General features: G+C 51.1%; 4 protein-coding genes across 4 annotated transcripts in view; 3 read left to right on the top strand and 1 right to left on the bottom strand.

Annotated features, from left to right (window-relative positions):
- The window catches only part of RLIG1 (RNA 5'-phosphate and 3'-OH ligase 1), a 21,177-nt gene extending 18,341 nt beyond the window's left edge, over positions 1 to 2,836 (bottom strand). The window contains exon 1 of the mRNA XM_078882233.1: positions 2,825 to 2,836. The gene's annotated coding sequence lies outside the window, so the exon portion shown is untranslated. The remainder of the gene's footprint in view (positions 1 to 2,824) is intronic.
- A 4,575-nt stretch (positions 2,837 to 7,411) lies between these two features.
- LOC144951975 (calumenin-B-like) lies at positions 7,412 to 31,981 on the top strand. Its single transcript, XM_078882348.1, has 7 exons — positions 7,412 to 7,527; positions 13,900 to 14,143; positions 15,436 to 15,623; positions 16,064 to 16,242; positions 16,685 to 16,745; positions 24,462 to 24,667; positions 26,852 to 31,981. The coding sequence occupies exons 2-7, from the start codon at positions 13,911 to 13,913 to the stop codon at positions 26,957 to 26,959; spliced, it is 975 nt and encodes a 324-aa protein (XP_078738474.1). The 5' UTR covers positions 7,412 to 7,527; positions 13,900 to 13,910; the 3' UTR covers positions 26,960 to 31,981.
- A 15,976-nt stretch (positions 31,982 to 47,957) lies between these two features.
- Positions 47,958 to 99,206, top strand: LOC144951968 (uncharacterized). The gene is made up of 29 exons (XM_078882340.1): positions 47,958 to 48,212; positions 49,779 to 49,808; positions 54,634 to 54,705; positions 55,119 to 55,210; positions 56,978 to 57,073; positions 58,149 to 58,271; positions 60,139 to 60,261; positions 60,873 to 60,992; positions 61,941 to 62,063; positions 63,355 to 63,477; positions 64,373 to 64,492; positions 65,878 to 66,000; positions 67,381 to 67,500; positions 68,978 to 69,100; positions 70,434 to 70,547; positions 72,073 to 72,195; positions 73,080 to 73,202; positions 79,433 to 79,549; positions 82,045 to 82,167; positions 84,270 to 84,392; positions 85,378 to 85,500; positions 88,003 to 88,125; positions 89,082 to 89,204; positions 90,442 to 90,564; positions 91,223 to 91,367; positions 91,971 to 92,152; positions 95,004 to 95,151; positions 97,354 to 97,557; positions 98,391 to 99,206. The coding sequence occupies exons 1-29, from the start codon at positions 48,157 to 48,159 to the stop codon at positions 98,413 to 98,415; spliced, it is 3,363 nt and encodes a 1,120-aa protein (XP_078738466.1). The 5' UTR covers positions 47,958 to 48,156; the 3' UTR covers positions 98,416 to 99,206.
- A 24,966-nt stretch (positions 99,207 to 124,172) lies between these two features.
- LOC144951884 (ATP-binding cassette sub-family C member 2-like) overlaps positions 124,173 to 144,179 on the top strand; it is a 94,554-nt gene continuing 74,547 nt past the window's right edge. Inside the window, exons 1-4 of the mRNA XM_078882232.1 lie at positions 124,173 to 124,246; positions 126,338 to 126,501; positions 132,560 to 132,751; positions 141,440 to 141,586. Coding sequence (XP_078738358.1) covers positions 126,460 to 126,501; positions 132,560 to 132,751; positions 141,440 to 141,586 — 381 coding nt within the window. The 5' untranslated portion in view covers positions 124,173 to 124,246; positions 126,338 to 126,459. The remainder of the gene's footprint in view (positions 124,247 to 126,337; positions 126,502 to 132,559; positions 132,752 to 141,439; positions 141,587 to 144,179) is intronic.

Genomic DNA, 144,179 nt, shown 5'->3' with positions numbered 1-144,179 from the left:
ACAACAACAGCTCCAGACCACACCAAGACAACAACAGCCCCAGACCACACCAAGACAACAACAACAACAGCCCCAGATCACAGCAAGACAACAACAACAACAGTCCCAGATCACAGCAAGACAACAACAGCCCCAGACCACACCAAGACAACAACAACAACAGCCCCAGACCACAACAAGACAACAACAACAACAACAGTTCCAGACCACAACAAGACAACAACAACAACAACAACAGTCCCAGATCACAGCAAGACAACAACAACAGCTCCAGACCACACCAAGACAACAACAACAACAGCCCCAGACCACAACAAGACAACAACAACAACAGCTCCAGACCACACCAAGACAACAACAACAACAGCCCCAGACCACAACAAGACAACAACAGCTCCAGACCACAACAAGACAACAACAACAACAGCCCCAGACCACAACAAGACAACAACAACAACAGCTCCAGACCACACCAAGACAACAACAACAACAGCCCCAGACCACACCAAGACAACAACAACAACAGCTCCAGACCACACCAAGACAACAACAACAACAGCTCCAGACCACAACAAGACAACAACAACAACAGCTCCAGACCACACCAAGACAACAACAACAACAGCTCCAGACCACAGCAAGACAACAACAACAACAGCTCCAGACCACAGCAAGACAACAACAACAGTCCCAGATCACAGCAAGACAACAACAACAGCCCCAGACCACAACAAGACAACAACAACAACAGCTCCAGACCACAACAAGACAACAACAACAACAGTCCCAGATCACAGCAAGACAACAACAACAGCTCCAGACCACACCAAGACAACAACAACAACCACAGACCACAACAAGACAACAACAACAACAGTCCCAGATCACAGCAAGACAACAACAACAGTCCCAGACCACACCAAGACAACAACAACAGTCCCAGACCACACCAAGACAACAACAACAACAACCCCAGACCACAAGACAACAACAACCACAGACCACAACAAGACAACAACAACAACAGCCCCACTCAACAACAACAACATCGCATACAAAGTGAGAATTGAACTCTCCACGATAAAGGCGCAGAGCTGCAACTGCCCTGGCTCGAGCCACTGCTGTGGCGGAAGGGGGCGGGGCTCCCCTCGAGCCGGGAGGGGACTTGGTCTACTCTTCCACACGCTGTGGAGCAGAACCTGCTGCCTCCACTGGTTCAGCATCATCATCATCATCACCGGTTTATATGAAGATTAAACTAAAAAAATGTTTAAATAAAAATGTGGGTCGGATGCAAAAAAAAACTTTGAGCAACTTACGAAATGTGTCTACAATTGAAGGTTAAGCAGCGAGTTGCGTTTGTATCACGACTTGTATATTACATAGATGTTAACCCCTTATCTGTAGCACACTCACCACCACCACACTCACCACTACTACACTCACCACTACACTCACCACTAGTACACTCACCACTACTACACTCACCACTACACACACCACTACACTCACCACTAGTACACTCACCACCTTTACACTCACCACTAGTACACTTACCACTACTACACTCACCACTAGTACACTCATCACTACACACACCACTACACTCACCACTAGTACACTCACCACTAGTACACTCACCACTAGTACACTCACCACCATTACACTCACCACTAGTACACTTACCACTACTACACTCACCACTAGTACACTCACCACTACACTCACCACTAGTACACTCACCACTAGTACACTCACCACTAGTACACTCACCACCATTACACTCACCACTAGTACACTTACCACTACTACACTCACCACTAGTACACTCACCACTACACTCACCACTAGTACACTCACCACTAGTATACTCACCACTACACTCACCACTAGTACACTCACCACTAGTACACTCACCACTAGTACACTCACCACTACTACACTCACCACTAGTACACTTACCACTAGTAAACTCACCACTACACTCACCACTACTACACTCACCACTAGTATACTCACCACTACACTCACCACTAGTACACTCACCACCACTACACTCACCACTACACTCACCACTACACTTACAACTAGTACATTCACCACTACACTCACCACCACACTCACCACTAGTACACTCACCACTATACTCACCAGTACACTCACCACTAGTACACTCACCACTACACTCACCACTAGTACACTCACCACCATTACACTCACCACTAGTACACTCACCACTACTACACTCACCACTACACTCACCACCACACTCGCCACTAGTACACTCACCACTAGTACACTCACCACCACACTCACCACTACACTCACCACCACACTCGCCACTAGTACACTCGCCACTAGTACACTCACCACTACACTCACCACTACACTCACCACTAGTACACTCACCACCACACTCACCACTACACTCACCATTAGTACACTCACCACCACTACACTCACCACTAGTACACTTACCACCACCACACTCACCACTACACTCACCACTAGTACACTCACCACTACTACACTCACCAGTACACTCACCACTACACTCACCACTAGTACACTCACCACCACTACACTCACCACTAGTACACTTACCACCACCACACTCACCACCACACTCACCACTACACTCACCACTAGTACACTCACCACCACTACACTCACCACTAGTACACTTACCACCACCACACTCACCACCACACTCACCACCACACTCACCACTAGTACACTCACCACCACACTCACAACCACACTCACCACCACACTCACCACCACACTCACCACCACACTCACCACTACACTCACCACCACATACCTGTCAACCCCTGATCAGTGCCAGACCAAGTCAGACTTTAACTACACTAGTACACTCACCACCACACTCACCACTACTACACTCACCACCACACTCACCACCACACTCACCTGTCAACCGCTGATCAGTGCCAGACCAAGTCAGACTTTAACTACACTAGTACACTCACCACCACACTCACCACTACACTCACCACCACACTCACCACCACACTCACCACTAGTACACTCACCACTAGTACACTCACCACTACACTCACCACCACACTCACCACCACACTCACCTGTCAACCCCTGATCAGTGCCAGACCAAGTCAGACTTTAACTACACTAGTACACTCACCACCACACTCACCACCACACTCACCACCACACTCACCACCACACTCACCACCACACTCACCACCACACTCACCTGTCAACCCCTGATCAGTGCCAGACCAAGTCAGACTTTAACTACACTAGTACACTCACCACTACTACACTCACCACTAGTACACTCACCACCACACTCACCACTACACTTACCACCACACTCGCCACTAGTACACTCACCACTAGTACACTCACCACTACTACACTCACCACTACACTCACCACTACACTCACCACTAGTACACTCACCACTAGTACACTCACCACCAGTACACTCACCACCACACTCACCACTAGTACACTCACCACCACTACACTCACCACTAGTACACTTACCACCACCACACTCACCACCACACTCACCACCACACTCACCACTAGTACACTCACCACCACACTCACCACTACACTCACCACCACACTCACCTGTCAACCCCTGATCAGTGCCAGACCAAGTCAGACTTTAACTACACTAGTACACTCACCACCACACTCACCACCACACTCACCACCACACTCACCACCACACTCACCACTACACTCACCACCACACTCACCACCACATACCTGTCAACCGCTGATCAGTGCCAGACCAAGTCAGACTTTAACTACACTAGTACACTCACCACCACACTCACCACCACACTCACCACCACACTCACCACTACACTCACCACCACACTCACCACCACATACCTGTCAACCGCTGATCAGTGCCAGACCAAGTCAGACTTTAACTACACTAGTACACTCACCACCACACTCACCACTAGTACACTCACCACTACACTCACCACCACACTCACCACCACACTCACCTGACAACCCCTGATCAGTGCCAGACCAAGTCAGACTTTAACTACACTAGTACACTCACCACCACACTCACCACCACACTCACCACCACACTCACCACCACACTCACCTGTCAACCCCTGATCAGTGCCAGACCAAGTCAGACTTTAACTACACTAGTACACTCACCACCACACTCACCACCACACTCACCACCACACTCACCACCACACTCACCACCACATACCTGTCAACCCCTGATCAGTGCCAGACCAAGTCAGACTTTAACTACACTAGTACACTCACCACTACTACACTCACCACTAGTACACTCACCACAACACTCACCACCACACTCACCACCACACTCACCACCACACACCTGTCAATCGCTGATCAGTGCCAGACCAAGTCAGACTTTAACTACACTAGTACACTCACCACCACACTCACCACCACACTCACCACCACACTCACCTGTCAACCCCTGATCAGTGCCAGACCAAGTCAGACTTTAACTACACTAGTACACTCACCAGAACACTCACCACCACACTCACCACCACACTCACCACCACACTCACCACCACACTCACCTGTCAACCCCTGATCAGTGCCAGACCAAGTCAGACTTTAACTACACTAGTACACTCACCACCACACTCACCACCACACTCACCACCACACTCACCACCACACTCACCACCACACTCACCACCACATACCTGTCAACCCCTGATCAGTGCCAGACCAAGTCAGACTTTAACTACACTAGTACACTCACCACCACACTCACCACCACACTCACCACCACACTCACCACCACACTCACCACCACACTCACCACCACACTCACCACCACATACCTGTCAACCGCTGATCAGTGCCAGACCAAGTCAGACTTTAACTACACTAGTACACTCACCACCACACTCACCACCACACTCACCTGTCAACCCCTGATCAGTGCCAGACCAAGTCAGACTTTAACTACACTAGTACACTCACCAGAACACTCACCACCACACTCACCACCACACTCACCACCACACTCACCACCACACTCACCACCACACTCACCTGTCAACCCCTGATCAGTGCCAGACCAAGTCAGACTTTAACTACACTAGTACACTCACCACCACACTCACCACCACACTCACCACCACACTCACCACCACACTCACCACCACATACCTGTCAACCCCTGATCAGTGCCAGACCAAGTCAGACTTTAACTACACTAGTACACTCACCACTACTACACTCACCACCACTACACTCACCACCACACTCACCACCACACTCACCACCACACTCACCACCACACTCACCACCACACTCACCACCACACTCACCACCACATACCTGTCAACCGCTGATCAGTGCCAGACCAAGTCAGACTTTAACTACACTAGTACACTCACCACCACACTCACCACCACACTCACCACCACACTCACCACCACACTCACCACCACACACCTGTCAACCGCTGATCAGTGCCAGACCAAGTCAGACTTTAACTACACTAGTACTCACCACCACTCACCACCACACTCACCACCACACTCACCACCACATACCTGTCAACCCCTGATCAGTGCCAGACCAAGTCAGACTTTAACTACACTAGTACACTCACCACTACTACACTCACCACTAGTACACTCACCACTACACTCACCACCACACTCACCACCACACTCACCACCACACACCTGTCAACCGCTGATCAGTGCCAGACCAAGTCAGACTTTAACTACACTAGTACACTCACCACCACACTCACCACTACTACACTCACCACCACACTCACCACCACACTCACCTGTCAACCGCTGATCAGTGCCAGACCAAGTCAGACTTTAACTACACTAGTACACTCACCACCACACTCACCACCACACTCACCACCACACTCACCACCACACTCACCACTACACTCACCACCACACTCACCACCACATACCTGTCAACCCCTGATCAGTGCCAGACCAAGTCAGACTTTAACTACACTAGTACACTCACCACCACACTCACCACCACACTCACCACCACACTCACCACCACACTCACCACCACACTCACCTGTCAACCGCTGATCAGTGCCAGACCAAGTCAGACTTTAACTACACTAGTACACTCACCACCACACTCACCACTAGTACACTCACCACTACACTCACCACCACACTCACCTGTCAACCGCTGATCAGTGCCAGACCAAGTCAGACTTTAACTACACTAGTACACTCACCACCACACTCACCACTAGTACACTCACCACCACACTCACCACTAGTACACTCACCACTAGTACACTCACCACCACACTCACCACTAGTACACTCACCACCACACTCACCACCACACTCACCACCACACTCACCACCACACTCACCTGTCAACCCCTGATCAGTGCCAGACCAGCTCAGACTTTAATCGCCGCCACCGATCTGACCAACATCTGCTCACACGTGGAGGCTGTAAGACACGTTGCTGCTGCTGCTGCTGGGAAGCAAGCTTCGGGTTTTTTTGGGGTGCATCTTCCGTCTTCCGGAAGACGGTCAACTGCACTGGGCGTGCCCCACACCCCTCCCACCGAGATACGGGTCGACATCTTCCAGAAGAGGAAGATGAAAGCCCTGCCCCCCGTTTTTTTGGGGGGGGGAGGGCAGGAATCCCGTGTGGGTTGGCTCATCTTCCGGAAGAGGAAGAGTGGTAGATATCTTCCGGAAGATGAAGATAAAATATGTTTCCCAAAATATAAAACATATCTTTCGGAAGAAAGTAAAAAAACAGAAGATAAAATACATATTCCAGATTAAAGTTATATCTTCCAGAAAATAAAATACGTATTCCAGATTAAAATTATTTCTTCCAGAAGATAAAGTTTTATCTTCCAGAAGATCAAATAAGTATTCCGAATTAAAATTATATCTTCCAGAAGATAAAGTTACATCTTCCAGAAGATCAAATAAGTATTCCAGATTAAAATTATATCTTCCAGAAGATAAAGTTATATCTTCCAGAAGATCCAATAAGTATTCCAGATTAAAATTATATCTTCCCGAAGATAAAGTTATATCTTCCGGAAGATCAAATAAGTATTCCAGATTAAAATTATATCTTCCAGAAGATCCAATAAGTATTTTAGATTAAAATTAAATCTTCCAGAAGCTAAATTCCTCTTCCAGAAGAATTTCCAGAAGAAGAAGATGTCTGCCAGAAGGAGCAGAAAGCGTCTCGCATAACCCACGTCGACACCGCTCAGCCAATCAGCGACGCGGATAGGCCCGCCCCCTCCCCACCCGCTTATAATTCTGACCAATCGCAGAGCCGATTTCATTCGGCACCTCCCCCCTCCCACCGTGTAACCTTAGCAAGGAGCGCTCCTATTGGTGGGTTCGTGCCCCGTGTGTTGAATAGGGGACCGGTGTGTCCATCACGCTGCTCAAGGTAACGGGGTTACCGGAGCGAGCGCTAAACAAACTAAACTTCACGTAATCCGACGACTTGGGAGGAATTACCGTGAGTTTTATTTACTACTTTGTTTGTTGTTGTTGTTGTTGTACGAACTGGGAACGCAGACGCGAGCGTTGTTACGACTTTAAAGCAACACGGTTACGACGATCTAATTGTATTTATTTGCTATATTAATATTTTTTGTTTTTTAAATCACAGAACGCCTTAACGCAAGGGGAGGGTCGTCGCCCGAAACGTCGCCTATCGCGTGCACGGCCGAATGGTTGAGACAATTGGGAGTTGCTTGGAAAGATACGTTAGAGTGTACGGGTCCCGGCACTGGAACGTGGAATTACCGGCACCGTGGGGGTGATGAATGAAACTTCCAAATGCGATTGATTGTTTGAAACGTGCGGACAAGGTTAGCGCGCGACTCCACGCACCTCCAATTTGCCACGGTTGGCTACGTACGGCGCGAAAGAAGTTCAACGCACTTTATACATAGACTCACACAGAGACCCATAGACTCACACAGAGACCCATAGACTCACACAGAGACCCACAGACTCACACAGAGACACATAGACTCACACAGAGACACATAGACTCACACAGAGACCCATAGACTCACACAGAGACTCATAGACTCACACAGAGACACAGACTCACACAGAGACCCATAGACTCACACAGAGAGCCTTAGACTCACACAGAGACCCATAGACTCACACAGAGAGCCTTAGACTCACACAGAGACCCATAGACTCACACAGAGACCCATAGACTCACACAGAGACCCATAGACTCACACAGAGACACAGACTCACACAGAGACCCATAGATTCACACAGAGACTCATAGACTCACACAGAGACACATAGACTCACACAGAGACCCATAGACTCACACAGAGACTCATAGACTCACACAGAGACACAGACTCACACAGAGACCCATAGACTCACACAGAGACTCATAGACTCACACAGAGACACAGACTCACACAGAGACCCATAGACTCACACAGAGAGCCTTAGACTCACACAGAGACCCATAGACTCACACAGAGACCCATAGACTCACACAGAGACCCATAGACTCACACAGAGAGCCTTAGACTCACACAGAGACCCATAGACTCACACAGAGACCATAGCCTCACACAGAGACCCATAGACTCACACAGAGACCCATAGACTCACACAGAGACCATAGACTCACACAGAGACCCATAGACTCACACAGAGACCCATAGACTCACACAGAGACACATAGACTCACACAGAGACCCATAGACTCACACATAGACCCACAGACTCACACATAGACCCACAGACTCACACAGAGACCCATAGACTCACACAGAGCCCCACAGACTCACACAGAGACCCACAGACTCACACAGAGACCCATAGACTCACACATAGACCCACAGACTCACACAGAGACCCATAGACTCACACAGAGACCCATAGACTCACACAGAGACCCATAGACTCACACAGAGACCCATAGACTCACACATAGACCCACAGACTCACACAGAGACCCATAGACTCACACAGAGACCCACAGACTCACACATAGACCCACAGACTCACACAGAGACACATAGACTCACACAGAGACCCACAGACTCACACAGAGACCCATAGACTCACACAGAGACACATAGACTCACACAGAGACACATAGACTCACACAGAGACCCATAGACTCACACAGAGACACATAGACTCACACAGAGACCCATAGACTCACACAGAGACCCACAGACTCACACAGAGACCCATAGACTCACACAGAGACCCACAGACTCACACAGAGACACATAGACTCACACAGAGACACATAGACTCACACAGAGACCCATAGACTCACACAGAGACTCATAGACTCACACAGAGACACAGACTCACACAGAGACCCATAGACTCACACAGAGAGCCTTAGACTCACACAGAGACCCATAGACTCACACAGAGAGCCTAAGACTCACACAGAGACCCATAGACTCACACAGAGACCCATAGACTCACACAGAGACCCATAGACTCACACAGAGACACAGACTCACACAGAGACCCATAGATTCACACAGAGACTCATAGACTCACACAGAGACACATAGACTCACACAGAGACCCATAGACTCACACAGAGAGCCTTAGACTCACACAGAGACCCATAGACTCACACAGAGACCCATAGACTCACACAGAGACCCATAGACTCACACAGAGACACAGACTCACACAGAGACCCATAGATTCACACAGAGACTCATAGACTCACACAGAGACACATAGACTCACACAGAGACCCATAGACTCACACAGAGACTCATAGACTCACACAGAGACACAGACTCACACAGAGACCCATAGACTCACACAGAGACTCATAGACTCACACAGAGACACAGACTCACACAGAGACCCATAGACTCACACAGAGAGCCTTAGACTCACACAGAGACCCATAGACTCACACAGAGACCCATAGACTCACACAGAGACCCATAGACTCACACAGAGAGCCTTAGACTCACACAGAGACCCATAGACTCACACAGAGACCATAGCCTCACACAGAGACCCATAGACTCACACAGAGACCCATAGACTCACACAGAGACCATAGACTCACACAGAGACCCATAGACTCACACAGAGACCCATAGACTCACACAGAGACACATAGACTCACACAGAGACCCATAGACTCACACATAGACCCACAGACTCACACATAGACCCACAGACTCACACAGAGACCCATAGACTCACACAGAGCCCCACAGACTCACACAGAGACCCACAGACTCACACAGAGACCCATAGACTCACACATAGACCCACAGACTCACACAGAGACCCATAGACTCACACAGAGACCCATAGACTCACACAGAGACCCATAGACTCACACAGAGACCCATAGACTCACACATAGACCCACAGACTCACACAGAGACCCATAGACTCACACAGAGACCCACAGACTCACACATAGACCCACAGACTCACACAGAGACACATAGACTCACACAGAGACCCACAGACTCACACAGAGACCCATAGACTCACACAGAGACACATAGACTCACACAGAGACACATAGACTCACACAGAGACCCATAGACTCACACAGAGACACATAGACTCACACAGAGACCCATAGACTCACACAGAGACCCACAGACTCACACAGAGACCCATAGACTCACACAGAGACCCACAGACTCACACAGAGACACATAGACTCACACAGAGACACATAGACTCACACAGAGACCCATAGACTCACACAGAGACTCATAGACTCACACAGAGACACAGACTCACACAGAGACCCATAGACTCACACAGAGAGCCTTAGACTCACACAGAGACCCATAGACTCACACAGAGAGCCTAAGACTCACACAGAGACCCATAGACTCACACAGAGACCCATAGACTCACACAGAGACCCATAGACTCACACAGAGACACAGACTCACACAGAGACCCATAGATTCACACAGAGACTCATAGACTCACACAGAGACACATAGACTCACACAGAGACCCATGGACTCACACAGAGACCCATGGACTCACACAGAGACTCAGAGACTCACACAGAGACACAGACTCACACAGAGACCCATAGACTCACACAGAGACTCATAGACTCACACAGAGACACAGACTCACACAGAGACCCATAGACTCACACAGAGAGCCTTAGACTCACACAGAGACCCATAAACTCACACAGAGAGCCTTAGACTCACACAGAGACCCATAGACTCACACAGAGACCCATAGACTCACACAGAGACCCATAGACTCACACAGAGAGCCTTAGACTCACACAGAGACCCATAGACTCACACAGAGACCATAGCCTCACACAGAGACCCATAGACTCACACAGAGACCCATAGACTCACACAGAGACCATAGACTCACACAGAGACCCATAGACTCACACAGAGACCCATAGACTCACACAGAGACCCATAGACTTACACAGAGACCCATAGACTCACACAGAGACACATACTCACACAGAGACCCATAGACTCACACAGAGACACATAGACTCACACAGACACATAGACTCACACAGAGACACATAGACTCACACAGAGACCCATAGACTCACACAGAGACCCATAGACTCACACAGAGACCCATAGACTCACACAGAGACCCATAGACTCACACAGAGACACATATACTCATACAGAGGCCCATAGACTCATACAGAGACCCATAGACTCACACAGAGACACATAGACTCACACAGAGACCCATAGACTCTTACAGAGACACATAGGCCCACACAGAGACCCGTAGACTCACACAGAGACACATAGACTCACACAGAGACCCATAGACTCACACAGAGACCCATAGACTCACACAGAGACACAGACTCACACAGAGACACATAGACTCACACAGAGACCCATAGACTCACACAGAGACCCATATACTCACACAGAGACACGTAGACTCACACAGAGACCCATAGACTCACACAGAGACCCACAGACTCACACAGAGACACATAGACTCACACAGAGACACATAGACTCACACAGAGACCCATAGACTCACACAGAGACTCATAGACTCACACAGAGACACAGACTCACACAGAGACCCATAGACTCACACAGAGAGCCTTAGACTCACACAGAGACCCATAGACTCACACAGAGAGCCTAAGACTCACACAGAGACCCATAGACTCACACAGAGACCCATAGACTCACACAGAGACCCATAGACTCACACAGAGACACAGACTCACACAGAGACCCATAGATTCACACAGAGACTCATAGACTCACACAGAGACACATAGACTCACACAGAGACCCATGGACTCACACAGAGACCCATGGACTCACACAGAGACTCAGAGACTCACACAGAGACACAGACTCACACAGAGACCCATAGACTCACACAGAGACTCATAGACTCACACAGAGACACAGACTCACACAGAGACCCATAGACTCACACAGAGAGCCTTAGACTCACACAGAGACCCATAAACTCACACAGAGAGCCTTAGACTCACACAGAGACCCATAGACTCACACAGAGACCCATAGACTCACACAGAGACCCATAGACTCACACAGAGAGCCTTAGACTCACACAGAGACCCATAGACTCACACAGAGACCATAGCCTCACACAGAGACCCATAGACTCACACAGAGACCCATAGACTCACACAGAGACCATAGACTCACACAGAGACCCATAGACTCACACAGAGACCCATAGACTCACACAGAGACCCATAGACTTACACAGAGACCCATAGACTCACACAGAGACACATACTCACACAGAGACCCATAGACTCACACAGAGACACATAGACTCACACAGACACATAGACTCACACAGAGACACATAGACTCACACAGAGACCCATAGACTCACACAGAGACCCATAGACTCACACAGAGACCCATAGACTCACACAGAGACCCATAGACTCACACAGAGACACATATACTCATACAGAGGCCCATAGACTCATACAGAGACCCATAGACTCACACAGAGACACATAGACTCACACAGAGACCCATAGACTCTTACAGAGACACATAGGCCCACACAGAGACCCGTAGACTCACACAGAGACACATAGACTCACACAGAGACCCATAGACTCACACAGAGACCCATAGACTCACACAGAGACACAGACTCACACAGAGACACATAGACTCACACAGAGACCCATAGACTCACACAGAGACCCATATACTCACACAGAGACACGTAGACTCACACAGAGACCCATAACCTCATACAGAGCCATAGACTCGCACAGAGGCCCATAGATTCAACATACGACACGGTCTCGCCATGTATAAAACATCCCACAGTGTGCTGCTGTGTTCACAGGACGCAAACACAAAAAGAAGCTTCCTCAAAAACCCCATTGCTGGATCCCCTCCTTCAGTCACGTGGCACAGCACCCTCTGTCGCCCCACGTGTCAAAAAGGACGCGACACCCTCCCCCCACCCGTCAAATGAGCGTGAAGAAATTCCAGCCAAATTTTGGCAGAAACCAGCCCCTTGAAGTCTCCCTCCTTCCCCTCCCTCCCTCCCTCTCCTCCTCTCCCCTCTGTCCCTCCCCTCCCTCCCCTCTTTTTTTTGTATTTTTTTTATTTTTTACGATCAGTGGAAACAAGAAGATGCTCGGTGTATTCGGCACTTTGCTTCGTTCATCATTTCGTATTTTTTTTTTAAATTAAATTTACATTTTTAAACTCTGCTTTATGTATAGCCCCACCTCTCGCTCGCTCTCTCGCTCGCTCCCTCCCCTCTCTCCCTCCCCTCCTCTCCCCTCCCTCTCTCCTGCTTCCACTCCCTACCACTCACTCGTTGTCCTCATCTCTTCCATCAGGCACAGCGGCGATGACAGCGATGACGACGGCGCTGCTGCTGCTCGCACTGCTCCTGGCCACGGCGAACCTCGCGGCGGCCAAACCCACGGCGGACGAGAAGCAGCGGCACGCCGGGACGCGCGGCGGCGGCGGCGACGACGACACGCCGCGGGCCTTGGGCTCCGACCCCGAGGCCGTGCTGGGGTCGTACGCGGCGCGCGAGCTCCACAGCCTGAGCCCGCAAGAGAGCAAGGAGCGGCTCGGGTGAGAGCGGATGGACGGGCCGCGGCGGTGGCTAGGAGATGTTGACTACCTCGCCTGGTGCGCGCGAGGTCGTGGGTTCGATCCCGACCCTGACGCCTGCTGCTGCTGTATATTTGGAGTTTGTGTGTCTCTCTCATCATCATCACGGTGGCTAGGGAGATGTTGACTACCTCGCCTGGTGCGCGGGAGGTCGTGGGTTCGATTCCTGACTTTGATGTCGCCTGCTGCTGTATATTTGGAGTTTGCGTGTCTCTCTCTCATCATCACGGTGGCTACGAGATGTTAACTACCTCGCCTGGTATGCAGGAGGTTGTGGGTTCGATCCAGACCACTGACGCCTGCTGCTGCTGTATATTTGGAGTTTGCGTGTGTGTGTGTCTCATCATCATCACGGTGGGTAGGAGATGTCGACTACCTCGCCTGGTATGCAGGAGGTTGTGGGTTCGATCCCTGACCTTGATGAACGCCTCCTGTATATTTGGAGTTTGCGTGTCTCACTCCTCATCACGGTGGCTAGGAGATGTTGACTACCTCGCCTGGTGTGCAGGAGGTCGTGGATTTTTCTCCGTTTGCTGCACCCCCCTCGGCTGTGGCAATCGCAGCACCTCGAGGAGACTATTTACATAGTTTGTGTTCATTTGGCCTGGAGGTACAACTTGAGCATAAAAACGAGACGCAGTAAATCAAACCACGCTGGCCAGGCGGGGAGGTAGTTAACATATCCTAAACGTCGTGATTTTTATTTTATTTTACTTTTATTAATTTAAATTTTTTACCTACGTGACTTTACCGGAAAAAACCTAAGAACATCTCCTAGCCACCGTGGCGCCCAATACTCACATTCGTGGCGGAACGATCGCTCAACGCAAGTGCTGAGCCCGTGCGTAATGTCTGCCTCTGTCTCTCCGTCTCTGTCCGTGTCCTTCTCTCTCTGCGTTCCCCGTCTCTCTCTCCGTCTCTGTCCGTCTTTATCTGTCTCCGTCTCTGTCTGTCTCTGCTCCGTGCGTGCGTGCCGTCCCCGTCTCTCTCCCTCTGTCTCTGTCTCTTTGTCTCTGTCTGTCTCTGTCTCCGTCTCTGTCCGCCTCTCTCTGTCTCCGTCTCTGTCTCTTTCTGTCTCTCTCTGTCTCTCTCCGTCTCTCTGTCTCTGTCTGTCTCTGTCTGTCTCTGTTTGTCTCTGTCCGTCTCTCTGTCTCTGTCTGTCTGTCTCTGTCTCCCTCTGTCTCCCTCCGTCTCTCTCCCTCCGTCTCTGTCTGTCGCTGCTCTGCGTGCGTGCCGCCCCCGTCCGCGCGCAGCAAGCTCGTGGACCGCATGGACGCCGACGGCGACGGGCTGGTGAGCGAGGAGGAGCTGGCGGCGTGGATCCGCGTGACGCAGCGGCGCTGGCTGCACGAGGACGCGGAGCAGCGCTGGAGGGACCCCAACGGGGACGGGCGCCTCTCCTGGGACGAGTACCGCAACGCCACCTACGGCGGCCTCTCCTGTACGCCTCCCGGACGACGGCTCCTCACCTCTTGCGTGTCTCTCTCTCTGTCTCTCTCTGTCTCTCTCGCGGTGGTGGCTAGGGGATGTTGACTGCCTTGCCTGGTGTGCGGGAGGTCGTGGGTTCAATCCCGACCCTGACGGCGCCTGCTGCTGCTGTATATTTGGAGTTTGCGTGTTTCACTCTCTCATCTTCATCATCACGGTGGCTAGGAATATGTTGACTACCTCGCCTGGTATGCGGGAGGTCGTGGGTTCGATCACGACCCTGACGGCGCCTGCTGCTGCTGCTGTATATTTGTAGTTTGCGTGTTTCACTCTCTCATCATCACGGTGGTTAGGAGATGTTAACGTGTGCATGCTGCACTTGTGCCGTGTGTGTGCGTCCTGCGTGCTGTGCGTGCGTGCCGTGTGCCGTGCGTGCCGCGTGCCTCGACCCAGTCGAGACGGCCGACTCCTACTCCCGGCTGCTGGCAAGGGACAAGCGGCGCTTTGACGCGGCTGCTGCCGGCGGGGTGAGCGGCGGCGCCGCCGCGGGGGGCGGCGAGCTGAGCCGCGGGGAGTTTGCCGCCTTCCTGCACCCCTCCTCCTTCGGGCACATGAGCGACATCGTCGTCACCGTGAGTCGCCCTCCATCGCCCTCGCTCCCTCCGTCGATCCGTCGCTCGTCCGTTCGCGTTAGTTCCATCGTTCGTCCGATCGCTCTCTCGGTCCATCGCGTGTCCGATTGCGCGTCCCATTGCTCGTGCATCCCGACCGCGTGTCCGACTGCACGTCCGTTGGCGGTCGTCCGGGGAGGGTAACGCACAAAGCGCGTCTTCATATTATCTGGAGGCGACGGCATCGCAGCAAACCGAGTGGAACGCTCAGCGACCATCGTGAGTTGCTTTTAGATCCAGTTTTAGATTCCTGCCCGTTGCGGTTTTGTCGTTCATCCTGCAGCGGATTGATCCTCGACGATGACGATGACGATGATGACGATGACGATGACGACGATGACGACGATGATGACGATGACGATGATGACGACGATGATGACGATGGCGGTGAATGTGATTGCAGGAGACAATCGAGGACGTGGATAAGGACGGAGACGGATTCATCGATCTGGAGGAATACATCGGTGAGCTCCCTCACGGCCTTCGGCCAGACTTGCACTTGAAGATGGTGGTGTAGGTGGTGGAGGTGTAGGTGGTGCTGGTGGTGTAGGTGGTGGTGGTGTAGGTGGTGGTGGTGTAGGTGGTGGTGGTGTAGGTGCTGGTGGTGTAGGTGGTGCTGGTGGTGTAGGTGCTGGTGGTGTAGGTGGTGGTGGTGTAGGTGGTGGTGGTGTAGGTGCTGGTGGTGTAGGTGCTGGTGGTGTAGGTGGTGCTGGTGGTGTAGGTGCTGGTGGTGTAGGTGGTGGTGGTGTAGGTGGTGGTGGTGTAGGTGCTGGTGGTGTAGGTGGTGGTGGTGTAGGTGGTGGTGGTGTAGGTGGTGGTGGTGTAGGTGGTGGTGGTGTAGGTGCTGGTGGTGTAGGTGGTGCTGGTGGTGTAGGTGCTGGTGGTGTAGGTGGTGGTGGTGTAGGTGGTGGTGGTGTAGGTGCTGGTGGTGTAGGTGGTGCTGGTGTAGGTGGTGCTGGTGGTGTAGGTGGTGGTGGTGTAGGTGGTGCTGGTGGTGTAGGTGGTGCTGGTGGTGTAGGTGGTGCTGGTGGTGTAGGTGGTGGTGGTGTAGGTGGTGGTGGTGTAGGTGGTGGTGGTGTAGGTGCTGGTGGTGTAGGTGGTGCTGGTGTAGGTGGTGCTGGTGGTGTAGGTGGTGCTGGTGGTGTAGGTGGTGGTGGTGTAGGTGGTGCTGGTGGTGTAGGTGGTGCTGGTGGTGTAGGTGGTGGTGGTGTAGGTGGTGCTGGTGGTGTAGGTGGTGGTGGCGTAGGTGGTGCTGGTGGTGTAGGTGCTGGTGGCGTAGGTGGTGGTGGTGTAGGTGGTGGTGGTGTAGGTGCTGTTGGTGTAGGTGGTGCTGGTGGTGTAGGTGGTGTTGGTGTAGGTGGTGGTGGTGTAGGTGGTGGTGGTGTAGGTGGTGGTGGTGTAGGTGCTGGTGGTGTAGGTGGTGCTGGTGGTGTAGGTGCTGGTGGTGTAGGTGCTGGTGGTGTAGGTGGTGCTGGTGGTGTAGGTGGTGCTGGTGGTGTAGGTGGTGGTGGTGTAGGTGGTGGTGGTGTAGGTGCTGGTGGTGTAGGTGGTGCTGGTGTAGGTGGTGCTGGTGGTGTAGGTGGTGGTGGTGTAGGTGGTGCTGGTGGTGTAGGTGGTGCTGGTGGTGTAGGTGGTGCTGGTGGTGTAGGTGCTGGTGGCGTAGGTGGTGGTGGTGTAGGTGGTGGTGGTGTAGGTGGTGGTGGTGTAGGTGCTGTTGGTGTAGGTGGTGTTGGTGGTGTAGGTGCTGGTGGTGTAGGTGGTGGTGGTGAGGACTGTAGGAGCGGCACTTGAAGATGGTGGTGTAGGTGCTGGTGGTGTAGGTGCTGGTGGTGTAGGTGGTGGTGGTGTAGGTGGTGGTGGTGTAGGTGGTGGTGGTGTAGGTGCTGTTGGTGTAGGTGGTGGTGGTGTAGGTGCTGTTGGTGTAGGTGGTGGTGGTGTAGGTGCTGGTGGTGTAGGTGGTGGTGGTGAGGACTGTAGGAGCGGCACTTGAAGATGGTGGTGTAGGTGGTGGTGGTGGTGAGGACTGTAGGAGTGGCACTTGAAGATGGTGGTGTAGGTGGTGGTGGTGAGGACTGTAGGAGCGGCACTTGAAGATGGTGGTGTAGGTGGTGGTGGTGAGGACTGTAGGAGTGGCCCTTGAAGATGGTGGTGTAGGTGGTGGTGGTGAGGACTGTAGGAGCGGCCCTTGAAGATGGTGGTGTAGGTGGTGGTGGTGTAGGTGCTGGTGGTGTAGGTGGTGCTGGTGGTGTAGGTGCTGGTGGTGTAGGTGCTGGTGGTGTAGGTGGTGCTGGTGGTGTAGGTGCTGGTGGTGTAGGTGCTGGTGGTGTAGGTGGTGCTGGTGGTGTAGGTGGTGCTGGTGGTGTAGGTGCTGGTGGTGTAGGTGCTGGTGGTGTAGGTGGTGGTGTAGGTGGTGGTGGTGTAGGTGGTGCTGGTGGTGTAGGTGCTGGTGGTGTAGGTGCTGGTGGTGTAGGTGCTGGTGGTGTAGGTGGTGCTGGTGGTGTAGGTGCTGGTGGTGTAGGTGGTGCTGGTGGTGTAGGTGGTGCTGGTGGTGTAGGTGCTGGTGGTGTAGGTGCTGGTGGTGTAGGTGGTGGTGTAGGTGGTGGTGGTGTAGGTGGTGCTGGTGGTGTAGGTGGTGCTGGTGGTGTAGGTGCTGGTGGTGTAGGTGCTGGTGGTGTAGGTGGTGCTGGTGGTGTAGGTGCTGGTGGTGTTGGTGGTGCTGGTGGTGTAAGTGGTGGTGGTGTAGGTGCTGGTGGTATAGGTGGTGCTGGTGGTGTAGGTGGTGGTGGTGTAGGTGCTGGTGGTGTAGGTGCTGGTGGTGTAGGTGGTGCTGGTGGTGTAAGTGGTGGTGGTGTAGGTGCTGGTGGTATAGGTGGTGCTGGTGGTGTAAGTGGTGGTGGTGTAGGTGCTGGTGGTGTAGGTGGTGCTGGTGGTGTAGGTGGTGGTGGTGTAGGTGGTGCTGGTGGTGTAGGTGCTGGTGGTGTAGGTGGTGCTGGTGGTGTAGGTGGTAGTCGATGGTCAGAGGTCAGAGCTGATCTGACCTCTGACCATCGACTAGTCATCTGTAAGATGCGCCTGCCATTCTTCCACTCCGGTGGTGGGTGTACACCCAGGACCCCATTCCAACCAAAAGTGGCCTGGTCTCAGCTAGCTGATGAAAGTTGCAAGCGAGAATTTCATCATCGCTTGCAGCTGGGGTTGGCATCGTCCCCCACTCCACCTGATGTCGAGGGTAAATGGGCGAAGTTTAAGACTGTGACTCATGCAGCTGCAATGGCTGCTTTGGGTACGTGGTCCAGACCTCCCCAGAAACCCTGGCTGACGGAGGAGGTGTTCAGGTTAATTGAGAAAAAGCGACAGGCCCACTCTCATCGCCTACAGCATCCCACGTCAGAGAATGAGGAGGTTTACCGCAGCCTTCGCTCGGAGGTTCGGAGAGGCGTAAGGCGCTGTAAGGATGGGTGGTGGTCGCGGGTTGCTGAGGAGATGGAGTCTGTCTCAGTGGCCCGCGATCACAAATCACTATTTAACTCCATCAAAAAAGTAACCTGCAGCGCCACACCTATTACCATCATTAGAGGAAAAAACGGTGATCCAATCTCCGACCCCCAGGGACAGGTTTGCAGATTTGCTGAGCATTTCTGTGAGGTCCTGGGGGAGGGAAAATCTTTCAGCCAGGAAAACATCATGGCACAAAGTGGGGATAACCCTGCTGAGGCTGCGGTGCTTCAAATATTGGAAGAGGTCACCCCCTGTGAGTGGCTGGCTGAGGTACCAGCTGTTGAGGAAGTACTGAGGGCGATCCGGAGTCTGAGACCAGGGAAGGCACCGGGCAGAGATGATCTCCCAAGCGAAATGCTGAGGGAGGGTGGAGTTTGTGCACAGACTGCCCTATATGACATCATAACAACAGTCTGGACCACTGGACGGGTTCCGCAGGACTGGAAGGATGCCCTGGTGGTCCCCCTCTTTAAGAAGGGGGACCGTACCGACTGTAACAACTACAGGGGCATCTCACTCCTCAGTGTGCCGGGTAAGGTCCTGGCAAGGATTATTCAACATCGCCTTGCTAGGCACGCTGAGGAGAGGCTTGCGGAGCCCCAATGCGGTTTCAGGAAAGGGCGGTCCTGCACAGATGCCATATTTTCTGTCCGTCTGCTACAGCAGAGGTGTAGGGAATTCCAACAAGACCTACATCTCTGCTTTATTGACCTGGTCAAGGCCTATGATACCATCAGTAGGCCTGGGCTCTGGGTTGTTCTTCGTGCTTTCGGAGTCCCTGACCCTCTGCTCACGATCATTAAGGACCTTCATGATGGTGAGCGGGCCCGGGTAAAACTACGTGGCCGGGAGTCGGAGCCTTTCCCTGTACACCTTGGGGTGCGACAGGGATGTCCTCTGGCTCCCACATTATTTAACATCTATTTCGACTGCGTAGTTCGTGAAGCCTTCAATAGCTGTACCGGGGGAATTACCATTTGGTACAGATACAATGGGAGGCTGATCGACGCCCGGGTGCGATCAAGGGATGGCTCCCTATTGGTCAACCACGTTATGTATGCCGATGATTTGGTAATAGCTGCTCATTCGGAAGAGGAGTTGGAGACGCTGCTGCTGAGACTGGAGCGTGCCACTAAGAGGTGGGGCCTTACCATCAGCCCCACCAAAACTAAGCACCTGCCTGGGTATTTTGTACCATCGGGCACTCCACCCCCACAACTCCCAATCGGTGATGGGGCAGTTGTGGAGAGAGTGGAGAGTTTCCCATACCTGGGCAGTGTGCTTATGACCGGCTCCAGTTTATCAGCAGAGGTCTCACTCCGAATCAGTCGAGCGGCAATATCTTTTCATCGGTTGCGTAACGCTGTGTGGAAGCTACCTGGTCTGTCGCTCCGCACGAAGCTTCAGGTCTTCTCGGCCACGGTCATTCCCTCCCTTCTCTACGCTTGCGAAACGTGGACCCCCCTAGTGGAGCATCTTCGCCGGTTGGAAACATTTAGGCTGGCCTGCCTACGATCCATCCTGGGTTTAACCAGGCTGGATTGTGTGAGGAGCTCACAAGTCCTTGAAAGATCTGGGCAAAGTCCCATCAGTGAGCTCCTCCGGCAGGCAAGGCTGCGTTGGCTGGGTCATGTAGCCCGCATGCCCAGCCACCGCATGCCTAAACAGCTTTTGTTCGGCCGGATCAAGGGGGCTAAACGGGCGCGGCACGGGCTAGAGAAGAGATGGAGTGATGTGGTACAAGAGGACGTGGAGCTGAGTGGACTTGCCGATGACTGGTACCAGCGGTGTCAAGATCGGCCTCAGTGGAGGAGGCTCGTGAAGGACGCTACTGGGCAGTTGGAGGCAGTCGCCCTCCAACAACAACGGAGGGCGGAGGAGCGACGCTCACAACAACGAGCGGAGCGCCGGGTGGCTAAAGCACAGCAAGTTGGCACAGTAGGGGGCACAGGTGGTGCATCAGCCAGTCATCTCGGTCATCTCGGTCAGTCGACCCGTGGCACATGGGTCTGCCCCGTGACCTCCTGCCAGCGGGCGTTCGACACTTCACGTGGCCTCAGGGTGCACATGGCCTGGCACAAGCGTCGTGGTGACGTCACCGCCACTTAGTGGCGAATGGCGGTTGTTGTTGTTGTTGTAGGTGGTGTAGGTGCTGGTGGTGTAGGTGGTGCTGGTGGTGTAGGTGCTGGTGGTGTAGGTGGTGTAGGTGCTGGTGGTGTAGGTGCTGGTGGTGTAGGTGGTGGTGTAGGTGGTGGTGGTGTAGGTGGTGCTGGTGGTGTAGGTGCTGGTGGTGTAGGTGCTGGTGGTGTAGGTGGTGTAGGTGCTGGTGGTGTAGGTGCTGGTGGTGTAGGTGGTGTAGGTGCTGGTGGTGCTGGTGGTGCTGGTGGTGTAGGTGCTGGTGGTGTAGGTGCTGGTGGTGTAGGTGGTGCTGGTGGTGTAGGTGCTGGTGGTGTAGGTGGTGCTGGTGGTGTAAGTGGTGGTGGTGTAGGTGCTGGTGGTATAGGTGGTGCTGGTGGTGTAGGTGGTGGTGGTGTAGGTGCTGGTGGTGTAGGTGCTGGTGGTGTAGGTGGTGCTGGTGGTGTAAGTGGTGGTGGTGTAGGTGCTGGTGGTATAGGTGGTGCTGGTGGTGTAAGTGGTGGTGGTGTAGGTGCTGGTGGTGTAGGTGGTGCTGGTGGTGTAGGTGGTGGTGGTGTAGGTGCTGGTGGTGTAGGTGCTGGTGGTGTAGGTGGTGCTGGTGGTGTAGGTGCTGGTGGTGTAGGTGGTGCTGGTGGTGTAGGTGCTGGTGGTGTAGGTGGTGCTGGTGGTGTAGGTGCTGGTGGTGTAAGTGGTGGTGGTGTAGGTGGTGCTGGTGGTGTAAGTGGTGGTGGTGTAGGTGCTGGTGGTGTAGGTGGTGCTGGTGGTGTAGGTGCTGGTGGTGTAGGTGCTGGTGGTGTAGGTGCTGGTGGTGTAGGTGCTGGTGGTGTAAGTGGTGGTGGTGGTGTAGTTGGTGGTGGTGGTGGTGGTGGTGTAGGTGCTGGTGGTGTAGGTGGTGGTGGTGGTGTAGGTGGTGGTGGTGTAGGTGGTGGTGGTGGTGGTGGTGTAGGTGCTGGTGGTGTAGGTGCTGGTGGTGTAGGTGGGGCTGGTGGTGTAGGTGCTGGTGGTGTAGGTGGTGGTGGTGTAGGTGCTGGTGGTGTAGGTGGTGCTGGTGGTGTAGGTGGTGCTTGTGGTGTAGGTGGTGGTGGTGTAGGTGGTGCTGGTGGTGTAGGTGCTGCTGGTGGTGTAGGTGGTGGTGGTGGTGGTGTAGGTGGGGCTGGTGGTGTAGGTGGTGGTGGTGTAGGTGGTGCTGGTGGTGTAGGTGCTGCTGGTGGTGTAGGTGGTGCTGGTGTTGTAGGTGGTGCTGGTGGTGTAGGTGGTGTAGGTGGTGAGGCTGGTTTCTAATCGAGGTTTTTTTGGTTCATGTCGCGTAAATACAGGGTGCTTAAAAAAACAAATGTGAACCCTTCTGAGAATTTGCAACAACACCACGAGAAATGTGCTTCCATGCTCTGGAGACCACCTGGAGAAGATTCCAGGCACGCGTTGACAACGATGGCGAACAAGCGGAGAATCTCTGACTTTTTGAAGCTATTAACATTTTCCGTTCTTTGTCCATTAAAAACGATAGTCCCATGTCAGCGTTCACATTCTTTTTTTTTTTTCGGTAAAGTCACGTAGGTAAAAAGTAAATTATTTAAAAATGAAACCAACTAAATTAAATGACGACGTTTTGCAAGCAACTCAAGCCTCCCTCTTCAGGTGGTGAATGATTTCATTTCACTACAGAATGTAGCAGTTCCACCTGATGACGGAGGCTTGTGTTGCTTCCGAAACGTCGTGATTGAATTCAGTTGTTTTAATTTTCATTTATTTTACTTTTCACCGACGTGACTTTACCGAAAACCCCCAAAAAGTATGGATCCTTGCAGTCACGACAACTTAAAATCTAGAAGTGTTCACATTCTTTTGAAGCAGCCTGCACATTAACGTGAAGCCCTCCGGTGGATAATATTTAAAATTAATAAAAGTAAAATTCAAATAAAATAAAAATCACGACGTTTCGGAGTCAACACAAGCTTCCGTCTTCAGGTGGAACCGTCACAGCACGACTGCTGTATCAAGTGAGAGAAATTCCAAGAACACAGTATTTGTATATATACTGGTTGAGGGTGGGAGGAGCCAAGGTAGGCCCTGGATATTATTTTTGTGAGGTTTGGTGCGGCTGAAGCACGCTGTTAGGAATGAGCCTTTGTTGTGTAAACGAGGTGCGGGTGATGTAATATAATATTACATCATCCGCACCTCGTATTCAGGGCCTACCTTGGCTCCTCCCACCCTCAACCAGTATATATACAAATACTGTGTTCTTGGAATTTCTCTCACTTGATACAGCAATCGTGAGCTGTGACGGTTCCACCTGAAGACGGAGGCTTGTGTTGCCTCCGAAACGTCGTGATTTTTATTTTACTTTTATTAATTTTAATTTTTTACCTACGTGACTTTACCGAAAAAACCTAAGAATATGAATCCTTGCAGTCACGAAAGCTTCACATCTAGAATGGATAATATTTGGTCGCGAAAGCAGCCCACGGTGTGAAACGGACAGCTTTTTACCCCATCTCTCCGAGAGTTCGTAAAGTCGAAATGTCACCCCGACCGCCGCCCAGCCGACATGTACCACCCGGCGGAGCCCGCGGAGACGGAGCCGGACTGGGTGGAGACGGAGCGGCAGCAGTTCCGGCGGTTCCGCGACTCTGACGGCGACGGGCGGATGGGGCGCGAGGAGGTGCGCTCCTGGCTGCTGCCCGTCGGCTACGAGCACGCACATGCAGAGGCACGCCACCTCGTGGGGGAGGCCGACGGGGGCGACGAGGTGGGGACCCACGCGACCCCCACGCACCCCCCACGCACCCCCCACGCACCCCCCACGCACCCCCACCCCCCCCACGCACCCCCCCCACCCCCCCACGCACACCACCCCCCCACGCACCCCCCCACCCCCCCACGCACACCACCCCCCCATGCACCCCCCCACCCCCCCACGCACCCCACCCCCCCACGCACCCCACGCACCCCACCCCCCCACGCCCCCACTCCCCCACGCACCCCCCCTTGCCCCCACCCCCCCACCCCCATGCCCCCCACCTTAATCCGATGAGCTATAAAGCTCTTAACTACGGGACCTTTCTTTGTTTGATGCCAGTATCAAAATGGTGGAGAAAAAAAAAATTGGTGATGTACACACGCGTGTGCACATCATCACGTGAGAAAAAACAGGTGACGTACACATGTACGTACGTGTACATGCACGCACGCATGTACGTACGTACACGTGTACGTACATGTACGTCATGGGAGGTGCCCGCAAACTTGTGCGTGAAGTTCAACAGTTAAACTTTTTATTTTACCAGGTCAGGCCCCCCCCCGAGCCGTGTAGCGCTTTTTTTTCAGGAGCGACCCTGGCTATTATAGCTCAACGAAGTGGCTCGTCGTCATCGTTGTTATCGTCATCATCGTCATCATCGTCGTCATCGTCGTCATCGTCATCATCGTCGTTATCGTCATAATCGTCATCATCGTCGTCATCGTCGTCATCGTCATCATCGTCATCATCGTCGTCGTCGTCGTCGTTATCATCGTCGTCATCATCGTCGTCGTCGTCGTCGTCGTCGTCGTCGTCGTCGTCATCCTCATCATCGTGGGAAGTTTCACAGCAGCCAAATACAGTAAAACCTTGGATTGCGAGCATAATTCGTTCCGGAAACGTGTTTGTAATCCAAAGCACTCGTATATCAAAGCACTGGTATATCAGTTGTGATCACGTGACGCCCGGCAGACACAGCGTATACACGCACTACTCGTATTGCAAGACCTCGCTCGTTTATCAAATTAATATTTATTTTAAAAAATTGCTCGTCTTGCAAAACACTCGCCGACCACGTTACTCGCATTCCAAGGTTTTACTGTACTCTAAACGTAGAGGGGGGGAATTAACCGGAGGTACTCGGAGAAAAATCCTCGCGACCCCCGCGGGGAGAGAGCACAAGGACGACGCAAACGCCACCGAATTAAAAGCTCGGGTTTAGCAGTTTGTGAGCCTCCCCTAGGTCGACTCGGCCTCGAACTAGCACCTCGGTGCGGTGTGTAGTCAACATCGGCACTGGGGGGGAGACAAAGGCGGCCGGGCGTGGTGCTGGCCACTCACCCACCCCCTCGTGTGCCACCGTGCCGGCCTTCGTAGGTGCTCGCTAACAGCACTTGCCCCTACAGTCTGTTAAGGCTACACGGGGGATCTTTGTCTTTTTTTATCTTTCCCGCTCACGGCCACCACCAGCGGTGATCATCTGAAGCGGTCATGGGCCTCCTCCCCTAGGTCGACTTGGCCTCAAATGAGTACCTGGTGCGGTGTGTAGCCAACATCGTCGCTGGGGAGACAAAGGCAGCAGCGGTGTTGCTGGTCACCCACCCCCCCTCGTGTGCCACAAGAGCACTTGCCACAACAGTCTGCGAAGGCTACACGGGGATCTTTACCTCGAATGTCGTTACCCTTTTAGGTTATTTCGGTAAAGTCCACGGAGGTAGAAAACTTCACAGATGACGACTTCTTCTTGGTTCTTTCGGTAAAGTCACGTAGAAGGGAAATAATAAAATAATAAAAATTTTACATATTAAAATACAATTCTCACGACGTTACGGCCACAACGCAAGCAGCCGTCCTCAGGTGAAGAACAGGTCTGTCGGAAAGACAGTGTCTTCAGACAGACCTGTTCGTCGTGAGAATTGTATTTTATAATGTTTTATTTTTATTATTTTCCTTCTACGTGACTTTACCCGAAAGAACTGAGAAGATGAATCCCTGCAGTCACGAAAGCTATAAATCGAAAGACGACGACGTTTCGATCACAACGCAAGCAACCGTCGTGATCTGTAGATCTTCTACCCACGTGGACTTTACCGAAAGAACCACAGGGCGTGGCTTCCTGCAGTCACGAAAGCCTCACGTCAAGATTGAATGTCGTCGCTGTCGATTCCTGTCTGTGGTTTGCCGGGTCGCAAGGACGGCAAGCTGTCCAAGGAGGAGGTGCTGGCCAAGTGGAGCGTCTTCCTGGGCAGCCAGGCCACCAACTACGGCGACGATCTCAACCGCCGGCACGAGGAGCTCTGAGCTGCAACAGGAAACCCCGCGTTGCGATTGGCCGTTCGCGTCGACTCGACGCAGCCAATGGCAACGCGCCGTGCCGCGTTGCCATTGGCCGATCGCGTCGAATTAGAATGCGCCGTGCTGCACTCCTTGATTGGCCGTTGGAGTCGCGTCCAATCCAAACACGCCGCGTTCCGATTGGCCGACGTGTGTCCGGTTATGTTGCTTGCGACTCACCGGCTTGGACCTGCCGAGCAATCGATTTCCCTTTTTTGAACGGGAATTGGAGCGGCATTCACTTCCTGGTTGACCCCCGTAGCCCTGCAGAGGCAGCGGGGGAAGTTCCACATTCCTGTGGCGGGAGCGGAGCGGGGGGGACATCCCGGCCCATTGGACAACCACTTTTGACTTCCGTACAAAACGGTACTCAATTTTATTGACACCCCGGAGGGAGGCATGATGATGATGATGGGCCTCAATCCACCCCGGGCAGGATTTGAACTCGTGACCCTTGAGGGCGAGAGAAACCGCAGCGTCGCTATGCAATGGTCACGGGATATAAATGTTCGTGTAGTTTTTTTTATCAGAATCGTTTTTTTAGACTTGAAGGAATCCGATGAGCCGTGAAGCTCTTCGTTGTCACCTGCACGGGGCGTGGTGACGCTGCTGCGAAGGTTAAAAGTCAGCGACGCTCCGCGCTCCGTTCCGTTGTTTGAGCCGCGGACGAGAGACAATTCATCGATTTCGTGAAGAAAAGAACACTGGTCAACACGCTTTTTCTGGCATAAGGTATTCCAACGGTTGTAAGGTAATTTTGGGCTGCTGATTCCAAATCTGGCATCAGTTTTTGTCTATCACAGGTTTTTGAGATATCAAATGTTGCATTTTCAATAAAAACCGCAGAAGAAAAATGTTAATAAATGTGGATATCTACATAAAATGATATTATAAACACACTATCCTATAAATACAGCACCGTATTTTAACACTAAAGCAGTCACTGACTCGCAACAACTTGCAATCATAAGTGACAGAGTTAATTTCGGGTAAAATCAATGAAAATGTGGTATGCCGATAGCATAACAATCAGCACCCTGAAATTAGTCTAGAACAGCTGCAAAAGTCCAGGCCAGAATTATTTTTTTTTTTTGCTGACCAGTGGAATATTAGCCTTTATGCATGTAGGTTGAACTTCGTTCGCGCCGCACCGTACGTAGTAAACCCTGCCGCTGCTGCTGCCACTGCTGCTGCTGCTGCCACTGCTGCTGCTGCTGCCACTGCTGCTGCTACTGCTGCTGCTACTGCTGCTGCTGCTGCTGCCGCTGCTGCCGCTGCTGCTGCTGCCGCTGCTGCTGCTGCCGCTGCTGCCGCTGCTGCTGCTGCTGCCGCTGCTGCTGCTGCCGCTGCTGCCGCTGCTGCCGCTGCCGCTGCTGCCGCTGCCGCTGCTGCCGCTGCTGCTGCCGCTGCTATATTTAAGACCGGAAGCAACAGGAGGGCTTCAGCAGCCTTGCCCGATGAGGCTGATTGTGATTACCAGCGAAACGTCGCGCGACTCAAACTTTCCAATGCTGTTGATTCTCTCTTCAACACACACCGGTGGGCTAAAGAAGTGAATTGTTTTGTCCTTTGAAAAACGTGACATTTGTTTACTGTTTCGCCGTGTCGGGTGGTGGAGGGTTACGACACATTTATAAATAACGCGATCTGACCCAAAAACCTTTTATTGTGAATAATATTGGTCGCGCAAGCCTGCTACACGTTAAATCAAGCCGTGATAATCTGCGGTGCGGGGGTACGACATCAAAGATGTGCAAACACCAAATCGACGCCCGCCTGTTATCACAAGGCACCGTCGGGTCTGCATTCACCGCCAGAGGTCGCAAACGGGTTTTGATTCCTTACCCGTACCCGGCCGCACCAGGGTCGCAAACGGGTACTCGTACCCGTACCCGGCCGTACCCGTACCCTATCGTACCCGGCCGGGTACGGGTAGGGTACGGGTATCGGGTACCCGATTGCGACCTCTGGGATGAAGTCATGTTGCAGGCGCGGGTGGGTTGATTCTAGGAACTTGAATTGTGAGAAGACAAGACGTTGGGAAATGAGTGACAAACAGTTACTCACCAGTGACTCACGGCCTACCCGTACCCGTACCCGGCCGCACCAGGGTCGCAAACGGCTACCCGGCTACCCGTAACCGGCCGGGTACGGGTAGCCAGGTATCGGGTAGGGTACGGGTATTGGGTACCCGGTTGCGACCTCTGTTCACGGCGCACATCGTGCGTTGTGGTAAAACATGCGATCCAGACGCGCTTTGGTAACGGTGTGTACACGCGTGGTCCTTGAAACTTGTTGGCCTGCAGCCTCCCCCAAGGGCTGCCTGTCAACGGCTGTTCCCCTCCTGCCGTTCTTCTCCGCTCGTAGCAGCGGCAAGCGGCGGTGAAACGAGTCTGTGAAGAAGAAGGCTTCAGCCTGGGGTTGGTGTTGGAGGGCCAATCGGTTTCAAGGACAATGCTGACCCTTCAAATCTTGACCCCATTGGAACCTCCTTTGCCAGTAGCAAAATATGATAATTGTTTTTTGACCCTTTTATCTGGCAACAAAACTGACACCTTTGTTACAAGGAGTCATGTTTGCATTGGCCACAATACCTGCGGTCGGAACGCAAACAAAAAACATAACTCTGATAATGTGCACTGTCCTTGAAGTTGATTGGCCCACACCCGAGACAGCTTTCCTTAGAGCCTAGTCTCACATGGTGTTGGACCAGATGATGACAAAAGGCGCACAACTCAAAGACAATGCACCATCAGAGTATGAGAGCTCGGGGTTAAGCATTTACACCATTGGAACCTCATTTGCCAGTAGCAAAATATCATAATTGTTTTTTGACCCTTTTATCTGGCAACAAAACTGACACCTTTTTTTACAAGGAGTCATGTTGACCACAATACCTGCGGTCGGAACGCAATAAAAAACATAACTCTGATAATGTATGCACTGTCCTTGAAATTGATTGGCCCACACCCGAGACAGCTTTTCTTAGAGCACAGTCTCACATGGTGTTGGACCAGATGACGCCAAATCTTGACTTCAAGCTTTCACGACTGCTGGAATTAATATTCATTGGCTCTTTCGGCAAAGTCACGGAGGTAGGGTGAGAGAAAATCACCAAAAAACGACGACGTTTCGATCGCAACACACGCGCGGTCGTCGTTGGGCTTAACATTGAAGCGGAAACTGCATATTTTGTGAGCGAGTGCGTTTGTGTGGACTTTTGTAATGAAACAAGATCGGCGCATTCTTTACGACACATTTGTGTCTTGTTCAGTTAACAAACTCAATTTGCTTCACTTAAACATTATTTTATACCAACATTCGTGTTTTTTTGCACGGAGATCCGTTGAAAAATGTGTTATATTTCTGGTTCATCCGAGAAAATCCCGACTTCTCCTGCCTCTTGGTGTTTAAACATCTTAACAGCGCTGCTGTATCTTCTTGGTTCTTTCGGTAAAGTCACGTAGAAGGGAAATAATAAAATAATAAAAATAAAACTTAAAATACAATTCTCACGACGTTTCGGCCACAACGTAAGCAGCCGTCCTCAGGTGAAGAACAGGTCTGTCGGAAAGACAGCGTCTGAATGAACACCCCAGGCTTGGCAGCGTATATTTAAGCTGGGTTTATGGGAGGAAGGGCGCCTTGACAAAGGAATTTGAGAATTGTATTTTATTATGTTTTATTTTTATTATTTCTCTTCTATGTGATGACTTTACCGAAAGAACCAAGAAGATGAATCCCTGCAGTCACGACAGTTTTAACAGCGCTGCTGTAGTATTGCCTAAAAGGGTAAAGCCTCTCCATCATCTCGATCGCGGCAATGTGGGTTCCCGTAGATTACTGATTTCTGAAACAACGTTTAGTTTTTTTCTTTAGGGGGGTGGACCCCCCCCCCCCCCCCACAGTTGTATCGAATGCGCACGCACACACGCACGCACGCACACACAAGCACGCACACACGCACGCTCTTATTCTCCCGACTGTTGCAGACCTGCGGTTCCGTTGGCAGTTTGCGAAAGAAAATTGAGTGAAGTGTCTTTGTGCTGACCGCTGAAAGTCGTTTTAACATTGTAGACATCTTCTTTGTTTGTTCGAGGAAAAACGCTCACGCGCTCACATGCACAAAACACCGGGGCAAGGGCCGCTGTTCGTAGCAGCAGCAGCGCCTATGAAGGCTGCCGGCACTGCGGCACGCGAGGGGGTGGGTGGGCCAGCAACCACGCCCGGCCGCCTTTGTCTCCCCCCAGTGGCGATGTTTACTACACACCGCACCAGGTACTCATTTGCGGCCGAGTCGACCTAGGAGAGGCCCAGCACCTGGTTCAGATGTAATCGTCGCTGGCGTTAGACGTGAACGGGAGTCGAACTCGGGCCTCTGGGCTCGTGGTTCAGCGAGTTAACCGCTAAACAGCCGCCATTCGCCACTAAGTGGCGGTGACGTCACCACGACGCTTGTGCCAGGCCATGTGCACCTTGAGGACACGTGAAGTGTCGAACGCCCGCTGGCAGGAGGTCACGGGGCAGACCCAGCAGGTGCCACGGGTCGACTGACTGCGATGACTGAGACGAGTGGCTGATGCACCACCTGTGCCCCCTACTGTGCCAACTTGCTGTGCTTTAGCCACAAACTGCCGCTTCGCACACACACGCACGTAGACTCATCATGGGACTTGCAATCAAATCGAGTCGTATTTACATGCGAAAATATTGCCACGTGTATTTTTTTTAAATGTCTCCCAATGTGGTGTGTCCGGGTTGCTACCTGCTGCGTGCCTGTTCAGCGCGATGACGTCCGGGAAATGAATTAAGTGGTGGCGGTGACGTCACCGCGGCGCTTGTGCCAGGCTAGGTGCACGTTGAGGCGTCGAGCAATGCACAGCGGTGCACATTCTAAAACGCGTTGCTGCGGCGTCATGCAGCACGACTGTGATAAACCCACCCAGTGTTATGGTTTGTTAAAGTTTTTAAAGGACTTTGTGGTTGAATAAAAATGTTTATGGTATTCTTGATTGTGCCGATGTGTGTGAATGCGTTTCAAATCTGAGCCGTCGTAACGAATCAAATTTTTAAATCCTTTATATTAAGTTCACTTGCTTGCTTGCTTGCGCGCTTACGACCGTGCAAATCTTTCGGTCGTTTTTTAACCCACTTCCCGTGATCCAATCGAGCTGACATTTTGCACACAGACTCGTTGTGCGTGACAATTTATTTTCGTGAAATTTTTTTTCCAAAAATTTACACTTTTTAGGAAAAATATATATATATTTAATTACCAATTGCTTAATGGTGGCAGGCAATCATCTGACCCATAGGTGGCAGCCATCTCAAGCCAGAGGACGAGAGGACTCTAGCCGCCACGCATATAAAGGATTTATAGTGAAAAACTTTGTTTTTACGGGTTAATTTTTTATTTGACCAGGGAAGGGCCCCGTTGAGTTTCTACTCAACTCTCTCTTGCAGAAGCGACCGTGGCAATCACGAACGACAGCAGCTCAACGAAGTGGCTCATCCTCGTCATCATCATCGTCGTCATCGTCGTCGTCTTCATCATCATGATCATCGTCATCATGATCATCGTCGTCATCGTCATCATCATCATGATCATCGTCATCATGATCATCGTCATCATCGTCATCATCATCATGATCATCGTCATCATGATCATCGTCGTCATCGTCATCATGATCATCGTCATCATGATCATCGTCATCATCGTCATCATCATCATGATCATCGTCATCATCATGATCATCGTCATCATCGTCGTCATCGTCGTCATCATCGTCATCATCACGTGGACATTCATAGCAGCAACCATAAACTCTTGAAGCGCGTCGATTCCTTCGCTCTCTCAGTCGCTTGTCGTGGCGGGGGTCGCGTCGCCAGCGTGTTGAGCAGGACGGTCCACGCCTCCCACTGTGTACTACTACTACTACACGCTCTCATACTGGTAGGAACCCACTGGTTCCACCAGCCCACAGGGGATTATTGTGTCCGTCCGTCCGTCCTGCAAGGAGGGGCTAGGTGGGGAGGGAGGGGCTTGGTGGGGAGGGGAGGGTGGGGAGGGGCTGGGTGGGGAGGGGCTGGGTGGGGAGGGTGGGGCTGGGTGGGGAGGGGCTGGGTGGGGAGGGTGGAGAGGGGCTGGGTGGGGCTGGGTGGGGAGGGGCTGGGTGGGGAGGGTGGAGAGGGGCTGGGTGGGGAGGGGCTGGGTGGGGAGGGTGGGGAAGGGCTGGGTGGGGAGGGGTGGGGCTGGGTGGGGAGGGGCTGGTCACCCCGTGGTGCCCTTATAAAACTCAACGTTTGACCTACTCACGCCGGCTTGTGCCCACCCTCACAGTCGGGCATATTTGCGGAATACACCACGCCGCCGTTGACCCTGCAGGCCATTGACCGAGCAACCCGACGTTCCTACCAGCTCCCTCCGCAGGAATGTTTTTTAACTCACTCTGTTGTTGTATCCTCAAATCTTGTAACTCAATTTTAACCCACTTCCCAATGTGGTATCGACTGCAAACTTGGTATACTTATGTCATACTGATGACAATACTATATTCTATCATAAAAAAATATATAGTTTTTTAAACATTCTTTTTTTAAATCTTACGTTTCGGCTTGGGTCTAATTGTCCACGGTAAACTGACGTTGGCTGTAATTGGCCACGGTCCCTTTCGTTATGGCAAGCTTCGGGGCCACTTCCTGGAGTCGTGGAGTTCTGCCATTGCCAGTACATTTCATAAAAGCGTGTTTAAAAAAAGTTTTTTACAAATATTACTTATTTTATCATGGCCAGAGGAGAGAGACACGCCGACTCCAAATAAACAGCAGCAGGCGTCATCTACAGCAGGGGTCTGCACACCAAAATAACAAGAAGATGCAATTTGTTTCGAATTTGGTAAATAAATAAAAACTTTAAAAATCCGCAGTGCACTGTGGTGGTGACTACGATAGACCATGATGATGATGGTGGTGGTGGTGAGTGACTAAAATCAATGGAGCAGTCACTTAAATAGTCGCAGTGCACTGTGGTGGTGGTGGTGGTGGGGGTGGTGGTGGTGGGGGTGGTGGTGGGGGTGGTGGTGGTGGGGGTGGTGGTGGGGGTGGTGGTGGTGGGGGTGGTGGTGGTGGGGGTGGTGGTGGGGGTGGTGGTGGTGGGGGTGGTGGTGGTGGGGGTGGTGGTGGTGGTGGTGGGGGTGGTGGTGGTGAGTGACTTAATGTCACAGATGCAGCCTTTTGGCGTCATCTGGTCCAACGCCACGTGAGACTAGGCTCTAAGGAAAACTGTCTCGGGTGTGGACCAATCAACTTCAAGGACAGTGCATATCCATCATCAGAGTTATGTTTTTGTTTGTATTATGACTGCAGGTATTGTGGTATATGCAAACATGACTCCTCGTAAAAAAGGTGTCAGTTTTGTTGCCAGATAAAAGGGTAAAAAAACAATGATCATATTTTTTACTTGCAAATGAGGTACCAATTGAGTATTATGTGTGTCTGTTAAAAATGTTTAGCGTACTTCCCGACATGCAACAAACTTGAAATTTGCCATGTGGGTACTTTCCAGACTGTACACCATGCACAAATTATAAAAATACACTTTTGTGGTTTTTTTTGGGGGGGGGGGAGCTCAATAATGCATTTATTGTTTGCACAAGTGAGCTGTGACGTCACATCTGTCACGTGACCCGCGCACGTGGAAGCGTCACGCATTGTGGTGTAGTGGTTAGCGCTACGCCGCGCTACGAACCCGGCGACCCGAGTTCGATTCCCGCTCACGGCCACCACCGGTGACGATAATTTGAACCGGTCCTGGGTCTCCCCTAGGTCGACTCGGCCTTAAACGAGTAACTGGTGGTGGTGTGTGAACATCGCACACTGGGGAGACAAAGGCGGCCGGGCGTGGTGAATCCAAGTCCCGGGCGAAGCCGGGTAGTAAAGCTCGTGTTGTTATAAAGGGGCCCTGAAAACAAACTAAAATATGAAAACATTTTTTTTAACTTGTATAGTAAAGTAATTGTATTTAAACTTCATTCGAAGCTTTCGCGACTGCAGGAATTACTCTTTGGTTCTTTCGGTAAAGTGACGTAGAAAGAAAATAAATAAATAAATAAACACTAGAGTACGACGTTTCGATTGCAACACAAGCAACCGTCATCAGGTGTGAATGAATGAGAAAACAAAGCTAGTACACTTAAAAATGTGATGTAATGCAACACACAGAGTCGGCTAACACAACAGTTAACACTTTACCTGGTTGATTACGTTCTTCTAAAGATTGCTACATTTGAGAGAGAGAGACAAACAGACACGGAGACACACAGACAGACACACAAAGCAGAGAGACAAAGGCGGTCGGGCGTGGTGCTGGCCCACCCACCCCCTCGTGTGCCGTTCCGGCCTTCATAGGTGCTCGCTAACAGCACTTGCCCCTACAGTCTGTTAAGGCTATATGGGGGATCTTTGTCTTTGTGTGTGTATCTGTGTGTGTGTGTCAGTGAATGAGGAGGCTTACCGCAGCCTTCCTTCGGAGAGCCGTGAGGCGCTGCAAGGATGGGTGGTGGTCGCGGGTTCCTGGGGAGATGGCGTCTGCCTCAATGGTCCGCGATCACAAATCCCTATTTAAATCCATCAAAAAAGTAACCTGCAGCGCCAGACCTATTACCATCATTAGGGAGAAAAACGGAAATCCAATCTCCGACCCCCAGGAACAGGTTTGCAGATTTGCTGAGCATTTTTGTGAGGTCCTGGGGGAGGGGAAATCTCTTGGCATGGAAAACATCATGGCACAAAGTGGGGATGACCCTGCTGAGGCTGCGGTGCCTCAAATATTGGAAGAAGTCACCCCCTGTGAGTGGCTGGCTGAGGTGCCATCTGTTGAGGAAGTACTGAAGGCGATCCAGAGTCTGAGACGAGGAAAGGCACCGGGCAGAGATGATCTCCCAAGCGAAATGCTGAGGGACGGTGGCGTTTGTGCACAGACTGCCCTACATGACATCATAATAACAGTCTGGACCACTGGATGGGTTCCGCAGGATTGGAAGGATGCCCTGATGGTCCCCTTCTTTAAGAAGGGGGATCGCACAGACTGTAACAACTCCATGGGCAACTCACTCCTCAGTGTGCCGGGAAAGGTCCTGGCAAGGATTATTCAACATCGCCTTGCCAGGCACGCTGAGGAGAGGCTTGCGGAGCCCCAATGCGGTTTCAGGAAAGGGCGGTCCTGCACAGATGCCACATTTTCCGTCTGTCTGCTACAGCAGAGGTGTAGGGAATTCCAACAAGACCTACATCGCTGCTTTATTGACCTGGTCAAGGCCTATTATACCATCAGTACGCCTGGGCTCTGGGTTGTTCTTCGTGCTTTCGGAGTCTCTGACCCTCTGCTCACGATCATTAAGGACCTTCATGATGGTGAGCGGGCCCGGGAAAGACTACGTGACCGGGAGTCAGAGCCATTCCCTATACACCTTGGGGTGCGACAGGGATGTTCTCTGGCTCCCACATCATTTAAGATCTATTTTGACCACGTAGTTCGTGAAGCCTTCAATATCTGTACCGGAGGAATTTCCATCTGGTACAGATACAATGGGAGGCTGATGGATGCTCGGGTGCGATCAAGGGATGGCTCCCTATTGGTCAACCACGTTTGTATGCCGATGATCTGGTAATTGCTGCTCACTCAGAGGAAGCGTTGGAGGCGCTGCTGCTGAGCCTGGAGCGTGCCACTAAGAGGTGGGGCCTTACTATCAGCCCCACCAAAACTAAGCACCTGCCTGGGTATTTTGTACCATCGGACACTCCATCACCACAACTCCCAATTGGTGACGGGGCAGTTGTGGAGAGAGTGGAGAGTTTCCCATACCTGGGCAATGTGCTCATAACCAGCTCCGGCTTAACAGCAGAGGTCGGACTCCGAATCAGTCGAGCGGCATTATCTTTTCATCGGTTGCGTAACGCTGTGTGGAAGCTATCTGGTCTGTCGCTCCGCACGAAGCTTCAGGTCTTCTCGGCCATAGTCATTCCCTCCCTTCTCTACGCTTGCGAAACGTGGAGCCCCTAATGGAACATCTTCGTCGGTTAGAAACATTTAGGCTGGCCTGCCTATGATCCATCCTGGGTTTAATCAGGCTGGATTGTGTGAGGAGCTCACAAATCCTCGAAAGATCTGGACAAAGTCGCATCGGTGAGCTCCTCCGGCAGGCAAGGCTGCGTTGGCTGGGCCATGTAGCCCGCATGCCCAGCCACCGCATGCCTAAACAGCTTTTGTTCAGCCGGATCGAGGGGGCTTAATGGGCGCGGCACGTGCTAGAAAAGAGATGGAGTGACGTGGTACAGGAGGACGTGGAGCTGAGTGGACTTGCCGATGACTGGTACCGGCGTTGTATTTGTGTCTTTGTATTTTTCTGCGTTTCAAAAATTTGTTTTCAATAAAACTGGAGGAAGAAAAAAATATCCGGGTGACCTTTTGCGCTGACCTCTCCCCCCCCCACCACCCCTACCACCACCCCCCACCGCCGAAAGGTCAACCACTGCGCGTGAGCTTACACAACACGGCTTGGATTTCAGCGGTGAACGGCATCCACAACAAGAGAAGCAACATCGTGAACAATGGCGCGCGAGGTGCGCCCGCGTGACATTCACGCCGCTTTGAGGCGCAGCGGCGGTGGGAGCCGCTTTGCAGCGGCGCGTCACCGGTTCCCAGGCGATGCCTTCCGTGTACCCCTACCAGCCCCTACCCCTGTGTGTGAACCCCTACCCCCCTACCCCTATGTGTGTGAACCCCCACCAGCCCCTACCCCCGTCCGTGTACCCCTACAGCCCCTACCCCTGTCTGTGTACCCCTACACCCCTACCCCTGTCTGTGTGAACCCCTGTGTGTGTGTGAACCCCTACCCCTGTGTGTGAACCCCTACAACCCCTACCCCTGTGTGTGTACCCCTACAGCCCCTACCCCCGTCTGTGAACCCCTACAGCCCCTACCCCTGTCTGTGAACCCCTACCAGCCCCTACTCCTGTGTACCCCTACCCCCGTCTGTGTACCCCTTACAGCCCCTACCCCTGTGTGTGAACCCCTTACAGCCCCTACCCTGTGTACCCCTACCCCCGTCTGTGAACCCCTACAGCCCCTACCCCTGTCTGTGAACCCCTACCAGCCCCTACCCCTGTGTACCCCTACCCCCGTCTGTGTACCCCTTACAGCCCCTACCCCTGTGTGTGAACCCCTTACAGCCCCTACCCCTGTGTACCCCTACCCCCGTCTGTGTACCCCTACAGCCCCTACCCCTGTGTGTGAACCCCTTACAGCCCCTACCCCTGTGTACCCCTACCCCCGTCTGTGTACCCCTACAGCCCCTACCCCTGTGTGTGAACCCCTTACAGCCCCTACTCCTGTGTACCCCTACCCTCGTCTGTGTACCCCTACAGCCCCTACCCCTGTGTGTGAACCCCTTACAGCCCCTACTCCTGTGTACCCCTACCCTCGTCTGTGTACCCCTACAGCCCCTACCCCTGTGTGTGAACCCCTTACAGCCCCTACTCCTGTGTACCCCTACCCTCGTCTGTGTACCCCTACAGCCCCTACCCCTGTGTGTGAACCCCTTACAGCCCCTACTCCTGTGTACCCCTACCCTCGTCTGTGTACCCCTACAGCCCCTACCCCTGTGTGTGAACCTCTACCCTGCAGAACGTGAAGAACCAGTGGCATCTACATCTGCAGAACGTGAAGAACCAGTGGCATCTACATCTACAGAACGTGAAGAACCAGTGGCATCTACATCTGCAGAACATGAAGAACCAGTGTCATCTACATCTGCAGAACGTGAAGAACCAATGGCATCTACATCTGCAGAACATGAAGAACCAGTGGCATCTACATCTGCAGAACGTGAAGAACCAGTGGCATCTACATCTGCAGAACGTGAAGAACCAATGGCATCTACATCTGCAGAACATGAAGAACCAGTGTCATCTACATCTGCAGAACGTGAAGAACCAATGGCATCTACATCTGCAGAATATGAAGAACCAGTGGCATCTACATCTACAGGGCGTGAAGAACCAGTGGCATCTACATCTGCAGAACATGAAGAACCAGTGTCATCTACATCTGCAGAACGTGAAGAACCAGTGGCATCTACATCTGCAGAACATGAAGAACCAGTGTCATCTACATCTGCAGAACGTGAAGAACCAATGGCATCTACATCTGCAGAACATGAAGAACCAGTGGCATCTACATCTGCAGAACGTGAAGAACCAGTGGCATCTACATCTGCAGAACGTGAAGAACCAATGGCATCTACATCTGCAGAACATGAAGAACCAGTGTCATCTACATCTGCAGAACGTGAAGAACCAATGGCATCTACATCTGCAGAATATGAAGAACCAGTGGCATCTACATCTACAGGGCGTGAAGAACCAGTGGCATCTACATCTGCAGAACATGAAGAACCAGTGTCATCTACATCTGCAGAACGTGAAGAACCAGTGGCATCTACATCTGCAGAACGTGAAGAACCAGTGGCATCTACATCTGCAGAACGTTAAGAACCAGTGGCATCTACATTTGCAGAACGTGAAGAACCAGTGTCATCTACATCTGCAGAACGTGAAGAACCAGTGTCATCTACATCTGCAGAACGTGAAGAACCAGTGGCATCTACATCTGCAGAACATGAAGAACCAGTGTCATCTACATCTGCAGAACGTGAAGAACCAGTGGCATCTACATCTGCAGAACGTGAAGAACCAATGGCATCTACATCTGCAGAACATGAAGAACCAGTGTCATCTACATCTGCAGAACGTGAAGAACCAATGGCATCTACATCTGCAGAATATGAAGAACCAGTGGCATCTACATCTACAGGGCGTGAAGAACCAGTGGCATCTACATCTGCAGAACATGAAGAACCAGTGGCATCTACATCTGCAGAACGTTAAGAACCAGTGGCATCTACATTTGCAGAACATGAAGAACTAGTGGCATCTACATCTGCAGAACATGAAGAACCAGTCACATTTACATCTGCAGAACGTGAAGAACCAGTGGCATCTACATCTGCAGGAGATTATACAACTTTTGAAGCCATTCCCCGTGTTTAGTTTACGCGCTCTACAACACGTTTCGAATCGACGGGAGTAACGAACAAATTGACTTACGAAGAGACTTCTGAATCCTACCTCGTTCGTAACTAGACGAGTCCCCGTACCGTGTTTCTGACCTTGCCCGGGTCTCTTCGTTCAACCATCCGTTCATTAAGCGGTAGGGCACTGCAGTTCCCGTCAATGATATTGCATTCTAGACGGCGCCTCGCACCTCGTGTGTTCGACTATAGGACCCGGCGTAGGACCTTCCGGCCTTTCGTCGCTAATCGAGGCAACACCTTTAGGTCATTTGCTTTTCCGTGACAGACCCCCGATCTGCTTGGTCGACGGCGAGGCCTCCCATTCATGGACAGTCCAAAACGGCGAATCAACAAAAAAATGTTTCCATTCAACTTCGTTGCCTTTATCCGCCCTTCCCTTTAAAACACTTCAGCTCTGCGTCGTAAAACTCTTGCAACCTCTGTTATTAATTCTAGACTTGAAGCTTTCGTGACTGCAAGGATTCATACTCTTACGTAGGTAAAAAGAATAATAATAATAAAATAATAATAAATGAAAATAACTCAATTAAATCACGACGTTTCGGAGGCAATACAAGTCTCCGTCTTCAGGTGGGACAGTCACAGCCAAATTTACTGTATCAAGTGAAGAGAAATCCAAGAGACAAGATCTTATATATATACTGGTTCAGGGGAGGGGGGAGGAGCTTATCTAAATGTGGCAGCCAGAGACTGGGAGGGGGGGCTAGAAGGGAAGGTGGGCGGGGCTAGAGGGGGAGGTGGGCGGGGCTAGAAGGGAAGGTGGGCGGGGCTAGGGGGTTACGGCCGATGTTGGCTGCCAAAACCAAAATAGCGCGCTGTCAAACGCTGGGGATGTCAGCAACTCGGTAAAATAGACGAGTACCTGTCAAATAAGATGGTACAAATATGCGTAGTTAAATCTTTTATACATGGTTAATCATCGCCCACCCCGGTTAGAGATGTCTTCACCCACCGTAGACTCATTTGGGTTTTCGCCATCGTGTTCAGGGCCCTGCTGACTCAGGTGGACGCCTTCACCTGAAGGTGCAGGCTGGGGGTGCGAGATGCCCTTTCTCGGGCTGGCTGCGAGACGCGGGCAGATTCTTTTAGAAGGTAAATCATCGACAACACAAATGAAGTCACGGGGTAACGCAATTTACAACCTGCTTGGTTTCATCAAACCCCCCCATGCCGTGATCGACATTATACATGTGAAGTACCGTTGATGACTCTTGGACACCGTTGGTGAGGCACACGTATTTATTCCGTACAAGTAGTCACAACTGTGGACATACAATACTAGAGGGGGTATCGGCCCCCTCACCCGGCTAGCTGGGAATACACTGCTAGCTATCTCTGACCTACCTCCTAGTCCTCCACTAACGGGCTAGGGGAGGCTGTCTGGTCCGACACTGGTAAGTCGGGCTACGGTACCCGGAGTCCCAGAGTCCTGGCTCTGGTTCTCGGGACCACGCCGCTGGCTCGGTCCTGCGCGGCCCTGACAAGGGCGGCGTCCCAGGGGAGTCCAGGGCTCTAGCTAGACGATCTTCGGTCTTCACTCGTTTAGCTTTAACATTCTGCCCCGAGCCCTCTGACACATCCCCCTTTATACTCAACCCCCGCTGAGGGGTGGGGCCCCGGGCTGCCTGGTGCGGACGTCGTTGAGAGCACCCCCCCCCCGTGCACTCACGTAGCCCCGCCCACTGTGTTTGTTTCCCATAAGCTGCCATGCATAACGGCTCTCTCTCTAACACCCCTACACATGTTGCGTAACGATTGAAACCCAAAGGGGTACAGGGCTGCATGAAAGTTTCAGAACCACTGCTCTGGACCAAACTTGTTTCCATTTCAGTTCCACGTCAACAGAACCCGAGAAACGTCGCCTCCTAAACACTGCAGTGTTCATTTATTTGGTATAGCCCTGTGAGCCATTCGGCTCTTGAATCGGGTGCAACCGCAACAAACAAAAAACAAAAACATGAACAAGAAAACATCTTAAAGTGACTTTGCGCAAACAGAAAAATCCAGGAAAAAAAGCACCGAACACCAACGCTGTGTGCAAACATCCCAGTGGGATGCAAGTCAAACAACAACAACAACCACCACAAGACAACTTAGATTAATGCCATCAGTCTAACTCCGTACTACAACAAACAAACATGGCCAAACCAAAAAACTTTCGAAATCACCAAAATAAAGCCATAAAAGCAATGAAACAGTGATCATAGGAACTGTGACCGAAATTTCACAATAAACGACATAAACAACATGGACCACCAAACCCTGCAGCCATAGCTGGCTGCATAAGTCACTCCACAACAGCAGGAACATCAGTAGGAGTATCAACATTTTTCAATGCACCTTTAAAGATCAGACACTGAAAGAACTGATCCATGCATTGTGTTCCACAACTGCCCTGCGTTTTGGAACCCCTGAGCAAGCTCCCAAACAGGCTGCAGCTTAAATTTCGATACAAAGCTTTCATGACTGCAGGGATTCATATTATCGGTTCTTTCGGTAAAGTCACGTAGAAGGGAAATAATAAAATAATAAAAATAAAACATAATAAAATAAGATGCTCACGACGTTTCGGCCACAACGCAAGCAGCCGTCCTCAGGTGAAGAACAGGGATGTCGGAAAGACAGCGTCTTAATGAGATTAATGAGATTTAGACGCTGTCTTTCCGACAGCTCTGTTTCTTCACCTGAGGACGGCTGCTTGCGTTGTGGCCGAAACGTCGTGAGAATTTATTTTATAATTGTTAAAAGTGTATTATTTTATTATTTCCATTCTACGTGACTTTACTGAAAGAACCAAGAACAGGCTTCAGCTTACACCATTGGAACCTCATTTGCCAGTAAAAAATATGATAATTGTTTTTTTACCCTTCTATCTGGCAACAAAACTGACACCTTTTTTACAAGGAGTCAAAAACATAACTCTGATAATGTGCACATTATCAGAGTTATGTTTTTTGTTTGCATTATGACAGCAGGTATTGTGGTCTATGCAAACATGACTCCTTGTAAAAAAGGTGTCAGTTTTGTTGCCAGATAGAAGGGTTAAAAACCAATTACCAGGCTGCAGTTTGTTCAAAATGCGGCCTACGCGGCGCTAACTGCACAACACCCTTCAAGGCTCCCATCACGGCTGCGCTCCTGTTCCCCCCTCCACTGACTCTCTGTCCGTAGCCCCGCGATTGATTTTAAGATTCTCTTGCTGCTATTCAACAAGGGTGGCACAGTCGGGTTTTCTTTACAATCGGGTTTAATTGTCTTTTTATATTAAACCCGATCATCTGAGATTGGGAGAAATCCGGTTAAATTGGTTCTAATTGCAGAACCGCACTTCGCCAACTTCTCACCGATGGGCTTCATCTATTCCAAGCGAAGGAACTCACTGGCGCCCACGATTGTGGAGGAGAAGCTCCTCGTGTTCATCACGACCAACCTGCCCGCCGCATTCTACGACTACCCCGTGCCCGACGGCCCCCCGAGTACGATAGCAGCACCGACGAGGAAGCAGCCTAAGCCTTGGATCAGAGTTTCGTATTCATAACACCATTCTAGATTTGAAGCTTTCGTGACTGCAAGGATTCATATTCTTAAGTTTTTTCGGTAAAGTCACGTAGGTATAAACATTAAAATTAATAAAAGTAAAATGAAATAAAAATCACGACGTTTCGGAGGCAACACGAGCTTCCGTCTTCAGGTGGAACCGTCACAGCCACGACAGCTGTATCAAGTAAATGAGAGATTTCAGGAGCTACCACTCCGTTTATATAATGGTTGGAGAGGGGGGAAGGGCCAAGTACAGCACACTTTTTATTCACATGGTAAGGTGAGGAAAAAACCTAAGAATATTCATAACACCAGGTTTTAATTGCCCGAATTCGGGTTTAATTATATTAAAGAAAAAAAACCCGATGCCTGCCGCTGTAAAAATTGGGTTTTTTCAACCCATGCTATTCAAGGCATTAAAACGGACTTGCTTCTCCCCGACTATCCGTGACCTCCCTTCGGCCACGAATATTCCACGGGGTATCATTCTTTCGGTAAAGTCACGTAGGTAAAAAATGATGCAGCTAATCTGGCTGTGACGGTCCCACCTGATGACGGAGACTTGTGTTGCCTCCGAAACGTCGTGATTTTATTGTTTTATTTTTATTAATTTTAATTTCATTTTTTTTTACCTACGTGACTTTAACGAAAGAACTAAGAGTATCATTGAGGCCCTCGGAGTGTGTGGCGCTCACCGTCAGCGCAGTCTCGAGCCCTCACAGCTGGAGGAGGAGGGGGGGGGGCTTTGCGGCACCTAAACTCGGCCGCTCCGTGAACCCGTCGAGGTCAGGAGCCTTCCGAGACACTCACGAATCTTCTAATCTCAGAACCACATCCGTTTGAAATGTATTTCCCACTCTCTTTTGAGTTGCTTTCGAACGTCTTGCCCGCGTCTCTCCTTCCTCGGGTTCATGTTCAACTATTTCCGCCTTTCCGTGCGCAGCGCTCGATTCAAGGGGAGCTTTACACGTGAACATTTTTATTACGACGACGACGATGACGATGATCGTCGTGTTCCTCTCCGTCACCTCTTGACGAGGCCGCTTCCCACGTGCTCTGCGTGACGCGGCGTGACGCGTCCGTCAGAGCCACGGGGAGACAAAGGCGGTCGGGCGGTCGGGCGTGCGGGCGGGGTTACTGACCCCCACCCCCCACCCCCTTCTCGTGCATCACACTGCCCGCCTTCGTAGGGGGTTCCTGCCACTCGCCACTACGAACAGCACTTGCCCCAACTGCCTGCTACAGGCTACACGGGGGGTCTTTGTCTCTGTGTGCGTCATTGCCATTAGGGAGACAAAGGCGGTCGGGCGTGCGGGCGTGCGGGCGGGGTTACTGACCCCCACCCCCCACCCCCTTCTCGTGCATCACACTGCCCGCCTTCGTAGGGGGTTCCTGCCACTCGCCACTACGAACAGCACTTGCCCCAACTGCCTGCTACAGGCTACACGGGGGGTCTTTGTCTCTGTGTGCGTCATTGCCATTAGGGAGACAAAGGCGGTCGGGCGTGGTGCTTGCAACATGACCCCCTCCCCACCGCCCCCTTCTTGTGCGTCACAGTGCCGGCCTTCACAAGCTGCTGCTGCTGCTACGAACAGCACTTGCCCAAACTGCCTGTTACAGGCTACACGGGGGGTCTTTGTCTTTGTGGGTCTGTGTGTGGGGAGCGGTGGTACAGCGGTTAGCGCGACCCGAGTTCGATTCCCCCTCACGGCCACCAACACCACCAGTGACGATGATCAGAACCGGTCCCGGGCCTCCTCCTCTAGGTCGACTCAGCCTCAAACGAGTACGTGGAGCGGTTGTGCGTGGTGGTTGGCCACCCACCCCCTCGTGCGCCGTGCCGGCCTTCACGCGTGCACTTGCCCCAGCAGTCTGTGAAGGCCGCACGGGGGATTTTTGTCTTTGTCTGAGCGCGCGTGACTCCCTAATTGTGAAGGATGCAAAACATTTGAGAGCGAGTCACGCCCCGACTGAATGGGTGCTGATGATGATGATGCTGCCGCTGCTGCTGCTGCTGCCACTGCCGGCATATCAGCTGTGCGTGACCACATCGCCCCAACCTCACCACCAACACCAACACCACCACCCTCCAAATGCCACGGGGTGACGAGGACCCATTGAAGGGAGCACGCGCGGCGAGAGATTGAGGCGCAGCACCTGCAATTGCCGGGACGATTGATGACCTCAGGTGCTCCTGGAAGTCACCGAAGGTCGGACAGACGCAGCGGAGTGACGGAGTTCGATTCCCGCTCACGGCTAACGCCAACACCACCGCTGACGATTCATCTGAACCGGTCCTGGGCCTCCTGTTCCCCTAGGTCGACTCAGCCTCAAATGAGTACCTGGTGCGGTGTGCTATACACGTCGTCCCTGGGAGAGACAAAGGCGGCCGGGCGCGCATTCAAAGATTGCTCGCTAACAGAACGCTGCTGCCTGTTGAGGCAAAACGGAAGATTCTTTGTTTGCGTTTTGTCATTTCAAGTGACTTCACACACGCGCACGCCTCGCTGGACAATAGCGCTCACGAATAGATCTCGTTTCACGAGCAGCGCTCTTCCTGGTCCGCTTATCGGCACGCAGCCTCACAGACGCAACGATTCTCTGTTCGACTCTTTTGTCTGCCTTGAGGGTGTCCGTGCGCAGCGAGAGGCACACACACACAGGCACACACACACACAATCACACACAATCACAAAGATAAAGACAAAGATCCCCCGTATAGCCTGAACAGACCGTGTGGGCGTTTGGGTGTGTAGCCAGCAGCACGCCAGGTCGCCTTTGTTTTCACGCACGGACACGCACACACACACACAGGTACACACAGGCACACACACACAGACACACACACACACGTACGGACACGCACACACAGACACAGGTACACACAGGCACACACACACAGACACACACACACACAGACACGCACACACACACACAGACACACACACACAGACACACACACAGACACACACACACAGACACACACAGACACACACACACACACAGACACGCACACACACAGACACACACACAGACACACACACACAGACACGCACAACAACCGCCATTCGCCACTAAGTGGCGGTGACGTCACCACGACGCTTGTGCCAGGCCATGTGCACCCTGAGGCCACGTGAAGTGTCGAACGCCCGCTGGCAGGAGGTCACGGGGCAGACCCAGGTGCCACGGGTCGACTGACCGAGATGACCGAGATGACTGGCTGATGCACCACCTGTGCCCCCTACTGTGCCAACTTGCTGTGCTTTAGCCACCCGGCGCTCCGCTCGTTGTTGTGAGCGTCGCTCCTCCGCCCTCCGTTGTTGTTGAAGGGCGACTGCCTCCAACTGCCCAGTAGCGTCCTTCACGAGCCTCCTCCACTGAGGCCGATCTTGACACCGCTGGTACCAGTCATCGGCAAGTCCACTCAGCTCCACGTCCTCCTGTACCACATCACTCCATCTCTTCTCTAGCCCGTGCCGCGCCCGTTTAGCCCCCTCGATCCGGCCGAACAAAAGCTGTTTAGGCATGCGGTGGCTGGGCATGCGGGCTACATGACCCAGCCAACGCAGCCTTGCCTGCCGGAGGAGCTCACCGATGGGACTTTGCCCAGATCTTTCAAGGATTTGTGAGCTCCTCACACAATCCAGCCTGGTTAAACCCAGGATGGATCGTAGGCAGGCCATCCTAAATGTTTCCAACCGGCGAAGATGCTCCATTAGGGGGGTCCATGTTTCGCAAGCGTAGAGAAGGGAGGGAATGACTGTGGCCGAGAAGACTTGAAGCTTCGTGCACACACAGGCACACACACGCACACACAACAACAACAACCGCCATTCGCCACTAAGTTGCGGTGCCGTCACCACGACGCTTGTGCCAGGCCATGTGCACCTTGAGGCCACGTGAAGTGTCGAACGCCCGCTGGCAGGAGGTCACGGGGCAGACCCAGCAGGTGCCACGGGTCGACTGACCGAGATGACCGAGATGACTGGCTGATGCACCACTTGTGCTCCCTACTGTGCCAACTTGATGTGCTTTAGCCACCCGGCGCTCCGCTCGTTGTTGTGAGCGTCGCTCCTCACACACACACAGGCACACACGCACACACAGGCACACACACGCACACGCATGCACACACACACACGCATGCACACAGCCACCCACACAAATGCACGCGCGCCCACCACACCCTGCTGCACATCCTCCCCCCCCATTGTCTCCGCCGGACATAAAAGCTGCCTACCTGAGCCGTGATGTCTCAACCCACGGAACGGACAGCTCACGCGCACAGCTCCGCTGTCCATCACGCAATCATCCGCAGCAGTGCTCAACACGGGCACAAGTCCCTATCTCGGCTCACTCAAGACGCGGGAGTGCACGCACAACCAGACACACCACGCTCGTAACAGACACGGACATCACCACCACCACCACCACTACGTTCATTCGACGTCGCTAGACCCGAAGATAACAACGATGGGGAGATCAACGTTCTTCCTGACAGTGGCGTTGGCAGCGCTCTATCTTGCGACGTAAGTAACCCGAAACATCTCCCCTTTGATCTTCTTGGTTCTTTCGGTAAAGTCACGTAGAAGGGAAATAATAAAATAATAAAAATAAAACATCATAAAATAAAATATTTTATTATGTTTTATTTTTATTATTTTATTACTTAATAAAAATAAAGCATAATAAAATAAAATGTTTTATTATGTTTTATTTTTATTATTTTATTATTTCCCTTCTACGTGACTTTACCGAAAGAACCAAGAAGATGAATCCCTGCAGTCACGAAAGAAGCTTTAAATCGAAATCTCCCCTTTGCTTCTGGACGTGGTGTTGTGTGTAGTGTATAGTGTAGTGTAGTGTATAGTGTAGTGTATAGTGTAGTGTATAGTGTAGTGTATTGTAGTGTATAGTGTAGTGTATAGTGTAGTGTATAGTGTAGTGTACTAGTACAGCACTCACCGGTTGTGTGTTGGAGAGTAAACCCACTACAACATTTACAATTATAGTGTAGTGTATAGTGTAGTGTTTAGTAGTGTATAGTGCAGTGTATAGTGTAGTGTATCGTGTAGTGTATAGTGTAGTGTATAGTGTAGTGTACTAGTACAAGACTAACCGGTTGTGTGTTGGACAGTAAACCCACTACAACATTTACAATTATAGTGTAGTGTATAGTGTAGTGTATAGTAGTGTATAGTGTAGTGTATAGTGTAGTGTACTAGTTCAGCACTAACAGGTTGTGTGTTGGACAGTAAACCCACTACAACATTTACAATTATAGTGTAGTGTATAGTGTAGTGTATAGTGTAGTGTATAGTGTAGTGTATAGTGTAGTGTATAGTGTAGTGTACTAGTTCAGCACTAACAGGTTGTGTGTTGGACAGTAAACCCACTACAACATTTACAATTGTAGTGTAGTGTATAGTGTAGTGTATAGTGTAGTGTATAGTGTAGTGTACTAGTTCAGCACTAACAGGTTGTGTGTTGGAGAGTAACCCCACTGCAACATTTACACATTCGAGTAGCCGTGACGATTGGCTGGCGATTACAACAACAACCAGCACCAGCAGTAACCCTGTGAGCCATTCGCCTCTCGATTCGGGTGCAACCGCAACAAACAATAAAATCACAAGATAAATTTAACATTTACTGTACGCAAATTTAAACATCCCCTAGAAAAACAATAAAATATTCCAGAAAAAGCACCATTTGTTTATGCTGCATACAAAAATGTGCAAAAAAAAATCCCATTTTGATGTTAGACCACAATAACAATCTTAATACAATTTAGATTACAATTTTAAGTATAACTCTATACTACATCAAAAAAATCGGGCTAAACTGAACCTTTCTAGAAATTACTAAAATAATGCTATAAAAACAATGCAAACAGTGATCATAAGAAATGTGATTGTCGAAGGCATTGGATTGCTGGATCTGACGGCTGCCCCCCTTGCCACTGTGGGACCCCCCCGTGCCCCTCGCTGGACATCTGTGAATTGAAGAGCTTCACAGCTCATCGGATTTTGTTTCAGGCAAAAACACAAATTCTGACTCTAATTGTTGTCGTCGTTGTTGTTGTCCCTCCGCAGGCCGACAGAAGGCCAACTCCGACCTGATGGGTGAGTGGCGCGTCAACCACCTCGTGTCCTCTTCGACACCGCACAGTCCACACTCAACACCATAGACTCAACACTGCCACCCATAGACTCAACACTGCCACCCATAGACTCAACACCATAGACTCAACACTGCCACCCATAGACTCAACACTGCCACCCATAGACTCAACACTGCCACCCATAGACTCAACACTGCCACCCATAGACTCAACACTGCCACCCATAGACTCAACACTACTCATAGACTCAACACTGCACCATAGACTCAACACTACTCATAGAATCAACACTGCCCATAGACTCAACACTGTCATAGACACAGCACTACCCATAGACTCAACACTGCCCATAGACTCAACACTGCCCATAGACTCAGCACAACCCATAGACTCAACACTGCCCATATACTCAACACTGCCCATAGACTCAGCACTGCCCATATACTCAACACTGCCCATAGACTCAGCACTGCCCATAGACTCAACACTGCCCATAGACTCAGCACTACCCATAGACTCAACACTGCCCATAGACTCAACACTGCCCATAGACTCAACACTGCCCATAGACTCAACACTGCCCATAGACTCAACACTGCCCATAGACTCAACACCGCTCCCTACAAACCACGCCAGTCGTTTTGAGTGAAAGTTCTCTCTCTGTGTGTGTCTCTTTCTCTCTCTGATGTTTATTATTTTATTATTTCCCTTCTACGTGACTTTACCGAAAGAACCCGCTGTAGTCTCTGGGGCCTCGCTCGCTGCTCATGCGGCCAGCGCAAGAGGCCGGGGGGGGGGGTCTCGGCTCGAAGCGGCCGCCCTGGTTAATACCGCGGCGTCGCATCTGACCGCGCGGAACTAATCCAACCCGTTAGACAGATGGGGGTTTGTTTTTTTAGTTAGTCCAATAATAATAATAATCATAAAAAATAAAAATAATGACACAAATTTTGGGCGATAAATCATTTAGGAATAAATGATGAAGAGAAATAAATGATAATAAGTAATTAAGTTAAAAAAAATTAACAGCATGCCGTGGTCAAAACAATGAAGGGTAATAACGGGTAATTGTTAACTAAGTCATGAAAGTGAATAGCGCGGGGGGGGGGGGGGAGGATATAAATAGATAACAGGACAGACGCGCCACCTCGCTTCTTAATTTAAAATATCCAGCGAATGTTCTGGACACCTCGGTGCAAATATTATACACACACACATATAACAATATGTATTAAAATATCAATCTATTTATATATTAAAGTATAGATGTATATGTAAAAAAAATATTTATAAAGAAATATATAATTTTTGATAAATACATTAATCAATATATATGAAAATTTGTTTTCAAAATATTTATTTATTTCTGAATATAATTAAATAAGCATTTATATCGATATATTCATAAATAAATATTTATATCTGTATATGTATGCGTGTACATAAATATATTAAACATACATATATCAAAATATACACATTCGGTAAAATCACGTAGGTAGAAAATAATAATTACAAAATATATAAACAAAGTGATGAAAAATATCACGACGTTTCGATCACAACACAAGCGGTCGTCATCAGGAACATTTATAAAGGAACATTTATGAATGTATCTATATATAAAATAACATTTATAAACATACAAAAAGGAACATTTATGTGTGGCGATCGAAACTCCGTGATGTTTTGAATCAATTTATTTTTATTTTTAATTATATATATTTTCATCTACGTCACTTTACCGAAAGTTTCAAGTCAAACTGTGTGCTTGTATTTGCTACCTATATTTACGCACCGCGCCCCCTGTGAGAAGCCTTCGGCACGACCCCTCTTTGCCAGCGAGTCGAAGTGAGGATTTCCTCAGCGACCAAGTGAGGCGTTTTTTGTACCTAAGTGAGGATTTCCTGGGGGCGAGTATTCATAACAACAACCACAATACTCACAGTAATATATCATAAGTACCATAATATTACATTTCGATTTAAAGCTTTCGTGACTGCAGGGATTCATCTTCTTGGTTCTTTCGGTAAAGTCATCACATAGAAGAGAAATAATACAAATAAAACATAATAAAATACAATTCTCAAATTCCTTTGTCAAGGCGCCCTTCCTCCCATAAACCCAGCTTAAATATACGCTGCCAAGCCTGGGGTGTTCATTCAGACGCTGTCTTTCCGACAGACCTGTTCTTCACCTGAGGACGGCTGCTTACGTTGTGGCCGAAACGTCGTGAGAATTGTATTTTAAGTTAAAACATTGTAAAATAATTCTCACGACTATTTATTTTATTTGATCAGGTAAGGCCTCATCGAGCAGTGTGGCTATCCTTCAGAAGCGAACCTTTGGCTATCACAAATGATAGAGCGGCTTAACGGAAGTGGCTATATTCTATGAGTGCACACTTTCTATTAACTCACTTGGTCTGTTGTTGTATCCTCAAATCTTGTAACTCAATTTTAATCCACTTCCCAATGTGGTATCGACTGCAAACTTGGTATAGTTATGTCATACTGATGACAATACCATATTATATCATAAAAAATAAATAAATATATATATATTTTAATACATTTTTACATGTTATATTTCGGCTTGGGTCTAATTGTCCACGCTCAACTGACGTTGGCTGTAATCGGCCACGCTCCCTTACGTTGTGGCAAGCTTCGGGGCCACTTCCTGGAGTCGTGGAGTTCTGCCATTACTAGTACATTTCATTAAAGCGTGTTAAAAAAAACCCCGTATTTTTAAATATTACTTATTTATCAGCACCACGTTGTAATCTATTTCAGCAGCCGACTCTTAAACGCGTGGTGACGTTCATTCTAAATGTGGACGCGGGGGAGGGGGGGAGGTTGCGAAAATCGGAGGACCCGGAGAAAAATCCACGTGGCCACGGGGAGAGAAATCTGTGAAATCTTTCATTTAAAAAGGGTGGGGGGGGGGCACATAAAGCAAAGCATTGAAACAAAACTAAATAAAACTTAACGATGAACGAAGCAAAGTGCCGACTACACCGAGCATCATCTCGTTTCCTCTGATCGTAAAAACAAGAGAGAGACGCAGACTCCACATAATACAGCAGCAGCAGGCGTCGTCAGGGCTGTGTATCGAACCCACGGCCTCCCGTAGACCAGGCGAGGTGGTCAACATCTCCTACAGGAGCCACCCCACGTCATGAATCGATCCTCCGAGACTCGGCGTCGGCTTTCCCCGGCATTGATCAGAGCACCTCGCGGCAATCCCTGAACGAGCGGAGGGAGGAGTGACGCCTCTCTAAGTCGCCCGACCTTTTGCATCGTCAGGTGCTACTGAATTTAAACTAAGGGGGGAGGGGGGCAAAGACAACAATAACAGCAAAAGTCTCCCCCCCTCACCCCATGTCGCTTCATTTGCCACCAGAGGAGCAGTCGGATTTCCGAAAAAAATATTTTCGGAAAAAAAGACAAACGCGCACACACACGCGCACACACACACAGACACACACGCGCACACACAGACACACACACAGATACACACAGACATACACACACAGACAAAGCGAACACACAGACACACACGCGCGCACACACAGACACACACAGATACACACACACACACAGACACACACGCGCACACACAGACACACACGCGCGCATACAGAGACACACACACACACAGAGACACACACACACAGACACACACAGACACACACACAGATACACACAGACACACATACACACACAGTCACACACACACGCACACACATACACAGAGACAATCGGAATATTTTCGTGCCGCGCATTTATGAGGATTTTGTGTAAACCTTTAACGCACAATGTGTGTGTGTGCGCGTTCTCAAAAAAAAGAGAGAGAAAGACATCTCTTAGTGTGTATGTGTGCGTGTGTGTTTTCTCACACACACGCACATATTTCTCTATGCGTGGCTGTCGCAAGCAAAGGGCTCGGCTACTTTTGCATCTTCACCGCGACTGACTGATGACGAGGTCATTCGTATTCTCGCATATTCCATCTCCTCGTGAACTCACCAACTTACACAGCCACCCACCCACCCACTCACCCACTCGCTAACTCGCTTACACACATATCCATTCGCTCACTCAGAAACCCACTCATCCACTCACTCACCCACCTACTCGCTAACTCATTTACACAAATATCCACTCACCAACTCACTCATCCGCCCACCCACTCACCCACTTGCTAACTCACTCACACACACATATCCACTAACTCACTCACCAACTAGCGCACTCACTCACCCAACCGCTCACTCACCCACCCACTCCTGCATGCTGGCATGCTGCAATATACGAACACCCGCACTTACGAACGAACCCGCACTTACGACAGCACCTGCTTTTAACCGCCCGACTTACGAACCTTCGGTCACATGTCGAAACGAGACTCAGAAATATATTTTCACCGTTCGGCGAAGCGATGTATTCGTGAGACGTGATGAGTCCCAGCATCCTTGCGAAAGGTAAGCCGGCATCAGGACTCGAAGCAAATGAAAACAATCCAATCTCTTTCATTTCCCTCCTTACGTTGCATCGACCATTCATCACGCCGTGACCTGCAAATGTGATGCACATTTCTTCCTTAGCAATGGCTTTCCCTTCCTTTGTCGAACACTGAAACATTGCCCGATATGCGTACACGTGGTTCAACCTCACGAACGGGGCCTTGGGGAAACACAAAAACGCAACCCGTTCGTAAGTCGAGGCCTGCCCCCCCCGCCACCACCACCGCCCCGTGTGACGATGTGACCACGTGCCCTCTGTGTCCCTGCCCCCCACCCCGCCCCCCCCGCCTCTCTTCCGCAGGTTGGGAGTCTGCTCCGAGAAGATCAGCAAAATCCAGACCTACATCTCCTACTACAAGAACGCTGCGCTCGTGTGAGTTGTCTGCTGGTCGGAGGGGAAGCCGCCCCCCCCCTTCCTCGAAGAGCCATCCGTGGAAACTCCACATTCCTATGTCGAGGGCCAGTATGCACAACCCCCGTTGATGCCCCCCTACCTCCCCTCCTCATTCTCCTCCTCCTCACACAAAGTGGTAGCTCGTTTTATCGACCCCCCTCCCAGGGAGGGAGGATGATGGGTTGAGTCCGGTGGTGTGCGCACGGCACTACGAACCCATTACTAATTGTCTGTGTCGGGTGGTGGAGGGTTACGACAACAACATTCACACTCACGCGATCTAACCCAACACACCTTCATTATGAATAATATTGGTCGCGATAGCCACCCACCCCCCCCCCCCCGCTTACGTGTTAAACTGTTTGCCCTCTGCCCTCCGTTGCGATCTGCAGGACAACGTCAAAGCTCAGCTACCGCGTGGTCCAGATCACGCAGTACATGTGCTGCCCGGGCTGGCTCGTCAGTGGCGACGAGTGTCCCATCTGTAAGACTCACACAGAGACCCATAGACTCACACAGAGACCCATAGACTCACACAGAGACCCATAGACTCACGCAGAGACACATAGACTCACTCAGAGACCCATAGACTCACACAGAGACCCATAGACTCAACACTACCCATAGACTCACGCAGAGACACATAAACTCACTCAGAGACCCATAGACTCACACAGAGACCCATAGACTCACTCAAAGACACATAGACTCACACAGAGACCCATAGACTCACACAGAGACACATAGACTCACACAGAGACCCATAGACTCACTCAGAGACCCATAGACTCACACATAGACCCATTGACTCACGCAGAGACCCATAGACTCACTCAGAGACACATAGACTCACACAGAGACACATAGACTCACACAGAGACACATAGACTCACACAGAGACACATAGACTCACACAGAGACACATAGACTCACACAGAGACACAAAGACTCGCACAGAGACACATAGACTCACACAGAGACACATAGACTCACACAGAGACCCATATACTCACTCAGAGACCCATAGACTCACGCAGAGACCCATAGACTCACACAGAGACCCATAGACTCACACAGAGACCCATAGACTCACGCAGAGACCCATAGACTCACTCAGAGACACATAGACTCACTCATAGACACATAGACTCACACAGAGACACATAGACTCACACAGAGACCCACAGACTCACACAGAGACCCATAAACTCACACAGAGACACATAGACTCACTCAGAGACACATAGACTCACTCAGAGACCCATAGACTCACTCAGAGACCCATAGACTCACTCAGAGACCCATAGACTCACTCAGAGACCCATAGACTCACACAGAGACACATAGACTCACTCAGAGACCCATAGACCCACTCAGAGACCCATAGACTCACACAGAGACCCATAGACTCACACAGAGACCCATAGACTCACACAGTGACCCATAGACTCACACAGAGACACATAGACTCACTCAGAGACCCATAGACTCACACAGAGACACATAGACTCACTCAGAGACCCATAGACTCACTCAGAGACCCATAGACTCACACAGAGACACATAGACTCACTCAGAGACCCATAGACTCACTCAGAGACCCATAGACTCACACAGAGACCCATAGACTCACTCAGAGACCCATAGACTCACTCAGAGACGCATAGACTCACACAGAGCCCGTAGACTCATGCAGAGACCCATTTACTTACTCAGTGACCCATATACTCATGCGGAGCCCGTAGACTCATGTAGAGACCATTACAATCACTCAGAGACTAATAGACTCACTCAGAGACCCGTAGACTCACAATATACTGAGTGCAAGTGAGTTGATGCGTTTAAGGCAAAACACAACGACGTGGACATCAGAGCAACATCCACAACGAACCCACCCAATCTATATCAGCGCAAGGACGATCGCTTCGCCGGAGACACCGCAAACTTCTGTCCACCAAACACAAAGTCCGGCAAACGAGAGTTTCTCTTCTCGTCGTCGCTGGCGGCGACGCGTTCCCCGTGCCCTCGTCGGGCCAGAGTGACACGGCCGGCACTTAGACCGGAGGAATCAATCCGAAGAGCTTCGAAGCTCTTTCGGAGATGACGTCTTTTAGTTTTTGTTCGTTGCACAGTCGTCGAAGGGTCGTGGGGGCGAGCGCGAGCTCTCTGCCGCGTTGGGCCGTGGGTCTCTTCGCCGCTTTCTTTCGCCCGCGGTGCCAATGGACCCGCCACCTCTCTGTTTCTTCCACAGTCACGTGCCAGGACCAGTGCGTCAACGGCGGCGTGTGCAGCTCCAACAACACGTGCACCTGCCCGTCGGGATACACGGGCCTCCTGTGCGAAACCGGTACGTGGCCTCGACACGAAACCGACGTTGGAGACCGACTTTTGCATGACGTTGCGCCCCAACGTTGACCCAACGTTGGTCCAACCTTGATCCAACCTTGACCCATCGTTTCCCCAACGTTGCAGGGGGGTGGGGGGTGGAGGGTTTTTACTCTTCTACGCCCCCTGCCCCCACCCCAACCTCCCCTTCCCCCCCCTCACCCCCTTCCCCCCCTCACCCCCTTCCCCCCCTCACCCCCTTCCCCCCCTCACCCCCTTCCCCCCGATACCCCCTCCTTCCTGTCCACACGTGACCGTGCGTGACCCGCGATCCTCTCTCCCCATCACCACCACCCACCCCACCCACCCCACCCACCCCACCCACCCACCCACCACCCCACCCACCCCACCCACCCACACCACCCACCCACCCCACCACCACCCACACCACCACCACCCACCACCACCCACCCAACCACCACCCACACCACCCACCCACCCACCCCACCACCACCCACACCACCACCACCCACCACCACCCACCACCACCACCCACCACCACCACCCACCCCACCCACCCCACCACCACCCACACCACCACCACCCACCCCACCCCACCCCACCACCACCCACCCCACCACCACCACCCACACCACCCACACCACCCACCCACCCCACCACCACCCACCATCACAACCACCCACCCCACCCACCCCACCACCACCACCACCCACACCACCCACCCCACCACCACCCACCCACCCCACCACCACCCACCACCACCCACCCACCACCCACACCATCCACCCACCCCACCACCACCCACCACCACCCACCCCACCACCCACCACCACCACCCACCCCACCCACCCCACCACCACCCACCCCACCCACCCCACCACCACCTACACCACCACCCACCACCCACAACCACCACCACCACCACCCACCCCACCCACCCCACCACCACCCACCCCACCCACCCCACCACCACCCACCCCACCCACCCACCCACCCACCCCACCACCACCCACCACCACCACCCACGACCACCACCACCACCACCCACGACCACCACCACCACCCACCCCGCCCAGATATCGACGAGTGCTTGACACAGAACGGAGGCTGTGGACAGACCTGCGCCAACTCCGACGGATCCTTCAGCTGCTCCTGCAACGCCGGCTACACCCTGGGAGCCGACGGCCTGTCCTGTGAAGGTGAGCGCGGAGATGTTGACTGTCTCGCCTGGTACACAGGAGGGCGTGGGTTCGATCCCTAACCCTGACGATGCCTGCTACTGTATATTTGGAGTCTGTGTCTCTCTCTCATCATCATCATCACGGTGGCTAGGAGATGTTAACTCCCTCGCCTGGTACACAGGAGGTCGTGGATTCGATCCCGAACCCTGACGCCTGCTGCTGTATATTTAGAGTCTGAGTCTCACTCTCATCATCATCAACATCACGGTGGCTAGGAGATGTTAACTCCCTCGCCTGGTGTACAGGAGTCGTGAGATTCGATCCCGAACCCCGACAATGGCTGCTGCTGCTGTATATTTGGAGTCTGCGTGTCTCTCTCATCATCATCATCATGGTGGCTAGGAGATGTTAACTCCCTCGCCTGGTACACAGGAGGTCGTGGATTCGATCCTGAACCCCGACGCCTGCTGTATACAGTGCCGGCCCGAGCCTCTTGGGGGCCCTAAGCAGAATTTGATTTGGGGGCCCCCCTCCCACCACGCAGACTCATCTGTGCTAGAAGATTATTGACACAAATGTCACACTATAATGTTATAGCGAATATTATAAACGAATACAGTGAGGTTATGTATTAATAAAAAATAAAAACAACACTTAAAATACTTCACTCTTTTATTAAAACTTCTGAATACAAACGGTCACAAAAAACATATTAAATAAATTATTTGCAAATGTGCATTAAATGTGCAATCTTTTAAATAAAACCAAAATAGACAAACATTAATCTAATCAAAAATAGAATGTTACAAAAAAAAAGATACTTAAATAATGAAAGCAAACATAAGAACAGCAAGGGTTCAACAATGTCAACTGTACAACAATGACCTCAAAATCGTTCCTTCCTAGCTTTTCTGGAGGCAAAGTCACTAATGACATCATTGTATGGTATTGCTTGGCCAACTTTGTTATTAATACTAATGACTGCAAGTCCACTTAGTCTTTCCTGGGCCATTGATGATCTCAAATATGTTTTTATCAATTTGAGCTTGGAAAAGCTCCTCTCTGCTGAGGCAACTGACACAGGCAGAGTGCAGGCTATCCTGAGAGCTACCCAAAGATTTGGGTAAAGCTCACACATCTCATTTTGTGAGAGGTATGTGAGAAGCTCAAAGGCAGTCATCATAGTTTGGGGAAGTTCAGGAAGACTCTCTATCTCTACTGCCAGTGCGCTACCATCAATATCAGCCTCCTCTCCACAAGAGAGTTTTTCCCCAAGAAGCTCACATTGTTCCCTCCGGACCTTTTGATCTAGCTCCCTAAAATTGAGCAGCACTCCAAAGTTCTCTTTAACCTCACTTAGAGACTTAAATCTATCCTCCAATGACATTAATTCATTTATATCACTTGTTTAAGTTATTTAATTGTAAAAAAAAAACGATTCGGGGGCCCCCTGGTGGCCAGGGGGCCCCAAGCAGCCGCTTAGTTCGCTTATGCCTCGGGCCGGCCCTGGCTGTATATTTGGAGTTTGTGTCTCTCTCATCCTCATCATCATCACGGTGGCTAAGAGATGTTGACTACCTCGCCTGGTACACAGGAGGTCGTGGGTTCGATCTCTAACCCTGATAATTCCAGCTGTATATTTGGAGTTTGCGTGTCTTTCTCATCATCATCACGGTGGCTAGATGGTAACTACCTCGCCTGGTACACAGGAGGTCGTGGGTTCGATCTCGATCCTGACGGCACCGGTTGTGTATTTGGAATTTGCGTCTCTCTGTCTCATCATCATCATCACGGTGGCTTGGGAGATGAAGACGACGACGACGATGATGATGGTGCTTACTCTGATGACAATGATTGTAACGATCGCACTTCTGCCCCCGAACAGATGTTGACGAGTGTAAGGCTCTGCCAAGCCCCTGTGCTCAGATCTGCATCAACTCCATCGGCTCGTTCAAATGCGCCTGCAACAGCGGCTACACCATAGCTGCGGACGGCCTGGCTTGTGATGGTGAGTACAGAGACAAAGCTTCCTAACACGCCCGTATAGCCTCAGCAGACTGGCGGGGCAAGTGCTGTTGGTAGCGAGCAGCACGCGAGAGTGCTCATTTGAGTCTGAGTCGACCTAGGGGAGGACCATGACCGGTTCAGAGAATCGTCACTGGTGGTGTTGGTGGCCGTGCGCAGGAATCGAACTTGGCTCATAGCCGGGTTCGTAGTGCTAATCGCTGCACACAAACATCACCAACCTTGACACACGTACACACACACACACACCTACCAATACCAACACCCCCTTCGTCACAAGTGACGTCCCCACGGCGCCTGTGCCAGGCTAGGTGCACTTTGAGGTTGCCACGTGAAGTGTCGAAGGCCTCGCTGCTGGTAGGAGGAGGTCTCGGGACAGACCCAGCAGGTGCCATGGGTTGCCCGACTGAGATTACCAGTAGATGCACCACCAGCTGTATGCTACTGCTGACGATGATGCTGACGATGATGCTACTGCTGATAATGATGATGATGCTACTGCTGACGATGATGCTACTGCTGCTGCTTCTGATGATGCTGCTGCTGCTTCTGACGATGACGCGTTTGCCTTGTTGTTGTTGTTGTTGTTTACAGATATCGACGAGTGCATCCCTAGCTCTCCGTGCGAGTCGCAATGCACCAACAGCGTGGGGAACTTCTCCTGCAGCTGCCCGTCTGGACAGCTCCTCAACGATGACGGGCGGACATGCAGAGGTGCGTCATTGTTGTTGTTGTTGTTGTTTGTGTTGCTGCTGCTGCATCATCTCTCATTGTTGTTGTTGTTGTTTGTGCTGCTGCTGCATCATCTCTCATTGTTGTTGTTGTTGTTGTTTGTGTTGCTGCTGCATCATCTCTCATTGTTGTTGTTGTTGTTGTTGTTGTTTGTGCTGCTGCTGCATCATCTCTCATCGTTGTTGTTGTTGTTGTTTGTGTGGCTGCATCATCTCTCATTGTTGTTGTTGTTGTTGTTTGTGTTGCTGCTGCATCATCTCTCATTGTTGTTGTTGTTGTTGTTTGTGTTGCTGCTGCATCATCTCTCATTGTTGTTGTTGTTGTTGTTGTTGTTTGTGTTGCTGCTGCATCATCTCTCATTGTTGTTGTTGTTGTTGTTGTTTGTGTTGCTGCTGCATCATCTCTCATCGTTGTTGTTGTTTGTGTTGCTGCTGCATCATCTCTCATTGTTGTTGTTGTTGTTGTTGTTGTTTGTGTTGCTGCTGCATCATCTCTCATTGTTGTTGTTGTTGTTGTTGTTTGTGTTGCTGCTGCATCATCTCTCATTGTTGTTGTTGTTTGTGTTGCTGCTGCATCATCTCTCATCGTTGTTGTTGTTTGTGTTGCTGCTGCATCATCTCTCATTGTTGTTGTTGTTGTTGTTGTTTGTGCTGCTGCTGCATCATCTCTCATCGTTGTTGTTGTTGTTGTTTGTGTGGCTGCATCATCTCTCATTGTTGTTGTTGTTGTTGTTGTTTGTGTTGCTGCTGCATCATCTCTCATTGTTGTTGTTGTTGTTGTTTGTGTTGCTGCTGCATCATCTCTCATCGTTGTTGTTGTTGTTGTTGTTGTTTGTGTTGCTGCTGCATCATCTCTCATTGTTGTTGTTGTTGTTGTTTGTGTTGCTGCTGCATCATCTCTCATCGTTGTTGTTGTTGTTGTTTGTGCTAGACGTGGACGAGTGTGGAGCGGCGTTGTCTCCGTGCTCCCAGTTCTGCGTGAACACGTGGAGCTCGCACCGCTGCGCGTGCCCACCAGGCTACCAGCTCGCAGGGGACGGAGTCGCCTGCGACGGTACAACAACAACAACAACACTCACAACAACAACACTCACAACAACAACACTCACAACAACAACACTCACAACAACAACAACAACAACAACACTCACAACAACAATAACACTCACAACAACAACAACACTCACAACAACACTCACAACAACAACACTCACAACAACAACAACAACACTCACAACACTCACAACACTCACAACAACAACAACACTCACAACAACAACACTCACAACAACACTCACAACAACAAAACTCACAACACTCACAACAACAACAACACTCACAACAACAACAACACTCACAACAACAACACTCACAACAACAACAACACTCACAACAACAACACTCACAACAACACTCACAACAACAACAACACTCACAACAACAACAACACTCACAACAACAACAACACTCACAACAACAACACTCACAACAACACTCACAACAACAAAACTCACAACACTCACAACAACAACAACACTCACAACAACAACAACACTCACAACAACAACAACACTCACAACAACAACACTCACAACAACAACAACACTCACAACAACAACACTCACAACAACACTCACAACAACAACAACACTCACAACAACAACAACACTCACAACAACAACAACACTCACAACAACACTCACAACACTCACAACAACAACAACACTCACAACACTCACAACAACAACAACACTCACATCAACAATCCCAACAACACTCACAACAACAACACTCACAACAACAACACTCACAACAACAACACTCACAACAACAACAACACTCACAACAACACTCACAACAACAACAACACTCACATCAACAATCCCAACAACACTCACAACAACAACACTCACAACAACACTCACAACACTCACAACAACAACAACACTCACAACAACACTCACAACACTCACAACAACAACAACACTCACATCAACAATCCCAACAACACTCACAACAACAACACTCACAACAACACTCACAACAACAACACTCACAACAACACTCACAACAACAACACTCACAACAACACTCACAACAACAACAACACTCACAACAACACTCACAACAACACTCAGCCTCAAATGAGTACCTGGAGTAGCGGTGCGCAGTAAACATCGCCACTGGGGAGACAAAGGCGGCCGGGCGTGGTGCTGGCCACCCACCCCCCCCCCCCCCGCGTGCCGCTAACAGCACTTGCCCCCGCAGTCTGTTGAGACTACACGGCAGAGGGGTGACTTTGTATTTGGTGTGCACGTGACGTGGATGTTTCAAAACCTCTGTAGATATTGACGAGTGCCTGATGAGCCCGGGCGTGTGCGCCGTGCACTGCAACAACGCCGCGGGCTCCTACAGCTGCTCCTGCGATCCGGGATACGTCCTCGCCGAAGACAACAGCAAGTGCATCGGTGGGTGGAGCGAGCACCACTACTGCCTCGATCTCTCTCTCAATCATCATCATCATCACGGTGGCTAGGAGATGTTAACTACCTCGCCTGGTGTACAGGAGGTCGTGGGTTCGATCCCGACCTTAACGCTTGTTGTATATTTGGAGTTTGCGTCTCTCTCAATCATCATCATCATCAGGGTGGCTAGGAGATGTTAACTACTTCGCCTGGTACACAGGAGGTCGTGGGTTCGAACCGAAACCCTGACGCCTGCTGCTGTATATTTGGAGTTTCTCTCTCAATCATCATCACGGTGGCTAGGAGATGTTAACTACCTCGCCTGCCGACGTACGGTGCGACAGAAGTTCAACGTACACAAACGGCCTGCAATCCCAACACATCCCATTCTCTCCCGAGGAATACTTTACGGAATCCCTCCGTGCGCGTGGCTTCTCGTCCCTTGTGTTTCACCCCCCCACCCTTCCCCCCACCACCACCCCCTACCCCCCCACCTTTACCCCCACCCCCTACCCCCTACTCCCCATACTACCCACTTTCACTCCCCCACTCTTCCCCCCCACCCTTCCCCCCACCACCACCCCCTACCCTTCCCCCCACCCCCACCTACTACTCCCCCCCACCCTTCCCCCCACCCTACCCCCCCCCACCCTTCCCCCCACCACCACCCCCCACCCTTCCCCCCACCTCCACCTACTACTCCCCCCCACCCTTCCCCCCACCACCTACTCCCCACACTACCCACTTTCACTCCCCCACTCTTCCCCCCCCACCCTTCCCCCCACCACCACCCCCTACCCCCCCACCCTTCCCCCCACCCTACCCCCCCCCACCCTTCCCCCCACCCCCTACTCCCCCCCCACACTACCCACTCCCCCTCCCCCACTCCTCCCTACAGATGACAATGAGTGCGCGTCTTCTCCCTGTGGGCAAGTCTGCGTCAACTCCATCGGCTCGTTCGCCTGCAAGTGCAACCCCGGGTTCCTCCTCAACGCAGTGGACCACAAGACCTGCGATGGTGATGAGGGGGACACGCACACAGAGTCAACGCTCCCCGTCCGCCTTTGTCTCCCTAGTGGCATTGACTCACACAAAGACAAAGATCCCCCTGGTAGCCTGTGTAGTGAGTTCAAGGAGACGTAGACGACGTAGTCGGAGGCACACTTATTTATTCAGCCAAAGGGCAGAACACGACACTTGAAGGGGTAACGGCCCCTTCACCCGTCTAACATGGAGACTCCCTTAGCGCTATCCCGGCTAGCCTGCTCCCAGGTCCTCCAACTACAGAGCTAGGGGAGGCTAGCTGATCCAGCTCTGGCCAAGCTGGGATCTCGGCACCCTTAGCCAACCAGACCGGCTCTTACAGGAGCATCGGCTCTGGGCTCTCAGGGCCGCGCCACTGGCTTGCCCTGGTCGGTCCTTAGAAGGACAGCGAGCCAGGGGAGTCACAGGGCCTGTCTAGCCGGTCTTCACTCTTCGCTGGTTAAGCTGTAATACTCGACCCCGAGCCCACCGGCTCCCCGCCTTATATAGCAACTCCCCCCCGAGGGGTGGGGTTGTGGGGGATCACAGCGCCGTCACAGCCCCCCAGGGCTAACCGATGCGGACGTGGATGTAGGCGCCCTTACGTGTGCGGGCGCAAACACCCCTGGTGTGTTTGTTTGCCCTCCCGTAACACCCCTACACATGCAACAGGCAGTGGTTCAAACTGGATTCGAAGCTTTCGTGAGTGCAGGAATTGCTCTTTGGTTCTTTCCGTGTTTGTTTCTAATCTAGCAATCTGTGGAAGAGCGTAATGAACCAGGCTATGCGTCAACTGTGTGTTGAACCGACTATCTGGATGACATTGCGTTACACTTCCTAATTTGACTCAACTTGCTTTCTCCGTACTTGTTTGCAAGGCGATTGCCTTTCCTCCGGCCGCTACGGGCTGGAATTCCACACAACTCATTCATTCGTACTATTATTATTATTTAAAATTTGATTTAAAGCTTTCGTGACTGCAGGGATTCATATTCTTGGTTCTTTCGGTAAAGTCACGTAGAAGGGAAATAATAAAATAATAAAAATAAAACATTATAAAATTCTCACGACGTCTCGACTGCAACACAAGCAATCATCATCAGGTGTGAAATCCACAGCAATAATTTTTTTTTCAAATTTTCTTGCTGTGGATTTCACACCTGATGATGATTGCGTGTGTTGTAGTCCAAACGTCGTGATCATTTATTGTTTTATTTGTATTATTTTAATATTTCCCTTCTACGTGACTTTACCGAAAGATCCAAAGAGTAATTCGAGCAGTCTCGAAAGCTTCGAGTCTCGTTTGAATCGTCTTTGTTCATAAAATACTAAAAAAAATGTATCACCGGCTGGGGGATCTTTGTCTCTGTCTCCCGGCAGACGTTAACGAGTGTGCGGCGTCTCCGGGCCCCTGCAACCAGACCTGCACCAACTCGGTCGGCGCCTTCGCTTGCGCCTGCACTACCGGATGGATCCTGGGCAAAGACAACAGCAGCTGTGAAGGTGCGGGGAGAGAGGCATTGAGTGCAGCTCCTGCACTTAAACGTTTGTCTTGTGGGTGGGTGAGCGGGTGGGTGAGTGGGTGAGTAGGTGGGTGGATGAGTAGGTGGGTGGGTGAGCGGATGGGTGAGTAGGTGGGTGGGTGAGTAGGTGGGTGGGTGAGTGGGTGGGTGAATGGGTGGGTGGGTGAGTGGGTGGGTGGGTGAGTAGGTGGGTGGGTGAGCGAGTGGTTGGGCAGGTGGGTAAGTAGGTGAGTAGGTGGGTGGGTAAGCGGGTGGGTGGGAGAGTGGGTGAGTAAGTGGGTGGGTGGGTGGGTGAGTGGGTGGGTAAGTAGGTGGGTAGGTGGGTGGGTGGGTAAGCGGGTGGGTGGGAGAGTGGGTGGGTGGGTGGGTGAGTGGGTGGGTGAGTGGGTTGGTGAGTGAGTGAGTGGGTGAGTGGGTGAGTGGGTGGGTGGGTGGGTGAGTGGGTGAGTGGATAGGTGGGTGGGTGGGTGAATGGAGACTGGGCAAAGACAACAGCAGCTGTGAAGGTATGGGGAGATCTTGACCAGTCCTTGCACACACAAACAACACACACACATCACACACAACACACACAACACACACACTACACACAACACACACCACACACACACACACTACACACACACACCACACACACACCACACGCACACACCCCTGACAGGGGTAGGGGTACACAGACCGGGGTAGGGCTGGTAGGGGTTCACAGACAGGGGTAGGGGCTGGTTGGGGTTCACAGACAGGGGTAGGGCTGGTAGGGGTACACACACAGGGGTAGGGCTGGTAGGGGTTCACAGACAGGGGTAGGGGTTCACAGACAGGGGTAGGGGTTCACAGACAGGGGTAGGGGCTGGTAGGGGTTCACAGACAGGGGTAGGGGTTCACACACAGGGGTACACAGACAGGGGTAGGGGTTCACAGACAGGGGTAGGGGCTGGTAGGGGTTCACAGACAGGGGTAGGGGTTCACACACAGGGGTACACAGACAGGGGTAGGGGTTCACAGACAGGGGTAGGGGCTGGTAGGGGTTCACAGACAGGGGTAGGGGTTCACACACAGGGGTACACAGACAGGGGTAGGGGTTCACAGACAGGGGTAGGGGCTGGTAGGGGTTCACAGACAGGGGTAGGGGTTCACACACAGGGGTACACAGACAGGGGTAGGGGTTCACAGACAGGGGTAGGGGCTGGTAGGGGTTCACAGACAGGGGTAGGGGTTCACACACAGGGGTACACAGACAGGGGTAGGGGTTCACAGACAGGGGTAGGGGCTGGTAGGGGTTCACAGACAGGGGTAGGGGTTCACAGACAGGGGTACACAGAGAGGGGTAACGGCGAGTGACCGCACGTTGACCGTTCCCCAGACGTGGACGAATGCGCCGTCGCCAACGGAGGCTGCTCCAACCTGTGCGTCAACAGCCCTGGCTCGTTCGCGTGCCACTGCCCCATCGGCTACATCCTGGCCACGGCCTCCACCTGCGCAGGTAACAGGTCCCGCCGGGTACCAGGTGGATGGGTGGCACCTCGGTGTTGTATTGCTGTGGCCTCGGTAGTATTGTGGTGGGGTGGGCAGTGTTGAGTCTATGGGCAGTGTTGAGACTATGGGCAGTGTTGAGTCTTTTGGGCTGTGTTGGGTCTATGGGTAGTGTTGAGTCTATGGGCAGTGTTGAGTCTATGGGCAGTGTTGAATCTATGGTGCAGTGTTGAGTCTTTGGACAGTGTTGAGTCTGTGGGCAGTGTTGAGTCTATGGACAGTGTTGAGTCTGTGGGTAGTGTTGAGTCTATGAGGTAGTGTTGAGTCTATGGGCAGTGTTGGGTCTATAGTGCAGTGTTGAGTCTTTGGACAGTGTTGAGTCTGTGGACAGTGTTGAGTCTATGGGTAGTGTTGAGTCTATGGGTAGTGTTGAGTCTATGGGCAGTGTTGAGACTATGGGCAGTGTTGAGTCTTTTGGGCTGTGTTGGGTCTATGGGTAGTGTTGAGTCTATGGGCAGTGTTGAGTCTATGGGCAGTGTTGAATCTATGGTGCAGTGTTGAGTCTTTGGACAGTGTTGAGTCTGTGGGCAGTGTTGAGTCTATGGACAGTGTTGAGTCTGTGGGTAGTGTTGAGTCTATGGGCAGTGTTGGGTCTATAGTGCAGTGTTGAGTCTTTGGACAGTGTTGAGTCTATGGGCAGTGTTGAGTCTATGGACAGTGTTGGGTCTGTGGGTCGTGTTAATGCCCATAGACTCAACTCTGTGAAGAATAGCTTCATAGCTCATCAGATGCCTCAATATTTGGATTCTCTTTACAAGTGGAGGGCGGCTGCTGTGTGATCCCAGTCGAGTGATTAGTTGGGGACTTGGTTGGCATTGTTTAGCATAGGGGCATCTCAGTGGCCAGGAGATGTTAACTCCCTCGCCTGGTACGCAGGAGGTCGTGGTTTAGATCCCCACTCTGATGACGCCTGCTGCTGCTGTATACTTGGAGTTTGCTTGTTTGGCTCTCTCTCCCCGCGGTCGCGTGGATTTTTCTCCGGTTCCTCCGGTTGATTTGGAATCAACGTCACGCGTTTAGAGTATTTGGCTGCTATCAATGTGCACGCGATAAGCACAACGAGCTATTTAGCTCAGTGGGCATGACCTGGTAAAATAAAAAAATTAAAAACGTAGTTTCGTCTTTAGTTTGAGTGATTTTCGGGGAATTGTTTTGAATTGTTTAGCACAGCGGCTGCGAGATGTCATCTACCTCGCCTGCTACGCACGGGGCCGCGGCTTCCACTCCGTGTGTATTTGTGGATCAGCGTGTCTCTCGCTCTCCCCGCGGTCGCGTGGATCTTGTCTCCGGGCTCCCTCCGCTCACTCCCTCTCCACTCATTCACAACGGAGAACGCTGAGGGCTAGCGGGGGGGTGAGCGAAGGGCGCGCGTCATTATCGCTCATCGGCGTACGGTGACTCGCCATTTGTTTACGCGCCCTGTGCAGATGACAACGAGTGTGCCAAAGTTCCACCTCCTTGCAACGGCACCTGCACCAACATCGACGGCAGCTACACCTGCAGCTGCGGGTCCGGGCTGGCCCTGGCCTCGGACGGTCACTCCTGCATCGGTGAGTGGTCAACTTTAAAGGGGGAGGGTGGTGGGGGGGGGGGGGCGCGCTTGCTGTTGGATCTCGTGACTTTGTGTTTAGTTTTATTAAACGAAGCGATACGAAATACGGGGGTGGGCCCGAAAAAAGAAAAGATATACACCATTGGAACCTCATTTGCCCGTAAAAAATATGATCATAGTTTTTTTACCCTTCTATCTGGCAACAAAACTGACACCTTTTTTACAAGGAGTCATGTTTGCATAGACCACAATACCTGCAGTCATAATGCAAACAAAAACATAACTCTGATAATGTATGCACTGTCCTTGAAGTTGATTGGTCCACACCCGAGACAGCTTTCCTTAGGGCCTAGTCTCACATGGTGTTGGACCAGATGACGCCTTTTGGTGTCATCTGCAAACATGACTCCTTGTAAAAAAAAAGGCATCAGTTTTGTTGCCAGATAAAAGGGTAAAAAAAAATTATCAAAGAAAAGATTGTTGAGACACGCCGGGTTATTTTCGTCGACTTCGACAAATCGCAGAGGGGGCTACGATGTTTGACTGGATCACCGCTGGTGCTGACGGACGAGACAAATATCACACCGTATAGCCTGCAACAGACTGTTGGGACAAGTGTTGGTAGTGAGTAGCAGCACCTACGAAGGCCGGCACGGTGGCACACGAAGGGGTGGGATGGTCAGCACCACTCCACCCACCCACCTTTGTCTCCCCAGTGGCGATGTTTACTACACACCGCACCAGGTACTCATTTGAGGCTGAGTCGAGCTAGGGGAGACCCGGGACCGGTTCAGATAATTGTCGCCGGTGTTGGCCGTGAGCGGGAATCGAACTCGGGTCGCCAGGTTTGCAGCGCAGCGTAGCGCTAACCGCTGAACCAGTAACTCATTGGCATGTTTCTGATTCAGTGCGAACACCCTTTGCTAATTGGACGCGTGTTGGGATGGGTGGCGGGTTTATAGGTCGCAACAATTATATTGACGCCATCTCTAACCAAGAACGCGACAAAACACGTTCATTATTGGCACAAGGTGGGAGAGGGGGAGGTGGTCCCTAGACGTGAAAGAAAATGTCAAGTTATTACAAACTGGGAGTTGGGACTGACCAGTGGACGAGAGGCAGCGGCGAGCGTACAGCGACATTCTACGGCACGTGGCGTCGCGGACGGGCTAGCGCAAGATCCCAAAGGCGAAATAAATGCACCGTTAGATTAAAAATTCCCCGCCCTGACCCAGCCCCGAACTCCCTTTTAATCTCATCTTCCGCCGCGTTTTTTGTCTGTTGTCGCCAACTCGGTCTCTCGTTGTTGCTGTTGTTGTTGTGAACCCCAGACGTCGACGAGTGCACCTTGTCGCCGTGCAACCAGAACTGCGTCAACACCTTCGGCTCCTTCTACTGCACCTGCAACTCCGGATTCGTGCTCAGCGCGCCCACGACGTGCACGGGTAAAACACAGGCCACGGGGTGGGGTGGGGGGGGGCCACGCTTTCACGCGTGCAGCAGCGACGGCTTCGCTGCACTTGTCCAGGAAGGATCTTTATTTAAGGAGCCACGTGGCTCTCCCTCGAGCCGACGAAGAACGACCTGCGGCAGCCTCGATTCACCCGCGCGTCCGCCTTATATACGGTGCGAGGCCACGCCTCTGTCACGTGACCACGCCCCTGTCACGTGACCACGCCCCTGTCCCGAGGCCACGCCCCTGTCCTGTGGACACACCCCTGTTCCCGATCCTTCTCGTTGACCCTCTAGTCCAATCGCCCTGCAGGTCGACTCCACTCGCCCTGCAGGTTGACTCCACTGTGTCCCTAGATCACCTGGACATTCCCCTATTCTCGGTCATCCTCGTAGCCACGAGCCCCGTCACACTGCAGCTTGACTCTCCTGCCACCGCACGTGGAAGGCGGTTCACACCCACGTGACTGCTGCTGCTGCTGGTGGTGGTGGTGATTCGTGGCTGCTGCTGCTGCTGCTGGTGGTGGTGATTCGGCACCCGCATTGGCGCGAAAGTTGACGACGTCACATCTGTGACCTCCGCTCTATCGGAGACCGAAACAGGAAAAGGGGGGACATTCCTCCGCAGCTCTGTGGCTGTCGCCTGATGCTGCTGCTGGTTGTTGTAGTTGTTGTTGTAATTACCGGCAAAACGTCACGGCTACTCGAATTGTAATCGTTGTCGTGGGTTTACTCCCCATCCACACGACTGGTTAGTGCTGTACTAGAAACGAATTGGCACTTTTGTTCACGTGACAAACCCCTTACTTTACAATAGGTCGTGGGTACGATACCGACCCTGACACCAGCTGTGTATTTGGAGTCTGCGTCTCTCTCATCATCATCACGGTGGCTAGGAGATGTTAACTCCCTCGCCTGGTACACAGGAGGTCGTGGTTATGATACCGACCCTGACACCAGCTGTGTATTTGGAGTCTGCGTCTCTCTCATCATCATGATCACGGTGGCTAGGAGATGTTGACTACCTCGCCCGGTGTACAGGAGGTCGTGGGTTCGATCCCGCTGATGTATACTTGGAGTCTGCGTCTCTCTCTCTCCCCGTGGTCCGTCATTACGTGTCACCAGAACGAGCTCTATTGCTCAGTGGGGCTTACCTGGTAAAATGAAAACCACGTCAAGGCGTTGTGTGGGGAGCGGTGGTGCAGCGGTTAGCGCTGCGCTGCTGCGCTGCGAACCCGTCTATGGCCTGAGTTCGATTCCCGCTCACTGCCACCAACGCCGCCAGTGACGATTATCTGAACCGGTCCTGGGCCTCCTCCCCTAGGTCGACTCGGCCTCAAACGAGCACCTGGTGCGATGTTGTTAAACATCGCCGCTGGGGGAGACAAGGGCCAGCGGGCGTGGCGAACCACCCCCTCTCGTGTGCCGCGGTGCCGCTGCTCACCCGCCACTAACAGCACTTTCCCCAACGATGTGTTAGAGGCTACACGGGGGACCTTTGTCTCTGTCTCCCGGCAGACGTTGACGAGTGCGCGCCATCTCCGGGCCCCTGCAGCCAGATCTGCACCAACTCGGTCGGCACCTTCGCCTGCGCCTGCACTACCGGATGGAAACTGGGCAAAGACAACAGCAGCTGTGAAGGTGCGGGGAGAGAGGCACTGAGTGCAGCTCCTGCACTTAAACGTCTGTCTTGTGGGTGGGTGGGTGCGTGGGTGAGTGAGTAGGTGGGTGGGTGGGTGAGTAGGTGGGTGGGTGAGTAGGTGGGTGGGTGGGTGGGTGAGTAGGTGGGTGGGTGGGTGAGTAGGTGGGTGAGTGAGTAGGTGGGTGGGTGAGCAAGTGGGTGAGCGGGTGGGTGAGCGGGTGGGTGAGTGAACGGGTGGGTGAGTGAGCGGGTGGGTGAGTGAGCGGGTGGGTGAGTGAGCGAGTGGGTGAGTTAGTGGGTGAATGAGTGAGTGGGTGGGTGAGTTAATGGGGGGATGAGTGAGCAGATGAGTGAGTGTGTCAGTGGGTGAGTTAGTGGGTGAGTGAGTGAGTGAGTGGATGAGTTAGTGAGCGAATGAGTGAGTGAGTGAGTGGGTGAGTTAGTGGGTGAATGAGTGAGTGGGTGGGTGAGTTAGCGGGTGAATGAGTGAGTGAGCAGGTGGGTGAGTGTGTGAGTGGGTGAGTTGGTGGGTGTGTGAGTGAGTGGGTGAGTTAGTGGGTGAGTGAGTGGGTGAGTGGGTGGGTGAGTGGGTGGGTATGTGAGTGAGCGGGTGAGTGAGTGTGTGAGTGGGTGGGTGAGTGGGTGAATTAGTGTGTGAGTGAGTGGGTGAGTTAGTGGGCGAATGAGTGAATGAGTAACTGGTGCGGTGTGTACACACCACCAATTGGGAGACAAAGGCGGCCGGGCGTGGCGCTGGCCACCCACCCCCTCGTGTGCCGCAGTGCCGGCCTGCTCGTGAACAGCACTCGCCACAACTGTCTGCTCACGGCGACACGGGGGGGGGGGGGGGGCACCCTTTGTCCACGTGCGCTGCGTCGTGTAGACATTGACGAGTGTGTCCTCGACACGGACGGCTGCCTGGGCGACTGCGTGAACACGGACGGGAGCTTCCACTGCACGTGCCTCAAAGGATTCCGTCTGGACGTTGATAAAGTGACTTGCATCGGTACGTAAACGAAAAGCGACTATGCCGCTATATATATAAATGTTTTTTGTTATTTTTTTATTTTTTTACCACGTTAGGAAGCTGTTGCGGTGCCTCTAGCAATGTGTTATAAAGGGGCACTAAATTAACTAAAACACAAATATTAAAACACACATTTTTTTAACTTGCATAGTAAAGTATGTTTACTATGCAAGTCATTCGCTATACAGCCGGATAATACGGCAAATCGCTAAACTTAAACACCCGGTCGTTCGTAAAAGTTGAAGGCGGTATAGTACTATAGTAATAGAGCAAGTGTAGAATCACTGAACCGGAATTGATAGCTTGAAAGCATTGAGCGTGGGGCCCTTGAAAGTGCGGGGCCCGTAGCTGCATGTGCAGCTCCTGTTGCTACGAGGATCATCCGGCACTGTAGGGGAGCCACCGCACTCCCATGGTGGTTGTCTATCGTGTGTTTGCTACCGTTCTGTTCTGTGCCCTTGTAACCGCTACTGGCCTTCTGTAAAACAAAGAGCTTGCTAGCTCGAGGGATTCTTCATCGTTAAATAAATATTCCCTGATTCTGAGATGGAGCTTGCTAGCTCATGGGATTCTTCATCGTTAAATAAATATTCCCTGATTCTGAGATGGAGCTTGCTAGCTCATGGGATTCTTCATCGTTAAATAAATATTCCCTGATTCTGAGATGGAGCTTGCTAGCTCGAGGGATTCTTCATCGTTAAATAAATATTCCCTGATTCTGAGATGGAGCTTGCTAGCTCGAGGGATTCTTCATCGTTAAATAAATATTCCCTGATTCTGAGATGGAGCTTGCTAGCCCGAGGGATTCTTCATCGTTAAATAAATATTCCCTGATTCTGAGATGGAGCTTGCTAGCTCGAGGGATTCTTCATCGTTAAATAAATATTCCCTGATTCTGAGATGGAGCTTGCTAGCTCGAGGGATTCTTCATCGTTAAATAAATATTCCCTGATTCTGAGATGGAGCTTGCTAGCTCGAGGGATTCTTCATCGTTAAATAAATGTTCCCTGATTCTGAGATGGAGCTTGCTAGCTCGAGGGATTCTTCATCGTTAAATAAATATTCCCTGATTCTGAGATGGAGCTTGCTAGCTCGAGGGATTCTTCATCGTTAAATAAATATTCCCTGATTCTGAGATGGAGCTTGCTAGCTCGAGGGATTCTTCATCGTTAAATAAATATTCCCTGATTCTGAGATGGAGCTTGCTAGCCCGAGGGATTCTTCATCGTTAAATAAATATTCCCTGATTCTGAGATGGAGCTTGCTAGCTCGAGGGATTCTTCATCGTTAAATAAATATTCCCTGATTCTGAGATGGAGCTTGCTAGCCCAAGGGATTCTTCATCGTTAAATAAATATTCCCTGATTCTGAGATGGAGCTTGCTAGCCCAAGGGATTCTTCATCGTTAAATAAATGTTCCCTGATTCTGAGATGGAGCTTGCTAGCCCGAGGGATTCTTCATCGTTAAATAAATATTCCCTGATTCTGAGATGGAGCTTGCTAGCCCAAGGGATTCTTCATCGTTAAATAAATATTCCCTGATTCTGAGATGGAGCTTGCTAGCCCAAGGGATTCTTCATCGTTAAATAAATATTCCCTGATTCTGAGATGGAGCTTGCTAGCCCAAGGGATTCTTCATCGTTAAATAAATATTCCCTGATTCTGAGATGGAGCTTGCTAGCCCAAGGGATTCTTCATCGTTAAATAAATATTCCCTGATTCTGAGATGGAGCTTGCTAGCCCAAGGGATTCTTCATCGTTAAATAAATATTCCCTGATTCTGAGATGGAGCTTGCTAGCCCAAGGGATTCTTCATCGTTAAATAAATATTCCCTGATTCTGAGATGGAGCTTGCTAGCCCAAGGGATTCTTCATCGTTAAATAAATGTTCCCTGATTCTGAGATGGAGCTTGCTAGCCCAAGGGATTCTTCATCGTTAAATAAATATTCCCTGATTCTGAGATGGAGCTTGCTAGCCCAAGGGATTCTTCATCGTTAAATAAATATTCCCTGATTCTGAGATGGAGCTTGCTAGCCCAAGGGATTTTTCATCGTTAAATAAATATTCCCTGATTCTGAGATGGAGCTTGCTAGCCCAAGGGATTCTTCATCGTTAAATAAATATTCCCTGATTCTGAGATGGAGCTTGCTAGCCCAAGGGATTCTTCATCGTTAAATAAATATTCCCTGATTCTGAGATGGAGCTTGCTAGCCCAAGGGATTCTTCATCGTTAAATAAATATTCCCTGATTCTGAGATGGAGCTTGCTAGCCCAAGGGATTCTTCATCATTAAATAAATATTCCCTGATTCTGAGATGGAGCTTGCTAGCCCAAGGGATTCTTCATCGTTAAATAAATATTCCCTGATTCTGAGATGGAGCTTGCTAGCCCAAGGGATTCTTCATCGTTAAATAAATATTCCCTGATTCTGAGATGGAGCTTGCTAGCCCAAGGGATTCTTCATCGTTAAATAAATATTCCCTGATTCTGAGATGGAGCTTGCTAGCCCAAGGGATTCTTCATCGTTAAATAAATATTCCCTGATTCTGAGATGGAGCTTGCTAGCCCAAGGGATTCTTCATCGTTAAATAAATATTCCCTGATTCTGAGATGGAGCTTGCTAGCCCAAGGGATTCTTCATCGTTAAATAAATGTTCCCTGATTCTGAGATGGAGCTTGCTAGCCCAAGGGATTCTTCATCGTTAAATAAATATTCCCTGATTCTGAGATGGAGCTTGCTAGCCCATGGGATTCTTCATCGTTAAATAAATATTCCCTGATTCTGAGATGGAGCTTGCTAGCCCAAGGGATTCTTCATCGTTAAATAAATGTTCCCTGATTCTGAGATGGAGCTTGCTAGCCCATGGGATTCTTCATCGTTAAATAAATATTCCCTGATTCTGAGATGGTGCTTGCTAGCCCAAGGGATTCTTCATCGTTAAATAAATATTCCCTGATTCTGAGATGGAGCTTGCTAGCCCAAGGGATTCTTCATCGTTAAATAAATATTCCCTGATTCTGAGATGGAGCTTGCTAGCCCAAGGGATTCTTCATCGTTAAATAAATATTCCCTGATTCTGAGATGGAGCTTGCTAGCCCAAGGGATTCTTCATCGTTAAATAAATATTCCCTGATTCTGAGATGGAGCTTGCTAGCCCAAGGGATTCTTCATCGTTAAATAAATGTTCCCTGATTCTGAGATGGAGCTTGCTAGCCCAAGGGATTCTTCATCGTTAAATAAATATTCCCTGATTCTGAGATGGAGCTTGCTAGCCCAAGGGATTCTTCATCGTTAAATAAATATTCCCTGATTCTGAGATGGAGCTTGCTAGCCCAAGGGATTTTTCATCGTTAAATAAATATTCCCTGATTCTGAGATGGAGCTTGCTAGCCCAAGGGATTCTTCATCGTTAAATAAATATTCCCTGATTCTGAGATGGAGCTTGCTAGCCCAAGGGATTCTTCATCGTTAAATAAATATTCCCTGATTCTGAGATGGAGCTTGCTAGCCCAAGGGATTCTTCATCGTTAAATAAATATTCCCTGATTCTGAGATGGAGCTTGCTAGCCCAAGGGATTCTTCATCATTAAATAAATATTCCCTGATTCTGAGATGGAGCTTGCTAGCCCAAGGGATTCTTCATCGTTAAATAAATATTCCCTGATTCTGAGATGGAGCTTGCTAGCCCAAGGGATTCTTCATCGTTAAATAAATATTCCCTGATTCTGAGATGGAGCTTGCTAGCCCAAGGGATTCTTCATCGTTAAATAAATATTCCCTGATTCTGAGATGGAGCTTGCTAGCCCAAGGGATTCTTCATCGTTAAATAAATATTCCCTGATTCTGAGATGGAGCTTGCTAGCCCAAGGGATTCTTCATCGTTAAATAAATATTCCCTGATTCTGAGATGGAGCTTGCTAGCCCAAGGGATTCTTCATCGTTAAATAAATGTTCCCTGATTCTGAGATGGAGCTTGCTAGCCCAAGGGATTCTTCATCGTTAAATAAATATTCCCTGATTCTGAGATGGAGCTTGCTAGCCCATGGGATTCTTCATCGTTAAATAAATATTCCCTGATTCTGAGATGGAGCTTGCTAGCCCAAGGGATTCTTCATCGTTAAATAAATGTTCCCTGATTCTGAGATGGAGCTTGCTAGCCCATGGGATTCTTCATCGTTAAATAAATATTCCCTGATTCTGAGATGGTGCTTGCTAGCCCAAGGGATTCTTCATCGTTAAATAAATGTTCCCTGATTCTGAGATGGAGCTTGCTAGCCCATGGGATTCTTCATCGTTAAATAAATATTCCCTGATTCTGAGATGGAGCTTGCTAGCCCAAGGGATTCTTCATCGTTAAATAAATCTTCCCTGATTCTGAGATGGAGCTTGCTAGCCCATGGGATTCTTCATCGTTAAATAAATATTCCCTGATTCTGAGATGGAGCTTGCTAGCCCAAGGGATTCTTCATCGTTAAATAAATATTCCCTGATTCTGAGATGGAGCTTGCTAGCCCAAGGGATTCTTCATCGTTAAATAAATATTCCCTGATTCTGAAATGGAGCTTGCTAGCCCAAGGGATTCTTCATCGTTAAATAAATATTCCCTGATTCTGAAATGGAGATTGCTAGCCCAAGGGATTCTTCATCGTTAAATAAATATTCCCTGATTCTGAGATGGAGCTTGCTAGCCCAAGGGATTCTTCATCGTTAAATAAATATTCCCTGATTCTGAAATGGAGCTTGCTAGCCCAAGGGATTCTTCATCGTTAAATAAATATTCCCTGATTCTGAGATGGAGCTTGCTAGCCCAAGGGATTCTTCATCGTTAAATAAATATTCCCTGATTCTGAGATGGAGCTTGCTAGCCCAAGGGATTCTTCATCGTTAAATAAATATTCCCTGATTCTGAGATGGAGCTTGCTAGCCCAAGGGATTCTTCATCGTTAAATAAATATTCCCTGATTCTGAGATGGAGCTTGCTAGCCCAAGGGATTCTTCATCGTTAAATAAATATTCCCTGATTCTGAGATGGAGCTTGCTAGCCCATGGGATTCTTCATCGTTAAATAAATATTCCCTGATTCTGAGATTGAGCTTGCTAGCCCATGGGATTCTTCATCGTTAAATAAATATTCCCTGATTCTGAGATGGAGCTTGCTAGCCCAAGGGATTCTTCATCATTAAATAAATATTCCCTGATTCTGAGATGGAGCTTGCTAGCCCATGGGATTCTTCATCGTTAAATAAATATTCCCTGATTCTGAGATGGAGCTTGCTAGCCCAAGGGATTCTTCATCGTTAAATAAATGTTCCCTGATTTTGAGATGGAGCTTGCTAGCTCAAGGGATTCTTCAGCGTTAAATAAATATTTCCTGATTCTGAGATAAAATCTCGGCTACACAGGGGATCTTTGTCTGTAATTTTGGGAGGAGCGGTGATGAAGGAGCGGTTAGCGCACTGCTGCACTACGAACCTGGTGAACCCGAGTTCGATTACCGCATACGGCTACCAACACCGGTGACGATTATCTGAAGCAGGTCCTGGGCCTCCCCTAGGTCGACTCAGCCTCAAATGAGTACCTGGTGCAGTGTGTAGTGAATATCGCCACTGGGGGAGAGACAAAGGCGGCTGGGCGTGGCGCCGGCCACCCACCCCCTCGTGTGCCGTGCCGGCCTGCATCGGTGCTGCTCATGAGCAGTGCTTGCCCCGACAGCCTCTTGAAGGCTACATAAATGTGTAGTGAGACACTCAGAGACACTTGGAGTAGGAGGCCCTCTATTTATCACAACCGTCACGGGGTACAGGGGGTAGCTACACTCTCAGTCGGGTCGGCTAACGGACTGCCTGACTGACGATGCCGAGGAGGTGAGGACGTCGACGAAGACTCCAGCAGCCCGACGGGATCCCACTCACAGCGACAGCCCCGAGCCTTCACTCGGGGGTCCCCTTTTATCCTCCCGGCGTGGTCTCGCTCCGCCCCCGGCCACGCTCCCCTTCTAGAACCTACGTGCCCCCCCCTTATCACCTTTGCCCTACGTCCCTCTCTCTGGCTTATCACGTGACCTGCTGACGGACAGGGCTGCTGCAAACGCAGATACCCTTCTCTGCCAGCAGCCGGCGCTGCGTTCCACGGTGACCCATTCCATGTCACTGCACACGTGCGACGGGGGAGACGTCGACGATTGCCGTCGTGTGTGCGTTCTCACAGATGTGTTGGAGTGCGCCAGCAGCCCCTGTGCGCACACGTGCGCCGAGCTGCTCGGAGGATTCCAGTGCAGCTGCATGGCCGGCTGGGAGTTGGCGACGGACAGCTCGTCCTGTATCGGTACGCAGAGGGCGAACGTCGCGGCTCGGGTTGCAGCCAGAAGGGCCTGGGTTTGATTGCTGACTCGGGAGCCCTTTTCGGTGTGACGTCTTGTACGATCTCTCTCCCCCTGTTCTGCAGAGTGAGTGAGTGGAGTTTGTATGATCTCCTCCTGTTCTGCAGAGTGAGTGAGTGGAGTTTGTATGATCTCTCCCTGTTCTACAGAGTGAGTGAGTGGAGTTTGTACGTTCTCCCTTCCCCTGTTTTACAGAGTGAGTGGAGTTTGTGTGATCTCCTCCTGTTCTACAGAGTGAGTGAGTGGAGTTTGTGTGATCTTCCCCTGTTCTACGGAGTGAGTGAGTGGAGTTTGTGTGATCTCCCCCTGTTCTACGGAGTGAGTGAGTGGAGTTTGTGTGATCTCCCCCTGTTCTACAGACTGAGTGAGTGGAGTTTGTGTGATCTCCCTCTGTTCTACAGAGTGAATGAGTGGAGTTTGTGTGATCTCCCTCTGTTCTACAGAGTGAATGAGTGGAGTTTGTGTGATCTCCCCCTGTTCTACGGAGTGAGTGAGTGAGTGGAGTTTGTGTGATCTCCCCCTGTTCTACAGACTGAGTGAGTGGAGTTTGTGTGATCTCCCCCTGTTCTACGGAGTGAGTGAGTGGAGTTTGTGTGATCTCCCCCTGTTCTACGGAGTGAGTGAGTGAGTGGAGTTTGTGTGATCTCTCCCTGTTCTACAGAGTGAGTGAGTGAGTGGAGTTTGTGTGATCTCCCCCTGTTCTACGGAGTGAGTGAGTGAGTGGAGTTTGTGTGATCTCCCCCTGTTCTACGGAGTGAGTGAGTGAGTGGAGTTTGTGTGATCTCTCCCTGTTCTACAGAGTGAGTGAGTGGAGTTTGTGTGATCTCCCCCTGTTCTACAGACTGAGTGAGTGGAGTTTGTGTGATCTCTCCCTGTTCTACACAGTGAGTGAGTGAAGTTTGTGTGATCTCCCCCTGTTCTACGGAGTGAGTGAGTGGAGTTTGTGTGATCTCCCCCTGTTCTACGGAGTGAGTGAGTGGAGTTTGTGTGATCTTCCCCTGTTCTACGGAGTGAGTGAGTGGAGTTTGTGTGATCTCCCCCTGTTCTACGGAGTGAGTGAGTGAGTGGAGTTTGTGTGATCTCCCCCTGTTCTACAGACTGAGTGAGTGGAGTTTGTGTGATCTCCCTCTGTTCTACAGAGTGAATGAGTGGAGTTTGTGTGATCTCCCTCTGTTCTACAGAGTGAATGAGTGGAGTTTGTGTGATCTCCCCCTGTTCTACGGAGTGAGTGAGTGAGTGGAGTTTGTGTGATCTCCCCCTGTTCTACAGACTGAGTGAGTGGAGTTTGTGTGATCTCCCCCTGTTCTACGGAGTGAGTGAGTGGAGTTTGTGTGATCTCCCCCTGTTCTACGGAGTGAGTGAGTGAGTGGAGTTTGTGTGATCTCTCCCTGTTCTACAGAGTGAGTGAGTGAGTGGAGTTTGTGTGATCTCCCCCTGTTCTACGGAGTGAGTGAGTGAGTGGAGTTTGTGTGATCTCCCCCTGTTCTACGGAGTGAGTGAGTGAGTGGAGTTTGTGTGATCTCTCCCTGTTCTACAGAGTGAGTGAGTGGAGTTTGTGTGATCTCCCCCTGTTCTACAGACTGAGTGAGTGGAGTTTGTGTGATCTCTCCCTGTTCTACACAGTGAGTGAGTGAAGTTTGTGTGATCTCCCCCTGTTTTACACAGTGAGTGAGTGGAGTGTGTATAATCTCCCCTGTTCTACAGAGTGAGAGTGAGTGAGTGGAGTTTGTATGATCTTCCCCTGTTCTGCAGAGTGAGTGACTAGAGTTTGTATGTTCTCTGACTGTTCTACAGAGTGAGTGAGTAGAGTTTGTATGATCTTCCCCTGTTCTACAGAGTGAGTGAGTGGAGTTTGTATGATCTCCCCCTGTTCTACAGAGTGAGTGAGTGGAGTTTGTGTCATCTCCCCCTGTTCTACAGAGTGAGTGAGTGAGTGAAGTTTGTGTGATCTCCCCCTGTCCTACAGAGTGAGTGAGTGGAGTTTGTATGATCTCCCCATGTTCTACACAGTGAGTGGAGTTTGTATGATCTCCCCCTGGTCTGCAGAGTGAGTGAGTGGAGTTTGTATGTTCTCTGCCTGTTCTAGAGAGTGAGTGAGTGAATGGAGTTTGTATGATCTCCCCCTGGTCTGCAGAGTGAGTGAGTGGAGTTTGTGTGATCCATCCCTGTTCTACGGAGTGAGTGAGTGGAGTTTGTATGATCTCCCCCTGTTCTACACAGTGAGTGAATGGAGTTTGTATGATCTCCCCCTGGTCTGCAGAGTGAGTGAGTGGAGTTTGTATGATCTCCCCCTGTTCTACAGAGCGAGTGAGTGGTGTTTGTATAAGTTCCCTCTGTTCTACAGAGTGAGAGCGAGTGAGTGGAGTTTGTATAATTATCTGCCCGAACAATCTGTTAAGGCTACACGGTGGATCTCTTTCTTCGTGTGTGGTCTTTGCAGATGTGGACGAATGCAAGCTGAACAGCGACAAATGCAACCAGACTTGCGTCAACACGGATGGGTCGTACATCTGCGAGTGTCAACCTGGCTTCTCTCTCAACGCTGATCTCCTCATGTGTGACAGTGAGACACGCACACAGACACATGTCCCCCCGTGAAGCCCAACAGACTCAACACTTCCCCTAGACCCAACACTGCTACCCATAGACTCAACACTGCTACCCATAGACTCAACACTGCTACCCATAGACTCAACACTGCACCATAGACTTAACACTGCAACCCATAGACTCAACACTGCCCATAGACTTAACACTGCTACCCATAGACTCAACACTGCACCATAGACTTAACACTGCTACCCATAGACTCAACACTGCTACCCATAGACTCAACACTACCCATAGACTCAACACTACCCATAGACTCAACACTACCCATAGACTCAACACTGCTACCCATAGACTCAACACTACCCATAGACTCAACACTGCCCATAAACTCAATACTTCCCCTAGACCCAACACTGCTACCCATAGACTCAACACTGCTACCCATTGACTCAACACTGCTACCCATAGACTCAACACTGCACCATAGACTTAACACTGCAACCCATAGACTCAACACTGCCCATAGACTTAACACTGCTACCCATAGACTCAACACTGCACCATAGACTTAACACTGCTACCCATAGACTCAACACTGCTACCCATAGACTCAACACTACCCATAGACTCAACACTACCCATAGACTCAACACTACCCATAGACTCAACACTGCTACCCATAGACTCAACACTACCCATAGACTCAACACTACCCATAAACTCAATACTTCCCCTAGACCCAACACTGCTACCCATAGACTCAACACTGCTACCCATTGACTCAACACTGCCCATAGACTCAGCACTGCTACCCATAGACTCAACACTTCCCATAGACTCAACACTGCTACCTATATCCTCAACACTGCCCCATAGACTCAACACTGCCCCATAGACTCAACACTTCCCATAGACTCAACACTGCTACCCATAGACTCAACACTGCCCCATAGACTCAACACTTCCCATAGACTCAACACTACCCATAGACTCAACACTTCCCATAGACTCAACACTGCTACCTATATCCTCAACACTGCCCATAGACTCAACACTGCCCATAGACTCAACACTACCCATAGACTCAACACTGCCCATAGACTCAACACTGCCTATAGACTCAACACTACCCATAGACTCAACACTGCCCATAGACTCAACACTACCCATAGACTCAACACTGCCCATAGACTCAACACTGCCCATAGACTCAACACTGCCCATAGACTCAACACTACCCATAGACTCAACACTGCCCATAGACTCAACACTGCCCATAGACTCAACACTACCCATAGACTCAACACTGCCCATAGACTCAACACTGCCCATAGACTCAACACTACCCATAGACTCAACACTGCCCATAGACTCAACACTGCCCATAGACTCAACACTACCCATAGACTCAACACTGCCCATAGACTCAACACTGCCCATAGACTCAACACTGCCCATAGACTCAACACTGCCCATAGACTCAACACTACCCATAGACTCAACACTGCCCATAGACTCAACACTGCCCATAGACTCAACACTACCCATAGACTCAACACTGCCTATAGACTCAACACTGCCTATAGACTCAACACTGCCCATAGACTTAACACTGCCCATAGACTCAACACTGCCCATAGACTCAACCCTACCCATAGACTCAACACTACCCATAGACTTAACACTGCCCATATACTCAACACTGCCTATGGACTCAACACTCCCTGTAGATTCAGCGTATACTCATAGCCTCAACCCTGGCCCTGCACATGAAGCAGCCCGCCTTCTTAACTGCATTCCGTTCCTCTCTCGAAGTCTCATCTCTTCTCCATCCCCCATTCCCTCTTCCCTTGCCCCTCCACTACTTGCCATCACCTCCACTACCCAGTCTACCCTTCCCTAGCCCCCAGGGTAGCCTTCCATCAAGCCCACCACAATACTAACAAGGCCACCACGATACTATCCAGCCCACCACAATACTATCCAGCCCACCACAATACTAACAAGCCCACCACAATACTAACAAGGCCACCACGATACTATCCAGCCCACCACATTACTATCCAGGCCACCACAGCGCTGACGCACGTTTATGCCCATTTCGTTTGACAGACATCAACGAGTGCAATGGTGGAACAGGCCCCTGCCAACAGATCTGCACGGACTCGTACGGGTCGTATGCCTGCTCGTGCAACCCTGGCTTCTTGCTGTCGACAGACAAGCACTCGTGCGTGGGTGAGTCGGGCTCGTACACAGATACAGGCAAAGGTGTCCCTCCCGTGTAGCCTCTGACAGACTGTCGGGGCAAGTGCAGTTTGTGTGTAGAAGCTATGAAGGATGGAGGCAGGCATGGCACACGAGGGGGGTGGGTGAGTCGTACACGTACAAAGATAAAGGTCCCCCTTATGGCCTCTAACTGACTATCGGGGCAAGCACTGTCTGTCAGCAAGTAGCAGCACCTTTGAAGGCCAGCACGGCACAGTGATTCCTCCACTTATGGACATTCGACTTGTGAACTTTCAGAGATACGAACAAAGCTGGTCCGTTATGTCCAGTTGCCTTTTCGGACCGAGAGTCGTAAGTTCAACTGCCGCGCATTAGATGGAGGTGGTGGCATTTACATCTGCAGAACGTGAATAACCAGTGGCATCTACATCTACAGAAGATGAACCGGTGGCATTTACACCTACAGGAGATTATTCAAATTTTAAAGCTATTCCGATGTACACGCCGTACAACACGTTTGGAATCACCAGGAGCAAAGTTGGACTTACGAAGAGACTTCTAGAACCTAACTCGTTCACAACTAGAGAGGTCCCTGTAAGACAGGGGTGGGGAACGTCCGGCCCGCGGGCCGTATGAGGCCCGCGAAATCATTTTGGTGTGGCCCTGCCAAGGCAACCGCAGGCGGGATTCGAAATTCAATGAATCTAGGAGCAAACCTGGAAAAGCAGTTGCGAGTAGCACCATCATCAATACCAGCTAACATCACACACACCTCGCCAGAGAGAAGCAGTTCCAGCCATCCAATTAGGGATGAGTTAATTAAATGTTTGACCAAATCTAACGGGCTAATTTTGAAGTTGATAATTTTGTATGACCCGCGAATGATGTTGTATATATCCAAACGGCCCTTGGCATAAAAAAGGTTCCCCACGCCTCCTGTAAGTAAAACCAAACAAAAACCCGTTGTCGCCTCACCGCCAACCCCCTCCGCTAGACGTGAACGAGTGCGACTCAGCCAACGGCGGATGCGCTCAGATCTGCGACAACACGGACGGGAGTTACGTGTGCGCCTGCATGCCGGGCTACACGCTCAACGCCGACGGTCACGTGTGCGACGGTGAGTTGGGAACGCGCCGGAGTGTCGGGTGGCATGTCGAAATGCCGCGAGCCTGGCGGGCAGCGGCGACGAACTGAAACTTCGACTGGAAACTATTTTTTGGTCTTTTTTTAGAGGCAGGGCCCCCCATTGCTGAGCTGCCGTGCACCTTAAGTAGGGGACACTTTTGTCAACGCGACGCTTTTTTACTGATTGGCCGTGTCGGGTGGTGGAGGGTTACGACACATTTATAAATAACGCGATCTGAACCCAAAAACGTTGATTATGAATAATATTGGTCGCGAAAGCCTGCTACGTGTTAAGATAAAATGAAAACTAAATAAATGTATTTTTCATTTTATACCCACGTGACTGTACCGAAAGAACCAAAGAGTATGGGTCCCTGCAGTCACGAACACTTCAAATCTAGAATGTTGTGCAGCTCTTTCTTCAGAAGTGACTTCTGGTTATCACAAGTGATAGGTGCTCAACGAAGTGGCTCATCATCATCGTTATCATCGCGTGGAAATTCATAGCGGAAGCCAGATGCTCTAAGAACTAACCAACTTATTTTACGATAAGTGGTTTTTTACCCTTCTATCTGGCAACAAAACGGACACCTTTTTTTACAAGGAGTCATGTTTACATAGACCACAATACCTGCGGTCATAATGCAAACAAAAAACACAACTCTGATAATGCGCATTGTCCTTGAAGTTGATTGGTCCACACCCGAGACAGCTTTCCTTAGAGCCTAGTCTCACTTCAAGGACAATGCACATTATCAGAGTTGTGTTTTTTGTTTGCATTATGACCGCAGGTATTGTGGTCTATGTAAACATGACTCCTTGTAAAAAAGGTGTCAGTTTTGTTGCCAGATAAAAGGGTAAAAAAACAAATATCATATTTTTTACTGGCGAATGAGGTTCCAATGCTGTAAAAAAACTTATTTTACTTCACCAGCAAAGTCCATTGAGCCATGTAGCTCTTTAGCAGAAGCGGCCTAGCTATGATAGCCCAACGAATCAGACTGCGTTGTTTGCAGCGGTTTCTAACGCGAACAACTTGAAAACTTTACCTTCATTGGGCAATGCACGTTGAAGGAAATCGTTACGTTTATGCTTTTTTTTTTAAACACGACAAAACGATTGAGAGAAGAGTATTTTTTTTATTAGAATTTTTTATTTCTGGTCTCCAGCTGCTGGGTGGGGCGGTGCCCCAACGCCCCCTAGAGGACGAACCGCGCCCGGGCACTGCGCTCTGGAGATGAGAGAGAGAGAGAGAAAGCGTTTTGCTCGTTAGTTCATGGATTAATTTATAATTGTTACGCCAGTGGGAAAATTATAGCAATAAAGCCACGCCTTCATTAGATACGTGAGGCTGCATACACCCACTCATACACTCGCTCACTCATCCACCCACCCACCCACCCACTCACCCACTAACCCACACACTCACCCACTGATTCACCCAACCACTCACTCAGTCACACACTCACTCACCCACCCACTCACCCACACACTCACCCACCGATTCACCCAACCACTCACCCAACCACTTACTCACTCACACACCCACTCACGCACCCACACACTCACCCACACACTCACCCTCCGATTCACCCAACCACTCATTCAGTCACACACTCACCCACCCACACACTCACCCACTGACCCACTCATACACCCACCCACCGACTCACCCACACACTCACTCAGTAACCCACTCACACACTCACTCATTCATCCACCCACGCTCAGCCACTCACCCACACACTCACCCACCGATTCACCCAACCACTCACCCAACCATTCACTGAGTCACCAACTCACCCACCCACTCACACACTCACCCACTCACCCTCACACTCAGTCATCCACTCACCCACTCACCCACACACTCAGTCATCCACTCACCCACTCACCCACACACTCAGTCATCCACTCACCCACGCTCAACCACACACCCAACCACTTACTCACCCACCCACCCACTAAAGTATAGAATTGTCGAATAAGTGTATTCATGTGATGATGATGGTGGTGGCACTGAGTGGCAGATTTGTGGCTAGACACGTGTGTTAACAGAAACACAATTGACTTGTGACTCACACTGCTCACACACACTGCTCACGCACACACCACAACACACACACCACAACACCACAACACACCACAATACACACACCACAACATACACGACACACACACACCACAACAACACAACACACACCACAACACACACACCACAACACCACAACACACACATACCACAATACACACAACGCACACAACAACACGACACACACACCACATCAACACCACAATAACACGACACACCACAACACCACAACACACACACACCACAACACACACACCACAACACGACACACCCACACACAACACACACACACCACAACACACCCACACACAACACACACACACCACAACACCACAACACACACACACACCACAACAACAACACCACAACAACACGACACCCCGCCCTCTCGCCCACCGCTAGACGTGGACGAGTGTTTGCTGAACAACGGCGGCTGCCAGGATGTCTGCACCAACAACGTGGGCTCCTTCGCCTGCTCCTGTCCCGCCGGCTTCAAGCTGCAGGCTGATGGCAAGAGCTGCTCAGGTGAGCAGCAGGGGCAGCGTGCTGCGCCACGGGTGGGCGGGCGGGCGAGCGAGTGGGGGAGCGTGTTGGGTGAGCGGGTGGGTGAGCGGGTGGGTGAGCGTGCGGGTGAGCGTGCGGGTGAGCGGGTGGGTGAGCGTGCGGGTGAGCGTGCGGGTGAGCCGGCGGGTGAGCCGGCGGGTGAGTGTGCGGGTGAGCGGGTGGGTGAGCGTGCGGGTGGGCGAGCGGGTGGGCGAGCGGGTGGGTGATCGTGTGTGTCTGTGCGTGTGTGTCTGCGTGTGTGTGTGCGTGTGTCTGTGCGCGTGTCTGTGCGCGTGTGTCTGCGTGTGTCTGTGCGTGTGTCTGTGCGCGTGTGTCTGTGCGCGTGTGTCTGCGTGTGTCTGCGTGTGTCTGTGCGCGTGTGTCTGTGCGCGTGTGTCTGCGTGTGTCTGTGCGTGTGTCTGTGCGCGTGTGTCTGTGTGCGTGTGTCTGTGTGTGTGTCTGTGCGCGTATGTCTGTGTGTGTCTGCGTGTGTCTGCGTGTGTGTGTGTGCGTGTCTGCGTGTGTCTGTGTGTGTCTGTGCGCGTGTGTCTGTGTGTGTCTGTGCGCGTGTGTCTGTGTGCGTGTGTCTGTGTGCGTGTGTCTGCGTGTGTCTGTGCGCGTGTGTCTGTGTGCGTGTGTCTGTGCGCGTGTGTCTGTGTGTGTCTGTGCGCGTGTGTCTGTGTGCGTGTGTCTGCGTGTGTCTGTGTGTGTCTGTGTGTGTGTGTCTGTGCGCGTGTGTCTGCGTGTGTGTCTGCGTGTGTCTGTGCGCGTGTCTGTGCGCGTGTGTCTGTGCGCGTGTGTCTGTGTGCGTGTGTCTGCGTGTGTCTGTGTGCGTGTGTCTGCGTGTATCTGTGCGTGTGTGTCTGCGTGTGTCTGTGCGTGTGTCTGTGTGCGTGTGTCTGCGTGTGTCTGTGTGTGCGCGTCTGTGGTATCCGCAGACATCGACGAATGTGCCGACCCAGCGCTCAGCGGCTGCAGCGACTTCTGCATCAACACGAACGGCTTCTTCAAGTGCGGCTGCCACCCTGGATATCAGCTGTTCAACCAGACCGCGTGCCAAGGTAGCGCCCTCGCCTCTCGTCGTCGTGTGTTTGTTGAACTTCTTTCGCACCGTACGTAGCCAGCCCCGCTCACCGGTGGTGCGGCGGAAGCACAACAACAAACTAAACACAGCAAGCAGGCGAATAACGAAGCATTGTCCGCGATATATTCAACAAAAACATTTCCCCGGGTAAGGCCCACTGAGCCGTACAGCTCTCTTTCATTGCCGGCCTTCCTAGGTGCTGCTGGCCAACAGCACTCGCCCCAGCAGCCTGTTGAGGCTGTCCGGGTGATCTTTGTCTCTGTGTGAGTCAGCGAGCGTGAGAGTTCGTATGTGCACGTGTGGCACCTCCCTTGCAAGCATCGAACACATTGTCCTGCGGAGGGAGCTGGTAGGAACGTTGGGTTGCTCGGTCAATGGCCTGCAGGGTCAACGGCGGGGTGGTGTATTCCGCAAATATGCCCGACTGTGAGGGCGGGCACAAGCCGGCGTGAGAAGGTTAAACGTTGAGTTTTATAAGGGCACCACGGGGTGATCAGCCCCTCCCCACCCAGCCCCACCCCTCCCCTCCCACCCCCCACCCAGCCCCACCCTCCCCACCCAGCCCCACTCTCCCCACCCAGCCCCTCCCCACCCTCCCCTCCCCACCCAGCCCCTCCCTCCCCACCCAGCCCCTCCCTGCACGACTGACGGACACAATAATCCCCTGTGGGCTGGTGTAACCAGGAGGGTCCTACCAGTAAAATCTCCCTTTCTGGCAATCAAGCAGGCGGTGTTGAGATGTTCAGACACCAAACTGAAACCCTTTCGCAAGGAATCGAGTGCTGCACGAACCGCACTCGTGTGGTGAAGCACGCACACACGCACACACGCACTGAACAACACGCTCTGCTCGTGTATGACGATGCGTTGTCTTTGTGCCGTGTTCGCCTGTTGGCGTCCTCTGGTCTAACGCTGCTCGAGACGAGGCTCTGAAGAGGGTGTCTCTGGGGTGGACCGATCCGTTTCAAAGACAATGCCCCACACACGAGGCAGAGCGTGTTGTTGTATTTGTGTGTGTGTGTGCCACCAGAAGCAGTACACGGTTCCTTGCTGAAGGGTTTCAGTTTGGCGTTTTAACATCTCAACACAGCCTGGTTCATTGCCAGAAAGGCTAAAACCTATTCTCAGGCGCTACATCCACCGACAGCACTTGCCCCCAGCAGTCTGCTGAGGCTACACGGGGGACCTTTACCTTTGCCTTTGCCCCCACGCAGACATCGACGAGTGCGCCACCAGCAACGGGAAGTGCCAGCAGCTGTGCGTCAACAGCGCCGGCTCCTTCACCTGCCAGTGCCACGTGGGCTACGTGCTGCTGGATAACGAGAGCGCCTGCATGAGTGAGTCACGTGGGGGGGTGGGGGTGGTGGGGGGGGTGGTGGTGGTGGGGGTGGTGGGGGTGGTGGTGGTGGGGGTGGTGGTGGTGGGGGTGGTGGTGGTGGGGGTGGTGGTGAGGGTGGAGGTAGTGGTGGTGGAGGAGGTGATGGGGGTGGTGGTGGTGGGGGTGGTGGTGGTGGGGTTGGTGGTGGTGGGGGTGGGGGTGGTGGGGGTGGTGGTGGTGGGGGTGGGGGTGGTGGGGGTGGTGGTGGTGGGGGTGGTGGTGAGGGTGGAGGTAGTGGTGGTGGAGGAGGTGATGGGGGTGGTGGTGGTGGGGGTGGTGGTGGTGGGGTTGGTGGTGGTGGTAGGGGTGGTGGGGGCGGTGGGGATGGTGGGGGGAGTTACGACTCGTCTTGTCCACTGCTGGATGGATGGCCGGAGGTGACCCCCCCTCTCTCTCTCCGTGTGACTGCTGCTACTACTGCTGCTACTGCTGCTGCTACTGCTGATAACGCTGCTGCTGCTGCTACTGCTGTTGCTGCTACTGCTGCTGCTACTGCTGCTCCTCCAGCTACTGCTGTTACTCCTGCCGTTCAGGATCAATCCGATTCAATATTTAATACTGGCAGCAAACCCGACAACCTACAAAGCTCTTTGCTCCCTCTCCCTTCTCTCTCACAGAGTGTGGAGGCAGCATGTCCCTGCTGTCGGACTCCATCGCGTCTCCGGGCTACCCCTACATCGGCTTCGCGGTGTCCGAGACGTGCACGTGGAACATCACGCTGCCCCTGTTCTACCGCGTCAACATGACCTGCGGACAAGTGATGTGAGTTCTACACGCACGGGCGTGTGTGCGTCTCGTCCGTCTGTCCGTGCGTGTGTCCATCAATCCGTGCATCCATCCGTCTGTCCATCTGTCTGTCCATCCTCCATCCACCTGTCTGACTGTCCATCCGACTGTCCATCCGTCTGTCCACCTGTCTGACTGTCCATCCGACTGTACATCTGTCTGTCCATCTGTCTGTCCATCCATCTGTCCATCTGTCTGACTGTCCATATGTCTGTCCATCTGTCTGTCCATCTGTCTGTCCATCCGACTGTCCATCCGTCTGTCCATCTGTCTGACTGTCCATCCGACTGTCCTTCTGTCTGTCCATCCATCTGTCTGACTGTCCATCTGTCTGTCCATCTGTCTGTCCATCCGACTGTCCATCAGTTTGTCCATCTGTCTGACTGTCCATCCGACTGTCCATCTGTCTGACTGTCCATCTGTCTGTCCATCTGTCTGTCCATCCGACTGTCCATCCATCTGTCCATCTGTCTGACTGTCCATCCGACTGTCCATCCGTCTGTCCATCTGTCTGTCCATCCGTCTGTCCATCTGTCTGACTGTCCATCCGACTGTCCCGCCCCGTCCCCACGCCCGCAGGTTTGGTGACGCGGGGGTGTGCACCTACGCCAACATGAGCCTCGCGCTCTCCGCCACGTCCTCCAAGAAGGTCTGCAAGGCGCTCACCGCCCCGGTGCTCAGCTCCGCCAACGTCCTCCTGCTCGACTACTACAACTCGGGCACCGGGCTCGACACGGGCTTCCAGTGCAGCTACACCTCCTGTACGCGGACACCACCACCACCACCACCACCGCTCACCACCGCTCACCACCGCTCACCACCACCACCACCACCACCACCACCGCTCACCACTACCACTCACCACCACCACCACCGCTCACTACCGCTCACCACCACCACCACCGCTCACCACCACCACCACCACCGCTCACCACCACCACCACCACCGCTCACCACCACCACCACCGCCGCTCACCACCACCACCACCGCTCACCACTACCACTCACCACCACCACCACCGCTCACCACCACCGCTCACCACCACCACCACCACCACCACCACCACCACCACCACCGCTCACCACCGCTCACCACCACCACCACCACCACCACCACCGCTCACCACCACCACCACCACCGCTCACCACCACCACCACCACCGCTCACCACCACCACCACCGCCGCTCACCACCACCACCACCGCTCACCACTACCACTCACCACCACCACCACCGCTCACCACCACCGCTCACCACCACCACCACCACCACCACCACCACCACCACCACCGCTCACCACCACCACCACCGCCGCTCACCACCACCACCACCGCTCACCACCACCACCACCACCACCACCACCACCACCACCACCACCACCACCACCACCACCGCTCACCACCACCACCACCGCCGCTCACCACCACCACCACCGCTCACCACCACCACCACCACCACCACCACCACCACCACCACCACCACCACCACCACCACCACCACCACCACCACCGCTCACCACCACCACCACCGCTCACCACCATCACCACCACCACCACCACCACCACCACCACCACCACCACCACCACCACCACCGCTCACCACCACCACCACCGCTCACCACCACCACCACCACCACCACCACCACCACCACCACCACCACCACCACCACCACCACCACCGCTCACCACCACCACCACCGCTCACCACCACCACCACCACCACCACCACCACCACCACCACCACCACCACCACCACCACCACCACCACCACCACCACCACCGCTCACCACCACCACCACCACCACCACCACCACCACCACCACCACCACCACCACCACCGCTCACCACCACCACCACCGCTCACCACCACCACCACCACCACCACCACCACCACCACCACCACCACCACCACCACCACCACCGCTCACCACCACCACCACCACCACCACCACCACCACCACCACCACCACCACCACCACCACCGCTCACCACCACCACCACCACCACCACCACCACCGCCACCACCACCACCACCACCACCACCACCACCACCACCATCACCACCCACCACCACCACCACCACCACCACCACCACCATCACCACCACCACCACCACCACCACCACCACCACCACCATCACCACCCACCACCACCACCACCACCACCACCACCACCACCACCACCACCATCACCACCACCACCACCACCACCACCACCACCACCACCACCACCATCACCACCCACCACCACCACCACCACCACCACCACCACCACCACCACCACCACCACCACCACCATCACCACCACCACCACCACCACCACCACCACCACCACCATCACCACCCACCACCACCACCACCACCACCACCATCACCACCCACCACCACCATCACCACTCACCACCACCACCACCGCTCTCCACCACTCACCACCGCTCACCACCACCACTCACCACCACCACTCACCACCACCGCTCTCCACCGCTCACCACCGCTCACCACCACCACTCACCACCACCGCTCTCCACCGCTCTCCACCACTCACCACCACCACTCACCACCACCACCGCTCACCACCACCACTCACCACCACCGCTCTCCACCGCTCACCACCGCTCACCACCACCACTCACCACCACCGCTCTCCACCGCTCTCCACCACTCACCACCACCACTCACCACCACCACCGCTCACCACCACCACTCACCACCACCGCTCACCACCGCTCACCACCGCTCACCACCACCACTCACCACCACCGCTCACCACCGCTCTCCACCACCACCACCGCTCACCACCGCTCACCACCACCACTCACCACCACCGCTCACCACCGCTCACCACCGCTCACCACCACCACCGCTCACCACCACTCACCACCACCACCGCTCACCACCGCTCACCACCGCTCACCACCACCACCGCTCACCACCACCCCTCACCACCACCACCGCTCACCACCGCTCACCACCACCACCGCTCACCACCGCTCACCACCGCTCACCACCACCACCGCTCACCACCACCCCTCACCACCACCACCGCTCACCACCGCTCTCCACCACCACCACCGCTCTCCACCACCACTCACCACCACCACCGCTCTCCACCACCACCACCGCTCACCACCACCCCTCACCACCACCACCGCTCACCACCGCTCTCCACCACCACCACCGCTCTCCACCACCACTCACCACCACCGCTCACCACCGCTCACCACCACCACTCACCACCACCACCGCTCACCACCACCACCGCTCACCACCACCGCTCTCCACCACCACCACCGCTCTCCACCACCACTCACCACCACCGCTCACCACCGCTCACCACCACCACTCACCACCACCACCGCTCACCACCACCGCTCTCCACCACCACCACCGCTCACCACCACCACCACTCAACACCGCTCACCACCACCACTCACCACCACCGCTCACCACCGCTCTCCACCACCACCGCTCTCCACCACCACCGCTCACCACCACCACCACTTCCAACCACCACCACCACTCACCACCACCGCTCACCACCGCCCACCACCACCACCGTTCCCCACCACCAGCAATGGCCGTGCCGTGACCACGTGTCTCTCTCCCGTCCGCAGTCTACCGCAGGAGGCTGTCGCTCACCGCCGCCACGGGCAGCTTCATGGCTCCCAACGAGACCGCGACCACGTTCGCGAGTAACGCCAACCTCACCGTCACCATCACGCGCGCCGGCAAGTTCATCTGCACCAAGTTCACCTCCTTCAGGTGAGTCCACCGGTTCTAATTTGTTTATAAATCTCACCCTCTCTCGTCTGTCTCTCTCTCTCTCTCGTGTCTCTCTGTCTGTTTCTATGTCTCTGTCTGTCTCCCGTCTCTCTCTTGTTTCTCAATTGTGAGCTCCTTTCACCTACGTGGAGCAGTGGGGTGGTGGTGTGGTGGGGTGGTCCTCATCTGCACACTAAACAAGCGACTACTTTATTTTGTATCCTACCAGTTAAGGCATCATCACCACGTCGACATTTACAGCACCCAAACCATCTGAACGCGCGGTGACGTTTGATTCTAAATGTGGAGGGGACAAAAACCGGAGGACCCAGAGACAAATCCACGCTGCCACGGGGAGAGAGAGAGAGACAGGCAAACTCCAAATATACAGCAGCAGGCATCGTCAGGGTCTGGATCGAACCCACGACCTCCTGCACACCAGACGAGGTAGTTAACATCTCCTAGCCACCGTGATGATGATGATGAGAGAGAGACACGCAAACTCCAAATATACAGCAGCAGGCATCGTCAGGGTCTGGATCGAACCCACGACCTCCTGCACACCAGACGAGGTAGTTAACATCTCCTAGCCACCGTGATGATGATGATGAGAGAGAGACACGCAAACTCTAAATATACAGCAGGCAGGCATCGTCAGGGTCTGGATCGAACCCACGACCTCCTGTACACCAGGCGAGGTTGTTAACATCTCCTAGCCACGGTGGTGATGATGATGAGAGAGACGCAAACTCTAAATATACGGCAGCAGCAGCCATCATCAGGGTAGGGATCGAACCCACGACCTCCTGTAGTCCTGTACACCAGGCGAGGTAGTTAACATCTCCTAGCCACCGTGATGATGATTATGAGATTGAGAGATACAAACTCCAAATATACAGCAGCAGCAGGCATCGTCAGGCTCTGGATCGAACCCACGACCTCCTGTATACCAGGCGAGGTAGTCAACAACTCATAGCCGGGCCACTGTCACCACCTCATTGAAGAACACAAACTCTTTGGTTCTTTCGGTAAAGTCATACCAACTTCAGCAATGTTTTCTTGCTGTGGTTGTTCCACCTGATGAGGATTGCTACTTGTGTTGCGATCGAATCGTCGCGGTTTGTTTTATTTCATTTCTACCCACGTGACTTTACCAAAAAAACCTAAGGGTATGGATTCCTGCAGTCACGAAAGCTTCGAATCGAGATTGAGGAACACATCTCAACGGGTCACAGTTCCTATGATCACTGTTACATTGCTTTTATGGCTTTATTTTGGTGATTTCGAAAAAAAAATTGGTTTTTGCCATGTTTGTTTGTTGTAGTACGGAGTTAGAATGAAGCCTTAATCTAAGTTGTCTTGTGGTGGTTGTTGTTGTTTGACTTGCATCCCGCTGGGATTTTTGCACACAGCGTTGGTGTACGGTGCTTTTCCTGCAATATTTTGCTGTTCTTTCCTGGATCTTCTGTTTGCGCTTAGTCACATAGTCACTTTAAGATATTTTTTTGTTCATGTTTTTGTTTTTTTGTTTGTTGCGGTTGCACCCCATTCAAGAGCCGCATGGCTCACAGGGCTATCTCTATGTACAGTATATAGAAGCAAAGTTGTGATTATGTGTGTCTGTTCAAAAAGTTTAGCGTACTTCCCGACATGCAACAAACTTGAAATTTGTCATGCGGGTACTTTCCAGACTGTACACCATGCACAAATTATAAAAATACACTTTTTTGGGGGGGGGGGGGGAGCTCAATAATGCATATATTTTTTGCAGGGCAAGTGAGCTGTGACGTCACATCTGTCACGTGACCCGCGCACGTGGAAGCGTCACGCATTGTGGTGTAGTGGTTAGCGCGCTGTGTGTGTTGGGAGTGGTAGTGTAGTGGTTAGCGCGCTGTGTGTGGGGGGAGCGGTGGTGTAGTGGTTATCGCTACGCTGCGCTACAAACCCGGCGACCCGAGTTCGATTCCCGCTCACGGCCACCACCGGTGACGATTATTTCAACCGGTCCTGGGCCTCCCCTAGGTCGACTCAGCCTCAAACGAGTAACTGCTGTGCTGTGTGAACATCGCACACTGGGGAAACAAAGGCGGCCGGGGGTGGTGAATCCAAGTCCCGGGCGAAGCCGCGGAAGTAAAGCTCGTACCTAATAAATGAAACTGAAAAACTGACAACCCCCCCCCCCCCTACCCTTTACCCCTACAGCCTGAACGGACTGGCCCCATGCGGGTCGTCAGGCGACTACCTGATAGTCTACGACAGCAACGCGACCCTGGTCCCGCCCCGTACGACGCTGTGCGGCTCCGCCATCCCACCGGCTATCCTCAGCACCGGCAGCTCCATCACCTTCACCTTCATCAGCGACGCCGTCGACTCGGTCGGAGCCTTCGTGGCCACCTACACCACCGGGTGAGCGAGCGGAGGCGCCGCGGTTAGCGCATTTTGTCAACCCCATCGCCAGCGCGGCACAGCGCACGCTGGCGATGGGGTCACGGGTGGGATGGGAGGGTGTGATTGATATACACTAGACTATACACCACTAATATACACTACACTACTATACACTACACTACTATACACTGCACTACTATACACTGCACTATACACTACACTACACTGCACTATACACTACACTATACACTACACTATACACTACTTTACACTACACTATACACTACACTATACACTACACTATACATTACACTACTATAAACTACACTATACACTACACTACTGTACACTACACTACTATACACTACACTATACACTACACACTACACACTACACTACTATACACTATACACTACACTACTATACACTCCACTATACACTACACTACTTTACACTACACTATACACTACACTACTGTACACTACACTACTATACACTACACTATACACTACACACTACACTACTATACACTATACACTACACTACTTTACACTACACTATACACTCCACTATACACTCCACTACTACACACTACACTATACACTACACTATACACTACACTATACACTACACTCCTATAGAAGTTCAGCGTGCACGTTCGCATGCACAAACCTGGCGTCCGGACGTCTTGCCGGAAAAGAGTGGAATTTGATACTTTGCGAATCTTGTGATACTGGCTAAAATTAACAATAATAATGAAGGTCCCCTCCCTAGACATAACAACAACACTAACAAAACGCCATGCGGCATGTTGTGTTCGTGACGCTGTGTGTCTCGTCTCTCCCCCACAGGCTGGCTACAATGGCGTGCGTCTAGTGGGAACCACGCGCGCTCGACAGCAAACGCTTACAACGCAGAAACAACGACGACGACACGAAGATGGCACTCGGGAGAGAAAACGTTTTAACAAAAATCTATATTAATATTAAGCAAAGCAAAGGGATATAGAGAAATCTAAATTGTTATGGCAGTGATCGCCGCTGCCAAGCATTGCAAAATCTTAGTAGCTGGACCCAGGCCAGTTTCTTCCTGACGGTTAATCACTGAACTCAACTAAAAACACCGCAACTCTCTTTCACAATATTTTATTTTAAACCAGGCACTACGTTATTCAGAAGCGACCCCTGGCCACCACAAATGATGGCAGGTTTGACGTCATCATCATCTTCATCATCATCGTCGTCATCATCATCATCGTCATCATCATGGTCATCATCGTCCCTGTCACGTGGACATTCGTAGCAGCAGCCCGAAACATTCGGAGGGAACCAGAGACAAAATCCACGCAGTGACCACGGTGAGAGAGACGCAGACTCCAAATATACCGCAGCAGCAGCAGCAGGCGTCACCACCACTCACCAGTCAACTCACCTGACCCTCACCACCACTCACCAGCTTCATCTCACCTGGTCCTCACCACCACTCACCAGTCAACTCACCTGACCCTCACCACCACTCACCAGCTTCATCTCACCTGGTCCTCACCACCACTCACCAGTCAACTCACCTGGTCCTCACCACCACTCACCAGTCAACTCACCTGACCCTCACCACCACTCACCAGCCTCATCTCACCTGACCCTCACCACCACTCACCAGCTTCATCTCACCTGGTCCTCACCACCACTCACCAGTCAACTCACCTGGTCCTCACCACCACTCACCAATTTCCGCAGTAGTAACAATGACAGTAGTGTTGGGTAAAGGAGCCCAAGGTCCTGGAACGCCAATCCGGCTTATCCACAATAACAACAACATCATCAATCAGTAGTCATCTCGGTTAGAAACATCTCTCTCCATATATACAATCTGTAGCGGCATTCATGCTAATTGCAGTTCAATGCACACACATAATGGAGCTGTACAAATACATGATATCGAGTAATCGCATTGAGTGGTGGGTGCGCGAAATCCCATTCATGGCAGACGATGATTTGTGTGATTAAAGTGCCGTCAATGAAAGCGTGAGAAAATGTAAAAAAACCCAAACATTGAACAAGCAAATCAATAAGTGATATCAACCACAGAAGGCGGAGATCAAAGACGAGGAGTTCTCTTCGAAGAGTCTGAGCTGTTAAACCTTTTGCAATGCTTGGAGTTCCTGTGCTGTATCTTGCTGATTCAAATAAATATAATGACCTTGGCAATGACGAACGTCCCTGACTCTGATTTATTTTGTAACAACAACATAAACAACAACATAAACAACAACAAAAACCGCAACTCAAATTGGAAATAATTCTCAAACTACAGCTGCCACTGGGTGTGCCCTTTCACACGTTTGTGATGCCATGTGACGGTGACGATGATGATGATGGTGCACGACGCGCTTGGGCCGTACAGGGCGCTCTATCAACAACAAAGACAAAGATCCCCCGTGTAGCCTTAACAGACTGTAGGGGCAAGTGCTGTTAGCGAGCAGCACCTATAAAGGCCGGCACGACACACGAGGGGGAGGGTGGCCAACACCACGCCCGGCCGCCTAGGGGAGGCCCAGGACCGCTATTCTGCTCCATGACCACCACCACCATCACCACGGTGCTTGTGCCAGGCTAGGTGCACTTTGAGGCTACGTGGAGTGTCGGAGGAGGTCACGGGACGGACCCAGCCAGGTACCATTGGTTGACTGCTGTGCCAGGCTAGGTGCAGAAGGTCACGGGATGGGCCCATAGACTCACACAGAGACCCATACACTCACACAGAGACCCATAGACTCACACAGAGACCCACAGACTCACACAAAGGCCCACAGACTCACACAGAGAACCATAGACACACTAAGAGACCCGTAGACTCACACAGAGACCCGTAGAATCACTAAGAGAACCATAGACTCACACAGAGACCCGTAGACTCACACAGAGATCAATACACTCACACAGAGAAACATAGACTCACACAGAGAACCATAGACTCACACAGAGGCCCATAGGCTCACACAGAGACCCACAGACTCACACAGAGGACCATAGACTCACACAGAGGCCCACAGATTCACACAGAAAACCATAGACACACTAAGAGACCCATAGACTCACACAGTGACCCGTAGACTCACACAGAGACCCGTAGACTCACACAGAGACCCATAGACTCACACAGTGACCTGTAGACTCACACAGAGAACCACAGACTCACACAGAGACCCATAGACTCACACAGTGACCCATAGACTCACACAGAGACCCATAGGCTCACACAGAGACCCACAGACTCACACATAGACCCATAGACTCACACAGAGACCCATAGACTCACACAGAGACCCATAGACTCACACAGAGACCCACAGACTTACACAGAGACCCATAGACTCACACAGAGACCCACAGACTCACACAAAGACCCATAGACTCACACAGAGACCCACAGACCCACACAGAGACCCATAAACCCACACAGAGACCCATAGACGCACACAGAGACCTATACACTCAAACAGAGACCCATAGACTCACACAGAGACCCACAGACTCACACACAAAGACCTATACACTCACACAGAGACCCACAGACCCACACACAGAACCACAGACTCACACAGAGACCCATAGACTCACACAGATACCCACAGACTCACACAGAGACCCATAGACTCACACAGAGACCCACAGACTCACACAGAAACCCATAGACTCACACAGAGACCCATACACTCACACAGTGACCCATAGACTCACACAGAGACCCATAGACTCACACAGAGACCCACACACTCACACAGAGACCCATAGACTGACACAGAGACCCATACACTCACACAGAGACCCATAGACTCACACAGAGACCCACAGACTCACACACAAAGACCTATACACTCACACAGAGACCCACAGACCCACACACAGAACCACAAACTCACACAGAGACCCATAGCCTCACACTAAGACCCACAGACTCACACAGATACCCGCAGACTCACACAGAGACCTGCAGACTCACACTAAGACCCACAGACTCATACAGAGATCAATACACTCACACAGAGAAACATAGACTCACACAGAGGCCCATAGGCTCACACAGAGACCCATAGACTCACACAGAGACCCACAAACTCACACAGAGACCCACAGACTCACACAGAGATCAATACACTCACACAGAGAAACATAGACTCACACAGAGGCCCATAGGCTCACACAGAGACCCACAGACTCACACAGAGGACCATAGACTCACACAGAGGCCCACAGATTCACACAGAAAACCATAGACACACTAAGAGACCCATAGACTCACACAGAGACCCGTAGACTCACTAAGAGAACCATAGACTCACACAGATACCCGTAGACTCACACAGAGACCCATAGACTCACACAGTGACCCGTAGACTCACACAGAGACCCGTAGACTCACACAGAGACCCATAGACTCACACAGTGACCTGTAGACTTACACAGATACCCACAGACTCACACAGAGACCCATAGACTCACACAGTGACCCATAGACTCACACAGAGACCCATAGGCTCACACAGAGACCCACAGACTCACACAGAGACCCATAGACTCACACAGAGACCCATAGACTCACACAGAGACCCACAGACTCACACACAAAGACCTATAGACTCACACAGAGACCCACAGATTCACACACAGACTCACAGACTCACACAGAGACCCATAGACTCACACTAAGACCCACAGACTCACACAGATACCCGCAGACTCACACAGAGACCCATAGACTCACACTAAGACCCACAGACTCACACAGATACCCACAGACTCACACAGAGACCCATAGACTCACACAGAGACCCACAGACTCACACAGAGACCCATAGACTCACACAGAGATCCACAGACTCACACACAGACCCATAGACTCACACAGCCACCCACAGACTCACACAGAGACCCATAGACTCACACAGCCACCCACAGACTCACACAGAGACCCACAGACTCACACAGAGACCCATAGACTCACACAGAGACCCATAGACTCACACAGATACCCACAGACTCACACAGAGACCCATAGACTCACACAGAGACCCACAGACTCACACACAAAGACCTATACACTCACACAGAGACCCATAGACTCACACAGAGACCCATACACTCACACAGTGACCCATAGACTCACACAGAGACCCATAGACTCACACAGAGACCCCAGACTCACAAACAAAGACCTATACACTCACACAGAGACCCACAGACCCACACACAGACCCACAGACTCACACAGAGACCCATAGCCTCACACTAAGACCCACAGACTCACACAGATACCCGCAGACTCACACAGAGACCCGCAGACTCACACTAAGACCCACAGACTCACACAGAAACCCACAGACTAACACAGAGACCCATACACTCACACAGAGACCCACAGACTCACACAGAGACGCACAGACTCACACAGAGACCCACAGACTCACACACAAAGACCTATACACTCACACAGAGACCCATAGACTCACACACAAAGACCTATAGACTCACACAGAGACCCACAGATTCACACACAGACCCACAGACTCACACAGAGACCGATAGACTCACACTAAGACCCACAGACTCACACAGATACCCGCAGACTCACACAGAGACCCATAGACTCACACTAAGACCCACAGACTCACACAGATACCCACAGACTCACACAGAGATCTATAGACTCACACAGAGACACACAGTATCACACAGAGACCCATAGACTCACACAGAGACCCATAGACTTACACAGAGACACATAGACTCACACACAGACCTAAAGACGCACACAGAGACCCATAGACTCACACTGAGACCCACAGACTCGCACAGATACCCACAGACTCACACAGAGACCCATAGACTCACACAGACACCTACAGACTCACACAGAGACCCATAGACTCACACAGAGACCCACAGACTCACACAGAGACCAACAGACTCACACAGAGACCCATAGACTCACAGAGAGACCCATACACTCACACAGTGACCCATAGACTCACACAGAGACCCATAGACTCACACAGAGACCCACAGACTCACACAGAGACCCATAGACTCACACAGAGACCCATACACTCACTCAGAGACCCATAGACTCACAAACAAAGACCTATACACTCACACAGAGACCCACAGACTCACACACAGACCCACAGACTCACACAGAGACCCATAGCCTCACACTAAGACCCACAGACTCACACAGATACCCGCAGACTCACACAGAGACCCATAGACTCACACAGAGACCCACAGACTCACACAGAGACCCATAGACTCACACAGAGACCCACAGACTCACACAGAGACCCATAGACTCACACAGAGACCCATACACTCACTCAGAGACCCATAGACTCACAAACAAAGACCTATACACTCACACAGAGACCCACAGACTCACACACAGACCCACAGACTCACACAGAGACCCATAGCCTCACACTAAGACCCACAGACTCACACAGATACCCGCAGACTCACACAGAGACCCATAGACTCACACAGAGACCCACAGACTCACACAGAGACCCACAGACTCACACAGAGACCCATAGACTCACATAGAGACCCATACACTCACACAGAGACCCATAGACTCACACAGAGACCCACAAACTCACACACAAAGACCTATACACTCACACAGAGACCCATAGACTCACAAACAAAGACCTATACACTCACACAGAGACCCACAGACCCACACACAGACCCACAGACTCACACAGAGACCCATAGCCTCACACTAAGACCCACAGACTCACACAGATACCCGCAGACTCACACAGAGACCCGCAGACTCACACTAAGACCCACAGACTCACACAGATACCCACAGACTCACACAGAGACCCATAGACTCACACAGAGACCCACAGACTCACACAGAGACCCATAGACTCACACAGAGACCCATACACTCACACAGAGACCCATAGACTCACACAGAGACCCACAGACTCACACACAAAGATCTACAGACTCACACAGAGACCCACAGATTCACACACAGACCCACAGACTCACACACAGACCCATAGACTCACACTAAGACCCACAGACTCACACAGATACCCGCAGACTCACACAGAGACCCATAGACTCACACTAAGACCCACAGACTCACACAGATACCCACAGACTCACACAGAGATCTATATACTCACACAGAGACACACAGTATCACACAGAGACCCATAGACTCACACAGAGACCCATAGACTTACACAGAGACACATAGACTCACACACAGACCTAAAGACGCACACAGAGACCCATAGACTCACACTGAGACCCACAGACTCACACAGATACCCACAGACTCACACAGAGACCCATAGACTCACACTAAGACCCACAGACTCACACAGATACCCACAGACTCACACAGAGACCCATAGACTCACACAGAGACCCACAGACTCACACAGAGACCCATAGACTCACACAGAGATCCACAGACTCACACACAGACCCATAGACTCACACAGCCACCCACAGACTCACACAGAGACCCATAGACTCACACAGCCACCCACAGACTCACACAGAGACCCACAGACTCACACAGAGACCCATAGACTCACACAGAGACCCATAGACTCACACAGATACCCACAGACTCACACAGAGACCCATAGACTCACACAGAGACCCACAGACTCACACACAAAGACCTATACACTCACGAAGAGACCCATAGACTCACACAGAGACCCATACACTCACACAGTGACCCATAGACTCACACAGAGACCCATAGACTCACACAGAGACCCCAGACTCACAAACAAAGACCTATACACTCACAAAGAGACCCACAGACCCACACACAGACCCACAGACTCACACAGAGACCCATAGCCTCACACTAAGACCCACAGACTCACACAGATACCCGCAGACTCACACAGAGACCCGCAGACTCACACTAAGACCCACAGACTCACACAGAAACCCACAGACTAACACAGAGACCCATACACTCACACAGAGACCCACAGACTCACACAGAGACGCACTGACTCACACAGAGACCCACAGACTCACACACAAAGACCTATACACTCACACAGAGACCCATAGACTCACACACAAAGACCTATAGACTCACACAGAGACCCACAGATTCACACACAGACCCACAGACTCACACAGAGACCGATAGACTCACACTAAGACCCACAGACTCACACAGATACCCGCAGACTCACACAGAGACCCATAGACTCACACTAAGACCCACAGACTCACACAGATACCCACAGACTCACACAGAGATCTATAGACTCACACAGAGACACACAGTATCACACAGAGACCCATAGACTCACACAGAGACCCATAGACTTACACAGAGACACATAGACTCACACACAGACCTAAAGACGCACACAGAGACCCATAGACTCACACTGAGACCCACAGACTCGCACAGATACCCACAGACTCACACAGAGACCCATAGACTCACACAGACACCTACAGACTCACACAGAGACCCATAGACTCACACAGAGACCCACAGACTCACACAGAGACCAACAGACTCACACAGAGACCCATAGACTCACAGAGAGACCCATACACTCACACAGTGACCCATAGACTCACACAGAGACCCATAGACTCACACAGAGACCCACAGACTCACACAGAGACCCATAGACTCACACAGAGACCCATACACTCACTCAGAGACCCATAGACTCACAAACAAAGACCTATACACTCACACAGAGACCCACAGACTCACACACAGACCCACAGACTCACACAGAGACCCATAGCCTCACACTAAGACCCACAGACTCACACAGATACCCGCAGACTCACACAGAGACCCATAGACTAACACAGAGACCCACAGACTCACACAGAGACCCATAGACTCACACAGAGACCCACAGACTCACACAGAGACCCATAGACTCACACAGAGACCCATACACTCACTCAGAGACCCATAGACTCACAAACAAAGACCTATACACTCACACAGAGACCCACAGACTCACACACAGACCCACAGACTCACACAGAGACCCATAGCCTCACACTAAGACCCACAGACTCACACAGATACCCGCAGACTCACACAGAGACCCATAGACTCACACAGAGACCCACAGACTCACACAGAGACCCACAGACTCACACAGAGACCCATAGACTCACATAGAGACCCATACACTCACACAGAGACCCATAGACTCACACAGAGACCCACAAACTCACACACAAAGACCTATACACTCACACAGAGACCCATAGACTCACAAACAAAGACCTATACACTCACACAGAGACCCACAGACCCACACACAGACCCACAGACTCACACAGAGACCCATAGCCTCACACTAAGACCCACAGACTCACACAGATACCCGCAGACTCACACAGAGACCCGCAGACTCACACTAAGACCCACAGACTCACACAGATACCCACAGACTCACACAGAGACCCATAGACTCACACAGAGACCCACAGACTCACACAGAGACCCATAGACTCACACAGAGACCCATACACTCACACAGAGACCCATAGACTCACACAGAGACCCACAGACTCACACACAAAGACCTACAGACTCACACAGAGACCCACAGATTCACACACAGACCCACAGACTCACACACAGACCCATAGACTCACACTAAGACCCACAGACTCACACAGATACCCGCAGACTCACACAGAGACCCATAGACTCACACTAAGACCCACAGACTCACACAGATACCCACAGACTCACACAGAGATCTATATACTCACACAGAGACACACAGTATCACACAGAGACCCATAGACTCACACAGAGACCCATAGACTTACACAGAGACACATAGACTCACACACAGACCTAAAGACGCACACAGAGACCCATAGACTCACACTGAGACCCACAGACTCACACAGATACCCACAGACTCACACAGAGACCCATAGACTCACACAGACACCTACAGACTCACACAGAGACCCATAGACTCACACAGAGACCCACAGACTCACACAGAGACCAACAGACTCACACAGAGACCCATAGACTCACAGAGAGACCCATACACTCACACAGTGACCCATAGACTCACACAGAGACCCATAGACTCACACAGAGACCCACAGACTCACACAGAGACCCATAGACTCACACAGAGACCCATACACTCACTCAGAGACCCATAGACTCACAAACAAAGACCTATACACTCACACAGAGACCCACAGACTCACACACAGACCCACAGACTCACACAGAGACCCATAGCCTCACACTAAGACCCACAGACTCACACAGATACCCGCAGACTCACACAGAGACCCATAGACTCACACAGAGACCCACAGACTCACACAGAGACCCATAGACTCACACAGAGACCCACAGACTCACACAGAGACCCATAGACTCACACAGAGACCCATACACTCACTCAGAGACCCATAGACTCACAAACAAAGACCTATACACTCACACAGAGACCCACAGACTCACACACAGACCCACAGACTCACACAGAGACCCATAGCCTCACACTAAGACCCACAGACTCACACAGATACCCGCAGACTCACACAGAGACCCATAGACTCACACAGAGACCCACAGACTCACACAGAGACCCACAGACTCACACAGAGACCCATAGACTCACATAGAGACCCATACACTCACACAGAGACCCATAGACTCACACAGAGACCCACAAACTCACACACAAAGACCTATACACTCACACAGAGACCCATAGACTCACAAACAAAGACCTATACACTCACACAGAGACCCACAGACCCACACACAGACCCACAGACTCACACAGAGACCCATAGCCTCACACTAAGACCCACAGACTCACACAGATACCCGCAGACTCACACAGAGACCCGCAGACTCACACTAAGACCCACAGACTCACACAGATACCCACAGACTCACACAGAGACCCATAGACTCACACAGAGACCCACAGACTCACACAGAGACCCATAGACTCACACAGAGACCCATACACTCACACAGAGACCCATAGACTCACACAGAGACCCACAGACTCACACACAAAGACCTACAGACTCACACAGAGACCCACAGATTCACACACAGACCCACAGACTCACACACAGACCCATAGACTCACACTAAGACCCACAGACTCACACAGATACCCGCAGACTCACACAGAGACCCATAGACTCACACTAAGACCCACAGACTCACACAGATACCCACAGACTCACACAGAGATCTATAGACTCACACAGAGACACACAGTATCACACAGAGACCCATAGACTCACACAGAGACCCATAGACTTACACAGAGACACATAGACTCACACACAGACCTAAAGACGCACACAGAGACCCATAGACTCACACTGAGACCCACAGACTCACACAGATACCCACAGACTCACACAGAGACCCATAGACTCACACAGACACCTACAGACTCACACAGAGACCCATAGACTCACACAGAGACCCACAGACTCACACAGAGACCAACAGACTCACACAGAGACCCATAGACTCACAGAGAGACCCATACACTCACACAGTGACCCATAGACTCACACAGAGACCCATAGACTCACACAGAGACCCACAGACTCACACAGAGACCCATAGACTCACACAGAGACCCATACACTCACTCAGAGACCCATAGACTCACAAACAAAGACCTATACACTCACACAGAGACCCACAGACTCACACACAGACCCACAGACTCACACAGAGACCCATAGCCTCACACTAAGACCCACAGACTCACACAGATACCCGCAGACTCACACAGAGACCCATAGACTCACACAGAGACCCACAGACTCACACAGAGACCCATAAACTCACACAGAGACCCACAGACTCACACAGAGACCCATAGACTCACACAGAGACCCATACACTCACTCAGAAACCCATAGACTCACAAACAAAGACCTATACACTCACACAGAGACCCACAGACTCACACACAGACCCACAGACTCACACAGAGACCCATAGCCTCACACTAAGACCCACAGACTCACACAGATACCCGCAGACTCACACAGAGACCCATAGACTCACACAGAGACCCACAGACTCACACAGAGACCCACAGACTCACACAGAGACCCATAGACTCACATAGAGACCCATACACTCACACAGAGACCCATAGACTCACACAGAGACCCACAAACTCACACACAAAGACCTATACACTCACACAGAGACCCATAGACTCACAAACAAAGACCTATACACTCACACAGAGACCCACAGACCCACACACAGACCCACAGACTCACACAGAGACCCATAGCCTCACACTAAGACCCACAGACTCACACAGATACCCGCAGACTCACACAGAGACCCGCAGACTCACACTAAGACCCACAGACTCACACAGATACCCACAGACTCACACAGAGACCCATAGACTCACACAGAGACCCACAGACTCACACAGAGACCCATAGACTCACACAGAGACCCATACACTCACACAGAGACCCATAGACTCACACAGAGACCCACAGACTCACACACAAAGACCTACAGACTCACACAGAGACCCACAGATTCACACACAGACCCACAGACTCACACACAGACCCATAGACTCACACTAAGACCCACAGACTCACACAAATACCCGCAGACTCACACAGAGACCCATACACTCACACTAAGACCCACAGACTCACACAGATACCCACAGACTCACACAGAGACCCATGGACTCACACAGATACCCACAGACTCACACAGAGACCCATAGACTCACACAGAGACCCACAGACTTACACAGAGACCCACAGACTCACACAGAGACCCATAGACTCACACAGAGACCCATACACTCACACAGTGACCCATAGACTCACACAAAGACCCACAGACTCACACAGATACCCGCAGACTCACACAGAGACCCGCAGACTCACACTAAGACCCACAGACTCACACATATACCCACAGACTCACACAGAGAGCCATAGACTCACACAGAGACCCACAGACTCACACAGAGACACATAGACTCACACAGAGACCCACAGACTCACACAGAGACCCACAGACTCACACAGAGACCCATAGACCCACACAGAGACCCATACACTCACACAGAGACCCATAGACTCACACAGAGACCCACAAACTCACACACAAAGACCTATACACTCACACAGAGACCCACAGATTTACACACAGACCCACAGACTCACACAGAGACCCATAGACTCACTCTAAGGCCCACATACTCACACAGATACCCGCAGACTCACACAGAGACCCATAGACTCATACAGAGACCCACAGACTCACACAGATACCCACAGACTCACACATAGACCCATAGACCCACACAGAGACCCACAGACTCACACAGAGACCCATAGACTCACACAGCGACCCACAGACTCACACAGAGACACACAGACTCACACAGAGACCCATAGACTCACACAGAGACCCATAGACTTACACAGAGACACATATACTCACACACAGACCTAAAGACGCACACAGAGACCCATAGACTAACACAGAGACCATAGACTCACACAGAGACCCACAGACTCACACAGAGACCCACAGACTCACACAGAGAGCCATAGACTCACACAGAGAGCCATAGACTCACACAGAGAACCATAGATTCACACAGAGGCCCACAGACTCACACAGAGGCCCACAGACTCACATAGAGAACCATAGACACACTAAGAGACCCGTAGACTCACACAAAGACCCGTAGACTCACACAGAGATCAATACACTCACACAGAGAAACATAGACTCACACAGAGAACCATAGACTCACACACAGACCCATAGACTCACACAGAGACCCATAGACTCACACAGAGAACCATAGACTCACACAGAGACCCATAGACTCACACAAAACCCATAGACTCACACAGAGAACCATAGACTCACACAGAGACCCATAAACTCACACAGAGAGCCATAGACTCACACAGAGAGCCATAGACTCACACAGAGACCCATAGACTCACACTAAGACCCATAGACTCACACAGATACCCACATACTCACAAAGAGACCCATAGACTCACACTAAGACCCATAGACTCACACAGAGACCCATAGACTCACACATAGACTCTTAGACTCACACAGAGACCCACAGACTCACACAAAGACCCATAGACTCACACAGAGACCCACAGACTCACAGAGAGACCCATACACTCACACAGAGATCCATAGACTCACACGGAGACCCATAGACTCATACAGAGACCCATAGACTCACACAGAGACCCACAGACTCACACACATAGACCTATAGACTCACACAAAGACCCATAGACTCACACAGAGACCCACAGACTCACACAAAGACCCACAGACTCACACAAAGACCCACAGACTCACACACAGAGACCCACAGACTCACACACAGAGACCCACAGACTCACACAAAGACCCACAGACTCACACAAAGACCCACAGACTCACACACAGAGACCCACAGACTCACACACAAAGACCCATTATGATGATCATCCCACTTCGCTGAGCTGCAATCATTTGTGAATTGAAAGTGCCGCGCAGCTGAGTGGAGGCTCTGGTCGCCTGCTGGAATATCAAGATCGAGTTCGAGCAATCGGAGAGGATCGCTGCGGGTGCGTCTGACGCGTGCATCTGACGCGTGTCCCCCATGGAGTCCACCCCGCACCAGGCACGCGACTCACTGTGGAATCGCCGGGGTTGAGACGCAGATAGCTGTGAAGAAGGGGTGGGGGTTATGATTGGCCTTAACGTTGTGTTCATGTTTGTGTTTGTTATCAATGTGTGGTGCGTCTCGTGTGTGTGTGTGTCATTGTTACTACTGTCATTGTTGTTGTCGTGAATGAACACGCGAACCAACGTGCTAGAACATGCGGCAAGTCACGCGTGTGAGTCGGTGAGTGAGTGGGTGGTCGAGTGAATGGGTGGGTGAGTGGGTGGGTGAATGCGTGGTTGAGTGGGTGGGTGAGTGGGTGGGTGAGTGAGTGGGTGGGTGGGTGGGTGAATGCGTGGTTGAGTGGGTGGGTGAGTGGGTGGGTGAGTGGGTGGGTGGGTGAGTGGGTTGGTGGGTGGGTGAGTGGGTGGGTGAATGGGTGGGTGAGTGGGTGGGTGAGTGAGTGGGTGGGTGGGTGAGTGGGTTGGTGGGTGGGTGAGTGGGTGGGTGAGTGGGTGGGTGAGTGGGTGGGTGGGTGAGTGGGTGGGTGGGTGGGTGAGTGGGTGGGTGAATGGGTGGGTGAGTGGGTGGGTGAGTGAGTGGGTGGGTGGGTGAGTGGGTTGGTGGGTGGGTGAGTGGGTGGGTGAATGGGTGGGTGGGTGAGTGGGTGGGTGAGTGAGTGGGTGGGTGGGTGAGTGAGTGAGTGGGTGGGTGGGTGGGTGGGTGAGTGGGTGGGTGAGTGGGTGGGTAGGTGAGTGGGTGGGTGGGTGAGTGGGTGGGTGAATGGGTGGGTGGGTGAGTGGGTGGGTGAGTGGGTGGGTGGGTGAGTGGGTGGTTGAGTGGGTGGGTGAGTGGGTAGTCGAGTGAGTGGGTGGGTGAGTGGGTGGGTGGGTGGGTGGGTGAGTGGGTGGGTGGGTGGGTGAGTGGGTGAGTGAGTGGGTGGGTGAGTGGGTAGTCGAGTGAGTGGGTGGGTGAGTGGGTCGGTGAGTGGGTGGGTGAGTGGGTGAGTGGGTAGTTGAGTCGTTGTATGGGTGAGTGTGTGAGTGGGTGGCTGGGTAGGTGAGTGGTGTATGGCTGAGTGCATGATTTGGTGAGTGAGTGAGTGAGTGGATGAGTGGGTGGGTAAGTGAGTGGGTGGGTGGTTAAGTGGGTGTATGGGTTCGTGTGTGATCGGGTTAGTGTGTGAGTGGGTAGGTGAGTGTGTGGGTTGTTGAGTGGGTGGGTGAGTGAATGGGTGGTTGAGTGGGTGTAGGGATTAGTGGGTGGGTAGATTGGTGGGATAGTGGATGGGTTGGTGAGTTAATGGATGGGTGGGTGAGTGATTCAAGCCAGGTGTATGTTTGTTTATACGTTCATGGTGGAAGCGGGTAATGGCTAGGATGACTTTGATCTTCATTGAGTTGATTGCGTGGGTGAGTGTGTGAGTGCTGGAGTGAGTGGGTGGGTGAGTGGGTGGATGGATGAGCGTATGTGTGTGTGGCTGTGTAGTGGTTCCCGCGCTGCGCTTCGAACCCGTCGACCTGAGTTCGATTCCTGCTCACAGCCAAAATTGGTGAGGAATATCTGAACCAGTGACGGGGGCCTCCCCTAGGTCGACTCGGCCTCAAATAAGTACCTGGTGCGATGTGTAGTAAACATCGCTACTGGGGAGACAAAGGCGTCCGGGCGTAGTTGCTGACCACCAGAGGTGGGACAAAGTCATTGTTATGCAAGTCCAAGTCGAGTCGCAAGTCATCAAATTCATGACTCGAGTCTGACTCGAGTCCAAGTCACATGACTCGAGTCCACATCTCAGAGGTGGGACAAAGTCATTGTTATGCAAGTCCAAGTCGAGTCGCAAGTCATCAAATTCATGACTCGAGTCTGACTCGAGTCCAAGTCACATGACTCGAGTCCACATCTCATAGGTGGGACAAAGTCATTGTTATGCAAGTCCAAGTCGAGTCGCAAGTCATCAAATTCATGACTCGAGTCTGACTCGAGTCCAAGTCACATGACTCGAGTCCACATCTCATAGGTGGGACAAAGTCATTGTTATGCAAGTCCAAGTCGAGTCGCAAGTCATCAAATTCATGACTCGAGTCCACACCTCTGCTGACCACCCACTCCCCTCGTGTGCCACGGTGCCGGCCTTCATAGGTGCTCACGAACAGCCCTTGCCCCATACAGCCTGTAAAGGCTACACGGGGGATCTTTATCTTTGTTGCGAGTGATTGAGTGAGAATTTGTGTGTGTGTGTGTGTCAGATTGCCTGGTATAAATCAGCCACGCAGCGCCAACATCATCAAATCCAAAACTCGAGAGATTAAATTACCAACGTGTTATTTTACGATATATATAATGTAGAAACGTAGTGCTGATGAAGCTGTCTGCCTGCACAACCGCCCATCCCAACACGCCCACCTTATCATCGACCTGGTGATAAACTCAACAAAGAAATAATACATAAGCTCCGTTTAAACATTAACTTTGTAACTCTGTATGTATACATAAAATATGTAGCAAGGTGGCGGGTTGTCTGCGTGCGGCTTCGTCCGATTTGCAGATTAACTGCACCGACGTTGAGATCTTGACACGCAATAAAAAAAACTCGTGAGCTTGTTCCCTTAAACCCAAAGTTAATAATATCGACAACCGTGATACGCTTTGGTTTTCTTGGACGTGTTCATTACGAGGAACACACGCGTGCTTAGCTCGAACAAAATACGTGTGCGCTCCCGCTAAATCGGAAATCAAACGCGATCGCCTCTACAGTACAGTGGTTGCAATATCCTGACACACTGTGGGGCGGAGTGTTGAATGGTGTCTGATTGGCTGCGGCTCCGCTGCTGTCATCCAATCAGTGGGGCCGGAGACTTCTGCTGGGCGGGAGCCAGGAAAGTGTGACAAGAAGGAAGCTTCCGTGGGCAATATGATGAAAAGAATCAGATTTTTGGGGTAGATCTACAGCTGTGCCGTTAAACCCGCCACCGCCCCACCAGCGAAACTTGACGGTACTCAAATTGTAAATGTTGTGGATGTACTCTCCAACACACAACCGGTTAGTGCTGAACTAGTATACAACACTATACACTACACCATACACTACACCATACACTATACACTACACTATACACTATACTATACACTACACTATAATTGTAAATGTTGTGGATGTACTCTCCAACAAACAACCGGTTAGTGCTGAACTAGTATACTACACTATACACTACACTATACACTACACCATACACTATACACTACACTATACACTATACTATACACTACACTATAATTGTAAATGTTGTGGATGTACTCTCCAACACACAACCGGTTAGTGCTGAACTAGTATACTACACTATACACTACACCATACACTACACCATACACTATACACTACACTATACACTATACTATCCACTACACTATAATTGTAAATGTTGTGGATATACTCTCCAACACACAACCGGTTAGTGCTGAATTAGTATACTACACTATACACTATACTATACACTACACTATACACTATGCTATATACTACACTATAATTGTAAATGTTGTGGATGTACTCTCCAACAAACAACCGGTTAGTGCTGTACTAGTATACTACACTATACACTATACCATACACTACACTATACACTACACTATACACGTAACTATGATTGTAAATGTTGTGGATGTACTCTCCAACACACAACTGGTTAGTGCTGAACTAGTATACTACACTATACACTACACCATACACTACGCTATACACAACACTATACACTACACTATAATTGTAAACGTTGTAGTGGATTTACTCTCCAACAAACAACCGGTTAGTGCTGAACTAGTAACGAATTGCCACGTTTTGTTTACGTGACAACCCCCTCTGAAGAACCAGTGGCATCTACATCTACAGAACGTGAAGAACCAGTGGCATCTACATCTGCAGAACATGAAGAACCAGTGGCATCTACATCTGTAGAACGTGAAGAACCAGTGGCATCTACATCTGCAGAACATGAAGAACCAGTGGCATCTACATCTGCAGAACGTGAAGAACCAGTGGCATCTACATCTGCAGAACATGAAGAACCAGTGGCATCTACATCTGTAGAACGTGAAGAACCAGTGGCATCTACATCTGCAGAACATGAAGAACCAGTGGCATCTACATCTGCAGAACGTGAAGAACCAGTGGCATCTACATCTGTAGAACGTGAAGAACCAGTGGCATCTACATCTGCAGAACGTGAAGAACCAGTGGCATCTACATCTGCAGAACGTGAAGAACCAGTGGCATCTACATCTGCAGAACGTGAAGAACCAGTGGCATCTACATCTGCAGAACGTGAAGAACCAGTGGCATCTACATCTGCAGAACGTGAAGAACCAGTGGCATCTACATCTGCAGAACGTGAAGAACCAGTGGCATCTACATCTGTAGAACGTGAAGAACCAGTGGCATCTACATCTACAGAACGTGAAGAACCAGTGGCATCTACATCTGCAGAACGTGAAGAACCAGTGGCATCTACATCTGCAGAACGTGAAGAACCAGTGGCATCTACATCTACAGAACGTGAAGAACCAGTGGCATCTACATCTGCAGAACGTGAAGAACCAGTGGCATCTACATCTGCAGAACGTGAAGAACCAGTGGCATCTACATCTACAGAACGTGAAGAACCAGTGGCATCTACATCTACAGAACGTGAAGAACCAGTGGCATCTACATCTACAGAACGTGAAGAACCAGTGGCATCTACATCTGCAGAACGTGAAGAGCCAGTGGCATCTACATCTGCAGAACGTGAAGAACCAGTGGCATCTACATCTGCAGAACGTGAAGAACCAGTGGCATCTACATCTGCAGAACGTGATGAACCAGTGGCATCTACATCTACAGAACGTGAAGAACCAGTGGCATCTACATCTGCAGAACGTGAAGAACCAGTGGTATCTACATCTGCAGAACGTGAAGAACCAGTGGCATCTACATCTGCAGAACATGAAGAACCAGTGGCATCTACATCTGCAGAACGTGAAGAACCAGTGGCATCTACATCTGTAGAACGTGAAAAACCAGTGGCATCTACATCTGCAGAACGTGAAGAACCAGTGGCATCGACATCTGCAGAACGTGAAGAACCAGTGGCATCTACATCTGCAGAACGTGAAGAACCAGTGGCATCTACATCTGTAGAACGTGAAGAACCAGTGGCATCGACATCTGCAGAACGTGAAGAACCAGTAGCATCTACATCTGCAGAACATGAAGAACCAGTGGCATCTACATCTGCAGAACGTGAAGAACCAGTGGCATCTACATCTGCAGAACGTGAAGAACCAGTGGTATCTACATCTGCAGAACGTGAAGAACCAGTGGCATCTACATCTGCAGAACGTGAAGAACCAGTGGCATCTACATCTGCAGAACGTGAAGAACCAGTGGCATCTACATCTGCAGAACGTGAAGAACCAGTGGCATCTACATCTGCAGAACGTGAAGAACCAGTGGCATCTACATCTGTAGAACGTGAAGAACCAGTGGCATCGACATCTGCAGAACGTGAAGAACCAGTGGCATCTACATCTGTAGAACGTGAAGAACCAGTGGCATCTACATCTGTAGAACGTGAAGAACCAGTGGCATCGACATCTGCAGAACGTGAAGAACCAGTGGCATCTACATCTGCAGAACATGAAGAACCAGTGGCATCTACATCTGCAGAACGTGAAGAACCAGTGGCATCTACATCTGCAGAACGTGAAGAACCAGTGGTATCTACATCTGCAGAACGTGAAGAACCAGTGGCATCTACATCTGCAGAACGTGAAGAACCAGTGGCATCTACATCTGCAGAACGTGAAGAACCAGTGGCATCTACATCTGCAGAACGTGAAGAACCAGTGGCATCTACATCTGCAGAACGTGAAGAACCAGTGGCATCTACATCTGCAAAACGTGAAGAACCAGTGGCATCTACATCTGCAGGAGTTGATACAAATGTTATGCCGTATAACCACGTGGAGACGTGGAATGCTGTAAGGGTTGTTGCCGTTTATCAAACATTGTTGAACTCAACACTCTGACTCACACCAGAGGTAGGGTCTCTCTATCTGGGTCCTTTACCCCGCACTCTGAACAGTGCCTGGTCCTGCCTTCGGCTTTTCCTTTTAGGGCTCCCCCACTCGTCTGCCCAGAGCGGGGGTTCAACCAATACCGCCCGGCAACGAGGAGAGAGACACCCTGCAGCCAATCCCTGCCCTGGTTCCCCACAACGACCACGCCCACGTGCGCCTTTTGGCGTAATCTGGTCCAACACCATGTGAGACTAGGCTCTAAGAAAAGCTGTCTCGGGTGTGGACCAATCAACTTCAAGGACAGTGCATACATTATCAGAGTTGTGTTTTTTGTTTGCATTCTGACTGCAGGTATTGTGGTCTATGCAAACATGACTCCTTGTAAAAAAAGGTGTCAGTTTTGTTGCCATATTTTTTACTGGCAAATGAGGTTCCAATGGTGACCACGCCCTCGTCACGTGGTCCCCCTTTGGTGGCTCCTCCCCCTAGCCCGGACCCGCCCTTGTTCCCGAAGGAACCTCTTACAGCACACGTGACGTGACCCTTGACTGTCAACTCGCTCGCTCCACCCTCTGTTCGCCCCTCATGGTTGCTCACACGACTCCTCTCAAGGCAGTAATTTATATGGGGGGGGCACATCCCCCCAAATATTCAAATATGCTAAAAATGTCCCCCCCCCCCCAATATATTGCCATATAATAGAATTATGTTTATTTGATCGTGGTTATGGTTGTACTTTATTAATCCCCAATCTCTGCCATTACATACAATGAAACAAGAAAAGGTAAAAAGGAAAAAACAGAGCAATGTAATACATACATTATTAGACATTGTTGTAAAAAATAAATAAAAAGTCCATCCCGTGTGTTGGTGAATTTTTGCATATTTTAGGCAGGACATGGCAGGAAATTCGTTTTCAAATTTAGATTTTTTTTCTGGGGGGGGGGGGGGGGACCCCCACACCCCCTGGAAGATTTGGTTCCCCCCAATGTTGACTCCATGGCTAGGACCTTGACTCCTCTACACACATTTTAAAGCCATTCCCCGTGTTTAGTGTACATTCCGTAACAACGCGTTTGCAATCGATGGGTGATACGGTTCAGGGGTAGGCAACCCAAGGATTTCTGCGATGGGTAAGGTGGGTGTAGGTGGGGCACTCCCAGTAAATTTTGAACGTTAAGCCAACGTTCGTCCAACGGTTCTAACCACGTGTCAGCTTTGCGTTCAACGTTGAGGTGTTCACTGGGTTATTACCCTGCAGGACACTGAGGAGGGTTACCAATACTTCTTCCCGTGGTGAACTCAGTGGCTACTCAGACGGCTCTGCGCTAGAGTGAGGTGTTAACTACCTCGCCTGGTCTACAGGAGGTCGTGGCCTCGAAGCGGCTTTTCCGTGATAGACAGAGAGAAACAGGGCCGCCTCGGTGGCCTAAGAGATGTTAACTACCTCGCCTGGTCTACAGGAGGTCGTGGGTTTGAGCACCGACCCTGACAGCGCCTGCTGCTGCTGTATGTTTGGAGATTGCGTGTTTCACTCTCTCATCTCCATCATCACGGTGGCTAGGAGATGTTGACTACCTCGCCTGGTATACAGGAGGTCGTGGGATCGATCCAGACCCTGACGCCTGTTGTATATTGGGAGTTTGCGGTGTCTCTCTCTCTCTCTCCCTCTCAACATGGTCCCATCCACGTTCAAAATTAACAACACCACGCGTTCATGAGCATTTCGCTGCTGAAGATGAATTTCCACGCGATGGTAAGCCACTTGGTTGAGCCATCATCACTTGTGACCAGGTCGCTTCCCAAACAGACAGATATAGCAGCTTTACCTGGTAAAATAAAATAAATACGTTTGAATGTATGTCTATTTATTTTCTCGATCAATAACCCGTACATCCCCGGCTGAAATGAAAACACAATTATATCCCATGGTGTCAGGTGCCAAACTTTGGGGTTCAAACTTCGCGGATAATATCTGTACTCTGATCCATAACCAAGGCTGGGATCAGAGGTTACAGATGGCGTTGCTGCCGCTGCTGCTGCTGCTGCTGATGTTGTTGAGCCGGCAACGTTGAGGTCCTGGGTTCCACTCTGGGGTTCAGCGGCAAAGCCACAGAGATGACACCGGGGTCTCGTAGACTCATCACACAGAGAGTCATGAACTCACATAGAGGCACGTAGACTCACACAGACACCCACAGACTCACACAGACACCCATAGACTCACACAGACACCCACAGACTCACACAGACACCCACAGACTCACACAGACACCCATATACTCACACAGACACCCATAGACTCACACTGAGACCCACAGACTCACACAGACACCCACAGACTCACACAGACACCCACAGACTCACACAGACACCCATATACTCACACAGACACCCATAGACTCACACTGAGACCCACAGACTCACACAGACACCCACAGACTCACACAGACACCCACAGACTCACACAGACACCCATATACTCACACAGACACCCATAGACTCACACTGAGACCCACAGACTCACACAGACACCCACAGACTCACACAGACACCCACAGACTCACACAGACACACACAGACTCACACAGACACCCATAGACTCACACTGAGACCCGTAGACTCAGTGAGCCAAAGACTTATATACAAATCAATAGACTCGCACAGACACCCATAGACTCAGACAGAGCCACAGACTCAGAGAGAGACCCACAGACTGACACAGAGACCCCTAAACTCACACAGAGAGCGAGGCTTAGATAGAGAGACACAGACTCACACAAAGAGCCATAGGCTCAGACAGAGAGCCACAGACTCACACAGACACCCATAGACTCACACAGAGAGAAAAACTCACACGGAGAACTACAGACTCACACAGAGAGCCATAAACTCACACAGCGAGCCACAGACTCACATAGCGACCCACAGATGCACACAGAGAGCCACAGAATCACACTGAGACCTATAGACTCACATATATATCCATCGACTTTTATAGGGACCCATAGACTCGCACAGAGACATATAGACTCATATAGAGAGCCACAGATTCACACATAAAGCCACAGACTCACACAGAGAGCCATAGGCTCAGACAGAGAGCCACAGACTCACAGATACACCCATAGACTCACACAGAAAGCTATAGACTTAGACAGAGAGCCACAGACTCACACAGAGATCATAACTCACATGGAGAACCATCGACTCACACAGAGAGCCATAGATTCACACAAAGAGCCACAGACTCACACAGAGAGCCACAGACTCACATAGCGACCCACAGACTCACACAGAGAGCCACATAATCACACTGAGACCTCTAGACTCACACATATATCCATCGACTTTTATAGGGACCCATAGACTCGCACAGAAACATATAGACTCACAAACTCATGCAGAGTCCCATAGACTCACATATACAGCCAAATACTCTCACAGAGAGCCGTAGACTCACACGGAGAGCCATAGACTCACACAGAGACCCGCAGACTCCTACAGAGAGCCATAGGCTCACACAGAGAGCCACAGACTACGACAGAGAGCGATAGACTCACACAGAGAGCCAAAGACTCACACAGTGAGCCATAGGGTCACAGAAATGAGTACCTGGTGCGGTGTGCAGTAAACATCGCAAACAAGGGAGACAAAGGCGGCCGGGAGTGGTGCTGGCCACCCACCCCCTCGTGTGCCGTGCCGGCCTTCATAGGTGCTCACTCAGAGGAGAAGTTGGAGGCGCTGCTTTTAAACCTGGAGCATGTCTCTAAGAGGTGAGGTCTCACCATCAGCCCCTCCAAAACTAAGCACCTGCCTGGGTATTTTGTGCCATCAAACACTCCACCCCTCAACTCCTCATTTGTGGAGAGAGTGGAAAGTGTTCAGTCGGGCAGCATTATATTTCATCGGCTGTGTAATGGTGTGTGGAATCTACCTGGTCTGTCGCTCCATGAGAAGCTGTGGGTCTTCTCGGCAGAGGTCGTAAACGGGTTTTGATTCCTTACCCGTACCCGTACCCGGCCGCACCAGGGTCACAAATGGGTACCCGTACCCGTACCCGGCCGGGTACGGGTAGCCGGGTATCTGGTAGGGTACGGGTATCGGGTACCCGGCTGCGACCTCTGCTTCTCGGCCATAGTCATCTCTGCTTATGAAACGTAGAAATTGATCATGGAACATCTGCGCCAGTTAGAATAATTCAGGATGACTTGCCTTAGATCCATTCCTGGGTTCAACCAGGCTGGATTGTGTGAGGAGCTCACAATTCCTTGACAAATCTGGACACATTCCCAACGGTGAGTTCCTCCGGCAAAAAAGGCTGCATTTGCTGGGTGATGTAGCCCGCATGCCCAAGCACCGCATGTCTAGGCAGCTTTTGTTTGGCCGGAGAGGATGGGCTAAACGGGCACGACACGGGCTAGATAAGAGATGGACTGATGCGGTACCGGAGATTGTGGAGCTGAGCGGACTTACCGATGAGCGGTACCAGCGGTGTCAAGATCGGCCTCTGTGGAGGAGGAGGCTCGTGAAGGACGCTACTGGGCAGTTGGAGGCAATTGCCCTCCAGCAACAACGGAGGGCGGAGGAGCGACGCTCACAACAACGAGCGGAACGCCGGGCGATTAAAGCGCAGCAAATTGACACAGTAGGGGGCACAGGTGGTGCTTCTATCGGTCATCATCTCAGCCAGCCAACCCATGGCACCTGGGTAGGCCCCGTAACCTCCTGCCAGCGGGGAGCAATTCGACACGTGCCGTCGAAGTGCACCTAGCCTGGCACGGGCGCCGTGGTGACGTCACTGCCAATTAGTGGCGACCGGCAGCTTCTGGTGTCAGAGGGTGCGCTGCGTGGGTCGTTGTGGGGAGCGGTGGCGTAGTGGTTAGCGCACTTTGTGTGTGGCGGTGGCGCAGTGGTTAGCGCACTGTGTGTGGGGAGCGGTGGCGCAGTGGTTAGCGCACTGTGTGTGTGTGGGGAGCGGTGGTGCAGTGGTTAGCGCACTGTGCGTGTGTGGGGAGCGGTGGTGCAGTGGTTAGCGCGTTGCGCTCCGAACCCTGCATTTCGAATCCCACTCACGGCCAACAACCATTGACGATCAAACTCGAACCGGGTATGGGCCTCCCCTAGGTCTACCCAGCCTAAAACGCGATTTGTATAAAAAGAAAAAAACATCGCCATTGGGGAGACAAAGGCGGCCCGGTGTTTACTCGCTAACACCACTTGCCCCAACAGTCTGTTCAGGCTACCCGGGGGATCTTTGTCTGCTTTTGCGGCGTCTGAACATGCTGACACCCACCGGACTTCCTCCACCACCCCCCCCCCCCATTAAGATGTAAATCACGTCTCTTGATTGTCGTCCAAAGTTCAGCTTCGGTCGCATCAGTGAGTGCAGTGTGGCTTGCTTGCTTGCTGCTGCTACTGCTGCTGCTGTATACGCCAGGGCCGCTGTATAACCAACTCTACCCACCACCGCCACCACGACCACCCCCTTCATTCATTCCAACGGAGGAGGCAGAGAGGAGCTTTGGGAGACAGAAACTTCAGCAGCATCGGTGCTGTGTGGGTTGTTTGCCGCTGCTGTTGCTGCTGCTGTATAAGCCACGATCGCTGCATAATCAACTCTAGCCCCCCCACCCCCTTCATTCATTCAGTCGATCTGTTCACTAACGGAGGGGCAGAGAGGAGGCGGGGGGGGGGGTGTGGGAGGCAGGAGAAGCGGAGACGACTTTACACAGCAACAGGGAGCAGCAGCAGGAGGCGCAGGAGGATCTCATCTTCTGAGTCAACTTTGCTGGTGACACTAACTTTGAGGTCTCCCGTAAGTTGACGTCGCCGCTTAACGGATCGTCAGCGGGGTTCTACGCGCGCGCGCTTGCCTCGCTACGATCCACGTTGCTCCTTATCGTAATTTTTTGCATTATTTTTCCGTTATTTTTTCTGTAAATTTTTCCATAATTTTCCCGAAATTTTTCATATTTTTCCGTAAAATTTTCAACAATTTTTTCCGTAAAATTTTCCATATTTTTTCCCGTATTTTTCTCCCATAATTTCCGCCCCATAATTTTTTGGGCGTTAATAATCCCGCCGTGTCGATGGTGTTCGATCACGTTCGCGTATTTCACATTCGGAGTCGTCGTATGGGAAGCCACAGTCAGGTGAGTGACCGGGAAGATTTACGGTTGTTTGTTTTGAACCCTCTCCATCAACATCGCAGTCGTACATTCATCGTATATCCACTGCTGGATGAAGGCCTCCCCAAGCCTCCACCATCACCATCATCGTAGCAGCCATGGTCACTCCATTTTATTTTAATTTTACTTTTATCAATTTTAATTTTAATTTTTTACCTACGTGACTTTGCCGAAAAAACCTAAGAATATGGTCACTCCACAGCTGGATGAAGATCAACATGATGATGTCATTCGCCCTGCGTGTGGTCTCTCATCCGCGTGCCCCCCTCTCTCTCTCTGCGTCTCTTCTTCGTTTCTGCGTGGAACTGCCAGCAGGCATCTGGGCGTGATGTGTTTGTTGTTGTTGTTGTTGCAAACTTCTCAGGTTGTTGTTGTTGCTGTCGTCGTCTTTCTGACAAAGGACCGTGCCTACGGCACGATGCGTCTCCTAAGATTCATAATGTTTGTAGGAATACGTGGGGAGGTGAGTGATGTGATGGAGGTGTGGAGGTGATGGAGGTGAGGGGGGTGTGGAGGGTGTGGAGGTGAGGGAGGTGATGGAGGTGAGGGAGGTGAGGGAGGGGAGGGAGGTGATGGAGGTGATGGAGGTGAGGGGAGTGATGGAGGTGATGTAGGTGAGGGAGGTGAGGGGGGTGAGGGAGGTGAGGGAGGTGAGGGAGGTGAGGGTTAGGAGGTGGGAGGGCTAGATCTGAAGTCTGCGTGTCTCTCTCTCTCCGTGGTCGCGTGGATTTTTTGTCTGTTTTCCCCCCCTCCACATTTAGAATCAACGTCCACGCGTTCAGAGTTATTTGTTGGCTGCTTTCAATGTCCACGCGACGATGACGATGCGTCCACCTCCTTGAGGCATCATTTGTGATAGCCAGATCGCTTCTGAAAAAAGATAGAGCAGCCCAGTGAACTTGAACTATGCTTCTCACTGTGACTATATGTGTGTGTGCCTATAGGTTGCGGTGTGAGTCTATGGGTCTCTGTGTGAGTCTATGGGTCTCTGTGTGAGTCTTTGAGTTGCTGTGTGAGTCTATGTGTCTCTGTGTGAGTCTATGTGAGTCTATGTGCCTCTGTGTCAGTCTATGGGTCTCTGTGTGAGTCTATGGGTCTCTGTGTGAGTCTTTGGGTTGCTATGTGAGTCTACAGGTTTTTGTGTGCGTCTATGGGTCTCTTTATGAGTCAATGGGTTCCTGTATGAGTCTGTGGGTTGCTGTGTGAGTCTATGGGCATATTTGCGAGTATGGGTCTCTATGCGAGTGTATGCATCTCTATGTGAGTCTGTGGGTCTCTGTGTGAGTCTGTGGCTCTCTATTAGAGTCTATTTATCTCCATGTGAGTCTCTGGGGTCTATGTGTGAGTCTATGTGTCTCTACGTGAGTCTATGCATCTCCCTGTGAGTCTATAGGTTTCTCTTGCGAGTATGGGTCTCTATGTGAGTCTATGGGTCTCTATGTGAGTCTATGGGTCTCTATGTGAGTCTATGGGTCTCTATGTGAGTCTATGGGTCTCTATGTGAGTCTATGGGTCTCTATGTGAGTCTATGGGTCTCTATGTGAGTCTATGGGTCTCTATGTGAGTCTATGGGTCTCTATGTGAGTCTATGGGTCTCTACGTGGGTCTATGGGTCTCTATGTGGGTCTATGCATCTCCCGGTGAGTCTATAGGTTTCTCTTGCGAGTATGTGTCTCTACGTGGGTCTATGCATCTCCGCGTGAGTGTTATGGGGGTCCCTGTGTGAGTCGACGTGAGTCGACGTGCCAATGCGCCCCTCCGTCATCGACGTGACGACGACGGTTGACTCTGATGCGGCGTGCAGGGTTCCGCTGCGTGACTCCGTGAGACTCGTGAGCGACCGCGCGAGACTCTCCGTCGAGTTGCCCCCCACCGCTCCTCTGTCGAGAGTCCGAGTGCCAAGGGGGGCATACCAAGAGGCGACCGATGGCGTCGACGCTGGACCGATACTGCGGCTCCACTTTCTGGGTGAGGAGGCGCGCGGAAAAGGGCGGTGGCGGAGAAAGAAGGTGGGGAGGGAGCGGGGTGAAATGAAAAAAAATGAAATTATAAAATAATGACACTTTGAAAATAAATAAAACGGAGCAAGTAAAATAAAATAAAAATCTAAAACAATCTATATATAAAACAATCGATAAAAGCAATAGAATATATTGAAAAATAGACAAATATATAAAATCTAATCAATAATATATTTAAAAAATAAGGAAAATAATAAGAATAAAATGTATAGAAAATACATCAATAAAATATATTAAATTGATTGAACATATACAAAGAAAATACAAAAAATATATATATAATGAATAAACATGTATCGTGCATTTCATCCCAAGGATCCCAATGTGTCCCCGAACTGTGGAAAGCTGGGAGATGCCAATGCAGATCCAGCGGTAAAGTGACCAAAACCAGTGGGGGGGGGGGGGGGGGGGGGGGGGGGGGGGGGGCGGCAGTGGGTGGAGGGGGGGCGCGTAGAGCAGTTGACCCATTTTTAAAGCAGACAAAATTTTCAGGTCAACTTTTAAATATCTCTTAAAGATTCTAAATTGTCTCATCGTTATCTAGCGGTCAACGGCGTTCTATAGTCTCCATCGTCGCTGCACTCTGCGAAAGAAGCGATCGCCCCCAGGGACAGAGCCTTGCAGTAACATTCGACGCAGGAGGTCTTCAATGACAGGAGGCGTTATTTCATCTGGCTTGAGACACGCGCGGGTCTTTGGAGATTCCCTTCACTGCAAGCGTCCCAAGCTATCGCGTCCGCCCCCCACCTCCTTATACAGGGCCTACGTTACTTACGAACTTCCAGAGATACGAAAAGATCTGGCCATATGTCCAGTTGCCCGTGCGGACCGAGAGTCATAAGTGATCGCAGTAGTGGCATCAACATCTGCAGAACGTGAAGAACCAGTGACATCTATATCTGCAGAACGTGAAGAACCAGTGGCATCAACATCTGCAGAACGTGAAGAACCAGTGACATCTACATCTGCAGAACCTGAAGAACCAGTGGCATCTACATCTGCAGAACGTGAAGAACCAGTGACATCTACATCTGCAGAACCTGAAGAACCAGTGGCATCTACATCTGCAGAACGTGAAGAACCAGTGGCATCAACATCTGCAGAACGTGAAGGACCAGTGGCATCTACATCTGCAGAACGTGAAGAACCAGTGGCATCTACATCTGCAGAACCTGAAGAACCAGTGGCATCTTCATCTGTGAAACATGAAGAACGAGTGGCATCTGCATCTGCAGAACATGAAAAAGCTAGTGGCATCTACATCTGCAGAACATAAAGAACCAGTGGCATCTACATCTGCAGAACGTGAAGAACCAGTGGCATCTACATCTGCAGAACGTGAGGAACCAGTGGCATCTAGATCTGCAGAACGTGAAAAACCAGTGGCATCTACATCTGCAGAACGTGAAGAACCAGCGCCATCTACATCTGCAGAACATGAAGAACCAGTGGCAAATACATCTGCAGAACATGAAGAACCAGTGGCATCTACATCTGCAAAACATGAAGAACCAGTGGCATGTACATTTGCAGAACATGAAGAATCAGTGGCATCTACATCTGCAGAACGTGAGGAACCAGTGGTATCTACATCTGCAGAACGTGAAGAACCAGTGGCATCTACATCTGCAGAACGTGAAGAACCAGTGGCATCTACATCTGCAGAACATGAAGAACCAGTGGCATCTACATCTGCAGAACGTGAAGAACCAGTGGCATATACATCTGCAGAACATGAAGAACCAGTGGCATCTACATCTGCAGAACGTGAAGAACCAGTGGCATCTACATCTGCAGAACATGAAGAACCAGTGGCATCTACATCTGCAGAACATGAAGAACCAGTGGCATCTACATCTGCAGAACGTGAAGAACCAGTGGCATCTACATCTGCAGAACGTGAAGAACCAGTGGCATCTACATCTGCAGAACATGAAGAACCAGTGGCATCTACATCTGCAGAACGTGAAGAACCAGTGGCATCTACATCTGCAGAACGTGAAGAACCAGTGGCATCTACATCTGCAGAACGTGAAGAACCAGTGGCATCTACATCTGCAGAACATGAAGAACCAGTGGCATCTACATCTGCAGAACGTGAAGAACCAGTGGCATCTACATCTGCAGAACATGAAGAACCAGTGGCATCTACATCTGCAGAACGTGAAGAACCAGTGGCATCTACATCTGCAGAACATGAAGAACCAGTGGCATCTACATCTGCAGAACATGAAGAACCAGTGGCATCTACATCTGCAGAACGTGAAGAACCAGTGGCATCTACATCTGCAGAACATGAAGAACCAGTGGCATCTACATCTGCAGAACGTGAAGAACCAGTGGCATCTACATCTGCAGAACGTGAAGAACCAGTGGCATCTACATCTGCAGAACGTGAAGAACCAGTGGCATCTACATCTGCAGAACATGAAGAACCAGTGGCATCTACATCTGCAGAACGTGAAGAACCAGTGGTATCTACATCTGCAGAACATGAAGAACCAGTGGCATCTACATCTGCAGAACGTGAAGAACCAGTGGCATATACATCTGCAGAACATGAAGAACCAGTGGCATCTACATCTGCAGAACGTGAAGAACCAGTGGCATCTACATCTGCAGAACATGAAGAACCAGTGGCATCTACATCTGCAGAACATGAAGAACCAGTGGCCTCTACATCTGCAGAACGTGAAGAACCAGTGGCATCTACATCTGCAGAACATGAAGATCCAGTGGCATCTACATCTGCAGAACATGACGAACCAGTGGCATCAACATCTGTAGAACTTGAAGAATCGGTGGCATCTACATTTGTAGAACATGAAGAACCAGTGGCATCAACATCTGTAGAACATGAAAAACCAGTGGCATCTACATCTACAGGAGATTATACAACTTTTAAAGCCATACCCCGTGTTTAGTGTGCACGCTGTACAAAGTATTTGAAATCGACTAGAGTAAATTAGGGACTTACAAATACATCGACTTACGAACAGACCTCTGGGACCTAACCATGTCGTAAGTCGAGGAGTCCCCGTACATCCCTCAAGCCTCCTGTTTCGAAAGTTAGTTGACCTTCCCCTTTCCCCTCCACACAATCACCTTCCCACTCTCTCCAGCAGGTCAACCTGACCGACCGACCCCCGTGTCAATCGTCCCTCCGTTTCCCCTCCCCCTCCATGTTTGTATTTCTGCCTGCAATGCCCTTCCATCGATGTTCCCCCTGCCTCTGACCAATTCCCCCTTTCAGGGCCCTTTAAGTGAACAATCAGAGGGGGCTTTGGTTTAATTCTCCCCGATCTATCTGTGTCTGCACCATGTCAGGTGAGTATCGTTGGGAGTGATCCAATCTCCCTACACTTAGATGATCTCAATAGATCGTTAAGATCTCAATGGTCTTCTTGGTTCTTTCGGCAAAGTCACGTAGAAGGGAAGTAATACAATAATAAAAATAAAACATAATAAAATAATTCTCACGACGTTTCGGCCACAACGCAAGCAGCCGTCCTCACGTCATTCAGACGCTGTCTCCCCGACAGACCTGGTCTTCACCTGAGGACGGCTGCTTGCGTTGTGGCCGAAACGTCGTGAGAATCATTTTATTATGTTTTATTTGTATTATTGTATTACTTCCCTTCTACGTCACTTTACCGAAAGAACCAAGCTTTAAATCGAAATCTCAATGGTCGTAGTGGTGGTGGTGGTGGTACACATACGTGTGCATCTGTGCCTGTAAGTAATTGTGGGCACTAACCCATTGCGACGGCATTGTGGGTGAGCAGCAGGTCCCCTTATAATCAATTCGATATGTGATTGGTAGCCAGTGCAAGGTGGAGAAAGAACACGCGTTGGTGTGCTCACGTCAAGGGTGTCCGCGTGAAGAGTTCTAGAAGCAGCATGCTGCACGGGCTGTGGCTTGCTTGGCTTGTTTGTTGTTGTGACGTTCTTACCACGTGGCCTCCCCCCCACACCCCCACTCACTCCCTTACTGGAGCATCTGTGAAAAGCGAGCTCTATGAATGAGTCCTTGGGTCTCTATGTCTTTGGGCTCTCTGTGAAAGTCTATGGGTCTGTATGTAAGTCTATGAGTATCTGTGCCAGTCTATGGGTTTCTGTGTGATTCTTTGGGTCTCTAAGTTTTGGGTCCTCTATGTGAGTCTTTGGGTCTCTGTGAAAGTCTATGGGTCTCTATGTCTTTGGGTCTTCTTTGAAAGTCTATGGGTCTCTATGTCTTTGGTTCCAATATGTGAGTCTATGGGTCTCTGTGTCAGTCTATGGGTCTATATGCAAGTCTATGGGTCTCTATGTGTTTGCGTCCTCTATGCAAGTCTATGGGTCTCTATGTCTTTGGGTCCTCTTTGTGAGTCTATGGGTCTCTGTGTGAGTCTATTGGTCTCTATGAGTTTGCATCCTCTATGCAAGCTTATGGGTCTCTATGTTGTTGGGTCCTCTATGTGAGTCTATGGGTATCTATGCAAGTCTATGGGTCTCTCTGATTCTGATTCTGGCTACGCCGCGCCACGTGTCCCGCTAAGATGGGTCGCCCCATCATCACGTGACACTTTCGGATGCGTTGCTTCTGTGGCCGTCTGGAACGCTCTTCCTTCCAATATTAGGAAGCCATTGGGAGGTGTGCTGTACTTTTAAATCATCATCAAGTTTGACGAACTAATTTCTTTAGAACTGCTTTTTGTGTTTAGTTTGTTGCACATCCCCGCGCACTTCCGATGAGCGCGTTTGGCTACATGCGGTGGAAGTTGATGGATCAAAGACAAAAATCCCCCTTGTAGCCTCAACAGACTGTTGGGGCAAGTGTTGTTAGCGAGTAGCAGCACCTCTGAAGGTGGGCACTGCGCACGAGAGGGTGGGTGGGTGGCCAGCACCACGCCCGGCCGCCTTTGTCTCCCTAGTGGCGATATTTTTACACACCGCCGCATCAGGTACCCATTTGAGGCTGAGTCAACCTAGGGGAGGCCCAGGAGCGGTTGTTGGTGGCTGTGGTCGGGGAATCCAACTTGGGTCGCCGAGATCGTAGCGAGGCAGCGGACGCAAGGCTTTGGTGAACCCGGCGACCTGAGTCTAAGTCTATATTGGCTTCAACTCGCGTTGCAGGCTGAACATGTAAACAATAACGGACACAAACTAACAGAATAACACAAACAATGAACTATCGGGGACTCTCTGTGTCTAGGGGTCTCTGTCTGATTGTCATTGTCTCTTGGTGAATCTATGGATCTCTCTGTGAGTCTATGTGTCCCTGTATGAGTCTATTGATCTCTGTGTGAATCTATGGGTCCCTCTGTGAGTCTATGTGTCTCTTTGTGAGTCTGTGGGTCTCTTTGTTAGTCTGTGGTTCTCTGTGAGAGTCTGTGGGTCTCTCTATTAGTCTGTGGTTCTTTGTGTGAGTATATGGCTCTCTGTGTGTGTCTCTGGGTCTCTGTGTGAGTCTACGGATTGTCGTGTAAGTCTATGAGTCTCTATGTGAGTCTATGGCTCTACGTGTGAGTCTGTGGGCCATTGTGTGATTCTATGGGTCACTGTGTGAGTCTATGGGTCTCTACGTGAGCCAATGGGTCTCTATGCGAGTTTATGGGCCTTTGTGTGAGTCTTTGGATCTCTGTCTGAGTCTATGGGTCTCTGTGTGAGTCTATGTGTCTCTGTGCGAGTCTATGGGTCTCTGTGCGAGTCTATGTGTCTCTGTGTGAGTCTATGGATCTCTGTCTGAGTCTATGGGTCTCTGTGTGAGTCTATGTGTCACTGTGCGAGTCTATGGGTCTCTGTCTGAGCCTATGCGTCTCTGTGTGAGTATATGGGTCTCTGTCTGAGTCTATGCGTCTCTGTGTGATTCTACCTATGTACGTTGAACGTCTTTCCCACTGTACGTAGCCAACCGTGCTAATCGGAGGTCGTTTCTCACCTCCCCGTCCCCTCTCTCCCTTTCCTCCCCACTTCGTCACCCACCCACCCCCACCCCACACCATGCGTGTCCTCGCCTCTTCAAGAACTCATCGCTGCTGGAGACGGAGACGCCCGACCTCACGGTGTGCTTCGAGCAGACGGTGCTCGTCTGGGCCCCGCTATCGCTGCTCTGGCTCCTGGCGGCTCCCATCCAGCTGGCGAATCTGTGGCGCGTGCCGAGCGTGACGCGGCCTGTCCAGCGGCGGCGATTCAGCTTCCTGTACATCGCCAAGCAGGTGACCAAGTTCCCATCCCCAAGCAGGTGACCCGTTCCCATCCCCAACCAGGTGACCCGTTCCCATCGCCAAGCAGATGACCCGTTCCCATCGCGAAGCAGGTGACCCGTTCCCATCGCGAAGCAGGTGACCCGTTCCCATCCCCAAGCAGGTGACACGTTCCCATCGCCAAGCAGGTGACCCGTTCCCATCGCCAAGCAGGTGACCCGTTCCCATCCCCAAGCAGGTGACCCGTTCCCATCCCCAAGCAGGTGACCCGTTCCCATCCCCAAGCAGGTGCCACGTTCCCATCCCCAAGCAGGTGACCCGTTCCCATCGCCAAGAAGGTGACCCGTTCCCATCGCCACTCAGGTGACCCGTTCCCATCCCCAAGCAGGTGCCACGTTCCCATCGCCAAGCAGGTGACACGTTCCCATCCCCAAGCAGGTGACCCGTTCCCATCCCCAAGCAGGTGACCTGTTCCCATCGCCACTCAGGTGACCCGATCCCATCGCCAAGCAGGTGACCCGTTCCCATCGCCAAGCAGGTGACCCGATCCCATCGCCACTCAGGTGACCCGTTCCCATCCCCAAGCAGGTGACCCGATCCCATCGCCAAGCAGGTGACCCGTTCCCATCCCCAAGCAGGTGACCCGATCCCATCGCCACTCAGGTGACCCGTTCCCATCGCCAAGCAGGTGACCCGTTCCCATCCCCACATAGACTCACACAGAGACCCATAGACTCACACGCAGACCCATAGACTCACACAGAGACCCATTGACTTACGCAGAGACCCATAGACTCACACAGAGACTTATAGATTCACAGAGACCCATAGACTCACACAGAGAACCATTGGGTCTATCTGTGAGTCTATGTGTCTCGGTGTGAGTCTGTGGTTCTTTGTGTGAGCCTATGGTTCTCTATTTTGAGCCTGTGGGCCTATGTGTCAGTCTATGTGTATTTGTGTGAGGCTGTGGGTCTCTGTGTGAGTCTGTGGGTCTCTGCGTGAGTCTATGGGTCTCTTTGTGAGTCTATGGGTCGTTGTGTAAGTATATTGGTGTCTGTGTGAATCTATGGATCTCTGTGTGAGTATATGGGGCTTAGTGTGTGAGTCTACGAATCTCTATGCAAGTCTATGGGTCTATATGTCTTTGCGTCCTCTATGTAAGTCTATATGTCTCTTTGCAAGTATATGGGTCTATGTGTTTTTGGGTCCTCTAGGTGAGTCTATGGATCTCTGTGTGAGTGTATGGGTCTCTGTGCGAGTCTATGGGTCTCTATGTAATTGGGTCCTCTATGTGAGTCTATGGGTCTCTGTGTGAGTCTATGGGTCTCTCTGCAAGTCTATAGGTCTTTGTTTGTAGGTCTTCTATGTGAGTCTATGGATCTCTGTGTGAGTCTATGGGTCTGTATGTAATTGGGCCCTCTATGTGAGTCTATGGGTCTCAGTGTGAGTCTATGGGTCTTTGTTTGTATGTCCTCTGTATGAGTCTTTGGATCTCTGTGTGAGTGTATGGGTCTCTGTGCGAGTCTATGGGTCTCTATGTAATTGGGTCTTTTATGTGAGTCTATGGGTCTCTGTGTGAGTCTGTGTCTCTATGCAAGTCTATAGGTCTTTGTTTGTAGGTCCTCTATGTGAGTCTATGGATCTCTGTGTGAGTCTATGGGTCTGTATGTAATTGGGTTCTCTATGTGAGTCTATGGGTCTCTGTGTGAGTCTCTGGGTCTCTATGCAAGTATATAGGTCTTTGTTTGTAGGTCCTCTATGTGAGTCTATGGATCTCTGTGTGAGTCTATGGGTCTCTATGTAATTGGGTTCTCTATGTGAGTCTATGGGTCTCTGTGTGAGTCTCTGGGTCTCTATGCAAGTCTATAGGTCTTTGTTTGTAGGTCCTCTATGTGAGTCTATGGATCTCTGTGTGAGTCTATGAGTCTCTGTGCGAGTTTATGGGTCTGTATGTAATTGGGTCCTCTTTGTGAATCTATGGGTCTCTGTGTGAGTCTATGGGTCTCTATGCAAGTCTACGGTTCTCTCTGATTCTGATTCTGGCTACGCGCCAAATCACCGCGTGGCGCTTCTGGGCGCGCTGCTTCTGCGGCCGTCTGGAACGCTCTTCCCTCCCGATATAAGGAAGCCACTGGGAGCCGTGATGCTTCTTTTAAATCATCATCATCAAGATTGACAAACTCATCTCTTTAGAACTGCTGCTTGTGTTTAGTTCGTTGTCTATCATGCCGCACCTCCGATGGGCGCGTTTGTCGACATGCGGTGGCGCTAAAGAGGTTCAACGTACATATGAGGGTTGATGGATCAAAGACAAAGCTCCCCCGCATAGCCTTCACAGATTGCTGTGGCAAGTGTTGTGAGCGAGTAGCACTTATGAAGGCCGGCACGGCACATGAGGGGGTGGGTGGCCAGCACCACGCCAGGCCGCCTTTGTCTCTCCGGTGGTTGAAATTCTACACGCGGCCACATCAGGTTACTAATTTGAGGCCGAGTCGACCTAGGGGAAGCCCAGGAGCGGATTCAGATAATCGTCACTGGCGATGATGTTGGCCGTGAGCGGCAAATTGAACTCTGGTCGCAGGGTTCGTAGAAACATTGCGCCAAACACAGCACCACGTGGGCAGACAAAGGTCCCCCGTATAGCCTGTGACAGACTGTTGGGGCAAGTGCTGTTAGCGGGGAGCAGCGCCAATGAAGGCCGCCAATGAAGGCCGGCACGGCGCGCGAGGGGGTGGGTGGCCAGCATCCCGCCCCGGCCGTCTTTGTCTCACCCAGCGGCGATGTTTCTGCACACCGCCGTTTGACGCTGAGTCGACCTAGGGGAGTCCCGGCAGCTGTTGTTGGATGGCCGTCGGGGGGGGGGGGGGGGGTGGCGAATCAAAGTCGGGTCGCCGAGTTCGTAGCGAGGCAGCCAACGCAGGGGCTTTGTGAACCCGGCGACCTGAGGTTAAGTTTATATTGGCACTTAAAATGCCTTCAACTTTCAGCTCGTGTTGCAGACTGAATATATGGGCAATAACGGACACAAACTGACGGGATAACACTATAAAATACAAACACTAGCCTAGGCAATGTAAGGGATATTGCAATGTTGCAGGGTGTCGTGAAGCTAGCAGAGATCTTTGGATCTTTGAGTGAGTCTATGTGTCTTTGTGTGAGTTTATGTGTCTTTGTGTGAGTCTATGGGTCTCTGTGTGAGTCTATGTGTCTTTATGTGAGTCTATGTGTCTTTGTGTGAGTTTATGTGTCTCTGTGTGAGTCTATGTGTCTTTGTGTGAGTGTGTGAGTCTATGTGTCTCTGTGTGAGTCTATGTGTCTCTGTGTGAGTCTATGTGTCTTTGTGTGAGTTTATGTGTCTCTGTGTGAGTCTATGTGTCTCTGTGTGAGTCTACGTGTCTCTGTATGAGTCTATGGGTCTCTGTGTGAGTCTATGTGTCTCTGTGTGAGTTTATGTGTCTCTGTGTGAGTCTATGTGTCTCTGTGTGAGTCTATGTGTCTTTGTGTGAGTTATGTGTCTCTGTGTGAGTCTATGTGTCTTTGTGTGAGTCTGTGGGTCTCTGTGTGAGTCTATGTGTCTCTGCGTGAGTCTATGTGTCTTTGTGTGAGTCTGTGGGTCTATGTGTGAGACTATGGGTATCTGTGGGAGTCTATGTGTCTTTGTGTGAGTTTATGTGTCTCTGTGTGAGTCTATGTGTCTCTGTGTGAGTCTACGTGTCTCTGTATGAGTCTATGGGTCTCTGTGTGAGTCTATGTGTCTCTGTATGAGTCTATGAGTCTCTGTGTGAGTCTATGTGTCTCTGTATGAGTCTATGGGTCTCTGTGTGAGTCTATGGGTCTGTCAGGGAGTCTATGTGTCCTTGTGTGAGACTATGGGTATCTGTGGGAGTCTATGGATCTCTGTGAGAGTCTATGGGTCTCTGTGTGAGTGAGCCTATCGTTCTCTATGTGAGTCGAATGATTTCTGTGAGTCTATGGGTCTCTGTATGAGTATTTGGATCTGTGCATGAGTCTATAGATATCTGTGTGATGAGTATATGGGTCTCTGTGTGGTGAGTCTATGGGTGTCTGTGCAGTGAGTCTACGAATCTCTGTGTGCATCGTTGTGTTCCTGTGTGAGTCTATGGGTCTCTGTGTGAGTCTATGGATATTTGCGTGAGTGAGCCTATGGTTCTCACACAGAGAGCCATAGACTCATCACACAGAGTTCCGTAGACTTACACAGAGAGCCATAGACTCACACAGAGGGCCATGGACTCACACAGAGACCCATAGACTCACACAGAGAGCCATAGACTCACACAGAGAGCCATAGACTCACACAGAGAGCCATAGACTCACACAGAGGGCCAAGGACTCACACAGAGAGCCATAGACTCACCTTACCTCCAACTGTGATTTGAACTCAAATGCAACAAAGGAGTTCACGGTCTCAGCCTGGTCACCAATGACTGCACACAACACACACACAACACACATCACACACACACCACACACACAACACACACACAATACACACACACAACACACATCACACACAGCACACACACAACACACACACAACTCACACAACACACACAACACACACACAACACACATACAACTCACACAACACACACAACACACACACATCACACACACACTCACAACACACTCACAACATACACACAACTCACAACACACACACAACACATACACAGGCGGTGTAAGTGTTGAGGTGCAATCCACGACTCCGAGGCAGGTTGCTGTTAGGGGCTCACGCCACGTTTATTTAAGGGCTTACGCCAAGTTGTTTCAGGGCTTACGCCAGGTGGATAAGGCTTATGCCGAACCAACACCCCCCTAGCCAATAACTCCCCCAGGGGACAGGGGACTGGGACCCCTACACCTCGGCTAGCCCGGCTCTCCAACCTGCCCTAGCCCGGGACCACCCCCAACCTCGGCTGATCGGGCGGAGCAGCCTCCCCTGGCCTCGTGTGAGTCCCCACTCCTAGCCCCGACGAACCCCGGTTCCATCCCGAGTCCCCCTTTAAATACCCCCCTGGGGGCATGACGTCACCGTCCTCCACGGCCCGCCTGACGTCACGTCCCGCGACGCCACTCTCTCCGAGGGCGCGCGTGACGTCATGTCACCCACTACTCCTCTACATCAGTATTGAACACCGCACGTGGCCATTGTCTCGGCCTTGCTGTGCACTGCGTTGCACCGCTAGCTGAGTAGATAACCTCGCGTCCAATAAACCCTCGGAGCCAGGGTGAACATCCGACTCCAAACGTCATTTATTGGTTTTAACGAGGTAAAACTGGTGAGAAAACACAGATACTGTTATAACCCAGAAACACCAACACAATGAATGAATACCACAGCATCATAAAATTGTCTTAGAAAACATATTTCTAAACAATATATCCTGGAGGGGGCAGGCTCCTACATTACCACTGAATAGCTATACAAGAGCATAAGCTGCTGTGTTACATAAGGCACACCGTGTTATCATCGCACTGCACCCCAGATGTACAGTATCACACATAACACTGCACTATGAATGAGACATTTCGTCATCCTTGCTCTCCAGATCGCAATATAGTTACTTGGGTACAAGTTTGACTCGACTTATTAGATTACAAGTAACATTCACAATAAGGAAAGTTGCAGGCTTCGTTGTTAACTAGGCCTCGTATTTATCATAACAATTTAACAGCATTATAAAGGCATTTACATCCTTATAACGGTCATTCTAACATTATAACAGCATTGCCAATATTATAAGAACATAAACGAACTTACAGACAATGCTTCTTAAGCTCCCACAATGGACAATTGGGGCTGGCTTCACTGGGACGCTATGTGTGCCGCCATCTTGAATTACGTGTGTAATGGCCGACGCCCGCGTGGTTGAGCGGGAATCTTAATTCGCAACTTCCTGGTCACGTGACCAGAATTAGCATCAATAACAGGAAATTCCTGTGCACATACGCCCCCCCTCCCCCATCTGTCGTGAGGCAAACCTCCTGCCGTGAGGCAGAACAGCCATTCACGCTGTCGGTGCAAGAGCAGCAGCAGCAGCAGCAACAGCGACACTTCATGAAGTGTGGTTGTTGCCCGCGTTGTGTTGTTGTTGTGTGTCCTTGTTTTGTATAGTTGCGTAACGTTGCTGTGTATCGCTGTTGTGTGTCGTTGTGTATTGTTGGTGTGTATCGGTGGTGTGTGTCATTGTGTATTGTTGATGTGTATCTTGCGTCACTGTGTGTGTCATTATGTATCATTGTTGTGTATCGTTACGCTACCTTTGGCCTCTTAACCGCTGTGCGTCAGACGCGCTTCTACGCATTTACGATGTTTGTTGTTTTAGTGAGCGGGGTCGAGATAATGTTCACGACGCATTATCCACGTGCGTGGACGCTCACTTACGCACGCACGTACAAACAAGATGAGGGTACCCCAATGGGTTCTCCCTTATCGCCAGTGGTAGCAAATTTTTTTTTATGGAAAAATTTGAGACAGATGCCATCCAGACATCCAACCTACGTCCTTCCTTGTGGAAGAGATACGTAGATGACACGTTTGTCATCTGGCCACATGGCCTGCCAGCACTAAACCAATTTCTCAACCACATCAATTCCGTACACCCGTCTATCAAATTCACCATGGAAGTGGAAAAGGATGGCACGCTACCATTCCTGGATGTTTTGATGGAGAAGAGACCTGATGGCTCGTTGGGACATTCGGTCTACAGGAAAGCCACCCACACGGATGCCTATCTAAAGCTTGACTCCCACCACCATCCAGCCCAGAAGAATTCCCTCATCAAAACACTACACCATAGGGCCCGTTGCATCTCCGACCAGCATCACCTAGCCAGTGAGCTGGAGTATGTACACCAAGCCCTCAGGATGAACGGATACTCGGACCGTACAATCCGCAAAGCTGCATCCCCAGCCATGCGGAGACAACCTTCTGAGGATCCAACCAATACCATAACTTTTACCGTACATATCAGGGGTTACCAAAAATATTTCCAAAATCTTAAACAAACACAAGATCCAAGTTCGTTTCAACACTGTACACAAAATCCGTGATTTAATTCCATCTGTAAAGGATGTGATTCCTGACATCAACAACATGCTAATCTCTCACATTAACATAGCCACTTCCGTGCCCTCTAATTTCTCACATTAACATCATGCTAATCTCTCACATTAACATAGCCACTTCCGTGCACTCTAATTTCTCACATTAACATCATGCTAATCCCTCACATTAACAACATGCTAATTTCTCACATTAACATCATGCTAATCCCTCACATTAACATAGCCACTTCCGTGCCCTCTAATTTCTCACATTAACAACATGCTAATTTCTCACATTAACATCATGCTAATCTCTCACATTAACATCTCCACTTCCGTGCCCTTTAATTTCTCACATTAACATCATGCTAATCTCTCACATTAACATAGCCACTGCCGTGCCCTCGTCCAGGAGGCCGCTTTCCTATCTTACAGCTACATGCTAATTTCTCACGTTAACATCACTAGCCCCGGCCACTGCTTTATGACCCTTGGGCTACATCCATTTCAAACCTCAGCAGCAGACCACGCTTTCCACCTGATGACGGACGCTTGTGTTGCGCCCGAAACGTCGTGATTTATTTTATTTTATTCCTATGTGACTTTACCGAAAGAACCAAAGAGTAGTGTAGTGTATAGTAGTGTATTTAGTGCACTGTATAGTAGTGTATAGTGTAGTGGTGTCTGACCAGCTAGTTGTGCCTCAAGCTGGTTCCATCTGGCCCGGCACTCTAGCTGCTACCGTAGGTGCACACCAGGCTCAACATCCCTGGTGAGTCGCTACAGTCAGCAGCTGACAACACACCAGGCTCAACATCCCTGGTGAGTCGCTACATTCAGCAGCTGACAACACACCAGGCTCAACATCCCTGGTGAGTCGCTACAGTCAGCAGCTGACAACACACCAGGCTCAACATCCCTGGTGAGTCGGTACAGTCAGCAGCTGACAACACCGAACCCCGAGCTGCGGTTAACTAACTCAGCTTGTCTGAGCCTGGGCATGTGGAACCCCCGGTTTTAGGAAATTCCACCAAAAAGGGTCTTTGGATCTTCCACTGCAACTAGTACCATCTCCATTCGTCTTGACTACGTCTTGCCACTGGGTACAGATGGGGCTGGTCGAGAGAGTGATGTTGACGCTGCGCAAATCACCCTCGCTTAAATCCAAGTTCTCTGCGCAAGTCATGGCACTTTTTAAACCATCGTCATTATCCAAGTCCCGTGGCGATGGGCGAGCGACAAAGCAGCAGGCACGGGTATGCTGGAAGCTGCTGCTGTTGCTGCGAGGATGACGAGCGGAGGAGTTCCGCGTGGCGATGGCTTGAAGCTCCTTTTGCTGACGAGAGCAGCGGCGAGGTGCCGCAAGGTCCACTCGTGGCCCAAACAACTTTGTGCGTGACGAGTGCGCAGAGGTCGCAACCGGGTATCCGATACCCGTACCCTACCCGATACCCGGCTACCCGTACCCTACCCTATACCTGGCCGGGTACGGGTAGCCGGGTATCGGGTAGGGTACGGGTACCCGTTTTCGACCCTTGTGCGGCCGGGTACGGGTAAGGAATGAAAACCCGTTTGCGAGCTCTGCGAGTGCGACGGCCTTGACAACTCACCCCCGTCCGCGTGCAGGTCACGTTGGTGCTGCTCTTCGTGTCCGCGGTGGCAGCGCTGGGCATCACCCTGTCGGAGGACTTCGGGCCGATGTGCGACCCAAAGCCGTGCGACGTCTCGGCCCCCATGCTCTACGTGAACCCGTGCCTCTACATGCTCACCTGGGTGAGTTTGGGGGTGGGCAAGCACCCAAACCCTACCCCGTGTGGTTACTGTCAGTGGTGCTGTTACTTAAGCACCCACCTGGGCTCATGGGCTCGCTCAGAGACCCACAGACTCGCATAGAGACCCCCTATCACTACCCCAACCCCTATCACTACCCCTATCATTACCCCTATCACTACCCCAACCCCTATCACTACCTTAACCCCTATCACTACCCCAACCCCTATCACTACACCAACCCCTACCCCAACCTCTATCACTACCCCAACCCCTATCACTAACCCTACACCTATCACTAACCCTACCCATATCACTACCCCTACCCCTATCACTACCCCAACCCCAATCACTACCCCAACCCCTATCACTACCCCAACCCCTATCACTACCCCAACCCCTATCACTACTCCAACCCCTATCACTACCCCAACCCCTATCACTACCCCTACCCCTATCACTACCCAACCCCTATCACTACCCCAACCCCTATCACTACCCCAACCCCAATCACTACCCCAACCCCTATCACTACCCCAACCCCTATCACTACCCCAACCCCTATCACTACCCCAACCCCTATCACTACCCCAACCCCGATCACTACCCCTATCACTACTCCAACCCCTATCACTACTCCAACCCCTATCACTACCCCAACTCCTATCACTACCCCAACCACTATCACTACCCCAACCCCTATCACTACCCCAACCCCGATCACTGCCCCTATCACTACCCTTATCACTACCCCAACCCCTATTACTTCCCCTATCCCTATCACTACCCCAACCCCTATCACTACCCCAACCCCAATCACTACCCCAACCCCTATCACTACCCCAACCCCTATCACTACCCCAACCCCTATCACTACCCCAACCCCTATCACTACCCCTACCCGTATCACTACCCCAACCCATTTTAAGCCGGTATGAAAATGACAATATATATGTACTAATATATATCTATGGGACCTTTTTGCCAGCATCGAAAATGATGAAAAACGAAGAATATATTTCAATGCAAGTATCAGAACACTTACAGTTGGCAAGAACGCATCCCATAGATAGAACTGCTATGAGTGTTCCAATACTGGCATTGTCTTTGAACTAGTCGCCTTTCAGCGTTGTTTTCTGGCCTAGCACCGGTGGTGTGAGACTAGGCCAGTGTCAAATATTGCGTACACTACACTCTACACTACATACAACTTAAACAATGAAAAGTACTGCACGTATATATATATAGACATGCGTCAGCCCATGCATATTGTAGAAGTAAGTACGGTACAGTTATATTGTAACTTCATACAGTCGGATATTCATTGTTGTCTATCCGTATGTTTATGACAATTTCATATCGCAAACACGTTTAAAACACACGCAAAAAACATATACACAACACCGAAAACAATGTCAAAATGTGCAAAACAAATAAGCTATTTTAAAGAATCACTCACTAGCTTACATACCCGGCGTTGCCCGGGCCAATTTTTTGTTCAAAACTACTCTTAAAAATTTAACAGCAGTGCATACCGACTGTGGTGGTACCTGCTATCACTACAGTAGTACATGTTGACTCTATAGCAGTATTTATCGACTCTATAGCACAAAGTACTTACCTGACAGAGTGGCGTGGTGAGGCCTAGTCCCGTGCAGAGCCTCCGGCCTCGCCTAGATTGTCCAGCAGGCCGAGGTGGCACCTTGGCAGGCTGGGCTGCTACCCCTGACCCCCCCCACCCCCAGCCACGATCTCCCCGGCCGCTCTGCAGTAATATCTACGGCCTATAGTGATAGCATCTACCGACTGTATAGCAGTAACTGCACGCATCGGGGTGGGGGGGAGGACATCACACAGTGAAGCATTAACGTCAGCGTTTAGTGTATTTTTATATCATTTTTAACACGAAAGAAAACGTCAGCCTCACTCCAACCGAAGGTGTGCGACTTGGCATGGGCCGTCCACCCCACCAAAGGCGCGTGAGTTGGTATGGTCGTGCACGCGTCATAAGTAAAAATTAAATAATTGAATGGAAAGAGCACAAAAATCGCACTAAATCGCTAATTAATCTAATTTAAAGTTGACGAATGTGAAAAAGGAATAGCGCTTGCTCACCGCGGAGCACACGGCGTGGTACCTTTTTAAATCCTTTATATTAAGTTCGCTTGCTTGCTTGTGTAATGTAGTAACTCGGCGGGAGACGACTTCACGGGTAACACACTCTTTATTTTATCAAACTCGTTCACAGGTGACTAACACCTACTTTGTATCTCGGGTGACAAACACCCACTTAGTATCTCGGGTGACAAACACCCACTTAGTATCTCGGGTGACAAACACCCACTTAGCTACTTGGCGACTAACGCCCACTGAGCTACTCGGATGACCAACATCCACTTAGTATCTCGGGTGACAAACACCCACTTAGCTACTCGGCGACTAACGCCACTGAGCTACTCGGATGACCAACATCCACTTAGCTACTCGGCGACTAACGCCACTGAGCTACTCGGGACACTCCCTGCCCGGGGTATCCGTCTCGACTGTGGGTCCCCAGCCCGACCCACGGGGGCGTCGGACCCCGGGTCCCACAGCC

Source organism: Lampetra fluviatilis, chromosome 64 (assembly GCF_964198595.1).
Source record: "Lampetra fluviatilis chromosome 64, kcLamFluv1.1, whole genome shotgun sequence".
Classification (NCBI taxonomy): Eukaryota; Metazoa; Chordata; class Hyperoartia; order Petromyzontiformes; family Petromyzontidae; genus Lampetra; species Lampetra fluviatilis.
The sequence above is the reverse complement of the archived record's forward strand: the minus strand, read 5'-3'. Positions and strand labels throughout refer to the sequence as shown.

Excerpts from the sequence above, each read along its gene's own strand:
- LOC144951975 (XM_078882348.1), top strand. The coding sequence starts at position 13,911 with ATGACAGCGATGACGACGGCGCTGCTGCTGCTCGCACTGCTCCTGGCC. Across the intron at positions 14,144-15,435 it reads GAGAGCAAGGAGCGGCTCGG|CAAGCTCGTGGACCGCATGG; the intron begins GTGAGAGCGGAT and ends GTCCGCGCGCAG. Across the intron at positions 16,746-24,461 it reads CGATCTGGAGGAATACATCG|CCGACATGTACCACCCGGCG; the intron begins GTGAGCTCCCTC and ends ACCGCCGCCCAG.
- LOC144951968 (XM_078882340.1), top strand. The coding sequence starts at position 48,157 with ATGGGGAGATCAACGTTCTTCCTGACAGTGGCGTTGGCAGCGCTCTAT. Across the intron at positions 57,074-58,148 it reads GGGCCTCCTGTGCGAAACCG|ATATCGACGAGTGCTTGACA; the intron begins GTACGTGGCCTC and ends CACCCCGCCCAG. Across the intron at positions 70,548-72,072 it reads CGCGCCCACGACGTGCACGG|ACGTTGACGAGTGCGCGCCA; the intron begins GTAAAACACAGG and ends GTCTCCCGGCAG.